Source organism: Schistosoma haematobium, chromosome 1 (assembly GCF_000699445.3).
Source record: "Schistosoma haematobium chromosome 1, whole genome shotgun sequence".
Classification (NCBI taxonomy): Eukaryota; Metazoa; Platyhelminthes; class Trematoda; order Strigeidida; family Schistosomatidae; genus Schistosoma; species Schistosoma haematobium.
This window is the reverse complement of record NC_067196.1, coordinates 46,275,137-46,419,315: the sequence shown is the minus strand read 5'-3', so window position 1 is coordinate 46,419,315 and position 144,179 is coordinate 46,275,137. Positions and strand designations below refer to the sequence as shown.

At 36.3% G+C, this 144,179-nt stretch overlaps 5 protein-coding genes across 11 annotated transcripts in view; 4 read left to right on the top strand and 1 right to left on the bottom strand.

The window, feature by feature from the left end:
- PRPF19_1 (Pre-mRNA-processing factor 19) overlaps positions 1-7,454 on the top strand; it is a 14,658-nt gene extending 7,204 nt beyond the window's left edge. The window contains exons 6-9 of one of the 2 annotated variants that reach the window (XM_051208862.1): positions 2,387-2,668; positions 3,871-4,168; positions 5,665-5,909; positions 7,061-7,419. In XM_051208862.1, the coding sequence (XP_051074262.1) occupies positions 2,387-2,668; positions 3,871-4,168; positions 5,665-5,909; positions 7,061-7,294 (1,059 nt within the window). In that variant the 3' untranslated portion in view covers positions 7,295-7,419. Of the gene's footprint in view, positions 1-2,386; positions 2,669-3,870; positions 4,169-4,206 lie in introns of both variants that reach the window. The other variant, XM_051208861.1, reaches the window with a different exon arrangement.
- Positions 7,455-10,023: 2,569 nt separating this feature from the next.
- MS3_00001404 (uncharacterized protein) lies at positions 10,024-11,890 on the top strand. Of its 3 annotated transcripts, XM_051208858.1 has the most exons (6): positions 10,024-10,328; positions 10,415-10,532; positions 10,563-10,988; positions 11,014-11,483; positions 11,520-11,571; positions 11,608-11,873. In XM_051208858.1, the coding sequence occupies exons 3-5, from the start codon at positions 10,784-10,786 to the stop codon at positions 11,559-11,561; spliced, it is 717 nt and encodes a 238-aa protein (XP_051074260.1). In that variant the 5' UTR covers positions 10,024-10,328; positions 10,415-10,532; positions 10,563-10,783; the 3' UTR covers positions 11,562-11,571; positions 11,608-11,873. The 3 variants fall into 3 exon arrangements, with proteins under 3 accessions (XP_051074260.1, XP_051074259.1, XP_051074258.1); XM_051208860.1 differs by having other exon boundaries at positions 10,415-11,483; positions 11,608-11,890; XM_051208859.1 differs by having other exon boundaries at positions 10,024-11,890.
- Positions 11,891-48,033: 36,143 nt separating this feature from the next.
- Positions 48,034-50,487, top strand: UBE2A_1 (Ubiquitin-conjugating enzyme E2 A; the record flags this gene model as incomplete). Its single annotated transcript, XM_012944913.3, has 3 exons — positions 48,034-48,062; positions 48,105-48,236; positions 49,990-50,487. Exon 3 carries the CDS (start codon positions 50,017-50,019, stop codon positions 50,485-50,487), a length of 471 nt encoding a protein of 156 aa, XP_012800367.2. The 5' UTR covers positions 48,034-48,062; positions 48,105-48,236; positions 49,990-50,016.
- A 207-nt stretch (positions 50,488-50,694) lies between these two features.
- On the bottom strand, positions 50,695-117,324 carry ARHGEF9_1 (guanine nucleotide exchange factor 9). Of its 3 annotated transcripts, XM_012944912.3 has the most exons (18): positions 116,720-117,324; positions 107,235-107,284; positions 107,056-107,193; positions 104,245-104,285; positions 99,918-99,960; positions 94,614-94,990; positions 93,257-93,389; positions 92,405-92,490; positions 91,654-91,797; positions 90,340-90,445; positions 88,791-88,906; positions 87,327-87,428; positions 82,355-82,540; positions 80,080-80,226; positions 77,784-77,984; positions 74,157-74,358; positions 72,775-72,896; positions 69,816-70,437 (listed from the first exon to the last, which is right to left on the bottom strand). In XM_012944912.3, the coding sequence occupies exons 2-18, from the start codon at positions 107,260-107,262 to the stop codon at positions 70,120-70,122; spliced, it is 2,490 nt and encodes an 829-aa protein (XP_012800366.3). In that variant the 5' UTR covers positions 107,263-107,284; positions 116,720-117,324; the 3' UTR covers positions 69,816-70,119. The 3 variants fall into 3 exon arrangements, with proteins under 3 accessions (XP_051074257.1, XP_012800366.3, XP_051074256.1); XM_051208855.1 differs by lacking the exons at positions 104,245-104,285; positions 107,056-107,193; positions 107,235-107,284; positions 116,720-117,324 and adding an exon at positions 100,528-100,577; XM_051208856.1 differs by lacking the exons at positions 69,816-70,437; positions 72,775-72,896; positions 74,157-74,358; ... (13 more) ...; positions 107,235-107,284; positions 116,720-117,324 and adding exons at positions 50,695-59,894; positions 59,934-60,043; positions 60,076-61,753.
- A 26,019-nt stretch (positions 117,325-143,343) lies between these two features.
- Positions 143,344-144,179, top strand: part of UBE2Z_1 (ubiquitin-conjugating enzyme E2 Ze) — a 12,294-nt gene continuing 11,458 nt past the window's right edge. For both annotated transcript variants that reach the window (XM_051208854.1, XM_051208853.1), the window contains exon 1: positions 143,344-143,421. The gene's annotated coding sequence lies outside the window, so the exon portion shown is untranslated. The remainder of the gene's footprint in view (positions 143,422-144,179) is intronic.

Below are 144,179 nucleotides of genomic sequence, written 5' to 3'. Positions count from 1 at the left end.
CTAAGAGGTTTCCTTGCAGGATCTTTCCTACGTCCAGTAAGACGCAGACAGATACGCGCTCGTACTAGAGCATGATCTGAATCTAAGCATGTGCTCCAGAATGAGCGAAAGTCTTCTATCGAGCCCCTTTATCGGTGGCTGATAGCGATGTGATCTATTTGGGTCCAACGTTGGGACGAATTAGGGGGTCGCCATGTTAAAAGATGTTTTTCCTTATGCTTAAAGTTAGTATTTGCAAGGAACAGGCGGTTATCTGAGCATAGCTGCAACAGACGGTCGCCATTATCTGTTCTTTGAGCCACGACACCATAGGATCCACCTAGGTGTCTTTCCTTATCACTTAGTTTGCCTACTTGAGCATTAAAGTCACCGGCCACTATTACTACATCAGAGCGCCTAGCTTTTCGGAGAAGGTCCGAAAGCTTTCTGTAAAACTCATCTTTTACATCATCTGAGCTGCAGTCAGTGGGAGAATAGGCAGAGACGACGAAGAGGCAACGACGAGTGTCCCTATCTTTCCGGATTCTTACTGTTCCGTTCAGTCGGACAGCGCACAAACGACTGTCTATTGGGATCCACTCTAAGAGAGCTAGTTCTGCCCTAGGACTCAATGCTATACCTGCGCCGGCGAGGCCACGGGAAGCAGAATCAGGGCTTCCAGATACACGAAGCGTAAATCGAGTCGGTTCTTTATTTTGGCATGGTGAGGTCAAATGAATGACGCTACTTGGATCCTGTATGCGCGTTTCGGAGACGCAGCACACATCGATGGCGCGAGATTCCAAAGTTTTAGCTAAGGAAGCCTGCTGTCCTATTTGGCACAGTGTTCGTACGTTAAAAGCTCCTACGTGTAGTTTAGAGTGTGGTTTCAGGAGACCAGGAATGGCGTTCCACGTACTCGAATCGTTTGCCCTAGCGGTGCGAGGTGATAAAGACACGTGAGGAGGGTTAGTCGGGAGGATAAGAGAAGTATTAGGAGGTGTAGGAAGGATTTGAATGTGACCACCTTGGTCTCTTGTGCTGTTACGGGTATGAGGGCTGATGTCACTTCCCGGCTGCCCACACCGTGGAAGGGTATTTCTTGAGGAACCTGAAAAGGAAATTGGATTAGTGTTGGTCTTGACGACCTGGGAGCGTGACCGCAGAGCCCAAGGGACAACTGCTTGAGGCCGGTCGCGCACGGCCATTTCGTGGAAGGTTTTTGACGTGTTAGCTCCGTTCTTCAAAGGGCCTTACCGCCGGAGACGGAAATCCGTGAGGTAAGGTGAGGTGTGACATTTTTAGGGTCGACCTTTTCTAACCCCACCCCTCCTTGTGGGAAGGCAGCATCGCTGTCATGCTGGTTGTCCGAGGGAAACACCTTACTGCTGTCACACCTCTCTACAGTCAGCAGTACGACTTCGCCCTCAGACCTTGAGTTGCTGCTTTTAGTCTTACCGTTCGCCAATCGACCTGCCTGGCATGGTAGAACCTGCAGGAACATATGTTCCAGCCAATATAGCTCGGTTGGGTCATCACGATAGGCATGCCCGACCACCGCGTCAAGGTAGCAGCTTCGATCGGGCTTAGTTTTTTTTTTCTTAGTTTCAAAAAATCTTATGGAACCGCACTGTTGTTTATTGGTGAAAAAATCATTTAGATTGCTGTACACTCTAGGTTTCTCATCATGTTTTGTCACTGATTATATGTTCACATTACACATCAGCTAGGACTGGATATAAAATATATATACATATATACATATCCCTACAGGTTCATGCCCAAGACCTTTTCCACATTTGCTATACCCTCGATTGGTATTGCTACATTTATTACTTCCAAGATAACATTTTCTCTGTATTTTGGAGTTCAAAGGTTTTCTTGAGTTCTGAATTAGCGGATCCTGCTTTTGAATCTCTATTCATGTAGCGAGGGTCGCACTACTGTTAACCATCACTAAAGACGCATGGTTACATTTGGTTACTGCAGTACTCATTATTTTTTATTGTTTACTTTCTATTGAAGGTCTAATTGCCTTTCATTTTGTTGTCTACTGTTACACTGTAATCATTACGCAAAGTTTTTTCAAGGAGAGGTCTTTCATAGTAATTTAACCTATAGTGAACATTGGTGATTCGGATTATAATGATTTACTTCTATGTTCATTAGATAAATGAATAAATATTCGTACTTTTCCGTTGATTTTAAAGCAAATCATTTATTTCGAAATAATCGTCAAACATGTTCCAAATGACAAATTGTCCCCTATTCATAAACAGCAATGCATATGATTTTGAGGCTTTTGTGTACATCAGCCCTAAGTTCATCATTTTTCATGATGTTTCCTTTGAGTTAGTTTTTACCATAATTTCGAATTCATGCACTTGTCCCATTTAATTCCTTAAAGCTGCAAGAAGAGATTGGTATAAGCGAAGATGTTATCAACACTCTACAAGAACGGGCTAGTCAGCTTACAGCAGAGCGAAAACGACGTGGAAAAACAGTACCAGAAGGATTGGCTAGATCTAGAGCTATTTCTGAATACCAGCAACTCGCTAATCATGTAGGCCTTCATTCTGCTAGCATGCCTGGGATTAATTGTCTTGACATCAGCAAGACATCTCCTGAAAGAATTGTAACAGGGGGTAACGACAAAACTGCTGTTGTATTTGATCTTTCTACATCACAAGTAAGTTCTCCCCATCTGCTTTGTTTTATTTAACTTAGAAAAAATATGGGTAGAGCAGATTAATTAGTTGGTAATTGAGATAAAGAAACATTTAAGAAGTGCATCGGCGAAACTGATTGTATATCTGAAAATATAGCACATATTTGTGAATTGCGTTGTGACATTACATGAAGTGTAATGATCCTTTTCTTGGTTCAGTTGATAGTGCATTTATGAAATCTCTAGACATTCGGTTAAAATTTGAGTATTCTAACTAATAAACAGTAGCTCCAGCTTAACTTATTCGGTAATTAATCGTTTTTCACGTACTTGGGTACTTATCCTTTGGTTCAATCGTCTTAATTTGCTATGTTGCTGTTAGAAATAGTTGTTTTCAATATTTTGTATTTGTTGACTGTCTGAATCACAACCACTAATGTCAAATGTGTCCACAAAACTTGGTTAAGGGATTTGTGCATATGGCTTGGTTTGTTGAAGATAGTAATACCTACTACAAGGAGAGAGTACTTACTACAATGGTAAAGATGTAGTATTTTCTAGCACACCACATTCATTTTACCTCATAGAGATACTGTGTTGTTCTTCAACTTGAGTTAATTTCACGGACAAATATAGGGAAGACTATACCGCTGTGATCCATTCAAGATATTCATATGCCAAAAACTGGGCATGCATGTTAAACTTCTCGCTATCAAGTCTCGAACTCCACCCTAGATTCTGAAGTTCCATCAGGTTGATAATATGCGTTGTCACACAGTAGGTGTTATCTATTACACGTACATAATCCTGGTTACAGGATATATATTTCCTAATTTCTCAGTTTTAGTGGAATGATAAAAAGTGGTATAATTATTTAAAACTAATAAACTAGTAACTTCTATCCGAATCATATAGCTTTTATTTATGTAGAAACAATTAATACTCGTGCAGTAATCACGAACATTAGTTTGGAATTTGGTTATTTATATTTTATAGATCTATTTAGCTGATTTAGTTTAATACTACGTGTTGATTTCGTTCTTATCAAGCTAAATGAGTGAAACTTCTGCTTTCAAGTAAATTTGTGTATTTTTTCCTAAAATATGACTTCAGTGTTTTTTGTTTTCTTCTGTTTGCTTATTTGTATTATTTACCCTCGAAATATATCAACACACTTGTAGTGTTGTTATTTATTAACACTTTTCTTTATTTTCATCTAAAAGGTCATATCCATTCTCAAAGGACATAACAAAAAGGTTACACAGGTTGTTTATCATCCGTCTGAAGAATTAGTGTTCACAGGTTCGCCTGACACAACTTTGAGAGTATGGGGTGTCGAACAAGGTCAATGCGCAAGTATAATTCGTGCACACAAGGGACCTGTAACTGGTCTAAGTATTCATGCGACTGGGGATTATTTGCTTTCATGCAGCTCAGACGGTCAATGGGCATTCAGTGATTTGCGACATGGACGCGTTTTGGTTAGAATTTCCGCCGTGGATAAATCTGGCAGTATCCAAGGTCAGTTTTCAAACTTATCTGAGTTGTTCTATAAATAGATTTTTAACATACTTTTATAACTATTTATACCACTGAGGATTAACAATACCAAAATTCAATGCATAAAAGTACGTTATCGTCAATGTGATCGTGTTTGTCAGTCAAGAATGAAAACACTTTTAAACTCATGTAAGAATGGATATCTAGCCCCATTGCATTCGAATTCAATGGATCTTAGATTTCATTTGTTTTATATCAATTTTAAATGAATGGGATTTTCTGTCTCTTTCTTAGTTTTGCACAGATGATCCGTAATTGGTGTATAATTTGATTTACACGTGAAAGTGCTTTTGTAAGCTGTCCCATTTATGATTATTATCAATCTTATTATCATTATTTTGGTTCTAGATAATTCTGTGTAATTTATACTAGTCCCTTGGAGCAATGATTATTACGAATATTGTATGAAAATGTCTTATTTAGAGAACACGTGTTATGCGGCTCTTTTGTATTGGGTAGTTCCGAAGTTTCACTTTTTTCAGTTTAATTATAATGAAAAAATTACTTTGCGTGTTTCACTATTCTAATGACTTCATTGTCAATTGTGATTTTTGTTATCTTTAATTGTTCAAGATTATGGTGTAAATTTGCTATGTTCGAAGAATTAAGGTATCATCTAGGACCGGCGAACGGAACGAAAGTCAGCAACACAACAACGGGACAAGCTAATGTATTCCTCTCCATCCTAACCCTGCTAACTAGGGGAAGAAGGCCAGATTCATAAACAGCTTGGAAGAGTGAACAAACAAGCACTCAACTTATGCATATATATATAAAATACAAGAATGTCCTTGAAAAACGTCACATGATAGCGTACTAAAGGCGGAAACGAGCCAAAGGCATTCAAGATCATTCTAGGTGGGAAACACCACGTGAAGGTTAAAATAGGCGCTTTTGACACGAAAATGGGAAATTGAAATTTCCATAACTAAATTACAAGAATGAGTAGTTTACCAAGTGAATTTTGGGGATCTAGTATCCGTGACAAAGTTATACTTCATTCATTTCAAATAATCTGTCTACCTTTTGTAGATATTTCTGTATAAATTTCCACCGAATTCACAACTAAATGTAATATTGTTTAGGTATTCAAGTTACACGTGTTGCTAATTTCAAGTGAAATCGTGAGCAATAGTTTATCTCAGATCTTTATGAAAGTGTATTGTGAACTTGAAATCTACGTCGATAATTACTTTTCGTGTTATTGCTTTTAGACCAATTATATATAGTTATTTACTTAGTCCATATTTCTGAATATGTGTTCTCGAAAGTTTTACCACCGAAATGAAAGCAGCCGCAATTAAACCATTTGGCTCGGAAAACTGAAATACACCAAAATCATTCATTTAAGTTTCAAATCGTCTCCATTATTTCAGTTTGTATTGTGATCCTTAGTAGTTACAATAAGTAAAATATTTAGTATTATAGCACTTCAGTTTTTTTAATGATGATTTTAGCACTTACTTGCGCCCAGTTTCATCCAGATGGTCTTATTCTTGGGACTGGTACTGCTGATGGGGAGGTGAAAATCTGGGATGTTAAGGAACGGCGCAACGTTGCGAATTTCGCACATGGTTCAGGTACTAATCAACTAGTTACAGCTGTCGCTTTTTCGGAAAATGGATATTATCTGGCTACAAGTGGTGGCGATAGTCAAGTGAAGCTCTGGGATCTGCGGAAATTAAAGAACTTTAAAACTTTGGTAGGTGATTTGTTGTCCTTTTCGAACATATGTACTCTTGCAACCGTGTATGCTATTTCAAGTCACTATAGTGGTCTCTTATCGTTTTATCGATGAAGACTGATCTCATAACATCTGTCCATCAATAGGTCTGTAGTAGTTTTGCTTCGTTAATCGATCACCTCGATAACCGTTATGATATAAACCTCAAGGCAAAGCAAGGACTAATAATAGGATTTGAGTACATACATATATGGGGAGGAGGATGAATGATCGAGTGATATTTAAGCAGTCAACATTTTAGCTAGAGTGTGATCTAGTGATCATAACGGTACAAAGAAATATGCGAATTGTTACTGTTCAAATAACATTGTCTGTTAAGTAAGTTAATAAGAGGGCTTAACTAAGACTAACCGTAATCGAAATTGGTTGTAGGATAGTTGCTACAGTTCTTCTATTGGTGATTGGTGAATTACATCTAGGCCTCTAGTAAAGTATGTCCTATATCCTGTTTCTTGAATTTACATTCTCTACTTCATTTAATCCGTGTTTCCAAAGAATAGTGTTCTTTCATCGAGGAATTTGAAATTCTGTGTATTAAAACTTGAATTCAGTATAAAATACAACAAATACACTAGGTATGATGGAGAAAACGTTTAAAAACTTTCTGTATCGCCTAACTATCGTTGTAGTTTTATCCGTCCCATAGTTCATCAGCGATTGTAGTTCTTCGTCTTCAAATGTAGACCATTTATTCATTTGGAAAAGAAGCTTAACACTGAAGTGGAGAAATCTGAGGATTTTAATCCATGGAAACTTGCTGTTCACATAAACGCACTATTTTTACTAGCTGTAATCAAAAGTCGTCAATACACACAACTACAGTTGGTAATCAACTGATTCACATTGTTTCATTTATTCAGAATAAAATGACGTTCTTATATTCTTTGTAAGATTGTCATTTTCTGTATAATGGTCCATTCTTCTTAATATATTAGTGGTGTTTTATTTAATATTGTGGATATTTACATAGGTCTTATTGTTATAGGTTTTTTGCTCAGGTTGCCTTTTGATTTTAGTTAAGCACAATTAAATGCAATTTAAACGATATAGTTCACACTATTTCATAATGTTGTATCTGAGGTTCAAAAGTGTACATTAATTTATTGTAGATTCCTGGTGAAGATCAGCCATCCTACGAAATATGCGATGTGGAATTCGACCAGTCTGGTTCATATCTTGCTGTTTCTGGTACTGATGTACGTGTGTATTTGTGCAAACAGTGGGATCAGTTAGTTTCGTTCAATGCACATACAGCTCCAGCAACTGGAGTTCGTTTTGGTGAGAATGCAACTACGGTTATTTCAGCCAGTCGTGATCGTTCAGTAAAAGTATTTGGTACATAAATTACTCGTGATTTTGCTCGCAGTTATCATATTTTGTTCTGCGTTGTTTTGTTGTATATCAACACCACAAATATTCTTGTCATTGTATTATGTCTTTATAAAATATATATATGTATTTGCATTTTATGCTTTTTTAGTTCTAGTAATTGTGATTATAAATACTTCAGCTGGAGAATTATAGAATAAGAAACACCTAAGACTTTGTTGTTTTGTGGTCATCCAATTTTTACTGATACACGAGCTTCATATTATTTGTTTGAACACATAAATATCGGTACAAAGGGGCACCAAATATATATGTGCCACACAATAAGAGTGTAAAGAGATAGAGAATGTAAGGTGCGTATAAGGAAAAGGAAAACAATGATGAACAGAAATTCGCGTGTGAGAGTGAAATAATAATAATGGCACAAGCAGTTCAGTTAGGAAAAATACAACCGGAAAGAATTCTTCCAATTAAGGAAGTTGCTTTCACTATCATGAAGAAGCTGTAAGCTGATTGGAGTTCTTGTTTCCGCAGAATTCTAGACGTCACAATTATCTAATCGAATCCGGCAAAATATCTGATTCATCAAGTCATATTTTTCCACAACTGGGTACGACTAATAGTAATCTTCCTAACGACCGTTCCACTACTGATTCGGAGTATAGCAACATTGAATCACTGTTTTAATTGTTCACTGAATGCTCAGTTCACGTTAAGGATGATAATTGGTTATTGTCATGAGGTTATTTCGTCCATACAATGTTACATCCGTCTTACAGAGGCCTGACGTCTACTCAACTTATCATCAACACAAGTTAGGTATGGGCTAGCTAGCATGTTAGTTGTATAATTATTTGTCACCATTGATACTCAGTTAGCTGTTAAGTAGGCGGGGTAGGTTTATTCGTTAAATGCATTTGAATTATTTGGATTTATACGCGGGTCTTCAGACTTACTGTAAACAGTTGAAGCAAGTAGAAAGTACACAATCATATTTAAATATGTGTGGGTGAGGGAAATAGTGAGTGGTTATTTACTGAATCACAGCGACTCATACAACGAGGGCTTAGTTATTCCAAGTGTCACGAACAGTTACATGCGAACGTTATCAGTATACCTCCCCCCAATGAAACTAAGATAAATATAAAGATAAAATTGTTGGAGGGTTCATTGATGCATCATTATTACTCACAAAGCAAGAGCAACGTTTGGTACATGAAAATAAGTCTAAAAGTTGTACATATATAACCAAAAAGGATTTCTAATAGTCAACTGAGTTTGTCTAGTTATTTATTGATTCTTAAACAATTGTTGACTTTCCTCTCGATCCTCTTACTCCACTTATCCATAACTTACTGTTCGTTAATTGTCTGACTTCGTGAGGTGAATACTGTTTGCTTCCTGTGCCTGTAAAAATGGCGTGTACCTACCCTAGCAGAAATATATTATAAAGGAAGGTATTTGTGTCACCAGAGCAACAATTTTTATAGGCACATGGAACGTCCGGATAGTGTGAGAGACCGGGAGGACCAGTCAAATAGCAACGGACATGAGATGCAAATGAGTAGTACTGGGAATCAGCGAAACCCATTGAACCCAAGCTGCACAGCAAAGGCTAGATACGAGAGAGATGCTACTATACTCCGGTCACGAAGAGGAAAATGCTCCACAAACTCAAGGAGTTGCTCTAATGCTGTTCAAAGAAGCACGAAATGCATTTGTAGGATGGGAATCTCACGGATCCAGAATCATCAAAGCATCCTTCAAAACAGCAAAGGAGGGAATCACGATGAATGTTATCGAATGTTGTGCACCCACCAATGGTAGCAGTGACGACGATAAAGATCAGTTCTACGATAGGCTGCAATCAATCATGATGACGTAATCAGAAAAGGACCTAACCATCTTGATGGGAGACTGAAACGTCAAAGTCGGAATGGAAAACACTGGATATGAAGATATCATGGGACAACATGGACTAGCAGAAAGGAACGAGAATGAGGAAGATTTACAAATCTACGTGCATTCCGCAAAGGGCTTATTGCCACACAAACACATACACAAAGCTACATGGGTTTCTGTGGTGTTTCAATTAACTAATGATTCTTTTGTACTTGTTGAATGCTCGATTTCGAATTCCAAATACAATACATTCGTTCGTGCTTGTGTCGTAATTGTTGATTCAATTGCGTTAATTCTGGGATTCCTAGTTCATACGATAATTCAAATACTTTTCAACTATTATACTGGCGTCGCGATGGAAAAGTTACATATTCATTCAACTTCTGAAGCTTTTGAGGATTATTTTGAAAGGTTCGAAATTTGGGCTATGACCAAGGAAGATGCTGAGGATGTTAATATTGTGGCACATTTCCTCACATTCATCAGAAAAGAAGCATATAGCTTATTAAGAACTCTGGCTATGCCGGAAAAGCCTATCTCGCTTCCTTATACAACTCTCAAGGATCTACTGCTAGACTACGTTAAGTATTTATTTATTTATTATTAGAAGCTTTATTCAACATTATATTTTTGGTACAACATAGAATTCTCAGCATAAAGTATTTCAACAAGTTTCCTTTTCTTATACCTTGATCGATTGTGACGATAAATTTTGAATGATGACCAGTTAGATGTTAGAAGTTCGGTAATCCACATTTGATTACTGTTCATTCGTTTCAATGCATATTGCCAGCCACCATGATGTCGCTGATTGTACCTTTTTGTATCCCGTATAGCGAAAGGCACGGTTTAAACGTTAGGTCCTTTTGAAATGTGCCCGCCCTTTCGTTTCAACGACCTTGAACGGCTTGACTAGAGGCGGTCATTCCGTATTTCAATTGCCGTGGGTTGGTTGGATTGCATGAGTATCAAGTTTTTTCATATATAAGTCATCTTATGCTACATAAAAAAGCACGAAATAAATACCAAAACCATTAATTTAGCGTTCTCTGTTTTGTAGTGTTCACTTTGGCTCAGTTGTTGCTCTGTAATTTGATCTTTGATCCCAACAACTGTAGTAAAGCTCAACGAAATGTCAAGTCACAGGTAAATCCTAAGTAATTGTAGTATTTCCTTGGGTTACTATTGTTGCAAGGAATAACTTTTTAATAATTAGTCATGTCTGTTTTTAGTGCTTCATGCTCAAGTGACATTTCAGTCGACCTAACCGATGCCTTTCGAAGTATGATACTGAACAAGCATTTCGTGTTGTGGGATGATTTTGAAAGCGCCTTAAAAGAGTTCCAAAAAGTATGGAATTATAATTTTATCGCTTCTCAGACTACTTATACTCGTTACATCCACACAGAAAGCAGATTGCTAAAGGATGTCAGGTTCAAATACCTGTTTGTATCATTTAATTGTACGTTTGGTCATAAACGGAAATCGGAAGGTTTGAAAGTGAGGCAAAAATCGTAAGATCTTAAACTAATATCTTATGTTTAAGGTCTAAATTCCGTGTAAGACTAGAGGAGCAAGGATATGTCATCAAATCCTACAACATGCTCCACAATCATCCATGTAGTAGTTCATGGATGGTATGTGATCCATGGACAAGGAGATTATCGTCAGAAGAAAAAGAGAACTTGAAGCCCGTAATACTTCACTGTGAGTCAGCAGATGAAGTTATCGAAAGTATTAAGGAGAGAACTGGTAAGCAAGTAACTGCTGCCGATGTCAAAGGTATGAAAGCTACACTCTCCACTGGTAAGTGTATATAAATATATTTCAGGTTGTTTTACTCGGAAGCAGGTAATGGATATGCTTAGACAGAAAGGCGAAGTGAGGGAACATTTAGAAAATGGATATGCCACTAGAATATGTTTCAGTAGTTATAACCAAATACAACTGTACAGGAAATATCCAGAAGTTTTGTGCATTGATTCTACGTATAATACTAATAATAAAAGTGAATATGTTTATCGTTGTATTTTACTATGTAGATATTCGTTATTCCAGTTAGTGGTGACGGATAATTGCGGTCGAGGTCAAACTGTAATGTTTGCGTGGACTCGAAGGGAAAAGCGTGCCGATGTGATATGGATTTTAGATCAATTCAAAGAGATAATGGGTGACACAATGTTGACTGAAACATTTGTGATGGATTGCGCACGATGTGAAAGCGCGGCTGTCTGTATAACACATGGACATGCAAACACAATTTTGTGTGCCTTTCATGTAATTCGCGCTTTCCGGAAAAAGGTACACTAATGGTTACTTATATAAAATTGCCCTTAGACAAACGACAAAATAATGCTACTTGCCTACGTTAAAAGATGAAATCTTACAGGTAAGCTATATCAATTATGAAATACTAACTGCATAGCTCATCAACTTCTTAGGTATTGTAGCAGATGGAAGTTACATAATACCCAGAACTTCCAAAATTATACATTAACTGCATTACCACGACGGAGTGAAGTGTATATAAGTATTCAACGAAGTCAAAGAATCCATAAGCATCGCATCATTGAGAAGTATGGTGAACGTTTTGCAACGGAAGTTGAGAAGAAAGTGGACAATTATTACTTAAGAATTCTTAATACCAACTTGTAAACTTGATTTTCTGCTTTAGCAGCAATGATTACTCAATAAACTTTCATAATTTTAATTTTCATCTTATTCCTACTTTCATGGGAATGAATAGCAATGATGTCCAGGTGTAACTGTTTGTAATAATTAAGAATGATTAAGAAACCCTACACCCACGTACAGTCTTGCAGATTAAACACCCACATATCATATTCACCTTCGTCGGATTACGTTTACTATTAAAATCGTATCAGTAGTTAAGTAGATTTTAATTTCATGTGATTAGTTCCGCTTATGAATTAAAATGAAACCAGGAGAAATGTTGATTAACAGTGGTATGCATTCATTATAACTAAATATGCATTAGGATTTAACAGTGATGTGGGAAACAGTTGACATACCTGAATATGAATAATTGAAATGACGTAGGTTATCAATAATGACGAGCATTTTAAGGTCAAAGGTCATTTGTTTTTACAGTCAATAACACATTAAGAATGGGTGGTGTAAAGTGGACTGGAGTTCACAGACAGATAAGTGGTGTGAAAATCTTATAGCTTGTAAATGATCCGTGGATTTAAGATCTGAAAACTTGGGTGACGTAATAATTGATTACAATTTGCAGAGGTCACATAATTACAGAGGATTAAGTGACAGGGTGCTGGAATAAATCGGTAACTAAATTTTAAAAGTGAAATGAATTATTACATAATCCATCTTATTACTTGTTCATTCCATGGATTATAAGGAGTTCCTATTATTCTCTATCTATATTTGTTCTAGCGTCATATCGACTATTAATAAATACGGACACGGTTTATAAAGTAAGACACTGAGTGTAGTTGCTATATTTATATTTCACTAATTCATTAGTTGAATAAAAATGTTACTAGGCAATACGGAACACAGTTAACGTGAACTTGTAAACCGGTTTTTAACATGGTTTTCCATAATCACAAATTCCATAAGTTGTAGACCGGCGTAAATATCATCACAAAGCTTCGACGACTTTAATGGATTCATACAATTCTGAAAAACAATAAATCAGTCGTCAAATAAAGAATTAGACTTAGTTATCAGTATCACATTCAATAAGTCCATCAAATAGCAGGTTACAGAATGTACCGATAAGTCTATTATTTGCAGACAGCGCTAATTATTAGAGATTTCTATTTCCTTTAATAAAAATTAATAGGTAATCTTTACAACACACATATCAGTGTTATTTACAAATTGCTGAAGTTAGTTTCGTCACAACATACAAGCGTAGTCTGACTTATGAAGAAAATGTAATTAATTAATGTGGCATAAAGGAGATATGAATACAAGGAACTTGTGATTCTGCTTCCATTGCTCATTCACTTTTCGTCACGTTGTCTGCATGTATTACTTCGGACGAGTCAGTCTGTAATGCAGTAGGAATTCATGAATTAACTCATTAATAGTTGGTTTTTTATTCAGGTCTGTGTCGTAGCAAGCACTGGGAATTTATTCAGTGTCGAACCCTTGTAGTATTTCGTCTATACATCTGGTATTAGCAAGAGAAATTGGTAAGCACCATTTAGATATTACTCGACAATATGCATCATAACTTTGTTCACATTTTCGTCTGCGATTGTGCATTTCGTTTACAGAAAATTATTCGTCAACCCTATAACAGACACATCATAAATCAGTATTAAGTACGACATGGTTTTGTCACCATGCTCAGAAGAGACACCCATCGTTTTACTTATGAAGATGTTGTGCCTATTTAATGTGGTGTTACACACTGTTCCTGTATACGTTCAGAAAGCCGGTAAAAAAGACTATCAACGTCAATTGTTACTCACATAATTTTTTACTGATACGTTACACAATAACATGTCACTTCAGTACAAAACAATGCTACCTATAGTCCAAATAACCTTGTATGGCTAAGTACAAACAATTTATATAATATTCATAGTTAGTTTAACGCTTACTTCTTTCTGATTACATTTTATAAACGACTACGAACATCTATGTTTGCCGTCACCATAATCAAGGAGGTGAACCATATATAATGCTTTTTACGGCTTATTTTCATGAAAATTCAATCCGTAATCTATTTTTGACTAGAAAAATGGTGATTTGACTTGTTTGACTTTGTATTGTTAAAAATAACCATATTACGCCAACTACATATTTACTTAGGTGGTGAGCACGAAATACGTCAAACTGCTTATAAATTGAAATAAGAACTATCTTCCAATCACAAAGATTACGAGAAGTCACGTATGATGGAAAAAAGGCTGTTAATAGCTGATAAATAACGACACATAAAATCCACGACAATATGTTACATGTGCGCGAAAACCCGTAAACTAACACGCATAGTGTGCCCATAGCGAAAGGTTGTAAACTTTTCATAAACGCGCCTGAATAGGTTGTGCGCACAATAGACATAGTGATGTGCTAAAACAATCAATAAAACAGATAACTTGATGAAATATCTAGATCGGAGGAACAGGTGGCCCAGATATTCAAGCAGGCCGCCAGCATACAAAGTTCGAATGCGGTGAAGGAGGAAGATCTCGTAAAATGATTCATGAGAATCTGAAAAATTCCACTGCATTATGTCATCCCAATCCAGTGCATACTCAAGGCTATGCAGATAATTCATTGAGGAGTTGTAATGTATTTCACGAAGATGGGCACAAGTTTGATCAATGTTTGTCCTGTGGCAAGTTCCACTCTTTTAGTTCATGTAAATTTTGTAATTCTAAGTACCTTAAATGTGGTGATATTGGACATATTCAGTCAGTCTGTAATACCAATGTTCATTTTATTGCAACTAATATTAAGTCTTGTAATTCTGATTCTACTGAGTCGAGTATTCATAATGATCATTTATCTTTATCAACACTTTCAAAAGACAGTGTAAAGTCATATAGCAGTTCGGAGTTAAATGTAACTCAGAATCCTTGTGAGACAACGGTTTCTAATCAATCAATTTGTCTGAATTCTCATATTATTGTACCAGGTATGGCTTTTCCTGATGATTCACATATTTCTGATGAAATTCCTTGCAAATCTGAAGAAAATATGTTGAGTGAACACAATTATGATCGAAAACCTGTAACAGCTTAGGTTGGTTGGTTAAGAGTTGACCCCAAACAACCAAGCATATGCCAAAACAGTATTGTTCAAGTATTCATTCACTTCCTTGTTTTGTATAAGCGTTATATTCCCTATTATCTTATATTGAATGTTGAGAGCCTTTGTTTGTCTGAACAGATAATCCCACGCTCCACTGTGACTGTGAGAAGATCGAAATAAAGACCTATACACTACTTGTCTGGTTTCTTCTGTCAATAGCACGAGGGTTACCTATAGACACGAAATTGGTGAGCCCTTTTGAACACAAATTTAACCTCATTTTTGTTATTAATATTATATTTTTTGTACTCAATCGTAAAAGTAGACCTGATTATCCGTAAACTAAGTTGGATATATAAATAGTTTTTTTCATTTTTTTTAGTTACCTTAAGTTATTCGTGTTATAGTAACCATTTTTCGTGCTAACTTTATTGCTATATTTGTCACATACCTCATGTCAGACTCAATAGAAACCCATAATCTGGAGGATTTGTCACCAGTGGATATAGACACTGTTATGACTACGAAATCCCGACTTCCAGAATTTGATCGTAGTGATCCTGAGTTGTGGTTTGCTCAACTAGAGCATTATTTCACGAGACACAATATCAAATCTGAAGGGATTCGCTATAGAGACTTGTGTTCTATCCTTCCTCCTTCAGTCGCCAAAGAAGTCCGTGACTTGATTTTAAGTCCACCATCACCACAACCATACACCATCTTAAGACGAGAGATAATGAACCGTTTATCATTATCAGATAGTCAAAGAATCCAAAGACTTTTTCAAGGTGAAACACTAGGTGATCGGTCGCCGTCACAGTTTTTACGTCACCTCCAAGTCTTAGTGGGTGATAACACAGTGGGTGAAGCAGTCCTAAAACAAGGATGGATACAAGCTCTCCCATGCTACGTCCAACACTGTTTGGATGCACAGGATCCTGAAACCTCATCATCTCATTTAGCGCGTATAGCTGACAGAATAATGGAAAGAGGTCCTCCAACTGGATCAGGCACAATAAATCACACACAAAAAGTAGAATCAGCAAAAGACCCCGTAATAGAAGGACTCATTGCGAGTGTTAAGTCTCATTGAGGCTGTCACCAGAATGCAAATGGGTCATAGAAACAGGAGCAGGTCACCACAACGACCACGATCCAAGTCACAAAACAGGTCACAAATGTCCAGACAATCTGGGCAGTTTTGTTGGTACCACTGGAAGTTTGGTGTCAACTCAACCAAGTGCATGCAACCATGCGCCTGGCCTAAGCATAATTCTAAGACAGCGGGAAACGAGTAACCCCTCCCCAGGTCGCGACGACTGAGGAGGGGCGCCTAAACAGTCGCTTGTTTTATGTTAGAGACAGAAACTCTGGCTTGAATTTCTTGGTGGATACTGGCGCTGCTCTTAGCATCATCCCTCAAAATAAAACTGAGATTAGTCGAGAAACATCATCAATTACACTTCAAGCTGCAAATAAAACTAAAATTGCGACATTTGGGCAGAAAACTTTAACCCTAGATTTGGGGTTCAGGAGGCAATTCCCTTGGGTTTTCACGGTAGCCGACTTAGATCTGGCAATACTGGGGATGGACTTTCTAGAGAGATACGAATTTCTAGTTGACACCAAAAAACGGCGATTAACACTAAAAGAAACTTCGTATTGCACAGAAGGCAAAGAAAGTCACATCAGCTCTCTTAACTTGATTCAAACTCCTCCAGTAACAACAGCGAAATTCCAAGATATACTCGCGGAATTTCCAAACTTAACTAAACCAAACTCACAGCCTTCTAAAGACAAACTAAAAGTGAGTCACACTATCAAAACCGAAGGTGCACCGGTGTTTGCAAAACCCAGGAGACTAGCACCAGATAAGCTCAAAATCGCTAGGGCCGAGTTTGATTATATGCTACAATTGGGTATTATCCGTCCCTCTGATAGTCAATGGGCATCCCCTTTGCATATGGTCCCAAAGAAGAATGAAGGTGACTGGCGACCGTGCGGGGATTACAGAGCCCTAAACCGTCAAACCGTACCTGATAGGTACCCAATACCTCATATCCAAGATTTCACAAACGGTTTACAGGGTATGAACATATTCACTAAAATTGATTTAGTCAGGGCATATCACAATATCCCGGTGGCTGATGAAGATATTTCGTGCCTTAAGGTAACCCTCGTGCTATTGATAGAAGAAACCAGAGAAGTAGTGAATATGTCTTTATTTCGATCTTCGCGCAGTCACAGTGGAGCGTGGGATTATCTGTTCAGACAAACAAAGGCTCTCAACATTCAAGATAATAGGGAATATATCGCTTATAAAAAATAAGGAAGTGAATGAATACTTGAACAATACTGTTTCGGCATATGCTTGGTTGTTTGGGGTCAACTCTTAACCAACCAACCTGAGCTGTTACATTAGCTTCCCCCTAGAATCGACTTCCGTAGGAACGTCGGTTCGATTAACCTATCTATCGAAAACACCTTAGTTCTATTTCTCATCCCAAGGGAAAATTATCAACTCGCTCACTATTTGACTTACAATCAGTGACGACCAACGCTGTCAACGATAGTCCATGGATGTCTCCTCATTTACTAGCTTGTCATCTTATTTTGTAGCATGTGATTTCTTCTACAACTATCGCCGACGGTTTGCTGCGTGCTTTCAAGAGAAAGTGTGAGAATGTGGAATAAGAATATCTGAGGAAGTGCCGCGAGCGGGCTACCCAACACCATGTTGGTGAGGTACGATTTTTCCATGCTCAGACCGGCTATCAGGTGTTTACTCACCTGCCTCTTTAGTCGCCCTCAAGTAAAAAGTAAAGAAGAATCTACTTCAAAGGTAATGGTGAAAACCAATCACACCTGAAGAACTGCTCCACTGCCTGCATAAAAATAATAAGATACAAAATGGAAATACAAAAATATAATTTATAATTGTTCGGTTCCACGTAAGTGATTGGTCTCCAGAAAGGATTGGTATTCTGGAAGAAAATAGACATAGTGTAGCCATCTTATGTACGAAAAGGTATGAACACAAAAAAAATTTTTTATAATGCATATATGTAAAAGTGTAAACTTGCTAGAAGTTGGACTCATTGTCAAACCCGATCAAATGTATGACCTTGGGCCTATGACGACCGCCTTTTATAACCAGGTACGTAACCAAGGGTGCATAGTTGTACTCCACAAAACGGAAAAGAATATACGGTTAAGGAGGAGAAAAATTGTGTAGATTATGAGGATTAAGTACAATTGTGTCAAATACTCTTTTCTGGTTTGATCTAAGTATGTATGATATATTGAAGCAATATTTCGTCAATTCATCCAAGTAACGACTTTGTCTGCACCTTAGAAATGTGTAAGTCCTATTACTCGTTAGTATTATATATGATTAATCGGTAAAAGGAAAGATTGCAGTCATTCGCCCGTGGTTTGATGTGGTCTAATGGCTAGGCACACGGTCTAGCATCCAGGAGGGCAGAGGTTCGAGTGCGTGTGGGGCTAGTGTTTTCGTTCACCAAAACCCCTTCAATACGATGTTTGTTGGCCATATGTTGCTCAGATATGAGAGAAAGATAACAGGAGGACGGATTGATATGTCAAAGTGCCATATTGGAATAGTACAAGTTCTTTGTTTTTATTAATAATAATGCTATAGAAAAAAAACTACAAGTGTGGTAGATTTCCATTTTACGTTATAATTAAACCAACGAGAGAAAAAAGGTATATATATATATATAAGTTATTGACATAACATGTTTTTTTATAACGCTAGTGTTAAGTTCCAGGATTTTGTATGGACCACTAATAATAATTGGTTTAACGTTAGCATAGCTGTGATATTCATATTAGTTCAATGTTGTGATTACTTAACAGTTCCCTTATAAGTTGTGTTTAAAATTAGGTATGTGGAATCAATGCGGCTAACATAGTAACCTTACAATAACGCACTGTACTATATCTTCACGGTTATTGATTCTTAAATGTCAGAAATTTAAAAAAATTTGAATATTGCCAATAATGATGGGTTATATGATCACACTAAAAAGCATGCTGCAGGGAAACTGGTTAAGTCATTATGTAAGTTTCCTAAACATGAAAAAAAATGATGAGAACTTTAATAAGTATTTGACCATGGTTTAATCCAAAATGTTTTGTCTAGAAAACCACTTAATAATAGTAGTATTAAGCGTATCAAGCTACTGAACACATCTTCGACCGAAAACTTTTAGAATTAGTTCATATGGTATATATGTATAGCCAGTCTACGTGAAAAATGTATATAGATATATAAGAAGTACAGCCAACATAGTTAATTAACCAGAAAAAGAAATTATAAAACTCGCCTGGGTTGCTTTTTGAATTCGTTGTATTTGCCAGTGTTAGTTGTATGAATTTGATTAAAATCCGCAGCCATCGTTTCGGAATACCTAGCTTGTGTCCAGTATTTAAAAAAAATTTAACATAACACTTATATATCAAAGGCAAAAGGTCTGGGGAGTTGTAGGTGAGGCGGAATGAGGAGAAAAGTTATTTTTAAGTAGATGCAGGGTCTGATTAGCTACGTGGTTAGATTTTATCCTGCAGCTGAAACTGTCAACATCCTTGATTGGCTAATCGGATGTGCCCAGCGAACCATTTTAGTCATTTGTAAAGACTTATCGTTTTTGCATTTCGATTCCGTAATGGATTTGTCAGTTAAACGATCTAACGACACGTATGGTGGTTCATGATCTAGATAAGCCGGCTTTAGCCTATCAATACTTACTGTGTCGATGTTTCCATGTTTTTCTATCACGAAATATTTAGATTTTCTTGAGACGACTTTGAAAGGACCTTCAAATGGAGGACTGAGTGGTGCTTTTATTTTGTCACATCTTATCCAGACGTGCGTGCAATTGCTTAGGTCTTTAGGTATATATACGGCGCGCGATTGTCCACGAGTATTAATCGGCTTAATTTTAGACATGTGGTTCCGTAGTTGGTCTACATAATTTTCTAAATTAAGTTTTTGACTGTTAGTATTAGGGTTAATAAATTCACCTGGTAGTCTCAGAGTTGTTCCGAAAACCAGTTCCGCAGCTGAACACTGTGCGTCAGTTTTGACAGATGTTCGTATTCCCAACATAACTAATGGTAGGAATTCTGTCCACTGATTGGGGTTTGAGTGAGATATAAGGGCGGTTTTTAGCTGACGGTGAAAACGTTCTACCATCCCATTAGCCTGAGGATAATATGCAGTGCAGCGTATCCTATTGGAGCCTAGAAGTTTAGCCAAGTTATTAAATAGTTCGGATTCGAATTGCGCTCCTCTATCCGTCGTTATTGTTATGGGTGTACCAAAAATGGTTACCCAGTTCTGCATGAAGACTTTGGCTACTGTTTCCGCTGTGATATCCGCTATCGGGATGGCTATAGGGAATCTGGTAAATCTATCTATGCATGTAAAAAGATAATTGAAACCGTTTGAACGTGGTAAAGGACCTACCAAGTCGATATGCACATGGGCAAAACGTGCATCTGGTTGCGAGAAAACACCTATGGGTGAATTTGTGTGACGATTAATCTTTGATTGTTGACATGCTGAACACTCTCTAACCCATTTGTGTACATCCTTCTGTAAATTCGGCCATATATATCTGGCATTGATTAGTTTTGTTGAAGCTTTCGCGCCAGGATGAGACAAAGAATGAAAGTTATTATATATCAACTTTCGCATATTTTTGGGAACGAAAGGTCGCGGCATTGCCTTGGTCGTGTCACAATAAATTAGAATACCATCGATAGGTGATGGGAATTGTTTTAAATTAAGACTTGAATTGTTTGTTTTAAGTAGGTTTTGTAATTCTAGGTCCTGCTCTTGTTCGTGTCTTAACGTCTCGAAGTTTACTGTAGACTGCTGTAGCACGTTCATTTCTAGTCTGGATAAAGCATCTGCCGCCTGATTGTCCTGACCTTTGACATGTCGGATATCGCTTGTGAACTGTGATATATAGTCAAGGTGTCGGACTTCTCGAGGTGAGTATTTATCGGCTCTCGCTTTTAAAGCATTCGTCAGAGGTTTGTGATCCGTAAAGACTATAAATTCCCTACCTTCTAACATGTGTCGGGAGTGTTTAATGGTCAGGTAGATTGCAAGAAGTTCTTGCCCGAAGGTAGAATACCTTGTTTCGGCTGGAGCGAGTCTTTTCGAGAAGAAAGCAATTGGTTTCCAGGCGTTTTTAACCAGTTGGTTAAGGGTACCGCCTACTGCTTTATCTGAAGCATCCACCATCAAAGCAAGTGGGGAAAGAGAATTCGGATATATCAACGTAGTTGCTTGAGCCAGTTTATCTTTAAGCTGTTTAATAGCTTCGATGGCGTCAGAAGACAGTTTGAATTCTTTTGGTTTTCCTTTAAGTGAATCTGTCAAAGGTTGCATTAATTGTGCACAACCTGGTATGAATCTGCGATAAAAGTTAATTAGGCCTAGAAAACTTCTCAGTTGTGTTAGAGAACTAGGTACGGGGTATTGTTTGATAGTATCCACTTCTTTTTTTATAGGTTTAATCCCTTCTGGGCTTATTGTGTGACCGAGAAATTCTAAAGTTTGAACACCGAAAACACACTTACTTTGATGTATGTTTATTCCATGTTCATCCAGTCTTTTCAACACTGCTTGTACATGCTGTTCGTGTGATTGCAAATCGGGGCTGGCAATTAACAAGTCGTCTATATACCCCTGCGCAAATGGCATATCTCGAAGTAGGTTATCTATGAATCTTTGAAATGTCTGTGCCGCATTTCTCAGGCCGAATGGCATGCGTACAAACTCGAATAAGCCAAAGGGTGTAGTAATAGCTGTCTTGGGAATATCTTCATCAGCCACCGGGATATTGTGATATGCCCTGACTAAATCAATTTTAGTGAATATGTTCATACCCTGTAAACCGTTTGTGAAATCTTGGATATGAGGTATTGGGTACCTATCAGGTACGGTTTGACGGTTTAGGGCTCTGTAATCCCCGCACGGTCGCCAGTCACCTTCATTCTTCTTTGGGACCATATGCAAAGGGGATGCCCATTGACTATCAGAGGGACGGATAATACCCAGTTGTAGCATATAATCAAACTCGGCCCTAGCGATTTTGAGCTTATCTGGTGCTAGTCTCCTGGGTTTTGCAAAAACCGGTGCACCTTCGGTTTTGATAGTGTGACTTACTTTTAGTTTGTCTTTAGAAGGCTGTGGGTTTGGTTTAGTTAAGTTTGGAAATTCCGCGAGTATATCTTGGAATTTCGCTGTTGTTACTGGAGGAGTTTGAATCAAGTTAAGAGAGCTGATGTGACTTTCTTTGCCTTTTGTGTAATACGAAGTTTCTTTTAGTGTTAATCGCCGTTTCTTGGTGTCAACTAGAAATTCGTATCTCTCTAGAAAGTCCATCCCCAGTATTGCCAGATCTAAGTCGGCTACCGTGAAAACCCAAGGGAATTGCCTCCTGAACCCCAAATCTAGGGTTAAAGTTTTCTGCCCAAATGTCGCAATTTTAGTTTTATTTGCAGCTTGAAGTGTAATTGATGATGTTTCTCGACTAATCTCAGTTTTATTTCGAGGGATGATGCTAAGAGCAGCGCCAGTATCCACCAAGAAATTCAAGCCCGAGTTTCTGTCTCTAACATAAAACAAGCGACTGTTTAGGCGCCCCTCCTCAGTCGTCGCGACCTGGGGAGGGGTTACTCGTTTCCCGCTGCCTTAGAATTATGCTTAGGCCAGGCGCATGGTTGCATGCACTTGGTTGAGTTGACACCAAACTTCCAGTGGTACCAACAAAACTGCCCAGATTGTCTGGACATTTGTGACCTGTTTTGTGACTTGGATCGTGGTCGTTGTGGTGACCTGCTCCTGTTTCTATGACCCATTTGCATTCTGGTGACAGCCTCAGTGAGACTTAACACTCGCAATGAGTCCTTCTATTACGGGGTCTTTTGCTGATTCTACTTTTTGTGTGTGATTTATTGTGCCTGATCCAGTTGGAGGACCTCTTTCCATTATTCTGTCGGCTATACGCGCTAAGTGAGATAATGAGGTTTCAGGATCTTGTGCATCCAAACAGTGTTGGACGTAGCATGGGAGAGCTTGTATCCATCCTTGTTTTAGGACTGCTTCACCCACTGTGTTATCACCCACTAAGACTTGGAGGTGACGTAAAAACTGTGACGGCGACCGATCACCTAGTGTTTCACCTTGAAAAAGTCTTTGGATTCTTTGACTATCTGATAATGATAAACGGTTCATTATCTCTCGTCTTAAGATGGTGTATGGTTGTGGTGATGGTGGACTTAAAATCAAGTCACGGACTTCTTTGGCGACTGAAGGAGGAAGGATAGAACACAAGTCTCTATAGCGAATCCCTTCAGATTTGATATTGTGTCTCGTAAAATAATGCTCTAGTTGAGCAAACCACAACTCAGGATCACTACGATCAAATTCTGGAAGTCGGGATTTCGTAGTCATAACAGTGTCTATCTCCACTGGTGACAAATCCTCCAGATTATGGGTTTCTATTGAGTCTGACATGAGGTATGTGACAAATATAGCAATAAAGTTAGCACGAAAAATGGTTACTATGACACGAATAACTTAAGATAATACGGAATAAACTAGTTATATACTCAAATTAGTTTACGGATAATCAGGTCTACTTTTACGATTGAGTAAAAAAAAATGTTAATAACAGAAATGAGGTTAAATTTGTGTTCAAAAGAGCTCACCAATTTCGTGTCTATAGGTAACCCTCGTGCTATTGATAGAAGAAACCAGAGAAGTAGTGAATATGTCTTTATTTCGATCTTCGCGCAGTCACAGTGGAGCGTGGGATTATCTGTTCAGACAAACAAAGGCTCTCAACATTCAAGATAATAGGGAATATAACGCTTATAAAAAATAAGGAAGTGAATGAATACTTGAACAATACTGTTTCGGCATAAGCTTGGTTGTTTGGGGTCAACTCTTAACCAACCAACCTGAGCTGTTACAGATATTCCCAAGACAGCTATTACTACACCCTTTGGCTTATTCGAGTTTGTACGCATGCCATTCGGCCTGAGAAATGCGGCACAGACATTTCAAAGATTCATAGATAACCTACTTCGAGATATGCCATTTGCGCAGGGGTATATAGACGACTTGTTAATTGCCAGCCCCGATTTGCAATCACACGAACAGCATGTACAAGCAGTGTTGAAAAGACTGGATGAACATGGAATAAACATACATCAAAGTAAGTGTGTTTTCGGTGTTCAAACTTTAGAATTTCTCGGTCACACAATAAGCCCAGAAGGGATTAAACCTATAAAAAAAGAAGTGGATACCATCAAACAATACCCCATACCTAGTTCTCTAACACAACTGAGAAGTTTTCTAGGCCTAATTAACTTTTATCGCAGATTCATACCAGGTTGTGCACAATTAATGCAACCTTTGACAGATTCACTTAAAGGAAATCCAAAAGAATTCAAACTGTCTTCTGACGCCATCGAAGCTATTAAACAGCTTAAAGATAAACTGGCTCAAGCAACTACGTTGATATATCCGAATTCTCTTTCCCCACTTGCTTTGATGGTGGATGCTTCAGATAAAGCAGTAGGCGGTACCCTTAACCAACTGGTTAAAAACGCCTGGAAACCAATTGGTTTCTTCTCGAAAAGACTCGCTCCAGCCGAAACAAGGTATTCTACCTTCGGGCAAGAACTTCTTGCAATCTACCTGACCATTAAACACTCCCGACACATGTTAGAAGGTAGGGAATTTATAGTCTTTACGGATCACAAATCACTGACGAATGCATTAAAAGCGAGAGCCGATAAATACTCACCTCGAGAAGTCCGACACCTTGACTATATATCACAGTTCACAAGCGATATCCGACATGTCAAAGGTCAGGACAATCAGGCGGCAGATGCTTTATCCAGACTAGAAATGAACGTGCTACAGCAGTCTACAGTAAACTTCGAGACGTTAAGACACGAACAAGAGCAGGACCTAGAATTACAAAACCTACTTAAAACAAACAATTCAAGTCTTAATTTAAAACAATTCCCATCACCTATCGATGGTATTCTAATTTATTGTGACACGACCAAGGCAATGCCGCGACCTTTCGTTCCCAAAAATATGCGAAAGTTGATATATAATAACTTTCATTCTTTGTCTCATCCTGGCGCGAAAGCTTCAACAAAACTAATCAATGCCAGATATATATGGCCGAATTTACAGAAGGATGTACACAAATGGGTTAGAGAGTGTTCAGCATGTCAACAATCAAAGATTAATCGTCACACAAATTCACCCATAGGTGTTTTCTCGCAACCAGATGCACGTTTTGCCCATGTGCATATCGACTTGGTAGGTCCTTTACCACGTTCAAACGGTTTCAATTATCTTTTTACATGCATAGATCGATTTACCAGATTCCCTATAGCCATCCCGATAGCGGACATCACAGCGGAAACAGTAGCCAAAGTTTTCATGCAGAACTGGGTAACCATTTTTGGTACACCCATAACAATAACGACGGATAGAGGAGCGCAATTCGAATCCGAACTATTTAATAACTTGGCTAAACTTCTAGGCTCCAATAGGATACGCTGCACTGCATATTATCCTCAGGCTAATGGGATGGTAGAACGTTTTCACCGTCAGCTAAAAACCGCCCTTATATCTCACTCAAACCCCAATCAGTGGACAGAATTCCTACCATTAGTTATGTTGGGAATACGAACATCTGTCAAAACTGACGCACAGTGTTCAGCTGCGGAACTGGTTTTCGGAACAACTCTGAGACTACCAGGTGAATTTATTAACCCTAATACTAACAGTCAAAAACTTAATTTAGAAAATTATGTAGACCAACTACGGAACCACATGTCTAAAATTAAGCCGATTAATACTCGTGGACAATCGCGCGCCGTATATATACCTAAAGACCTAAGCAATTGCACGCACGTCTGGATAAGATGTGACAAAATAAAAGCACCACTCAGTCCTCCATTTGAAGGTCCTTTCAAAGTCGTCTCAAGAAAATCTAAATATTTCGTGATAGAAAAACATGGAAACATCGACACAGTAAGTATTGATAGGCTAAAGCCGGCTTATCTAGATCATGAACCACCATACGTGTTGTTAGATCGTTTAACTGACAAATCCATTACGGAATCGAAATGTAAAGATAATAAATCTTTACAAATGACTAAAACGGTTCGCTGGGCACATCCAATTAGTCAGTCAAGGATGTTGACAGTTTCGGCTGCAGGATAAAATCTAACCACGCAGCTAATCACACCCTGCATCTACTTAAAAATATTTTTTTTTCCTCATTCCGCCTCACCTACAACTCCCCAGACCTTTTACCTTTGATATATACGTGTTGTGTTAAATATTTTTTTTAAAATACTGGACACATAAGCTAGGTATTCCGAAACGAAGGCTGAGGATTTTAATTAAACTCATACAACTAACACTGGCAAATACAACGAATTCAAAAAGCAACCCAGGCGAGTTTTATAATTTCTTTTTCTGGTTAATTAACTATGTTGGCTGTACTTCTTATATATTTATATACATTTTTCACGTAGACTGGCTATACATATATACCATATGAACTACTTCTAAAAGTTTTCGGTTGAGGATATGTTTAGTAGCTTGATACGATTAATACTACTATTAATAAGTAGTTTTCTAGACAAAACATTTTGGATTAAACCATGGTCAAGTACTTAATAAAGTTCTCGTCATTTTTTTTTCATGTTTAGGAAACTTACGTAATGACTTAACCAGTTTCCCTGCAGCATGCTTTTTAGTGTGATCATATAACCCATCTTTATTGGCAATATTCTTTTTTTTAAATTTCTGACATTTAAGAATCAATAACCGTGAAGATATAGTACAGTGCGTTACTGTAAGGTTACTATGTCAGCCGCATTGATTCCACATACCTAATTTTAAACAACTTATAAGGGAACTTTTTAGTAATCATAACATTGAACCGACAATATGAATATCACGACTATGCTAACGTTAAACCAATTATTATTAGTGGCCCATACAAAGTCCTGGAACTTAACATTAGCGTTATAAAAAAGACATTTTATGTCAATAACTGATATATATATACATATATATATATTCTTTGGTTTAAATATAACGTAAAATGGAAATTTACTAAACTTGAATTTTTTTTTCTATAGTAATAATATTCATGTAAACAAAGAACTTATACTTTTCCAATATGGCACCTTGATATATCAATCTGTCCTCTCGTCATTTTTTCTCTCATATGTGCGCGACTTACGGGCAACAAACATCGTATTGAAGGTGGGTCTGGTGAACAAAAACACAGGCCCCACACGCACTCGAACCTCTGCCCTCCTGAATGCTAGACCGCGTGCTCAGCCGTTCAACCACATCAGACCACGGAGGAAGTGACTTCAATATTTCCTTACACCAATTAATCACTCATAATACTAATGAGTAATAGGACTTACACACTTCTGAGGTGCAAACCAATTCGTTACTTGGATGAATTGACGAAATATTGCTTCAGTATATCATGCCTACCTAAATCAAACCAGAAAAGGGTATTTGACACAACTGTACTTGATCCGCATACTCTACACAATTATTTTTTGCTTCTTAACCATATATTCTTATCCGTTTTGTGGAGTATTCTGATGCACCCTTGGTTACGCGCCTAGTTGTAAAAGGCGGCCATCACAGGCTCAAGGTCACGCGTTTGATCGATTTTGTTAAAGAATCCAACTTCTAGCAAGTTCACCCTTTTACATATATGCATTACAAAAGAGTATTTTTTTTGTTTTCATGGTTTTTCGTGCACAAGATATCTACACTATGTCTATTCTCTTCCAGAATACCAATCCGTTCTGGAGACCAAGCACTTACGTGAAACCGAACAATTATCAATTACATTTATGTATTTCCATTTTGTATCTTATTATTGTATGCAGACAGTGGAGCAGTTCTTCAGGTTTGCTTGATTTTCACCATTACCTTTGAAGTAGATTCTTCTTTACTTTTTACTTGAGGGCGACTAAAGAGGCAGGTGAGTAAACACCTGATAGCCGGTCTGAGCACGGAAAAATCGTACCTAACCAACATGGTGTTGGGTAGCCCGCTCGCGGCACTTCCTCAGATATTCTTATTCCACATTCTCACACTTTATCTTGAAAGCACGCAGCAAACCGTCGGCGATAGTTGTAGAAGAAATCACATGCTACAAAATAAGATGACAAGCTAGTAAAGAAGAGACATCCATGGACTATTGTTGACAGCGTCAGTCGTCACTGATTGTAAGTCAAACAGTGAGCGAGTTGATAATTTTTCCTTGGGATGAGAAATAGAACTAAGGTGTTTTCGATACTTAGGTTAATCGAACCGACGTTCCTACGGAAGTCGATTCTAGGGGGAAGCTAATGTAACAGCTTAGGTTGGTTGGTTAAGAGTTGACCCCAAACAACCAAGCATATGCCAAAACAGTATTGTTCAAGTATTCATTCACTTCCTTGTTTTGTATAAGCGTTATATTCCCTATTATCTTATATTGAATGTTGAGAGCCTTTGTTTGTCTGAACAGATAATCCCACGCTCCACTGTGACTGTGAGAAGATCGAAATAAAGACCTATACACTACTTGTCTGGTTTCTTCTATCAATAGCACGAGGGTTACTTTAAGGCACGAAAAACCTGACGTAGTTTTGACGGATGCCGATTTTTCTAATGATCCTTTACTCTACAACGACATTCTTAATAAATTCGAGGAAACTATTTCAGAAGAGTCAAAGCTTGATGTCATACCAAATATTATTTGTTCTCATGATGCATTTGTTTCTTGTGGGAAACGTGTTCAATGTGAAGCACGAGTACTAAATGACCTCCATTTTGATTACAATCCGGATGATTTCATATCAACTGCTGTTTATCCTTATCACAAATCCACTTCCAATGTATACTCTAATCAAGTTGAGAAATATGTTTTAAATTGTAGCGGTAAATAAATCCCCAAAATAAATAGCTCTGTAAGTTTTCGACATTGGATGCTGACCATATGTTTTAGTGGACTCATCTAGCTGAAGGCGCTCGGTCAGGCATCCGCACCAGATCACGTGTGGTAACGCCGTGCTCAACATCAACCGCAATCGCTAGCCAGATTAGATCAGAGAATTCCGATATATTGGTCATCGCCAAATATACTCTTCCGATCTCCTCGACTCTGTCTTTTGATTTCTCTGGGTGGGAACGAAATATATTAGGTGTTACTGGTAAAAGCGTTGTCAAACACTGAATACCTGTGACATCATCATTGGTGAGACCGACGTGATCTGGTACACCTTATTGCAACTGTGAGTCTGTTCCATTTTGGGATTTTTATATATCATTGCCTTATTTATTTTTTTTTTAAACACTGTGATTTTTTTTTCGTGTTTTTTCTTGGATATATATATCTTTTCCCCTCGTTCATTATCGTACTTCATATTTCATCATGACTGAACAGACACCTAAAGTACTCAAGCTTAAGACTTTGTCCCCGCCTTCGTTTCAACTGATTCCTTTCTGGCCCGACAACATCGAAGCCTGGTTTTGCTACGCAGAAGCCGACTTCTCCGAGCACAGCGTGATCGACACACGTGCACAATTCCTCGCAGTAGTCAAGGCACTACCGCGCGAATTCAACAGGTACGTAACACCTAGTATGTTTACTAGTGATGTTTCCGATCCTTACGAAATCCTAAAACGCTCGATTCTTAAACGAGGAGACCTAACCGATCGACAAAGGTTAGATCAACTCTTCAATAACATCGACCTGCAACACGGTTCTGCGACGGACATGTTGCAACGGATGAGAGAGGTAATAGGCCCAAGAACTTTCGACGAAGGTCTATTCAAACAACTCTTCTTGTCAAAACTTCCCCAACAGGTGCAAGCAGTTCTGGTCTCGTTTCAGAACAACGCCTTAGACGAACTAGCTGCATCAGCCGACCGCATTTTAGAAATTACGAAAACTACTACCGAGGTATTTTCAGTCAAAGAAAAACCTCAAACGACTCAGAACGATATAACCGAATTGTCACACACTCACGCGTTATCTTAGTCTTCGTACCGACCGTAAGAGATCGCGCACACCACGTAGAAGCATGTCGCGTAAGCGATCTGTCTCTAGACCACGAGAGACAGATAACCACGACTGGTGCTGGTATCATAACCAGTATGTAAAGTTTTCCAGAAATTGCAGAAAACCCTGCAATTTTCCCAACACGAAACCGACTGATTCGAAAAGCAATTCGGGAAACTTCCAAGCCGGCACGCGTTAACGGCAACCGTAGCCGGCGAACAAAGCCGTCTGTTATTCGTCACAGATGCGACAACGAGAGTTCGCTACCTCGTCGACACTGGCGCAGAAGTTAGCGTTTTCCCAGCGAATTCTAACGACCGACCACACGAATCGGCTTTTAACTTACAGGCGGCAAACGGAAAACCGATCGCTACGTATGGCAAAAGGTACGTTTACCTTAACGTGGGTTTACGCAAACCCATTCACTGGATCTTCGTTGTTGCCGATGTTTCTATGCCAATCATTGGTATGGACCTTCTACAACACCATAATCTGATCATTGACACGCGCAAACGGAGGCTAGTAGACGGAAACACTAATTTATCCGTTTGCGTAACTTCTTTTACTGGTTGCAAATTATCCCCAGTCACAATTAAACATATGATAGACCCACTCTATCAGCCACTTCTCGATAAGTATCCTGGGATACAACAAACCCAACCGAAATTACCATGTGTAACCAGCAACGTTACACATCACATCACGACTACAGGACCACCTGTATTTTCTAAAGCACGACGACTAGCTCCCGAAAAGCTAAGGTTGGCGAAAAACGAATTCGACCATATGATAGACTTAGGGATCATACGACCGTCAAGTAGCCCATATGCATCTCCGTTGCACATGGTCCCTAAAAAGGACAGCAACGATTGGCGTCCAACTGGTGACTATCGGCGATTGAACGCGAAAACCATTCCCGATCGTTACCCGTTGCCTCACATTCACGATTTGACAGCTACCTTGAAAGGTAAAACTGTCTTTTCGAAAATCGACTTGGTTAAAGCGTATAACCAAATCCCCATGGCTACTGACGACATACCGAAAACAGCTATCATAACTCCCTTCGGACTCTATGAATTTTTGCGAATGTCCTTCGGTCTAAGAAACGCTGCTCAAACATTCCAAAGATTCATAGACGACGTTTTTCGAGGTCTCAACTTCGTACACGCGTATGTTGATGACTGTCTAATCGCAAGTCCGGACAGAGAAACACATCTCAAGCATCTGGATCTTGTTTTCGAACGATTACAAAAACATGGCATTACTGTAAACGTTCAGAAATGCCAATTTGGAACCGACTCATTAGACTTTCTGGGACACACTATCGATGCTCAAGGTATCCGACCCCTTAGAACCAAAGTGGCGGCCATTCTGGATTACCCAGAACCGACCACCGTCAAGCAATTACGCACGTTTAACGGCCTCGTAAGTTTCTATCGACGTTTCATACCGAAATGCGCATTACTTATGAAACCTCTGACCGACCAACTTCGTGGAAATGCGAAATCCATCAATTTGGACGACACCGCACGAAAAGCATTCTCCACAGTTAAGGAACTGATTGCTAAAGCAACAATGCTCGCACATCAGGACACCGAAGCACCCATTAGTATCGCAGTAGACGCATCGGACTCGGCAATCGGTGGCGTCTTACAACAATGGGTTAACAACTCCTGGCAACCCTTGGCATTTTTCTCTAGAAGGTTGCTAGACACCGAATCTAGGTACAGCACATTCGGTAGGGAACTCCTAGCTATGTATTGTGCTGTACGGCATTTCCAACACTATATCGAAGGCCGTGAATTCACTCTTTTCACGGATCATAAACCGCTCACTTTCTCGCTAAGCTCTCCTTCAGACAAGTACTCTCTCCGTGAGTCTCGACAACTGGACTACATTTCGCAGTTTACTTCGGGTATTCAACACATCTCTGGAGCAAACAATGTAGTTGCAGACGCCTTGTCTCGCATAACTTTCTTGAACAGTTTCCAAGGCATCGACCTTCTTAAACTCGCCGAGCTTCAAAAAGAAGACAGTGATCTTCAGCACGAGTTATCGTCCACAACACTTAAACTACGCATCAAATAGATGGGAACAGGTAAGGAAACCTTACTTTGTGACACATCTACAGGTAGGGATCGCCCAATCGTGCCGAAACATTATCGACGCAATGTCTTCAACACATTGCACAAACTTTCTCATCCAGGTGTTCGTGCAACCATCAAGCTTATAGCAGAAAGGTTTTGCTGGCCTGGAATGAATAAAGACGTGAGGGAGTGGGCACGCTCCTGTGTAAGCTGCCAAAAATCTAAGGTTATCAGACACGATAAATGTCCCTTAGGCTCATTTAAAACTCCCGATGCTTGTTTCGACCATGTTCATCTGGATTTGGTAGGACCTTTACCAGATTCAAATGGATACTCTTACCTCTTAACCTGCGTAGACCGTTTCACTCGATGGCCAGAAGCAGTACCTATCAAGGACATCACTGCTGAAACAGTGGCCCGCACATTCGTCGAACGATGGGTAGCAAACTTCGGCTGCCCTTCAACCATCACTACAGACCGCGGACGTCAGTTTGAATCTGAACTTTTCCGTCGTCTGACCACACTTTTGGGAATCACTCGCTTCCGAACGACCGCCTACCATCCACAAGCAAACGGGTTGGTAGAACGTTTTCACCGACAACTAAAAGCTTCACTATCAGCTGCAAAGGTTTCACAGTGGACCGACGCTCTTCCACTTGTCTTACTAGGTATCCGCAATGCAGTGAAAGCTGACATTGGATACACTGCGGCTCAACTGGTTTATGGAACGACACTTCGACTTCCAGGAGAATTCGTGGATCCTTCATCCTCTTCAATGAACATGGATCTAACCTCCTACACGAACAGGCTTACAAACGCAATGCGTTCAGTTAAATTATGATCGAAAACCTGACGTAGTTTTGACGGATGCCGATTTTTCTAATGATCCTTTACTCTACAATGACATTCTTAATAAATTCGAGGAAACTATTTCAGAAGAGTCAAAGCTTGATGTCATACCAAATATTATTTGTTCTCATGATGCATTTGTTTCTTGTGGGAAACGTGTTCAATGTGAAGCACGAGTACTAAATGACCTCCATTTTGATTACAATCCGGATGATTTCATATCAACTGCTGTTCATCCTTATCACAAATCCACTTCCAATGTATACTCTAATCAAGTTGAGAAATATGTTTTAAATGAAGCCACATTATTCATAACATGGGGACATAAAGATCCAACATTATTTCGTGGTGGAGGATAGTGTTGAAAAATCTATGGTTCGAATTCTTGATATTAATGATTACATCGCAAAATTGACATGCTGATTGTATACAATTTCAGGACCCAGATAATACAAAGTTTTATCAAATACAATGTCGGACAGACTCAGGATGAACTTAAGAAGAAGACGTACAACCTATTACAGACAATTATATTCCAATTTAAGCCGTGGCGGATGTGGTGTTTGAATTAACTAATGATTCTTTTGTACTTGTTGAATGCTCGATTTCGAATTCCAAATACAATACATTCGTTCGTGCTTGTGTCGTAATTGTTGATTCAATTGCGTTAATTCTGGGATTCCTAGTTCATACGATGATTCAAATACATTTTAAAAATTATGGTTTCACCAGATTACACCACGAATAAGCAGATCATATTTGTATCAATAGAGAATGTAGTAGAACAATGGAAGATGTGCGAACCAGGAGAGGAACTTACATACCTTCAGATCGCCACTAGCTTGTGGTTGCCAGGGTGAAACTAAAGCTAAAGAAGCACTGGGCAACTGGGGAAACAGAATTACAGAGGTTCAATATGGCCTTCCTTCGAGATACTGACAAGCTCAACGAATTCAAGATAGCTCCCAACAACAGGTTCCAACCCTTACAGAATCTACTGAAAGAAGAAGCAACTACTATGGAGGATAACTGGAATGGATCAAAGAAGGATTAACCTCAACGTGCTCGGAGGTGCTGGGCTGCAACAAACGTCATCATAAAGAATGGATCTCTATCGAAACCCTAGACAAGATTCAAGACAGGTAGAACAAGAAGACAGCAATCAACAACAGTCGAACAAGAGCACAGAAATCCGAGGCACAAGATGAATACAGCAAGGCAAACAAGCAAATGAAGAGGAACATTGGGACTGACAAACAGAAATACGTGAAAGATCGAGCAACGACATCGGAAAAAGCTTTAAGAGGAGGAAATTTGAAACAGTGGAACTCGTCACCATACATCAACTTCATTGACTGTGAGAAGGCGTTCAACCGTGTTGATCAGAGAACGTTGTGGAAAGCTCATCGTTACCATGGTGTGAATGAGATCTTCAATATCATTCGGAGTTCAGATGACGGACTATAGTGCAAAATGGTGCATGGAGGACAGCTGACAGACGCAATGCAAGTGGAGGACAGTGTAAAACAACGCCGCTCACCCTCGCCCTTTATCTTTCTTCTGGTAGTTGACTGGATTATGAAGATCTCCACATCTGACAGGAAACACGGAATACAATGGACAGCTCGGAGTCAATTAGACTATTTGGACTTCGCAGATGGCCTGGCCCTGATATCCCATGCACAACAACAAATGCAGATAAAGATAACTAGTGTATCAGCAGCCTCTGCATCAGTAGGCCTCGACATACACAAAGGAAAAGCAAGCTCCTTAAATATAACACAGAGAACACCAAACCAATCACACTTGATGGGGAAACTCTGGAAGATGCGGAATCATTCACGTATCTGGACAGCGTCATCGATGAACAAGAAGGATCTGATGCAGACTTAAAGGTAAGGATTGACAAAACAACAATAGCATTCTAACGGTCGGAGAACATATGGAAGTTACAAAAACTATCAACAAATATTAACGCCAAAATCTTCAGTACGAACGTCAAGACAATTCTACTGTACGGACCTGGAACTTGGAGAGCTACCACAACCATCATCAAAGATGTAGTAATATTTCTAAATCATTGTCTACTCAAGATACTCAATGTCTGTTGGTCGGATTCCACTAGAAACAGACTACTGTGGTAGAGAACTAACCAGCTTCCAGCTGAATGGGAAATTAGGAAAACCTCGATGTAAATCGATAGGACGTACATTACGTAAATCAGCAAACTGCATCACGAACCAAGCCCTAACTCGGAATCCTGAAGTGAAGCGGAAAAAAGTAAGGCCAAAGAATACATTACTTTGGGAAATAGAAGCAGATATGTAAAGAATGAATGACAACCGTAAAGAGCTGGGAATCACTGCCCAGGACAGGGTTGGGTGGAGTGTGCTAATGGGCGGCTCAAGCTCCTACAAGAGAAGTAACAGGCGTGAGCAAGTAAGTACTTTAAGAGTCCATCTTCCTGTGTAGTTTCCTTAGAACTTTCGTGCAAAAGGATTGGGTTGGCTAACAAGTAACACTGATCGTCACTTGCATCTCATAGTACCTGCTGGCTATTATCACGTTGTTGGGCCAGTGCGATGTCTCTTAGCACTAGAGAAATCATCCAGCAGTTGAGCTTCCCAATATCGAACAGATTGTCGATCCTTGTCAGGGTCAAGGACAACCAAGCGCATCAGCTGATTGTACGCTATGGACTAGCCTATGCGGTGGTGGTCTCAATATCTTCACTGTACTCATCCTTACCAATATATTTCCATGATAACGTCCTTTGTGTTATACGGTCTTCAAAGCAACCATAGTACTTCGATACGTCGAAGGGATAATCCATGTTAGATGCTGACAGCGAAGTGTGACTTTGAAGTTAGCTGGTTTGTCACACCATTCCCATCTAACTCCAGTAGGCCCTCAATCATTTGACATAGACCATCTACATTGGTGATCTACACTAGTGAGCAACTCAAATATAATTATAATCTTTGTCATTACATTCTATGCTTATTTTTTTATTTTTATCGTTGCCTATGTTAATCAATTACTGTGAACATTAGTTGCTTGATATCAATGATAATTGGTATTTAAACCTGAATAATTAGTTTAATCGATACAACTAACCAGTCAACTACGATCACAATCGGCTATTGTGGTTCTTTAACAAGCATTACCAGCATGTAAATGTTCCTGAGTAATATGCCTGTTAAAATATCAACCACTCGTAAGTATAGCCACAAGGCAACACTAGTGCACATCCATTTGCAACTTATCCTTTTGTATAAGCAAGGCAAGTTCGACTCTCGATTATAAATTCATCTTGCTGCCTAATCACTATCATTTATTTTCCATCAAAAACTGTCTACTAGAATATTTTACTTACTTGACCACTGTCTGTTAATTTGTAATTGCTGAGTTACATGGTCAAACAGAGGATACGGATGCTAGAAATTTACATTGAGTGGGAACTATGAATTTCTCGTTTTGACTGTTCCTCAGGCAGTGTTATGTATTTGGCTTAAGTTAATTCTGAACTTATACAACTTCAGTCTACAACGCTGTTTTGATCCAAGAATTTAACCAACAGTACCTCGTATATAGTCTGGATCCGAAATACTGTCGACTTCAAATTTTCATTACTTTAAAGCGAGAGTAACCCAGGTGAGTTTCATAGCTGCATTAGATAATTTCGTACTACATTTATGATGCCTAATAACATTTCGTAGTTACTTTCACGTAGAATAGTCATATATTCTGTCGAAATCGTGAACATTTATTATTGGTACGATGATATACTGTGGAAAAATGTATTACATGTACATGAGCAATCTTGTTCCATGTACTAACTAAACACCTCGTCGTAAGTAATATGCCACTTAATGCATCAGCGTTTTACGAAACTTTGGTTACATTGGTGGCTACCATTTCTACTAATGTTTACTATACGTTTTGTATTTGTTGCTATTTCACATGGTAAATCATGGCTTGACTTCCTTATTACACGAAAATAATTTCAATTCCGAACTCGATTTATTCACATGAAATGCGGATTTGGAGAATATCTATATGACCTCTGAAATTATTCACGAACCCCACCATAGTCTTCGTATATGTTTCTATTCACACATCCTACTGTTACACTAATAATACCCAAACGAACGTCCAGTGCAACTGTCAGTATACGTAAATACGATTTTATATTGATATAACGTTATAACACATCCGAACTATTGTGATTATTCAACCTTATTTCATGAAGCATTGTTTCCTCTTTGCTGCTATCTAACAGACGATTTCGATACATCAATTGGCTGTTCAACTACTCGACGATTTGAAACCTGTCCAGTTCAGTTGGTGGTCTGGCGACACAATCATTCACGCGAATCACCAGTTAACGCGGTCAAGCGAATCTCCTGCAAACTGGAAACGACATTGTCACCCCTATCCCAACACTGACAGCGTTTTCCACTTGTATCATTGACATGAGTCCAGAGTGACACTTTTGGATTCTTATGTTCTTTTCTAAATTCTTCGGTTGACTTATTGAGGAAACATGCAGCACCCCTCGGTTATCAATACCTGGAGTATTTATATTAATCGTTTGGCAACCACAAAATTATTTTGTGAATATCACCCCTTATAATTGATTTTACTTATGTTTGTCTTACCCGAGCTCTAAACTTGGTTTCTTTGCGATTTGGGCCCGAAACTTTTGAGTTCTATCTTGCCTTCCGTTTGTTCCCTTGTATTCTGACCCAAATACTGAATGTTTTTTACAAAATCTATCATCACGATCATTATACAGAACAATATTTTCATATTTTGCAATCTGGAAACAAAAATAGAAGCATATTTGATCGGGATTTGAGAATGTACCAAATATTTATGTTTTGATCAAAGTGTAATCGGGAATTTCAGTATAACATGGGCGCCAGTTAGCGGTCATGGTCTCTCGTGCCACTCGACGAAATAAAGAAGTGTAGTTAAGAAGGAAATTTATTTTTAACGCCACGGACACTTGAACATATTTGGTGACCGATATTTATCTTTAGCTAACAGAGAGCCATTTAATCAACTTAGTCTAAAGGAAAACTAGGATACTTACCGAATCTCGTCCAGGGATTCAATTGAGTGTACGTCCTATTAGAACCTGTCGAACTGAAGAATAAGTGCTGCCTTTTCCTCAGTGTTCAATCGTGTAACATCTGGTGTTTCTCTGTACTATCCCATTCATTTAGTTAGCGAGTGCCTCAAACGAGAGTATGATTCCACTAAATTCGATGATCTAAAGCTATCTTTACATATATCTTTGAAGAACATGCTTCTGTAACCCATCTTAAACTTCCAGATGGAAAAACCGAGTTGAGTAAGAGCATGAAATGGCGGTCTCGTATGTATTATCCACGAGAAAATGCCCGAAACTTCTCAACACTCCTTGGCGAAGTTAACACTGAGACAGGTATGCGGCAAATATGCAGATACGCATACAATTTTGATATATGGCTCTTTCAGATCCTATCAACAAGCTTTAAACTCACTGAATATCTGTATCCATTAAAGGGTGGGAGTTGATTATGGGCCCACACAATTACATTGCGGGAAGATGTGAACCCAATCAGCCGAAAACGAATAAAATCTTTTACTGATAGTCTTTAAAACTACTAAATCAAATACTGGCCAGAATCAAACGGAAAAATGTTCATGTCGTGATTAAACTATTCTGCAGTTGCATCTTAGGAAATTCATTTGAACCTTAAAGTTGGTTTATTCACAACGTTTCTTAAAATTGACCCCACGGGTTACCCTACAAAAAATGTAACCGATCAATACTGAAGTATGGACACTACGTACATCTGACCAGAAAGTTGTGGCCAAAACTAATTGGTTGGTCGCCAAACTGTCAGTAGCAACACAAATAATTGACAGTAATCGACAACCAGATCAAAAATAATTGTCATTAATTGATACTTACACAGGACGTCTAAAGTATAGGTAGGTAATTATTGTGTAACCACCCTGTTTAGTGTATATGTAACAGCTTCGGTTGGTTGGTTAAGAGTTGACCTCAAACAACCAAGCTTACGTCAAAAACGGTATAATTCAAGTATTCATTCACTTCCTTATTTTGCATAGGCGTTATATTTCCTATTACCTTATATTGAATGATGAGAGGCTTTGTTTGTCTGAACAAATAATCCCACGCTCCACTGTGACTGTGCGAAAATCTAAATAAAGACCTATTCACCACTTGTCTGGTTTCTTCTATCAATAGCACGAGGGTTACCTAGAGGCACGAAATATATCCGTACTGCTTTCGTATTCTTTTACAGTTAAAATGCAAGCGTCGGAAGCGAGCCAGTATCCAAGCACAAATTAAACTCGTAGTTTGCACATAAGCTAACGGCTGCCTCATATGATGAAAGAAGAAACTTTTTTTACATACGTCTCTTCGCAGTCAGCACTCTTCAGTTTTTCTTTACCCAATTGGAAAAGCTCTAGAGAGGTGACTTTGCATAAATTTATAACAAACCTGATACAAATTGAAGAAAGAATTAAGATAAGCGGTTCAGGGTTGACCCGACGAAATACCAAATCGTCATATTTTAATATCCCATATCTCTATGGGTCGCTCAAATTTTAACAATGAATTCAAAGATGCTACAGGTATTTGGAGTTTGAAAACGCCTTTATATGTAACACCTTGATTATTGAAGGATACCAACCCAGTCACATCATAAGACGGAAATGAAGGGGTTCGAAGTTATATTCGAAATGCTATCGATATGTCGAAGTGTTGGTTATGCCTATAACTAACTAATCAAATAGGTGCTTAGGCTCCCACCACGTTTATCTAGCCTGATGTGTTGTAGACTACCCCTATTGCATGTGACCTGCCGGCTGAAGAACATTATTATCCTATTTTATTAGCGCGACTCATAATTTTTATTCATTTCGATAAGACGCGTAATACTGTTCGATACGTTTGTGTGTTTTATTTAATGACTACAATTCCTTAAATTATTGTACCAATCTAATTGTTTCCACGTTTAGAAACAGATAAACTTTAAAGCCAAGTTGTCCCTGTTCTGACTATAGCTTTCACATAGACTCTGTGCTCGTCAGTATCGCGTTTACGGTTCTAGTAGTATATCTGTAGGACAAATTAAATCCTAAAAAGTTTCGACCAGTATTTTAATCAAAAATCCATGCATTGAGTACCTTTAAATATCTACGGAGATTCATAAAACTGATCAGATTCCTGAATTGTCTCTCTACTATTCAGAAACTCATAGTGATGACCAATTCGGTAGAAATAGCTACCGAATGGATCTCTTGCTAGAGTAAGAATTAGCTAAAGTGTGTTTAGCTCAGATAGAAAGTGAAATTGCGTTAGAACGATCACGTCAAAAGGGAAGAGAACATCATAATCAAGTTGTTGATGACAAGGTTATGTCGTACAAGTTTACATCTGCCTCGCATGCAGTTGATGTTCCACCTGGAAAGGACTGGATAACAATGATATATAAGGCTTTTGACCCATCAAAGACAAAGATCATAAAGTTTGATGTGAACGCCATGAACTATTCGAGTTTCATACAGAATTTCATAAACTGCCTCGATGGTGTTGTAAGTCGATCTGGGTTAAATTATTTGATTCAGTTTTGTGATGGTGAACATAAGGCTACAATTGCGCATTGCTCGAACCAGAAGCAGGCTATCGTAAAGCGTAATGTCTATTATATACTGGGAACCACCCAGACTAATGTAAAGAGTTTAGAGGTAAGAATGTTAATGAAAGAATAGAGTTTGTATCAAAGAAGTTGTATAATGTCTGTCTGAAGGCAAACCACATAGCAAGGAACTGTCGAGCACCGTGGTCATGTGCCGTCGAGGAATGTGGCTAGAGACACCATACCTTGTTACACAAGAAGAGGGAAGAGCATAGAGATAGTAATAGCAATGTCCACATTAATACCCAACTTTGTACGGACGGAAGTGCTAAGCGTGTACAGGGACAAGTAGCACATTCAATAGTGCCTGTATTGGTAAAAAATGGAGAAAGGGAGGTACAGACTTGTGCTTTCTTAGACGGTGGCTCAGATGCTTCGCTTAATACAGATCTAGTTAGAAGGTTGGGTTAAGAGGGAGAGTCCAAGACGCTTTTAATGAAGACACAGGATAGCCAGTCCATATTTAATTGTAAAGTGGTTGAATCAGAAGTTTTCTTCTTAGATTCTTCTTCATCACTTAGAATTCCAAAGGTGTGTACAGTTGAGTTACTACCTATGTCACGTAGGGTGGTAAAAATGACATCTTAGATGACATCGTGGTCTCACATCTGCGGTGTGACCCTCCCAAGGGTTTACAACGAAGACGTCAAAGTACTGACAGGGTGCAATGTGCATGAAGCACATGAGATAAAAAAGAAAAGAGTGGGAAAATCTATCGAACCATACGCCATAAAAACTCCTTAAGTATGGACGTTGTTTGGACCTATCAGTGAGAGCACGAGGAATATGGTTATCATAAATTATCTATCGTCTAAAAATGCACTACAAGCTAGAATAAAACAGTTATTTAGGATGGACTTTGAAGAAGACTCGAATCACTGTGAGCCCATGTCGGTTGAAGATTACAAAGTCTTGGATGCTATGTCCAAATCTGTACAGTTAGTGAACGGGCATTACCAAATAGCTTTGCACTGGAGTCACCAACAAAGCCTACATAATAGTAGAAAACAAGCGATGAGTATATAAAATTCCTAAAGAAACAGGCTCATCTGTGACCAGAGCTTGTGTGAGGAATATGTTAATGTGATGGCACTGTATGTTAGACGGGGCTACACCGAGAAGGCTACAGAGAACTCCATCAGGTGTCGGAATCGCATAGCAGAACCACGCTTCGATACTGTTAGGCCATAATTGCATCAGCTCAAATGTGGAAGGCGAAAGGGTCTTAATCTCACATAACTTAGGAGTCTATTCCGTCATGATGAATACAAGCATAACGATACGCGAGAAAAATTTTCGAAAATATGAAAACAATATCACAATATGTGAAAATAAAAATTACTAAGTGATATACAATGTTTCAACAGGGAACAGATACACAGTCCACAGTTTGGTGTACCAGATAACGGCGAGCTCACTACTGAAGACGTCATAAGAATTCGAAGTTCGAAAACGCCTTTACGCTGAAGATGCCACAGGTATTCGTAGTCTGACAACGCCTTAACCAGTAGCACCTAATATGAATCGTATTCAACAAGTGAAATCAAAAGACAGAAGCGAAGAGGTTCAGAAATATATGTGATAGGTTATCAATATATCGAGGATCGACTGATGTAGGCTGGCTATCGATTGCAGGGGATGTTGAGCACGGTGTTCCCACTTGTGATCTGGTGCGGATGCATGGCCGAGCGCCTTCAGCTAGGTCAGCCCACTAAAATAATATGATCAGTATCCAGTGTCGAAGACTTACAGAGCTACTGATTTTGAGGATTTATTTACTGCTATAACACCTAACACCTTCATAATTGAGGGATACCAACTCAGTCAAATTCAAAGATAAAGAAGGAAGGGTTCGAGGTTATGCCTGGAAGGTTATTAATATATCGAGAAGCAATTGGTCTAAGCTGGCTGACATTTGTGAGAGAACTATTTATTTTGGGGCTTTATTTACAGCAACACTATCAAGGCCTAATAGACGACCGGTTGAGAAGATCCATTAAGGAAAACAATCCTCCATGAATAATATTAATGATACATTAATGACATGTCGCAGGTATTAGGCGCCCAATCAATGTCATACAGTTTGACAGATTCTTGGTATCATCAGCCTTAATTTAATTTATTGATGTAAAGCTGCAGGAACCTATCATTTGTGAAAGGCGTATATTAGGAGTTCTAAAACGTTCTGATGTTACTTCAACAGTAAACATAAGTAAAAAAATTCAACTTCACAATTCAATACTCAAACCACTGTCCTTTGCCGTAGTTGTAACATTTTCCCTGTGGTCATCGCCTCGCGTTATACCGCGCTATAAGTTCAAATGCTTCAAATGGTTGTGGACGGAATAGAAGAAGCTTTCGCCTAACAGGCTTCCGTGTCTAGTAGCAGGGGATCACTAAATCCTCCAGGCAGGAACCTAGGTATGTTAACAATAAGAGAGGAAAAAGAACTTGGTAAATCATAGTATGATGCTGTTCTTGGTCCTTAAGAATAGGTCAAGTTGCCTCTTGAAGGACTCCTGAGAAGTCGCTTGGACTAGCTCGACCGGCAGTGAGTTCCAGCATTTGACAACCCTTAAGGAATAGAAGTAATGTCTACATTCCGTTTTGCTATGTTGTGCCTCCAGTTTCTGGGTGTTACCTGTTAGGTTAGTATTGGGACTAAGCTTAAGTAGGTGTTTAAGAAAATGTCCAGAAGTGTTAAGGATACTATAAGCCATCAGAAGGCCACCTCTAAGACGTCTATACTCTAATGGGTAAAGGTCTAGTGAATGGAGGCGCTCTCCATAAGATTTACATTTGAGTTCTCGAACTGATTTCGTGGCTCGCCGTTGGATACGCTTCAGGGTGTTCTTATCCTTTTGGAATGAGGGGGGAAATACTATGTTTCCGCACTCTAAATGGGGACGGATAAAACTATTGAAGATTATATGGAAAGTTCTTCCGTCAAACTGGCCAAAAATGCGCTTCAATGTTACCAGTGCAAGGTTTGCTCGGAAGGCATTTTTGTCACAGTTAGCGTAAGACTTTAAATCGTAGGGCACCAGGACTCCTAAATCTTTTTCGACTTGAGATACTACTAGAGAAGAGGTGCCTAAGTTATAACTGTAGTCTGCGACATGTCTCAGATAGACTACTTTACACTTTGAAGTGTTAAAGGTAAATCCGTTATCGTATGCCCAACTTTGAAGTCGAGTCAGATCCTCGTGAAGTGCCTGTATACCGTCTTGGTTGCGTATCTCTCTCCAAAGTTTGACGTTGTCGGCAAAAAGTAATAAGTCTGACGTTACCTGTTGAGGACGATCATTTATGTAGATCAAGAAGAGAAGAGGCCCTAGTACTGAGCCCTGGGGGACCCCACTAGGACATTCCATAGCCTGAGATAAAGTGAACTTAACCCTGACCTTAAAGTGTCGATTTTTCAGGTATGAAGTGAGCCAATCGATTTGAGGTGGTCTGATACCCAATCGTATCAGCTTATTGATAAGACATGTATGATTAACCTCATCAAAAGCTTTTGAGAAATCTAGGTAGATGATATCAACCTTCTCCTTGTGATCAAGGATCCTTGTACATCTGTCCACCACAGTCAGCAGGTTGGTGATACAAGAGTAACCCTACCCAAAATCATGTTATTGGGGTGAGCAGAAATTTAAGGACAGTAAATAGTCATTTATACCATCGCATATCAAAGACTCCATGACTTTTGAGGGTATGGAGAGAAGAGCCACCGGTCGGTAACTTGAAGGTTTTCTGCGTCGAGCCAAATTCCAATTTTCCGGTAGTTTTCCTCGGCTTAGCGAGTGTGAGAACATCACGCTAAGCGGCGTTGCCAAGATTGAGGCTGCTTCCCTCAGTATGGCGGAATGGACCATGTCCAGGCCAGAAGAAGTGTTTAATCTTAAGTGCCGCAGCTTCCGGAACACCAAGTCAGCGCTTGGGTTCACCTCGAAAAGTTCTGTGAAATTGCAAACGAAACTGTCATCAGTAAAATTAATGTCGGTCGGTTGAAATGTCTGGGAGTAATCTTCAGCCAGAAGGTTAGTGGCGTCGCCATCGCTGTAGGTCGGGCCGTTAAAATCTACAAGTTGGGAAACTCCAGTTTTGGCTTGACGAAGAGAGGCTGCATAACGGAATAAGCTTTTAGTATTGGAGGCAGACTTGTCCATAAGCTTTGTCCGATACTGAAGAATATCTTCTCTTATAGCCTTCGTGCATATGTTCCTGATATTTTTATATTCCCCGTAAGCTCCGTCGTTGTCAGTTCGTTTGTATTCCGCCCAACAGTGCCTTTTGCGGCTTAGCAGGCGAAGGGTACGGTTCTTTATTATTGTAGGTGGTTTGCAGCTTTTGGGAACTGTTTGAGGGACTGAATGGTTTGTAGCACATAAGAGCGTGTGCAGTAAGAAGTCCCAATGACCGTCCACATCGAGTTGGAGGTGAACATCCCAAACCACCTATTGTAGATAGTCGTATAGAGCTGACACATTTAACCGTTTAAAATTCCAACGCAAGTTATTGGTGGGGTATCTTAGCTTAGTTTTGCTGGCGAAACCGAAGGCTATGACAGCATGATCTCTTTTTCCCAGGGGAGCCAGGATTGAGAGGTTGTCAACTAGAAATTCTTCGTTTGTGAATACACAGTTTTAGCGCGAGGGTGTCTGACTGTTTCTCCAATGAGTTGCCGACCTCACATTTTCGAACAATCCCAAGTCATCGATGAAGTTGAAGAACCGAGCTTCAATTGAGTTGTCGCCTCCAGTATACGTGTGTTCCGTGAAGTTGACTCTAGGGAGATTAAAGTCCCCTAGAACCAGGATGTGTGTGAAACCGAGACGAGTAGAGCGGGATAGTCCTTCCAGCGCACGACTATCGTACTCGATGTCGGCAGTTAGCCTCCTGTAAATGACTCTGATAAGTCACCTCGAAGTACTAGACAATCTTACAGAGCACCATATGGATTCCTCACGATTGTTAAACTCGAGGTTGTGAACTTGGTGCACCTCCAAGCAAGAACTTATGTATATGGCTACTCCGCCCCCAATTCCTGATTTTCTGTCGTTGCGGAACAAAGACATCTCTAGTAATGCTAACTCATGGTCCGAGAACTGAGAAGATATTCAAGTTTCAGATATTCCTATCAGATGGGCCTTATTAGCATTGCTAAGTTCACGTAGTTCATCCAATTTGTTTGGTAGACTCGCGGCGTTCATATATAAGCAGTTTATGCTTTTAATTTGAAACGCATGAGCTTCTTCCTGTTTGTCTGTATGAGCCTTACGTGAATGAACAGGTAGCCCACCTGTATGAGGTTTGCCGAGGTGGTAGGCCCTGTCCTTTACACGTTTTTTATCGTCTAGACAGTCCACACGTGGAATGATCAGTTCCAACTTGCCTTTGTGTTTGGTCCTAGCTTCGTATGGCCTATCCGGGTGCATGTGGATTTCAGGTGGCAGTCGACGTCTGTTGGCACGAAATGCTTCCAGAGTTGCAGCCGCCATATGGGAAGATGGGAGGGTTGTCTTCATTAGACGGGGTCTAGAATCACCATCCTTCTTGGCCAGTCTCGGCACATGCTGAGTCAGTATGTGTTTGAGCCTCAAGGACTGTTTGATGAATTTCCATTCCCTGATGTCAGTTTTTGATTGAGTAGGGTCCGTATTTTCCGGTATACCTTGCACAATTATATTCCTCCCGCGGAAAAACTGATCGCGAGATTCTTTGGGGATGTTCCGGATGAGATTGCGCTCAGAATACGGTATGTCAGGTAGTATTCTTACAATCCCATCTGATTTCAGTAAATGACTCGCTAGTAAGACATCCTCTACGTCGGTAGCATTCTTAAGTGTTACACGAAGTAGCCTCGGGTGACTTTGATGCTTAGGTTCCTTTCCCCGAGTGAGCCGTGTGACTGTCAAAGGCTCTATTCTTGGAAGTCTAAGTTTCTTGTTCAATTCTCCCCAGAGCATCCTATCATTTTTTCCCGCAAACTGAGAGGGAGGTCAGGATTGTCTTTGAAGTTCATGACTATGAGAGAGTCATCACGAACCGTTATTGTCGTCCCAGGTTTTCCAGTGCGTTCAGTTTTAGCACCTTGTTGTTTGGGGGTCGAAGCACGTTTATGAATCCTTCGCTCTTTGATGACCGGACGGACAATCTTGGGGGTGGACTGTGCGACCATATCACCAGTTGACTTCCGTTCAACAGCTGGGATGTTCAACTTAGACTGTGACGCCTGGCCCTTTTTAGCTCTTTTGACATCGATCCAATCATCTACAGATTTTTTGGGAACCACTGTCGCGTTCAAGGACCTTGAGCTGTGAGACCCAAGTTTGCTGATGGAGTCGAGTACCGTCGTCGTAATCATGATGCTAAGTTTCAGTGTGTCGTCATTAATGCTGTTGAATGCTCTGTCGTTGTTAGACCTGTCGACATTCCTGTTCTCGTTTTTCATGCGCTTTCTTGTTTGTCTACCCATTTTTTGACTGTATTTTCCCAAGTTTGCAGACAACTTACTCTGCAGACCTGTCAGTAGGACAATGATATTACTCAGCAAGACTGCAGCATCCGTGCTGCACGTAACACATTCCCACTTGTGATCCGACTTGCTGAGTCTGTTGTAAGCAGTTGCTGTGAGATCTGTGCACGCTTCGTGGAACCAACCTTTGCAGTTGTCGCACTGCATGCTAGATGTGACAGCAAAACGGCATCCAGGTCGTTAGCATAAATTTTTCATGACTGTATTGACGTAAACTGTGTTGTAGATGCTAGCAAAAGCCTAAGACCGTTAAAAATACACTAAAAAACACACTGAAAACGGAAAAAAATGGATAGAACGGATGAGATAAACTGAACTAGTCTTTACGTGAAAAAGTGAAAAAAACCGAATAGTAAGCTGAGGCAAAACCAGTTAACTATTAAATTGGGTGAAACTAAAAAAAAGTAATCTACCGAACGTTTAGATCAGGATAGATTCTTTTGGACAGAAATGGTACTTTTGTTGCGTAAGAACACAGCAAAAGTTTGATAAATGCAAATCACGTTAGGACTAAACTTCCCGTTCGAAAGTAAACCAATCGATTAGAGGTGGTCTGATACCTAGTCGTTTGAGCTTATTGATAAGACATAAATGAACAACCTTATCAAGAGCTTTTGAGAAATCTAGGTAGATGATGTCAACCTTTCCCTTGCGATCGAGGATGCTTGTCCATATGTCCACCGCAGTCAGCAGGTTGCTTATACAAGAGTAGCCCTTCCTGAAAACATGCTGTTGGGGTGAGAAGAGATTTGTATCATTAAATATACGTAGGTTCCTACATGAAGGTATCGGTGAACAACTGCTACTAGATACGGCAGCTGATTAGGTGAAAGCTTCTTCTATTTCGTCCAGGACCATTTGAACTATTTGAAAAACACTTAAAGGCGCCGAACGACAAAATTGTGACCTTCATTTAGCCGTAACGAATGAGAAACTGGCCGGTGGGTTGTTTTGGTGTATTTTATGCTCATTTTCACTTTGATTAGACTTTTATCGTTCAAAATATTAGCATCCATATCTGTAATAATCTACTACGTACATGTAGAGGTAGAAGCAACACATTCACTCAGACTCTATGCATATATATTTTTGTATACAATTCTCTGTGCTAGAATATCTTTACGTTCGTGTGATAACTTACTTAAAAGTGCTTAAACCCTGATATATTTGTCTTTTTAATATAAGTGCGTGTCTCTTCGCTTTCACTTGTATCTACAATTTTTATGAATGGATGAACCCAAACTAAATGTAGTTTTTGCAATCTTCGTGAAGATTTGAAAAACACTTTGTAATGAGCAAAGCAAGTGGCAAAACATTGGGATAGAACGCCAGTAGTTTCTGTGTTAGTACATCATTATCCCATGCCTTTCACCTCCATGCGGTGATTTAACATGATCCTGAACTGGCATAACACTGGTTGTAAACAAGATTTCTGTTTCACTTGGGGCACTTTTGTGCCTGAAGGACATTTAATCTTGTTGGCATAGCTTGGCTACTTGGGCTGAGGTATCTTTGTATCAGGCTCTACGTTGATTATGATCGCCTGAGTCTCTTTAATGACTCCCTATCATTTCAGTAGGTGGATGTGTATTTTATCATATGGATTTGCTACCTAAGGGCTGTCATAAAGTTAATAGGTGTAGGGAAATGTAGGACAATATAAGTGTTCTGTATTCTCAGTAGATCACTGGATTATTTCTATAATTACCCAACTTTTAAATTTGTTCGAAACCCACTGGTTTATCCCAAGCTTTGTTTTTAATCGACTTCTGAAACTGCCGAAGTCCTGTCTTTTGGAAACCCCACTGATTGATATACACATAGTATGAGATGGTGGAGATTTGTAGCTCAGGTCGATGATTTTGATGGAGTTTTATTCTCTGAGCTGGATGGCTTGGTCGTGGAGCTTTCACCGTCCTTCTGAATGACATCATCAGCACAAACTTCAGGTAGTTTTGTTGTCGTTCAGAAGGACGACGAGAGCTCCACGACCAAACCATCCAGCTCAGGGAACAAAACTCCATCACAAATAGTATGGGTCTTACTCATGATTCTTAAGACGCAAAGCTTGACTGTGGCCAAATTTTAACTACTCTTAGTAAGACGGTGCGTAGCACCTGGCTTTTATTTATGTTTAGACTTACAGTAAGTTCGCTGCACTAACGGTCTGTTTCAGATTTAGTGCTGCAATTATAACTCAATAGACATCGATTTGGCACAAAAACAATTAGATAAAAACCTTGATTTCGTCCTTGTCATATTCATCAATTTCCAACATCTCTACTTCTATCGTAAGCTGTATCCATATATCATTGTCACTATATTTCTCATCAGTTTATCATGGGTAGATAGTTTTTTGGTGTGTTCGTTTGACAAGATTTATCCTCCCGATGGCTTTTATTTTCCAAAAGGTTATATAGCATAAATAATCAAAAATAACACTCAGTACAGCAGATGTCTTTTCTGTTCGAAATAGTGTACATTAACAGTAAAACATGCTGTCGTTCGTAAGTTTCTGATATGAAATTCCAACCCGCTGTTTTAGGACCGAATTCTCACTAGGGGGAAGGGCCTAGTCGATTTCCCGCTCTGTTCAAAGTAACGAATGTGTATCTTTGCATTAAAAACGGATATTCATAATACATAGTGATATTGCGTTCAAACAAAGACTCCTAAAATTCTCGCTTTCTTTAGTCTTAATACCTGGTCATCTGAGTAAGAATGTCTACAAAGGCTAGACGCCGTCTTATGAACGATTTCAAGAAAATTCAACTTGATCCCCCTCCTGGTGTATACGCTGTTCCACTTGATGACAACATAATGAAATGGCATGCAATTATTTTGGGGCCGGATGGCACAGCATTCGCAGACGGTATATTTCGGCTAACAATGGAGTTCACCGAGAACTATCCTAACGTCCCACCGATTGTGCGATTCGTTTCCAAAATGTTTCATCCTAATGTGTATAGTGATGGTAGTATATGTTTGGATATATTGCAAAACATGTGGTCTCCGTCATATAACATTGGAGCAATATTAACATCATTACAATCACTTTTGGGGGACCCGAACCCCAACTCTCCTGCAAATACGACAGCAGCAGAATTATTTGAAGAAGACAGACGCCAGTATGAAACACAAGTCCGAGCCATTGTTGAGGAATCGTGGCGAAACGATGAACCTGTTGATTGACTTAGTACTGTATTTGAGCATTTGATTTATGTACTTGTAAATAATATTAATTTCTGAAGTGTACCAGTTCTTATAACATAATGTATGAATAACATATTATCTAAGACGTAGTTTACGTACACTGCTATTTTTAATATGGCAGTTTATGAAATCGCGTTTGGTTATTTCTCAAATATGACGACGGCCTGAGATCATTGCTTAGATTTACGTAATTACTAACTGAAATATGAGAGCAAGCACTAGTTCTGTTCAGCAGTCTTCGATTGTTAATTCTCGTGTGCTAATAACAGAAAAATCAGCCCAACTAGCATAGTTTCAAAAATAACATCGCCTAGAATCAGACGATGTCTTAACAAAGCACAGAAGTCTGAGTTTGGACTTCCCAAAATGTTAATTGAATCTAGCCATTTGAACCACGAGTTAAGGACGGAATTTGTTCGTTTATGACTGAAATAAAACCCTACAGATCTTGTTGGTAAATTTACCTGTCATCCATTAGTTCTACAGATTTAATCATTATGGTTAAGTATCATCATTAGTGTAAGATCTAGTCAGTACATGCATCGAGTCACTCGGTCATATTTCTCTCTAGCACACGAGGAAGTCGAATTTATGGTAGTATTCATTGTGATAATGAACCAAACATCAAAATTTTCTATCTCAAAAAGAGCCAATGAAACAGGAAGGCAAGAAATGAATTTATCACTCCACATGAAATGAAAGATATCAGAGTAGCCAGTAATAAGGCATTTCAACTGACTTAGTTGGTACAAAGTCTCAACCGACTCGCTAATTTTACTCAGTACACTCAGCTTGATCCCGACATTCTACTACGTGCGACCAATCCTTTGTAGACATCTGTAGCCGAACGTTACCAATTTAAAAATGTAATTGACCCTCATAAAATATGTTTCACAGACAAAACTAGGTATCTTGGCCTCAGGTTGATATAAATTCACCTAAACATGATGAGTCTTTTATCAAGTGCTAGACACAGTGTTGCTACATTTCAGACATTAGACTTACGCATATTTCGTCGTAGGAACAGCGATGTTTCAGATATGCTATAATACTCACACGCTTCAGGTTTACGTAGGTTCTGATCAGTCAGCTAAAACGTAGCATCAAGCACATATATGCATCGGTCCCAGTTGTCATACCTCATTGACACAACAAGATGAACACCGAACTCATAGAATTAATTCAATGGTGGTAATGTATAAAAGAAAGATTGCATATAATGATATAGTACAGGAAGAAAGAATTAGTTGGTAGAAAGAAGGATATAACTAACTACTAATACACGTACACCTAACAATCAGATATATTTAAGAGTGAGGGGATATAACATTATTAAATCATAGTTATCCTCTAATAAATATTCGCGAATAAAAAGTAAACGGATTCCCCATACTTATGCCACTTCCACTCAACTCATTTGTTAAAAAATGAAATTGTTCAACTGAGTTGTGATAGATTCGATAAGAGCATGCAATCTTAACACTAACGTGATCCTGAGGGATTAAACCATGTTTGAACTGATTGGGTTGGTACAATGTTTACCTCTAGTTAACGGTTGTGCACACTAAGAAGCGTTTTTTTAACTCAGAAACTAATTTTGCAGATCAGTCATTCTGACACCCGATTGCTCGAGTGAGGGATTATCATTTCACTGCAACACCAATATGTTCAGTAAAGTAAAAATTTTAGTTTACCGTTCATTTGCCATCACAAAAATTTCAAAACGACCCCAAAGCTGCACCTCGAGCTGAAGTAGCCCAGGTCGGCTAACGAGATATGTATCTATAATACACAAGTTGGGAAATAATCAATCAGGTTAAGTATCATTCCTAACTTTAAATTGCTCAATACGATATAACTGTCCTAACTAGATATTATTACTATATTCGAGTGACATAATAACTTGGTATGTCGGCGAGTTTGAAACTTCTCCCAACTTTTTTTTTACCTAAAGTGTATATGGTGTAGTTCTACTTAAATACTAATCTTGATCTTTACTGTTTTCGGTCTATCTGTTCGATATTTCTATCAGTTACGTTCTTTGATATAAATGATTAAGGACGGAATTTTCAACAATTTTTTTGCCCATCGCATAGTCTCAAATAAAGTCGAGGCAATTTTCATTTTTAACATCCTTAAATCAATTTTCTTGTCATCGTACGATTAAAAAGTATTTCTAGGAGTAACCGTCCGATTCGGTCATTCTAACTACTATATTAAAGATTAAGTTGTCGGTTGGCGACAAACCTTAGGCTTAGGAAATAATTGATAATACTCTTTTGATTGATGTCAGCTACGCTGATAACAAAACGATTATATAGACTAACATATATAAGCGAACAATATTGCTTTCAATTAGATCCTCATAGGGCTTTACCCCAATATACAGTAATGTTCATATGCATATACGAAATTATTAAACCAATCAAGACGGTTTATGAGTCAATGGTAACAGTGGAATAGACCACATAAATAAACATAATAAGTAAAGAGTACAAATTGGTAGTGTGATGACAGGTTACTAGTTGTGATAAGAATAACAAACTCCTAAATTCATGTTTCATAATGGGAAATAGGTCAATGGCTTGAAGAAATAAAAATGCTGAAATAGCATCCACAAATACTAAGACTACGTAATGAGAACTGTTTAGATGATTGAACGACGAAGCGTGTATTTGGGAAAAAGAGTGGAAGGAGGTGCAGAAAAACAAACGAGTATGGGAAGTAATAATAAATAAGTCTTATTAAGGCTAATTTGGTGTCAAGGGAGAGATAAAGATGTTACAAATTTCTTATGAATACTATGACTTGGATTGTTAGCTTGGATTTCTATAGCTACTGCTACATGTAAGAGACAAGATCAAACTACATAAGGAAAACTAGTAGGAATACGATAAATAGCTTTGAATGACCTATTTCTGTTTATTCTTATCACAACTAGTAACCTGTCATCACACTACCAATTTGTACTCTTTACTTATTATGTTTATTTATGTAGTCTATTCCACTGTTACCATTGACTCATAAACCGTCTTGATTGGTTTAATAATTTCGTATATGCATATGAACATTACTGTATATTGGGGTAAAGCCTTATGAGGATCTACTTGAAAACAATATTGTTCGCTTATATATGTTGGTCTAATTCACAATATGGGAATTTTTAAGACTATATAGACCACCACGAAGTCAGGTAATGTCAAATAATGCAAAACCATATAAAATCGAAAGATATTTTGATATGATACAATGATGAGAAACTAATAAACTCAGAATTAAAGTAATCAGGATTTATCAGATGGGGTTTTGACTTATTAACATTCGAGTTAACGAGAAAGTAGTTGGCAGTCAAAAGTATACGGGAGGAATCACAGTTCATTAACTTTAAAGGACTGTCAAACAGCGGGATGTTACTTCATGAATTAGGTGGATCTTTGCTGACGGGAACGATACAGCTGACGCGCATGGTTCAAAAGAGCTTCACGACGTTCACTAAGGCTCAATTGACGTGAACTAGAGTTTGGTAGGAACTGTGGAGCAGCAACTGTGAACCTGCTGGGAGACATAGCAGACATAGTGGGGTCGCCCTGATTACTGTCTCGTTGAGTATCCGAGTCATGTGGATTTTCCAAAAGGTAATCAATAGCTGATTCAACGTCACCTTGAGTATTCACTAAACAAAAAATGTATCAATTGCGGATATATTTACACTGGGTTAAAAAAAACGTGATATTTTTAAGGTAGAAACAAAAAACCATATACAAAATGAAGGTTACGTACATTGACTTCCTATTTTTATCATACAAAAATATTGAACCAACTTAAAATTCATTGACATATGACAGATTTTCCTCTACATCAGAATAAGTCGTTCAGCAATCAAAAGGTGTAGATTACATTATGTCAAGATAATTTATCATGTTCCTACTTTAACATCAGTATGATTTTACTTTCGTAACAAAAATATGAATCACCAGCTACATATAATGAAATACGTTCAGTAAGTATCTTATTCTCTAGGACATGATAATCAGTACTGTGGTTGGTTTCCCTAGTATTCCTCAGCATAATTTTGTTAGTGCTAAATAGTTTTGAATGCGACTGACTGAAACTCCCTCAAAAACCTACGAGACTGTAACAATTATGACAATATCTGGCACTTACAATATTTGCGTAATAACCTTAAAACCTCTATGTGATCTTTTTCGATAGGCTTTTAAAATTCTGAATTTCTGAGACTGACAGTGAAACTTTGGTATCTAAGCTACGATATATCCTAAGAGCCCATACACTTTTCTTGTCTCATAGTTGACTCAGTTTCGCAGTAGAAATGAATCAATTCTGCGTGCCTAAGTGAAGAATGCAATATACTGAGTTCAAACACTTATCCCCAGGTAACCACACTTGAGAAGTAAATTTCAGGCCATTGTCCAATAATTTGGTATGTGGTGTAAAGAACAGATTGTTATTGGGTCTCAGTAAGAACGTATCTGATTTTCATATCGGACACTGCTGACAGTTATCTTACAAGCATCTCAAAGAAATACTACTAGTGTTTTACTATACCAAAACGAGTGTAAAACCGTGTACGTATGGATAGTTGCTTTACACATCAAAAGCCTAAAAATTGGATTACAAGCAGAATTATAGTTCCTACCTAACTAAGAAGTGTTACACTAAATATAAAACCTTACCAAGAGCTTCACGGATCCGAAACGCCGGTATGTCACGAAGTATTTCACTGATTCGAGGTACTAGATGTTCGAAAGTGAAGCATGAGTAGGTCTCGGAGGCTTTATGATTGGGCTGAATACAGTGGCGAAGACGAACTCCATCAGACTCGAGTATGTTTGAAATTAAAGAATCGCTTGATGAACTCGTAGAATGCTTTCTAGACAAAGGGGAACTGGGTGGCGTTGCGGATAAACTAGACATAGTACAAGATCGCGCATTATGGATAGAAAGCGAAGCAATGGGTGATTCCGCTCCAGTGTACTAGAAGTAAAAAGTAATTTAGGGGAGAACTATCTCATAGGAAAATGATTTGATAAAAACAATTGTATCCGGAAAGAGATTTCGGACCAGAACCAATATGATAATTTAGATTAACCAATTAGGCTACACAATTTGGAAAGTCGCGTAATACATTCTGGAATGTCAACAAATCTTACGACTTGATTAAGATAATTTTTCAAACAAATAGCTTAGTTGTTTGTACCAACTTACACTATGTATTTCGGATCATTTTTTTTAACTGTTTAGTTATTTTAAACACGACTCGAGGATGGTGCATCACGGGCTTGAATCTATTTTTATGTAATGAGATTTAAGAAACTAAGTTGATGAAACTGTTAGTTTATATATATAAAGGAAAAAATGTGATGAAAACTTACAAAACATACTTATCATTATTCTATTGATGTTTTTGTCCAAAGTTCAACAAGCTGTAGGACAGAACATGCTTTTTAATTTTATTGGGGTACTGGAAATGATCTCCAACTATAAGCTACGGCAGCTAAGTATTTTAGTAGAAAGCATCTATTTAGGGACACTATCTTAGCTTTCAACGATAAATCACTAGACTAACGGAACATATACACGTTTATATACTCAGTTATGGAGTCACCCTTGTTATTTGAGGATCACTGACATCCGACTGCTAAAACATTAGAACTATCACACACAATTTATTCGTTCTAATAGTTGAGATCATGAGTCAATTGAAGGTAGACCACCATGGAAAACCTGGAAGCACTGGACGGCCGTTTCGTCCTAGTATGGGACTCCTCAGCAGTGCACATTCATGACCCCGCCTTGCGGGTATCGAACCCAGGACCTATCAGTTTCGCGCACGAGCGCTTAACCATTAGACCACTGAGCCGGCATCCAACGGTAATGTATAACTTCGACTAATCCACGAAATTGAGCGAACCAACCACCATTGTCATCAGTGAGTTACTACCTCACAACAGACCCGGTTGAACTCCACCGGTCACTGCTTCTAACTAGAACTCCAGGATATACCTCTCGAAGCCAGTCACTGGTGAGTATATGTTGATTAGTATCAGAAGAGGTTTTGTGGAGATTGTAGTAATCTCAGTAGTTGAGATCATGAGTCAATTGAAGCTAGAATGTGCAAACCAGGTCACATAGAACTGCTAGATGATCCACGGTACGACTGCTCCGCATATTTTTTAACCACATACCTAATTGCTTCACAGGCATATATGCAAACCAAACACTGATTAAACTGTCCTAGATAGATGAATACATATTTCAGAGAATAGTATTTGAACTAATTAATGAATACAGAAATATACTGCAAAGAATGATTACTACGTTAAAATGTCACATAAAGAAAAACATACATAGTTCTAAATGCATAGGTAATTCGTGTCTGTCTATCAAGCGACGTAAGAGGAGCTGAAATATTCGTGTGTGCACTTGGAATTCCGAATGATTATGTCTACAACTAAACTTATACGTAATAAATTGTCAATAATTACAGGAGATAAACTCTTGTTATTAACTGTGCAAAATGTGTACACTTAGGACCTGAAATTATTTTAACACTCACATCTGCCAGATGTTCAGCATTTATTGGGCTGAGTGTAGCTCCGAGGGAATAAGCAATAGCAGAACGAACCCTTTCACAGAAATCCTCATCTGTTTCATTAGACATCCGACTAATTGGAGTTAAATATTTGACATGATAATATGTAAAAGGAGTGAAGAACTGCCACAAAAGCTCCATAAACCAAAAAACAGGATGAACCACCTACAATAAATTTATGTATTGGTATAAATGAAGCACAGCATGTTTGAATACTAACGAGCAATATTTTAAAATCTGTTTCGTAGTCGTAAGCTTCTTTGAAAAGAAACTGCATAAAGACCGAATATCAAATAGCCAAACTTACCTTGGAAAAACGAGATAGGTCATCATAATAAAGTAAACAGGTACGAACAATAACTCAGTGGTGAAGTATGATAGATTACTTTAGATTAAAAACAAGCAATATTTGTTCGAAAAATTCCAATAAACGCAAACAATGTGTTGCAATTTTTAGCACGTAGGAGTGATAAACGCCATTCAAAAAAAGACTATGCGAAATCATTTTGAAATGACAGACATCTTAGAAACGGTGACTATTTGCCTATACGTTGGATGAAACTAAAAGCTCAAGAAAGTTCCTATCTTTGGCTGACGATTTTAAACACAACTTAAATAAGTATAGAAAAAAGTTAGTTAATGAACTGAAATATCAAACAAAACAAGAATGACAAAAACTTAGTTGATTGCTGAAAAAAACAACAGAGTAACTTAGATTGAGATCTGGGTTTAGCACTAGTTTAAGCTGTTTCCAAAAAGGTTTCTAAGAACCTTATATCCTTGTACAAACCACAAGCCAGACATCAATGCAATGACACTATTTGTTTATACATTATAATCAATCAATGGGTGTTTCCAATAAAAGGCTTTATCACGAGACGTTAAAGTAACACTGAAAGCATTTCTTTGGTAAACAAGTGGTACATTTTGATATGCTTAATACGTAACACTCATTGAAATAAATGTTGCAGTTCAGGGTGCAAACAATTATTGTGGCGAGTAAGTAGTTTAATCCACTGAGAAGAAACGGATCGGCATTACTAGTGGCATCCGATAAGCTACACATTGTAGTGTGAGGCACCACTTTCAAACTAAAGAATAAGAACCATAATCAATGCTCCTATGCATGCATTAGAGACTCTGTTGAGTTGTCGAAACCCCACCACTAGATTCTTTTTGAACCGCAAGTGTTTTTTCTAATTTCTTACCGACCATAAGTGACAGAGAGTAAGTGATCATCTAACTGTGATTTTCGTAGATTTATATCCTTACGCAATACGAAACATTTGACAAAGTGATATCTCACTTTTCGACTTCACCTGAGACAATCAAAAACTTAAACTATAACTGATGGACAATTTTCTGTGAAAGCAGATAATTAATGTAACTTTTGTTTGCATAAATGACATGTCGTTAATCGAGTTTTTTAGGCGTTCAACACGTTGAAGCTGTTATTAACTGTTGGTTTTCTCCACAATGAAGGCCGTCTGTCAGTTAATCATCAATAACGCAGGACAGAGTACAAATCTCCGTTGTTGTCGTGCTACACCACTGTTGTTAGATGAAATTAACGAAATTAATACCATAATAGAAAGAATAGAATTAGTGTAAACAATAAAAAATTGGGCATACGAAATATCGTTCGACAATGAAGTCAATATGCTACTTATAATGCAGTGAATCAATGCATTGCTTAAGTCAAGAAAGCCCAGTAAGAATGCATCCTTTATAACTGCTTTCACTATGTCTTGCTTTTTATGAATTAAGATTCTTGAAAATATCCACGTACTTAGATGTTAACTCATAAAATACGGATACTTTTTACTTTATTCGCTCGTGTTTACTATTACAAATCAAAAGTACGAAAGATCTAAATAGTCAACCAGCCTAATAGACGATACATATGCCATATATTGGCTGACCACATTTGTATGGTGACTTTAATCTAAAAAAATGAAAGTGAAACATCAAGTGTCAGTTTGCTTAACAAACAAACTACTAATCTAGTGTTGTGTAAAGAGTTTAACCCAAAGTTATTAGAAAAATTACCAGTCTAGTAACAAGTCTCAGTGAGTAACTATACAGACTAAAATGACGTGTACATGGGGTTTTATTGATACTAACTCTCAAAGCAGGAGGAAATATAATACTCTAATGCTTTATTTAACCATATAAACAAAAAAGGTTACCAAACATCCCTATTTACAAAGTTAACTCACTCATTAAAAAGTCGAATTATGCAAAACCTGATGAGTAAGCAAATACTATGGCCCTGACTCCTCGTGACTTAGTATAAATGAAGGGTACAATGTAACTAATACGTAATACAAAACTTGTTGTGTGATAAGTGTTAAAACCTGATATCCCACTGAGAAATTAACCGATTAAGTGCTTCTGAAAAATTATGTAAGTGAAGTATAAGTATAATACTTTTCAGTATAGACGTGATTTGAGAAACTAATTCTGTTTGTGAATGCATATTTACCCAACATCATTTTCTTTAACTTCTAATCACCTGTCTTCATTTGCAAATATTAATTTGACTTATTACATTATTTGAGAACTAATTCACTGTAGTAAGGCCATTCATAATCCGCTGACTTATAAATCAAAATTTTAATCATCACATCTTACGCAATTAAATATCACATAACCGTGAATGATCATAAGTTAAAAATTACTCGGAAAAATTGACGGAATGGTGAATATAACCAAATGAAAACAGTTGACTTACTAATTTAATAGGAAAGATTCGATTAACCTTAAGCGCCACCTAAAGAAAATATTAGGTATCGTAAATACTGTCACTTACAGGTTGTACTTTATCCACTGAACCAAACATCTTGTGATCAAACTTGAAAAGGCAGTCAGAAGAACCAGATGGTGCTTTTTCAGGAAGTAGATGAACAGGTTGATGATTGTCTAGAAAAATACTTAGCATAATGAGGACTCACCTCGTGCACACCGAAGGACGAATTCAGGAACGGAACGAGTCTTTTCTTTGTTATGTGGAATTGACTTCCAATGGAAGACATGTGTATTCGGCTGTTGATTATTAATAATTAAAAAATCAGTCCTCATTGCATGCACACGTCAAGTATGGACAAGTTCATAAGTTCCAAAAAACACACTAGCGGATGAAAGAACATCTTACACGGTGGGATTTCAAAAGAAGAGTTCAGCGTTTGTAAGTTAAACTCACGAGAGAGCTAACTATACAGAAGTCAACTTACAGGTTTATTTACAAACTAAAAAAATTCAGAGGATGATTATTATATATGCTGTGTCGGCCTATACTACTCGTGAAATTAATGTATGCTTCCAAAGCAAATTGACGAATGCTGACCGACTGTATGTAGGAGACTCCGTTTCAATACTTGGCACTTACCCAGAAAGTTGAATTAATGGCTAGAAATGTGAATGCTATTAGTTTTTTTAAAGACTACAGATACACAATGGGACGGTTTCTTTGTTTGAACTTGGTTCCTCCTATGTTTTGCAGCACGAAAACCTACTATATAATTAAACTACAACGATTCAATAGAAATGGGGATAGTGGTCAACTCTAAAAATAAGGTTTAAGAGTTCTAATGACACACCATCATAATTATATTTATTATTGATTTTAACACAGATATTGGTACAAGGAGGCACCAAATACATATGCGCCACGCGAATCTCATTCGATATGTGTGAGGGCTGTGATACTGCCCGGGTGCGCAAACCGGAGCAGGTGGTTTTCTTAGGGGGCCACTTCCCGTAAGCTTTAATTTGACCAAGTGTTCGAGCAGACCTTCTGTGGTAAGCTTTTCATAATATAACATCACAGTAACGCTTGGTCAATGAAGCTGAACATTCTTTTAAGACCACAAAATGCAATTATTATCGGGTGTTAGTAAATATGACTTAGGTGCTACTTTTGGACCGACTCCCGTTAGTGATTGGGATTAAACTTATATAATCTAGTAGTTATGTTAGAACCTGTACATGTTACAAATGTGATAAAAACAGTAGGAAAACTTACTGTGATACAATCCTCGGATAGACACAGTACCAAGTGGTCAAACAAAGTAACATAATTGGATACAAAAGGCATACATGTGTTTCGATCGGTACGAAGATCTGAATCGATATATACAACTAAACCCAGAACAGTGCACATAGAGCGCAGCACGAATCTGAATATAGAGTTCAGTACCGATATAACCAACCTTCGAAGGGATTCGAACTGAGATAGCACCCATGAAGCTAGGAACGCGTGAAGAAATATTACCAGACGCAAAATCACAATTACTAGTCCCAAAGGGGTATATGGGAGTACAAAGAGACCATACGGGAGGATAATTCTAACAGGATTAGAACAACAGGTTCCCAGTTACCTCATTCTAATCTGACTTAGTTGAATTCTTATCCGGTAAGAACGGGATGAGATAGATACACAAACAGAACGTCTGTTACGATCATACATAGTTTGTACTGGAAACTTACCGTTATACAGAAAGTTCAACAGACGTATTCAGTATTTTTCAAACCCTAATAATACGCTTTTATGTCTGAATGAATCAAGACGCATCACCAACTGCGCAAAACCGTAGTGCCCAAAGTGACCTAGAGAATTCTAGGATGACCTCTGCAACAATGATCCAATTTCCAATCTATCTTTGTAAAGCGATTGTTCGAACTGTTTTATCATTTTGAGCCTAAGTCCTGGTATTAGACGACAAATCCACATCATTAGCATTTATTTGCGATAATAATACTGAATTTTTCAGGAAATTGACATTTTTAAGGCTAGCAATTTTTTCTCACGATAATAAGATTCCTGGAGCTAGAAATCTTCACATTATAACGAGCCCTGTGATTTTTCAAGTATGATTCCATTAAAAGTGTCAAACAAGTCAAAATTTGAGAGAAAAAATAAATAGATGGGAAGGAATAAAGGAAAAGTGAGCAGATAATAAAGAGGTAAGCGATGCAAATAACGAACATTTTAGATATATTCGGTGGCTCAGTTTGGGGAGAGCACTCTATGGTGGTCTACTCCATTTCCAATGGGACACTAAAACGTAGTCTTTTGAACAAAGGCGCATGATGGATACCAAATGCTTGCTTTCAGTCTGTCTTCAGTCTTCAGTAATAAGGATAGGAGGTCTGTCGACCTATATTAATCCTTGCAGTTTGTAATACTGTGGAGGTCTGTTCTCGTTTTGAATATATTAACGGAAGGGGCTGATATCACGTGTTCTGGTAGAAGAGAAGAGGACCGAGGATTGTACCTTTGGGAACCCCACTGTTTACAGGTACCCACGAGGAGAGAGCCCCATTAACCCCTACCCTTTGGCTCCCGTCATGGGGGAAGTTACTTATCCAATCTACAACTGCATGAGGATTCCAAAACGTTCCAGTTTGAATTTAAGACCAGAGTGGGAGACCTTATCGAAAGCCCTACTTAGATCTATGAAGATCACATGCACAGAAATATTTCGATCTTTTGCAGCAGCCAAATCTTTCCTTGCAATGAGAAAATTTGTCAAGTAAGATAGGCCTCTCCGAAAACCTTGTTGTTCACTGGAGAAAAGATTATTCCCTTTAACATATTTTATGACGGACATCCGAATGATTTTTTCCATCGGTTGTACAACTGCACCAGTTAAGCTAACGGGTCTATAGTTACTAACTAAATCACTACTCCCAGCCTTATACACCGGACTTATTTTAGCTACTTTCCAGTATCTGGGCAGTCTGGACTGTCTCAGAGACATGTCAAATAGTATCGCTAATGGTTCAGCAATTTCATCTGATATGGCTTTCGTAATCCCAGGATGAATGTCATCAGGACCACTGGACTTATCAGGTTTGAGATGCTGAAGTATCCTTAAAACAGTACCTTTCTCAATGACTACAGGGTCCATCAGCGAGCCGCCGCGATCACAGTGAATCGTTGGTCGTTCCTCATTACCGATAGAAAACACTTTACTAAAATATTCCGATAAAGCTTCAGCTTTTTCGGCATTATTTTCTGCCAAGATTAACGGATTTTCTAGTGATAGAATTCCATCGCTTCTCTTAGTTCGCCTTTTTATATACAAGAATAACTGTTTCGGACTATATCTAGAATTCCTAACCAATTATTTTTCATATGATCGCCTGGTCTTATTTATTAACGCTTCACAGGCATTCCTAGTCTTACAATAACTGGATTTGTATTGTTCTAAGCCAGTAGAGATGAACATATTCCAGTGCTTCTTCCTTCTTCTAATAAGTTTCCTGACTGTTTTAGTCATCCATGGTGGACTGTTATTTGGTCTACGCGGTACCAGGCATGGTATGAACGAGGACGTAACTAGTCTAAACGTACCTTTAAATCCAGGCCATGCTTCTTCAACAGATAGGCTAGTATCTACTAACCAATCTGTCTTAGCAGCGCATTGATGAATGGCTGATATGTTAGCTTTTCATACATTTGGGCGAGGTGTAACCTGATCGTATAACATGCCGCCAGTTCTAAAAGTGGATGACAAAACGGCGTGATCGCTGTTCACTAACGGTGGGAGAATATTAAAGTCGACAATATCCTCAGTCTCATGAGTGATTACGAAATCCAGCAGAGAAGAACCATGGTTAACACCAAAACGTGTGGGTTGGGATACATGCTGCACTAATGCATGCTCCATTATTGTTGTTAGGAACCTACTATCAAAGGAGTTTATAGATCCTTCTGTGGTCATATCAGTCCAACTAATACTAGGTGCGTTAAAGTCTCCTATTATCAAGCACCTGGTATTTTCACTCCAAAGATGAATGTGCTCTAAAATAAAGTCATCAGCCAAGCAGATTGGGCTGCGATAGATGACACCTAGCATAAATGTACTACATCCTATAGCCAACTTACAGCTAATGACTTCACAGGTGCCGCTATCATGGGATTCGCTAGTGGAGGAGCGGATATTTATATTATTGGCTATATATAACAGGACGCCGCCTCCTTTTCTACATCTGTGTCTATCACTCCTGAAGTAGTGGTATCCAGATAGTTCTGGAGTTCATAGAACTTATTTCGTAAACTACGAGCGTTAGCATATAAAACTCCTAAGTAGAACAGCCTATCGACACAGGCCTTGGTAGCATTCGCTTCCAAGACCTGACTATCCGAAAACCCACTAGCCGGAGATTTTCCTCACCGTTTTGTTGACGGGTTTCTAGTTCAGATAGTGCCTTCTTCCTTTTTATTCTATCTTCGAGAGACATGTCAGGTCTAACTCGGATGTCGGAATGGTCGTGACAACGAGCGCTACTTAACAGGTGATCCCGTTGCTTCTCCGATCCTAGGATTACCTTAAGGAGTCTGCATGGACGGGGTCCAACATTGTCCTCGGTCCTCTTGCCTATTCGTACCAATTTTTCGACCTGAACTCCTTTGGAGTTATCTGGTAAAATACAACGAATATATTCTCCTAGCTTTTCTAAGTCATGCGCGTGTCTAATTTTCGGATCATGGTCGTTTGACTCCAGCAATTTGCTAACAATGATATTCGATGATATCAGATTCTTCTGCTCAGTCACGCCAGGGTGGGTTCCTCTCTTACTTTCAGATTTTGGTAGTGCATTTTGTGACTCACAAAAGGAGTCCACCAGTGACTTGCTAACCACCTACAGTGTTTTTATTTTCGTTTCGTTTCCTACGTACCGTAGTCCATTTTTCACCCCTCATAACACTGGGACTATCGGGAACGGTGACTGTTTTATCCAGATCTTCGGTTCCCACTAAGGTGCATTATTAACAATGTCAGTACCAGGTGGTACTACTCCCCCTGTTAATGTCAACGATGATTTCACTTTTGCGTCGGTCAAACTCGGTTGTTTGAGGCGTCGCGTAACAGCAGGTACTACACTGACACATTCGGCACTGTCAGTGCCCGTGTTGTCAGCGTATATGCTATCATTCTTCTTATAGGCCAAAGCCAATAGGCTCATAGCCTCCTGTATTAGTAACGTCTTATCTGCACAGCGAAACATGCAAAGCCAATGTGAGTTAGGCTTCGAACATCTTTTGTATGCAGTAGGACTTAAACGGGTGCACATTTTGTAGAACCACTTATTGCATTAATCACAGTGCATTCCCTCCTCCACAGGGAACAAACAGTTTGGGTGTCCACATTTGGGAGTACTACCAACCATTTTAGTCTGATCAAGGTGTAATACACAATATGATCACAGTATGAACACAAATGTCAGTCAACGAATAAAAGGTTACCACAAGACAAACTTAAGCATGATTTCAAACCTTAGCTAAAGTACTTTGATATAGACCAAGAATGCTTTCGAATGTAATAAATACACAAAAGCCAAAAAACTCAATAGAATATCACTTTAACTGTAGTAGATTCAATTAAAGTGTAAATCGTAGTTTTGATACGTAATTTACGATCAAAACAGTTAACTAATTCAACGAGAAACAATACCACTGTCCTTTTTAGATAGCGCGCGTCCATCGACGTCAGAAGTTTCATAGCTGTGCCCTCAGAGCAAATCTCTGAAGAAGAAAAAAAGCGAAACAGAAGAGCAGCAAGGCACTTAGATATGAACGCCAAACGTTGCTTAACATTGTGTAGTAGAACGAACAGAGGTATAATAAATTAGAATAAATTCATATTATCTCTTGTTAGAGAGAAATGAAGTCAGAGGCTCCATATTATAGAATGTAGTAATAAAGAACAATGAGTTTTGTCATTTAACAAGTTGGAGTAAGCTTACATGAAGGAAAGGAAGTCAAGGCTGGTACAAGGAAAGCGGTTTATTAGAAGAGAGTGTGCATATAGAGAGTGGAGTGTTAAGAATACTAATGACTATATCTTTTGCTGCCTATTTTTTTCCTTTTTTTGTCTATCCGATGCCAGCTGCACAATCCTAGTGTAAAAGTCCGAGTTAGCATGTTATAGGTTGTCTTAGTAGAATAGCCAATCCAGCATAGTATTGGAAACGTGAGTCTGAGTGGTGAGCGTAGGAAAACAATCATAAAGAGCCTGATACATAAAAAATGTTCTGCCCCCACAAACACGGCTGGATTGAAGTCATCGCCCTCACCATCAATGCTTGCTGGTCAGTAACTCCACCCTCCCTCCTTTTGTGATGTTAGGCTCATTTAAGCTTATTTTTGTATATATGTCATACCTCACACAATCCTCTGTGTTTCAGATCCTGTTGGAAAGCACTATTTTTATAAGTATCATTTTACAAGCTTATCAGGCAGTTACAAGTTACGGACTGTGGGTGAGGCATCGATGCAGTGCTTTTGTTGACTATAGTATAAAGTATAGTTTGCCAATCAGAGTATAAGCATTAAAGCAAGCGGAAAAGTATAGAAGTATATGAGTTGTGGATAAGGTAACGAGTGGAGAAATATTAATTGCTAGTCAACATACTGTGCAGAAGAGTAAAACGTTAATACAGGATAAACAGGAAGAAACTCACAGTAACTTGGTGCTGATGTTATTTTGTGTTGTCCTAACCAGTTGATTGGTAACAGGCTCCATAGATGCAAGACCACTGGTGATAGGCAGTCGATTGTGTGGTCCTCTTGACTTTATGAGGGTGGTAGTGAGTGTCCCTTAGCGACCGAGTTTAGTTGAACAGTATCGATAGGTCCAACGAGTTACCTATCTACTTCAAGTGAAGAAGTAGGGTGGAAAAATGGACTAATACAACTGAAAAGCAGGAAAAATAAGGCAAACTGAACTTGAAGTCCATTTTGGTCTAGACATCGAGAGAGTGGGGCGTAGATGTGTTCGTACGTGCAAGATCAGTGGAAGTGAGGGCTTGATCAAGCAGTTTTACAAACGTATGTAATTCATCTGCAATGCGAATTTCCTTAAGTGTGGAGAATGCTTTCTTCACGCTGTCGTTTAAATTGGTGATTTGTTCTACCAAGGTGGTCCGTTAGACGTCCCATGACATACATAACATTCATAAACCGTCGATAGAAACCTACCAGGCCATCGAACGTACGAAATTGCTTGGCTACCGTCGGTTCTTGGTAAGCCAAAATGGCCGCCGTTTTAATTTTCAGGGGCGGATGCCCTGAATATCAGTAGCGTGTCTAAGAAAATATAGGTAGTCGGTGCCAACTTGACATTTCTGAGTGTCCACAGTAATGCTGTCCTTTGCAGTCGTTCAGAAACAAGGTCCAAGTGTTGAAGATGAGATCCTCTGTTCAGATGTGCAATAGAGCACTCATCTATGTATGCATATACGAGATTGAGACCTGAAAAGTTTGTGCGGCATTTCTCAAACCGAAAGGTATGCGCAAATATTTGTAGAGTCTGAAGGAGGTGACGATAGCAATTTTGGGAATGTAGTTAGCAGCCATGGTAATTTTCTTATACGCTTTAACCAGGTCGGTTTTCGAAAAGACAGTTGCATCTTTTAAGGTAGCCCTCAAATCGTGCATGTGAAGCAACTGGTACCGATCAGGAATGGTTTTCGCATCCAGTTACCGAGTCATCGATCGGACGCCAATCGTTGCTGTCTATTTTACGGACCATTGTAAGGGAGATGCCCATGAGCCGTTCAATGGCCGACTGATTCCCAAGTTTTTCATATGGTGGAACTCGACTTTGGCTAACCTTAGCTTTTCGGGAGCTATTCGGTGCGATTTCGCGAATACAAGTGTTCATGTAGTCGTGATTTGGTATATAACATCGCTGGTTACGAGATGGCGAACTTTCGTCATCACATCAGTTGTGTACAAAAGCGGCTATTTTTACTCTCCACGGTTGCCGTTGACGCGTGCCGGCCGGGAAGTTTACCGAAGATTTTTCCGTGGTGGATGGTTCAGAGCTCGGAAAAATGCAGAGTTTCGTGCAATTTCGAGAAGACTTACCATACTTATTGTGTTTCTGATACTCTTTAGGATTATCTGCTTCTCTCGGTCTAGAGACAGATCTTTTTCGTGACGAGCTTCTTTGTGGAGCTTAGCAATGACTGCTGTTTCAGCAGGCCTTCATCAAATGTCCGTTGACCAACAGCCTGTCATTCGTAGCAACATTTCTGTTACTGAGTAATGTTGTGGAAGAGTTGGTCTCAACTTTGTCGTTCGGCTAGCTATCCACATTCAGGGATAGTTTTTTAAAGTTTCGGAAGGTTCCGAAACATCACTAGTAAACATACCAGTTGAGATCACACGGTAGTACCTTCTCTACTGCGGTAAGTTGTGCACGTGGATCGGTCACGCCATGCTCGTGGAAGCCAGCCTCTGCATAGCAGAACCAGGCTTTGATGTTGTCGGGCCATGATTGCATCAACAAAAAGTGTGGGAGGCGAAAGGGTCTTAATCTCACATAACTTAGGAGTCTATTCCGTCATGATGAATACAAGCATAACGTTGCACGAGAAAAGATATCCGAAAATATGAAAACAATATCACAATATGTGAAAATAAAAATTACTAAGTGATATACAATGTTTCAACAGGGAACAGATACACAGTCCACAGTTTGGTGTACCAGATAACGGCGAGCTCACTACAGAATTCGGAGTTTGATAACACCTTTACACCTAACACCTTCGTAATTGGAGGACACCAACTCAGTCGAATTAGAAGACAGAAATGAAGGGGTTCGAAGTTATGTCTGAAAGCTATCGAAATATCAAGGAGCATTTGTTCTAATCTGGATAACAGTTGTAAGAGATGCATAGCACGACGTACCCATTCGTGATCTGGTGCAGATACATGACCGAGAGCCTTCAGATAGATTTGTGCATTAAAACTAATGGGGTCAGAATCAAAAATGTCGAAGACGTACAGAGCTACTAATTTTGTGGGTTTATTTACCACTACCATTTCGCATCTGATTATGAGCTATAAGAATTCTTTAAAGCGGCGGAAAACGTGTTCAATGGAAAAACATTATAGACAACAATTATAGGGGATAATTGGCTGTAGCATATATCATACAGGATTTTTATTTTTTCATCAATGTCTTTTAAAACAGAATGGTTGTTTGTATATATTATAATTGCTAACTAATTTGTTTGATTGCCGCTTCTGAATGCGTCTGCGATTAAAATTTGACTTACTGATTTACCCTCTGTCTACTTATTCAACACTGTCTGATACACATTGATTCATCTGCTTAAAACCATTGTGTTGATTAATATGGATGTCTATCTAAGTAGTACTAAGGTTTCTCAACTGAATAAATCTTACGAGTTCAAACTACATTTTCAAGTTTTCCTTAAATATGATTATCTTCCTAAAGAAAACTTTAGTAATAACGCATTGTCATGAATCAATATTTTTCGTGTTTAGCTGTTGTTTTAGATGTCTTGTTGTATATCATGTGAAACTAAAATATATCAATAATGTATGGCGTATACACATGATATTTTAATATTTTAAGACTCCTATTTCATCAAACTGAAGCCAAATAGGTAATTTATACCAAGTATACTTTCTCCATGTGGATGATTATTCTGAAGTCGGTAAACTCTAATGTTACTGCTAAATGGTTTTTAAAAGTCATGGTGTTTAGCTAAATTCTAAAAATGAAGTTAAATGTATGAAGTGCATTTAAAGTCCGTTACTTAAAAAAAATGCTTGGTTCAATAGAAATAAAAGCGTGACATGCTTCAGATATCTTCTGATTTACAATGAAAACGAAAAGAATAACTAGTTCACTATATGTTTTATATTTATACAATGAACACAAGTTAAAGCAGTTGATGGAATAATCTCTATATTTTACTACTTAATCCCATCTGTATAGGACAACTGTAATTAAAACATTCAAAAGTAATCGTTCATTTTGATATGATTAATTAACTTAGTTAAACAAAGTAAACGAACTGAAGTCATTCATCCGACAAAAGGAATATTAGACATATGTGTCGTTCAAGATTTAGAACCACTATATGGTTTAATACCAAAAACTACTAGTTTGTAAAAATGAGTAAGACGTTATCAAATGAATGATTTTAAATGAAACCAAAAAAAAAGAATTTCATATTGCTTCGAGATAGTTAGTTGGTACGAATTTAATTTCACCATATGGATGAAATTTGACTAAACTCCAATTAGTATTCCCATTTTGACCATAAGATCTTATGATTGTCACTAACTGACCTTTGGACAATATTAGAACATTTTTATTTTTAGACGAAAAGTCATGAGTAATTCTGTGAGTTGGTTTATCGGGAAAATCATCATTCATACAGAGTTTTGAAGTTGAAGGTTGTTCTTTCACACTTATATATCTAATGTCATCACCTGAAGAAATCCTGCACAGTTTTTTCTCCTGTTGGTAATCAGTCTCACGATACTATATAATAGAGAAAAAACCGTCAAGAATAAATTGTAAGGTAAAAGTCAGTCCAATTTTAGAACAGTATTCAAAATATCTCCAGAAATTAGAAGACCAATATTGCAGAAGACCTACAGTTCATGTCTAAATTTAACCTTGTTTAGAGAAACTGATATTGAAACTACATAACTAACGCAGTAATAATTTAGTCTTTGAGTATACAGTTTGCCTGTTACACAGTGCAGGAATTCGAATAATAATGAATTTATTTTTCAAAAAAATGTTTTTAATTACCTGTATATATGAAATGAAATATTATAGTTTGCGTAAACGTTTCTATCTTAAATAATAATCCGCTGATTAACGTGGATTTTAGTCTAATCGATTAAAATTGGTGAGCTGTTTTCTTTCACCAGAATAAGCTGTGCATTAACATGGCACTACACAGTATCACTTTAATATTAGTTCCATGTTAAGAATTTCCCCGCACGATAAATTCATAATCGGAGATGTTGAAAAAAGTGTATCTCGATTTAGTAACTATTGTGGCAAGAGAACTATCTTCCTTATTCAAAATGTTTTCACCAGTTACTTGAACAATTAACATATGGACACTTATTCGTTGAAAATGCTTTTGAATATCGATCAAATCTAATTCTAAAATAATATTTTATTGTACGGATTTGAATCCGTAAAAGACACTAACTAGCCTATGACATAAATGAGAAGTAAAATAATGACAATTAGTAGGTCACACTTTGAAATATGAAATTCTTATTTAGAAATATCAGAACTGTAACTGCAATACTACTGTAACATAAACTTCTCATAATAAACTTTAGTGTTTATATTCTATGCTTGAACAGCATTACCACTCATTAAAAAGTAACTGTCTTCAAAATGATTGACATATCAGCTTCATATTTTTTCTAAAGTAAAAATTAATGGACCACACGTTAAAAAATATAAGAAAGTATATTTTGGTCAGAAGTATACCCAAGTTCCATGGCAGCTTACTCATACTCGTCGAGTCACAAAGCATTATTCACACCAAATTATTATTCTACATTACTCTAGTTATTACACTAGTTTTTAGATGAAAAATCATACCTTAATGTAGTACATAAATATCTATAAGTTCCAAGTCTTATATCTCAAAAAACCACAGTCATCTGTTTTGACGAATTATTCTAAACACATTATGGATGAATTTTTATCGGTAAATAATCGGTTGCATTTACATATGTTCTTAGTCACTGGTTGGGAAGTTAATTACCTTCAGCGTACATTAAAAGGCTGACATTCAGTTGACCAGGAAATTCCACATTCAATTTCTAAGAAACATTAAAACGATGTTCAGATTTTTAATAATATCCATTTGTCTACCGCAATACTTCCATCTGTTTGTATGAGAATTTATTTTAATTATCACATCCTAAACACACTGAATTCAATGTAATTAAGTTTACGCATTAGGCATAACATTTAATTAAACAGAGTTTGGACACCAAGCAGGTAGTAAGACATGGTTGATTACTATTCACGAAATCCCTCAAAATATTCACCACTACAAAGATGCTTTCTATTCAAATAGTTTTCTTTTGAATGAAAGAACTTTGTGATTTAAAACCATAGAAAGTCGTTGTTTTTCTTAATTGTAATAAATAACACTGAATTAGTTAAGAAATATTATTACTTTTGATTACATCATAAAATGGATAGACAATTCATTACTTAATATCAAGAATTCATGAAGGTAGAATTAAAAAACAAACAGTACCAGTTTTATGCTTAGGATTCATCCCACAAATAGTTGAAAAACATGTGGAAGGTATTTGGAAAATAGACACATCTTTATTTTCAATAACAATCAGTATTAAGAGACCATATTTTCGATGTAAATATAACGAAAAAAAACAAACATCATAGACCATTTATGTATGTCATTAGAATAATCATTTTTACAAAAATAAATCTTTGAATTTATTATTTAGATTAGTGCGTCAATGATGATCAGTAAAGAGGGAATACTTATGAATATGAATATGTTATGCGTCATTGGAAATCGAAAAAATGTGGAGGATTTTTATATCAGTAAGAACCTGTATATCAACATGAAATGATGTTTTTACATAATCCTAACGGTTTCATTATAAATTTGACTATTCCTCTAGATCTAAAGCTTTAACAATAGTCATGATTAATTAATTGGTAACGTTGTGATAAAATATGTTCCATAAAAGATTTAAAAAATCTTATATTTTGTCTATTTCTACAATGTACACTAAATCGAAACTAAACTAATACGTTCACCATAAAACTTTAACAGTATGAAAAAATATATATTCAACTTACAATAATTTTCATTTCCGGATATGGTGATAAGGAATTTTTAATAACACTTCTAGTTGAAATTGTTTGACAGGGTTGAATATCTATATCTGAATTTGATAGATGACTGCTAACTGACATTACAGCTAAATAAATTTAAGAAATTGTCAAATATATATAACCAATTAAACACAAATTTACAGTAGATCAAAGTGTGAAGATGGAGAATGTGATAAATTGTTTTATGTTTTTCAGTTTCGACTACACAATACTGGATTCGGAAAATGTATAGACATGAACTACTTTGAAACTTTCAGTTCGACTCAAAATTAAACTAATACAAAGTTCTTTTCCTCAAGTTAATCATGCAGTTATGCTTATTCAACACAATAATACCAATGGGAGTATGACTAAATTCATTCAACAATTATCCCTAACATACTTTGTCTTCTGTAATCAAAGTGGAATAACAAGATTAAAGCGGTAAATACTATCAAGCCAGTACAGCTATAAGAAAATAATACATGATTTGTGCATTCGATTACTCAATCAAACAAGTGCAATTTTGTTCAGTCAGTCCGGTGAACTAATGCTAATTGTTTTATGCATGGACTGTGTTGTTTTTCGTCTCATAAATTGTATCACAAGAACCCTATGGTCATGATTACTCAATCGTTTACAGAAAGGGTGTTAATTGCAAAATCTAGCTTAATATTAAATGTAATTAGACTTGCTTTAATTAATCATTTACTAGCAGTATATATGTATAGACATTTCCTCTTGTCAATAAAACAAGAAGTAAGAGTTGAAAACCTACAGAGCTTGATTAATTTCTATCAATATAAATTTATTTCAAAGAAAAATTGTGTTATGGAACAAAAATAAAGCCGACTAGTCAACAATAATACTTAGAATATTATAAACATTTGGACTATCAGTTTGAAGTTAATACAATAAAACACTGAAAAAAAAATAGTGACAAAGCATATAAAATTTGAACAACTAATACTTTCAATTAACTTATCATAAAGCAATAGTAATTATTTCGAATATTCAGTTGGTTTTAAAGTTCATTAAAAAGACAACAATAATTTCTAATACAGAGTTGAAATATTTGTTACTAGTGGATTCAGTTCTAATACGGAACACTAATTTGTTTATTAATTACAATAGTTGCAAAAATAAGTAATCAATTTATTGAGCTTCAGACAATTTTATAAATGTTTCTTTTTTACTCGGGAATCGGGATAATAATTAAACTATTCAATTTATTTAATACTCAAATACAAATCAGCTGGTTTACCATTACTTTAATGACCTTAAATCCTTAATAACCCATTCATATTGACAAATAATACGTGAAATAAATAAAAGAACTATTCAAGCGTAAAATTCTAAAATCTTACGAGATTCCTGATGAGGTAAATTATTCTTGTCACTACACGTTGATTCTTCTTCCCATTTAAATACACTAGGTACTTCATATATTCTATGAGTTCGACAACGTTTTTTTTCGTAGAGAAGAGATTTTAATTTATCTAGACGAATAATAAGTTCTGCAGGAGATATATTACATCCAGGTTGTATAGATATATTGTCTTTTTCAGTCTGTTGAGAATATAAAATGTTTTTAACACTTTAATTAAAGACGTTCTACTATATAAACAATTAAATATTAATGTCTGTGCAAAATTATTCGTAAAGTCTTAAAATTTAACTGCTTTTTCAAAAGTTTCTCAAAATTGCAATTATTCTATATATCAATTAGTATACCAAGTTGACCAGACGGAGAAAACAGTTCACAGACTATTTATTCATAAACAGTGTGCATTTACATAAAACTAAAAACACTTAGTAATCCAAGTCGTGCTGGACGTTGGAGTTTTTTATTCATTCATCGAGTCTTTGTGAAGGGGACGTGACTCAGCTTCGTAGTTACTACCATATCTGATTTCAATGCTTCAGCTGACATACTGTTTGGTTCTGCTGCTTTGATATTTTTGGTTTTTTGAATGGCTTTGCTGATTTCCAATATTTGCACGATGTAATCCATTAGGAGGTTTGTTTGTGTGGCTTCGGTATCTAATGGACTCAGAGGTACTGGTCTATTCAAGAACTCTTTTAAAAATGATTTACCGATCAGTTCTGCTGCTTCTGAACCCAAATGATTGGTTGCCATTTTGCCCTTGACTGGTATATCTGGTTTGCCGTATTTTGTTCTTGAGAGCTTCTTTATTGCATAATATAGTTCTCTCATATTTTCTTCTCTTACAGTTCGTTCTTCTGTAGTTGCCAGGCCTTCTAGATATTTCCACTTATCACCTCCAATTCTGTCGTTTACTCGCTTCTTTACTTCTGTGAGTTCCTCATTTGACTTGGGTTCCTCTGTTCTTGTTCGGCTGTTGTCGACTGCCGTCCTCTTGTTTTTCCTTTCTTGAATGATGCCTAGGTTATTAATAGAGTTTAACTTTATATTCTGGTGCTTCATTGGAACCAGACCCTCCTGACATGTTGGTGTTATCATTTCTTTAATCCTTTTCTAGTTATCCGCTATGGTGGTTCCCGTTTTTTCGAGCATATCTAGTAAGGCTTGTAACTTGTTGCTGAGAGCTACCTTGAATTCAGTGAGTTTGTCAGTGTCTCGAAGGATGACCATACTAAACGTTTATATTGCTGCTTGTCTGACTACCCGGTGTTTCCCAGTTTCAGTTTCAGCCAGGGCACCACCAGGTGTTGACCTGAATCTGTATCAGCTTCTTTGTTTGTTCCTATGACTTTCATGAACCTCATGAACTTTTTATTGATATAAATGTGATTTATCTTGTTTTCTGTAGTGTTCCCATGTAGTTTTGTGTTTGTATTTGTGAGGGCAAGTACAACTACGCTACCATAGTGTTATTGAAGATAAACAGATCTATAAGCCTCTGGTCATCCTTGATTCTTTTCTTAAATTCATTTAGTCTCATGACTTCTTAATACCCTATGTTGTCCATGTCAACCTTGGCATTCAAGAATATAAAATCTTTTTCAGGACAGTGCTTCTTCACATTTCTACAGCTACTTGAATGTTTCTCCCAGTCTCCCACATTGTCCGAAGATTCCATCCATTGATAGTAATTATTGATCTGGTTTTCAGAATGCTCGTGGGTTTCGCGATTTCGATAGAAGTTCCTCTTCCATCATGAGGTGTCATAACTCGTCTATATGAACACTCTTCAACTACCAGTTCAGAGTTTAAATGGTCCAAATAAATTTTTCTGATTACTGTTTTTAATTACCTTATTTTTCACAGTATGTGCTACTATTCCGATACCCAAACCTTTTCACTTATTAGGGACTGGAACTGGTAGTAACCCTCGAAGTGCTTTAGGCAGAGTGCGTCTATTAGTATAAATACTCAAAATTTAGCACTGAATGTGTAATCAGTTCAGTTGAACAAAATAAAATACAAGAAAAACGTTCTGTTAAAAGAAGCTTTGCCGTGATGATAAATATATAATATCTAATTTGTTATATGTAAATATATGAATTGAGCTGGAAAACATTATAAGTGTTTTTGGTATACCTTGTTTCAGCATTAATACTAATAATAGAATATCAACATCAACCACACATTGTTTGACTCATCAATTTAACCATTTTTGCGAAAATGATCAAAATAATGATCACAACCAAAATTTTCTAGGTCTTCACGGATTTCGTAAAAGGATCTGCTTAATAGCTTAAAAGAGTTGTGATGTCAGCAAACATAATGTCATAAAGAAAAAACTGTGTTGTATTCTACTGTTTAAATAATTTCTGAAGATCTAATCGTATTATTACAAATACATAAAATTACATTTCATTTAACTTATTGATTTTAACAAGAACATATGTATTTACTACTGAAAAAGAATAATAAAATTTGTACCGTCTTAAAGATCAGACCACATAAGATTTCATAGTTTGTTAGAATTATTTGATAGAAAACATAAATCAACACAGTATTAATTGCACATATTAATTATGCAATTAATTGTTGATGTAGAACTTATGAAAAATTAATTCATTATAATTCTGTAAATCTTCTATTCATTATGTCACTTGTGCTTGTGGTGAATGAAGTATGTAAACTTACTTCTTTTGCACATGATTTATTGATTTAAATTAAACAGATTCACAAGCTAAATTTTATTGTTTTCGTATGAATAAAAAGTGTTGTCTAACAACGTTTAGAATTGTCTAGAATTTATGAAACGTTTGCCACAATTTGCACAAATATTTTATTCAAAAGAATAACAATTTTATCAGTAAAGCAATCATGCATTTATCATTATACTACATAAAGTGGAAGTTTGTTGTGAAAGTATTGATGTATTCATAAAGTTAAACAAGATGAAATCAGTAACTTTTGTTGATTTTTTCCAAATGGTATGAGACTTCTGAATTCAAGTAATCTAAATAATGTGGTCATTTGAATCTTATTAATTTGCTGAATATTATTGACCAACTCGTCCACGATTAACAGGAACACCTTTCACTAGTTGGATAGTTTTTACTGAAACTTAAGAAGGAGTTACTTGTCCAACACTATATTTTTATCTAAAACCATATCTTGAATTAAAACACTATACTTAAAGTTATTTGGAAAGATATTTTGTTGAAAAACAATGCTTTTGAACGGATTTCTTAATCCATTCTAAGACACACAAACTAATTTCTCACTATAATAAGTTGAAATAAAAATAAGAGTTTAAGGTAATCAAAAAGAGTTGTTCATAGTGTTTACCGCGTGTGTTTATTTACAGGATATCAGTAAGCCACTAAATCAGGGATTTTAAACGAGTTGGTATGATGTTCAAACTTGGGATAGTATAAGCGTAAAAACCACACCACTGCTATGCTAGCTTAAAGTATGTACTAAATAGCTCAATGATAAATACATTCGTACAATTCATACTGTTTACATAGACTGTATTCACTATTACTTGAACCAATGGTAAACTTGAAGATGATAAATCAAGGTCATTATGACATTTATTTTTAGAACTTACATCGTTAATACACTTGTGAACTAAATTTTCAGCTTCTTGCATAAGATTTGATTGAAGTATAAAAGCGTATTGACTAGCTGATAATAAAATATTATTTGCACTTTTTACCAATGAAGGTAGGATATGTTGTAGTCCAAACTGTAAAGTAGACAGATTTCGTATATTGTCTTCTCTTTGTAATTGCATATTAACAACAGCTTGCTTGACAAAAGAAATAATTTTTAATTAATTCATTTAAGAAAAAAGCATCGATATCTTTATAGCATAGAAGTGAAATTTCTACTTTTTTTGTATTCATACCTCATTGTATTAATGACAGAAATTAATCACTGAAAGATGTAACTGGCTTTAGAAGTTGATTTACTGATGATCACTATTATTATCATATCCTAATATAGGCTACATATGACAATAATAAATGTATGATTTGTAAATGTTCAAATGAAAATTAAATTCCATAATATACAAACCTGAATAATAAGCAAATGTTGAATATTGTATTGTATTTCTTAACAAAGCATGGTAAACAATTTTCAAGATAAGGTGTAAGTTTATGTAGTTACTTAATTAAGTAAGATATTCGTGGAAAAAAAAAATTACTCTCAAGAGATTCATTCATAACTTGAACGTTATTTTTAAGCGTAACTCTCTTGGTTATGTAAAATACATCAACTCAGTTTTGATAACATATTATTTTAGGATTTATATTCATAAACAGTTATCGAAAAGATATGTACATAGGAAACTCATCGTCTTACATCGTTGACGATCTATGTTGACGATAAGCTTTTCTGTATACTTTCGTCTAACACTACTGAACATTTATCAAGTGAGAATTGACTTTTTTTAGTAAATTTTTATTGTTAGTTAACACGTTAATTTATTTGAAGTACAGTAAATTAACCAGAAATTGCATTTTCGACAAAGAAAGAATAGAAATGAAGCTCCTATGACAACATTTATTAACAGAAGTTTAAATGTTTGCAAAATACGTATTTCAGCAAGTAAAACAATTATAATTCTGTAGATTCCTCTGACTCTCTTTGATTACGGTGAGCTTGTTTTGACTAATGAATAATGCTTTCGTAAAAGTAGATTACATTAAAATTGATTATATAAGTTGGGTCAAATTTCAAACTACTCGTTATTTTGTTGCTAACAGAGATAAATATCATTTAATGAATTTAAACAGAATATGGTTACAATCATGCGACTGTAAACCAAACCTAATAACGAGTGAATGTAATTATATCGAAAAAATAAATAGCCCAACATAGTACATAATCAGTTCACTCAATATATGGTCTCATAGTTAGTTATAAATGTAATCAATAAGATATGATCTGCTAGTTGATAAGCAAAGTGGTATATTTCCACTACTTCTATGTGTACTACGGTACAGATCTCATGTAACAATGAATAATAATGGCGGATTAATTCATACTGAAAGAAAACTCTGGTGGAATTTAAGTAAATGAGTCTTTTAACGTTGATGGGTTTAAAACCAAACTTTATTTTACTTTATTTATATTGCTTTAAAAAATGTTTTTCTAAGGGTAAAATCGATGTATTGTTATGGGATTAGGCATAGAAAATGCAAGAAAACTAAGTATTAATTTTTTGGGTTTTCCAGTTTACTTTATTACTTCTCCGTATAAACTATCAAATTACCACTTTTAATTCATGCCATACAGTTATACTTGTATTTTACCAAAACAAACTCAACTCAATTTCAGTTTTCGATTCTCAAGATGAATATGTAAGAAAAAAATAACCTATCAATTGTGTGATAGCACACTATAAGCTAAAACTTTCACTGGAACAACATATAGAGAATTACTGGAATTCCTTGAATAATATACCAGGAATGATGTCATTCAGTATAATTTTTCTGATTAGTAACGCATAACTTGAATTGTTAACTTTGTTTTTTAGTGTATCTTTTGTACCATAAAAATAACATGCATAAGTAAAGAAAAATCCATGAAATACCTATCCTACTTGACTATTTTGTGTTTTTTACTGTGTTCTTTCATCGTTCGTCATGATGTGATGTTATTTTTTTACTGATGTCCTCTAAAATGGAATTGTTTATTGTCTTGATTACAAAAAATTACCAGATATGTAAGTATGATGTTACATTTTATTTTACAAATCGTAAACTACTAGGAAGAAAGAAAATTGCAAGTTGTAGATTTGTGACAAAACATTTCATAAATTATTCTCATAAAATGTGAAGCAATACACATATGTAAAGTTAATCACTGAAAAGATAATATTTCTTGACTAAACTTACAACATTTTTATGGTTTTTCATTGAAGCTTCCATTAAAACAATGTTCAATTCTGTATTATCGTATTTATCCAAAAGACGCTTTGAAAGATTTATTAATTTTTTCAATTCATTTAAACGATTAACTACACTAGATGACATTTTCCTCAACTGCAACACAAGTTCATGAAAAAAACAGGTGTATAATATATTAAATGTTCATCATCTGGTCCATAAAGAAATCATTTATTAATTTACTTACGCCTGTTAACCATCGTGGAGGAACCTAGGTCGCCCACCAGCATTCCATAGCCAACCCTGTCCTCACTCATCCTTTGCAGCTGTCTCCAGTCGCCGTTCATTCTTTCAATATCTGCTTCTGATTCTTGAAACAATGTGTTTCTCGGTCTTCCTCTTTTCAGTTTCCAAGTTTTCCAGATTCCAATTCAGCGCTCACCTCACGATATAGTTTGATGATTTCCTCAGTGTATGTCTTATACACACCCAACGCGTTTGCCCAAGTTCCTCTTCAGATGGAAGTTGGTGCGTTCTCTCACACAGTAGATTGTTGCTGATGGTATCCGACCAACGGACGTTGAGTATCTTGAGTAGACAACTGTTTATAAATACCTGTACTACTTCGATGTTGGTTGTGGGAGTTCTCTAAGTCTCATCTCCGTACATCGGGACTGTCTTGACGTTCGTATTGAAGATTCTGGATTTTGTGTTGGCATGCATACAGTTGTTTGAAGTTCCATGTATTCGTCAGTCGCAGGAATATCGCCCTTGATTTGACGATCCTTCTTGTTCATCGATGATGCTGTCCAGACATGTGGGAGTTGCCACGTGTTCCAGAGTTTCTCGATTGAGTGTGAGTATGATGGTGTTCTCTGTGTTGTATGTGAGGATGTTACTTTTCCATTATGTATGTTGATGCTTACTTCTCTAGAAACTACTGCTTCAGCAGGTGTCTTGACCTGCATTTGTTGATGTGTATGAGGTAGACGAGCTAGGTCACCTACGAAGTCCAAATCATCTAGTTGCATCCAAACTGTCCATTGTATTCCGTGCTTCTCCTCAGATGTGGAGTGGAGGTCTTCATGATCCAGTCAACCACCACCAGGAGAGGAAGAAGAAGAAGAAGAAAGGGAGGGTGTGAGCAGTCTTGTCTGACACCGATCTTCATTTGGAATGTATCCGTTAGCTGTCCTCCATGCATAACTGTGCAGTGTAGTCTGTCATTTGAAGTCCGTATGATGTTGACGATTTTCTCAGGCACACCAACAGTCTCTGTGTATTTTTCATACAGTTCGCCTATTCACACTGTCAAACACTTTCTTTTAGTCAATCAAGTTGATGCACAGTGATGATTTTTATTCAATTGATTATTCAGTGATGATCCGTGGTGTATAATGTAATCAGATGTGAGTAAAATACAATTTGAAACCAAATATATTTGAGAAATCATCGGTTGACACATCTGACAATCTCCAAACATAATAATTTGCTGTCATTCAAGTACAAAAGATAATTCAATCAAATCTCCTAGAACTAATCATGTTTTTATTTACAGTCACGTAACATATAAATATTTGTTGTTCAAGCTGCCGGTTGTCGTGAAACTTCAGGGCCTTAGCTATGACTTTTTTTTGATCGTGAGTGCGTATCCTTTAGAAGGTTTTCTGCCGTATTGAAATAGCTGTCCAATGTTTTTATATTTTCAGTAATTGTTTTACTGTCTGCAGTGTAATATACATTGAGTATCTTTCTGGTGAAATGTAGATCGTCAGTCATATCTAGATGACTTCACACAAAGATGTAAAACACTAATAGTACGATAAAAACAAAAATAACGTTTTATTAATCAAAACTGATCAATTAAAGCCTTATTCAGAATAATTAAGTAAGATGAACAACCCAAAAAAGTTAAGTAATATTATGAATACTGTAGTAAAATGTCTTTTTATTTTGAAGTATAATTCAGTGATTTGGAATGAGCGAGGTTTTTAAATGTTCCACAAATCAGAATTAAATGAAATAAAAACTTAATTGAAAATAGTTTCAAACACAACAAATTAAACTAAACTGAACATCTGATACGATTAATGCTATGTTAATCAAAACTAAAACCCAGATACATATAGCTAGTAAGCTTTTGTATGGTATGTAACATAAGTGCCTAATTTCACTGTTACCTACTATTTAACATACAATCAATTTGAAAGTAAATTTTAATGGAAAATATAATTTACTGAAGAAACTAAGTAGAATTATGAAGATAGTGATGTACATAACTTACATATATATCATTCATATAATGAATTAATGTATCAAATGCAATTTCACAATTTATTATTAAATCGATAGGTAATTCATTTGATGAACAATTATTTGTTGGTATATCAGAATGAAGTTTAATTGTGTTTCGTTGTAAAAATACTTTTTTCATAAAAGAGATAAAGTCTTTCTGTGCCAATATAAATCTCTATAAAATAAAAATAATCATTAAAATAATTTAATACATTAAAGTGAGAAATTTCGAGAAAAAAATTCAAAGCTGAATTATAGGATTTCTAATTTTAAAGTTATTTGTTAATAAAAACAAATTTAATTGAAGAATCTTTTATCTAATGGATATGAAAACGAAGCCGTTTATCGTTTAATGTTAGTTGATGAGGAATGCATCATGATTTTGGCAATAAGGATAAAACACATCCTTCTCTAACGTATTCAGGTATATAATGCTCAATGTTTTTGAGTACTTTAAGTGTAATTTAGTCATCTGTAAAAATTAACATAAGTATGCTGATGATTATATTTTAGTTCATAAATAGTACCTTGATTAACGGATTATACGTTACCAGTAAAGTTATTTAGCGATTTCAATTATTATCAATTATTAACAAGATCTTGTTAGGTAATTCACAATAAATGGAGCACTGGGTAAATTGCTTATTAGAAAATGAACATAGTTAGCCTTTATACTAAAAGTGTTGGGTTAAAATAAACTCCGGTAGGTCATTTAATTAAACTATTTATTGTAAACTGATACATGCAATTTAGTACGTAGACTTTAAATCTGCGTATTTAAGCAGTGAGAAACTTTATCGTTTACCTGAACTTATTTAAAAGAGCAATCAAAGTTGCTAAAATATAGGGCAAATAAAATGCCAAAAGTGGAAAATCGGAAAGAAATTCATGTAATGGTGTCGAGATTCTAACTTATTCCCAAGGTAGGTTTATTGCGTCCCCATCCCGTAGAAAACTAACTCGCTGAAAAAAACGCTAACCAGAAAAAATTATTCTAGCCATTTAAATTCTGCCCTGGGAGTCAGAAGGTCTTCATTTAGAAGAACTATGACGCCTCATGATGAAAGCCGAATTCCTTCCGAAGTCACGAAGCCGATGCCCCTTCTGACAACCAGAGCAACCATTTATTTAGGTAAATGGAATACTCTTACAATTTGGGAGACCGGGAGAGTCATCCAAATTGCTGCAGAAATTATGAGATACAACCTAGAGGTGCCTGGGATCAGTGAAACACATTGGACGCAAGTTTGACAACAACGACTAACTACAGGAGAGCTCCTGTTATACTCCGGCCATGAAGAAGAAAATGCCCCACATACACAAGGAGTTGCATTGATGCTGTCTAAACAAGCGCAAAATGCGCTTATAGGATGGGAATCTCATGGACCAAGGATCATCAAAGCCTCCTTCAAAACAAAGAAAAAGAGCATTTCAATGAACGTTATCCAATGCTATGCGCCTAACAACGACTACAATGGAGAAGCTAAAGATCAATTCTACAATAGGCTGCAGTCGATCATCGAGAAGTGCCCAACAAAGGACCTGACCATTCTGATAGGAGATTTCAACACCAAGGTTGGAACGGACAACACTGAATATGAAGACATCATGGGACGACACGGACTGGGAGAAAGGAACGAAAATGGTGAGAGATTTGCAAACCTGTGTGCCTTCAATAAACTGGTCATAGGCGGCACCATATTCTCGCATAAACGCATACACAAAACCACATGGACTTCAGCGGATCACTCTACACAAAACCAAATCGACCATATTTGCATCAACAAAACGTTCAGGAGGACGATGGAGGACGTCAAAACCAAGAGAGGAGCTGATATAGCATCAGATCATCACTTGCTGGTCGCTAAGATGAAATTGAAACTCAAGAAGCACCGGACAATGGGGTGAACAATATCACAAAAGTTCAATACGACCTTTCTTCAGGATACTAACAAACCCAACAAATTCAAGATAATCCTCAGCAACAAGTTCCAGGCCTTTCATGATCTACTCAATGGAGAAGGAACTACTATGGAGAGCAACTGGAAGGGGAACAAAGAGGCCATCACTACAACATGTCATGAGGTCCTGGGTCACAAGAAGAACCATCACAAGCAATGGATCACTGTTGATACACTGGATAAGATTCAAGAAAGGAGGAACAAGAACGCAGCAATCAATACCAGTCGAACAAGAGCAGAAAAAGCCAAGGCACAAGCTGAATACACAGAAGTAAACAAACAAGTGGAGAGGAGCATCAGAACTGACAAACGTAAATATGTGGAAGATTTAGCAACGACGGCGGAAAAGGCTGCAAGAGAAGGAAACATGAGACAATTGCAAGACACGACAAAGAAACTCTCTGGAAATCGCTGCAAACCAGAACGACCAGTGAAAAGCAAGGAAGGCGAGGTAATCACCAACATTGAAGAGCAACAAAACAGGTGGGTAGGACACTTTAAAGAACTCTTGAATCGACCAGCTCCACTGAACTCACCCAACATCGAAGCAGCACCCACGGACCTCCCAATCAATGTCGGCACACCAACAATTGAAGAAATCAGCATGGCCATCAGACAAATCAAGAGTGGCAAAGCAGCAGGACCGGACAACACTCCAGCAGAGGCACTGAAAGCAGACGTAGCGGCAACTGCAAGGATACTCCACATTTTCTTCAATAAGATTTGGGATGAGGAACAAGTACCAAAAGACTGGAAAGAAGGATTTCTGATCAAAATACCAAAGAAAGGCGATCTCAGCAGGTGTGATAACTACAGGGGCATCACTCTTCTCTCAATACCGGGAAAAGTCTTCAACAGGGTATTGTTAAACAGGATAAAGGACTGCGTAGACGCCCAACTTCGTGACCAACAGGCAGGATTCCGTAAGGATAGATCGTCTACAGACCAAATAGCAACTCTACGGATCATTGTGGAACAGTCAATTGAATGGAATTCATCACTCTACATCAACTTTATTGACTACGAAAAGGCATTTGATAGCGTGGACAGAACACTATGGAGACTTCTTCGACACTACGGCGTGCCTCAGAAGATAGTCAATATCATACAGAGTTCATATGATGGATTACATTGCAAAATCGTGCGTGGAGGACAGTTGACAAAGTCGTTCGAAGTGAAGACCGGTGTCAGGCAAGGTTGCTTACTCTCACCCTTTCTCTTTCTCCTGCTGATCGACTGGAACATGAAGACGTCAACGTCTGAAGGGAAGCACGGGATACAATGGACATCTAGGATGCAGTTGGACGATCTAGACTTCGCAGATGATCTGGCCCTTCTATCCCAAACGCAACAACAAATGCAGGCGAAGACGAACAGTGTAGCAGCAGTAGGTCTCAATATACACAAAGGGAAAAGCAAGATTCTCCGATACAACACAGAATGCACCAATCCAATCACAATTGATGGAGACGATTTGGAAGATGTAAAAACCTTTACATATTTGGGCAGCATCATTGATGAACAGGGTGCATCTGATGCAGATGTGAAGGCACGGATCGGCAAAGCAAGAGCAGCATATTTACAACTGAAGAACATCTGGAACTCAAAGCAACTGTCAACCAACACAAAGGTCAGCATTTTCAATACAAATGTCAAGACAGTTCTACTGTATGGGGCAGAAACTTGGAGAACTACGAAAGCCATCATGCAGAAAATACAGGTGTTTATTAACAGTTGTCTGCGCAAAATACTTCGGATCCGTTGGCCAGACACTATTAGCAACAACCTACTGTGGGAGATAACAAACCAGATTCCAGCAGAGAAAGAAATCAGAAAGAAGCGCTGGAAGTGGATAGAACACACATTGAAGAAAGCACCGAACTGCGTCACAAGACAAGCTCTCACTTGGAACCCTCAAGGCCGAAGAAGGAAAGGAAGACCAAAGAACACATTACGCCGAGAAATGGAAATAGACATGAAAAAAATGAACAAGAATTGGATGGAACTAGAATAGAAGGCCCAGGACAGAGTGGGTTGGAGAATGCTGGTCGGCGGCCTATGCTCCATTGGCAGTAACAGGCGTAAGTAAGTAAATAATGAAAGTGCTTCATGCCGAATGAAAGACAGAATTCCTTCTTGGTCTAAAATCGTATCTAAAGATTGATTATGTTCATTGTAGTGCATTTTATATTCTAGTCATCACGCGAAATTTTGATTTTCCTCAACGAACATTTAAACTACGCAAGAAGATCGGGTGATTATCCAACTTAGAACTTAACGAGTTCAACCAGTAGCGGTATTAAAGTTCCTAATTTGCGATAGTGCCTAGCGGTCTTTCGTAGCTATATGTGTTAATAGCAAGCTAAGCAAAATGTTAGTATACAAAATACTGCAAGACATGTGAAATTTAGTTATTACTATAGTATTGTTGAAACACCTTTTACCATCAGTAAAACAGAATTTAATGTAGAATTTTGTTTATTATTAAACACACGAATTGATACTTAACTAACGATAACTCAATATCACATTGGTATATCTAGTGCTTTTTACCATGTTTGTTCATAATTTTGACACTGTTACAACTTGAGGACATTTGTTTATTTGTAACTATGTACAGATCATGGTGTTTTAATCATATGTTTAATTGTTTCTTTTAATTCAGGAAAAGGGTAATTACTGAAAACATAAAATACGTAGGCTTCAAATGGAGGATAAAATAGAAAACTTGAGACTTTGTTGTTTTAAGGACTGTGTTTATTTACCCAAACGGAAGTATATTTTGTATCACTAACTGCCACCAACTAGAAAACTAATAAACAGCTACTTTTCCAATTTCAAGAAGCCACAGCACTGTATCTATAATTAAAACAGGCCCATGGCAAGTATAAAAAATTTTAGACACAAATTCAGCATTCTGTGAATGCTTTCTTTAATCCCAGACGTTTTGTATAATGGAAAACTGACTTGCTCCTTACGTGATTGAATTTAAGGTCTTACCCGAGTTTTCTTACATCGAGACTCAACAGCACTCTGTAATAATGCACATGATTTCTCGATATGATTTATGGCTTCTCGTTCTGTTAGAAACCTTTGTTGAATCTGTCAACAAATGAAAACGATAGAAAAAAAGTAACAGTGCAGTTGTTGATTTAAACAATCGTTGCCTAGGCAAGAACTTAACTCTGGTTCACGTTAAACATTACGTATTTTCGGTTTAGAGTCAAAAATATTTCATGCTAGTGTTTAAATACCTGGACAATAACCCATTTAAAATGAATTTTTAGCTATTTGCCAAATTTATGGTTTAATTTAGCGTCGATTAAATATTAAATAATCTCTTGGGAATAACAATTTTTATATTTGTTTGTTCACATAACGCTGATGGCACTCTATCGATCACGTTGTACTTCGGCCGATAGCATATGTAAGTCATCATCCCACACATTACGTCATGGTGTTAAGTAGTTGAAGGCAGTCTGAAAGAAAACCGAAACATAAGTTTCTTCTTAGTTTGTATTCACCCCCAGCATTTCTCTGTAATCGTTGACAAAGTGATGTTACCCTGTGGATTTGAACTTGTATCATTCAGGATCAAGTGTATTCCACAATATTTAAAGAGCTTAAGTAGATTTTCCGGACAATGCATTCGCTGAAAACTCGGAACTCTAATTTTCTGTCTAGAGTAGTGGAAATGATTTATTCTCAAATATTATTAAGCTATAGCTACTTTCAGAAATAAAATCGAGGACAATTTACTTATTAAGAATAACCATTTATAATCCGATCAGGTAATACAGAGACAGGACCTAATCAACCATTAACAGTCATTGAACCATTTCCCTTCAAAGTAAAAACAAACTGTTTGATACGAACAGCAATATTTCTTGACAGAACTGGTCAGTACTGTATGTAAAACACTTCAAGTTCAAGCAACAATGAAGACATTTGACAAGAATGTACAGTTCTATTTTTCACAGAAACTAGTTATCTTAGATTGAATTTCCAAAAGAACAGAAGTTTTATACAGCTGCAGATTGTGTAAAATTAACAAAATAAGGCTGTTAAAATTCTTAGTATCACTGATTCTTCTTGTATTGGTTAGAAAAACCCATTAATTGCAATAGGTTTAGAAACAAAGAATTAGTATATATATATATATATATATATATATATATATATATATATATATATACTTAACATAACAAACTGACTAGAGTTAGTTTTAATCCATAAAGCGTTTAGACTATTTTGTGGTTACAGATATCCTAAGAAGAATAGAATGCAATTTAGGGACCTCCAACGGACTGTCTTCAAATATCCAATATATTCCATTGAGGTATCGAATGACTTAACCAACCGGTTATGTTGCAGATTCGATTAATAGAATTCATTTGGTATTTTGGTCTTGATGTTAAAAACTGTTTGGCTATAAGGAAAACTACCACTTAAAGGCAATCTTACTTTACGAGTAGCTTCTGAGCCTGAGCTACGTGCAGCCTTTGCTATTATTCTTTTAGTGCTCTTGTCAACTAATTGAAATAGGGAATATTTTCGCGTTTCTTCAGAAACACTGGCACCTATAAGAGATAATGAAAATAAAAACAATAATGCTAATAAAATTATTGTGTAAAATTAAATTTGCATTATTATGTATAATAATGGTTAGTTTATGATAAGTTTACTCACTTACAAATTAATCTGACACTTTATCTAAATAAATACAAGATTTCTGGCATATACATCCAATAACACAGCTATTATAAGCCAACTGTTTACCAATAATTGATTCGTAAACACATGGGGGTAAACACTTTGTTGTTTATTTATCAAAGTGTAAAAGTTAGTTTTAGATGAATTATGACTTCTCAAGATGGATTACGTGTTGCAGAATTAAAACAGACTAGCACTTTAGGTTCGAAATTTTGTAAACGAGTAAAGCGTACTTAAAACCCGCCAACGTAATTGGTCTCGTGACAACCATCTACGTGTACATTTTTGAACAACTATAATCTATGTGCTAGTTCCTAATGCATAATTTCATACAATATGACATTACAAGTTCTAAAGCTTTTCAGTCTCATCCTAAAATTTTATTAAACATTTAAATGTCATACCATGCATAAACACAGTTATTTAGGACTTAGAGATAGTCAACGACATAAAGATTGTCAAAATATCCACAATGTTCAATGATAATGCGTTTTGCATAATTACTTAGGGGAATTCTTATTACATTCATTGTACACCTTCTTTATAATATGTGGTATAAGATGGAACACTTGATATCATGCTATAACTTACTCACTAAATAACAACAGTTAGAATTTTTACAATACAATATGACTTTATTTCCGAAGCTAAAACTACGTTCAGCTGAATAATCAGTGGAGTTAAAAATTGAATAGTATATACGGGCATCAAAATTATAATAGTTTAGTAAATGACAATTAGTGTTTGACCGCTTTGTTCCTCATGGATAAAATCTGATTTCTGTGTAATTTTTGACGAAAGTGTCTCTTCGTCCAAATAATCCATGGGTCTGTAAGGATAAATAAAATTATTATATTCGGAATTATGGCTTGATAACGGTATATGAGGTAAGTGCTAATACTAGATAAACACCAGCTTCCTTAAGGTTTCAGATGGATTGAAGGTGCAAGATCTGAGTTTGTTAAGACTATTTGAAAGTAGCTTTCCGCTGAAATACTGAGTAGAAATTCAACCCTTCACTTCTTGAACTTCAGTCGATTTGAGTTATATCCCATTGGTAATCTGGTGTCATTAGTGGTCCTAATCTGCTTTTTGATATAGTTGCTTTGTTTCAGAACAATTATCTGCTCGTGATATTTTCATTATATATTTGTATTTAACTACAAATATTTAAAATCAAGCTGTTTGACAGTGCATCTTGTAAAAATTTATTTAGATATACTATAATACTATATTTAAAAAAATAGAAATGTAACTATGAGATACATGTAGAAGTTAGTCAACTTGAATGAATACTTACAAATCTCTTTCCATCGTTTGACTTCATTCACTTCATAGGCTAATTGATCAAAGTTATTGAACATCTGCGTAGTTGCTAAACAATCTGGATGATTTATCGGTGTTACCTAAATATCGAACATAAAATAATTGTATATATAGTTCTTTGACTGATGTCGTATTTATGATGACTACTTACCGTATAAACATTTTCATACAGCCACATAATTACATAAAATCCATAGATTCATTACTAATTAGCTTCAAAATACTCGAACAAAGGTCCTGATATAGAACTGTGACATATAGAGTAGTTAGTTCTGTAGTAAAACTGTCATTTATAGTAGATGCTAGATAAAAACTAATCTGTTCTACAAATAGTGAATATTTAACATGATAAATATTGTGCCTGCTTACAATATATTTTAAATCTTAAATGTCGAATTCAAATTCCCACAACAGGAGTTCAAGATATTGACGCTATATTATTGAGTAAAGGCTAAATCCTAATACGTCTCGTTTATGTTTACATATTAATCTATAATAGAATATTTCGTGAGAAAAAAACAGAGTAAAGGCTAAGAATAAAATTAAACAATGAATAAAAGATACTTATAAAAAGCAAATGTCCTTGCATGGCCAAGCGAGGGGGGAGTCAGCTCTCTCTTTCAAAATGCTCTCGCATGGTCACGCGTATACAGCCACTGCCTTCTTGTGACGGGAGTGTTGTTTACGAAATTGAGAGGGCGAGAATCTAATGTCCAGCACTTTAACTGGATCGTTGAATATGAAGGATCCACCTAGAGGAGTTGGAAAGTCTTGATTTCAAACCTGTGGTGCACATGGGCTTCACAATCCTGAGGGACTAAAAGGTATACAAACCCACTGTTGATTGCCGGTTACTACGAGATTGTGTCTACTAACGCTACTCCACTGAATGGTGGATTAGACCTCTAGGTGAAAGGCTCGGAGAGTTTATCTCTAAGAAAACGACCTGCTTCGGTTCGGGCGTCCGGGAGGTATCCGAGCCCCTACACAAATCTAATGATTTGTGTAACGCATATATCTTTTGGGTCTCCTTGTACCAAATTTTATGTCTTTAAATAATAAATAAATAAATTTTTTTTAAAAAGTCTCTTTAAAATACAAAAATAATTAGTCGCTAGAAATAAAAGTAATAAATTAGCTGACCCTTAATATACACTGTTTTTTTCTAGTCTGATTAATAAGAGTATCAAGTGGTTTTTTAAGCTTCAATCAAACGACATGAACGAGAATCAATCAATGGATGTAATAGATTTATTATCTAAATATTTGTTTTTGTATACGTACTCACATCTTTCAATAATTCAAACAGTTGTTTTAACTTAACTAATCTTTGAACTGGTTTAATTAATTCATCATTTAAAGTCAATATATTTGGACGTTCGCTTTGAAGATTTTTGAAACCAAGCACGGAAAATGTTTGAATTTCTGTATTCTGAAAAGAAAAATATATTCATTTCAATACAAAGACAAAATAGTTGAAGTAATTTTATATCATTTCATAGGTATGTCACAGTCTTCTGCCAAGAAGAAACAGAAATATAAGTGTAACTTAGAATGTTGTTGAACTTCGTTTAGTGGATTATATTCAATTGTTATAGTATTGTTTAGTTGTTCATGAAACTTTCCAAAATTTCCATATCAGTCTCTGTGCTACCGATCCACTTACACTATGGTAACTAGTTATTTTTTATGATGACTGATAAACAATGGATATTACTAAGTGTGCTACATTTTAGTGGGTTATTATCATCTATCGATTTGTAAGGACATTAAATATTATGTGGCAAAATGCAAGTTTATAAAACGCGGTTGATTAATAACCTATATGTATGGCATTAGATAGTCCACAATTTATATGTCAATCTTTTACCAAAAATACGACCAATAGTATAAACCAATTTTCTCATCTAAACTTAAACACAAAATTGAATTATTACACAAAACATGTTGAAGAATTGTGTTTTTATTTATGAGACTCAGAAAGAGAACAGATGTTATTACTCAATATATCAATCAATGAATAACAGTAATTAACTAACCTTTGTTGAAGCATCTACTGAAAAATTTAAGATATACGTCTTCAATGCTTCATTTATAGATGATCTGAACGAATTTATACATGTAGCTATTAAAATAAGGCAGAAGTTGTATCCACAGCCGCATACAAAAAAAATCAAGTATATTAGTTAACTATTTGCAGCAATATATATATATATATATCACATTATCTTAAGAATATGTATAAAAACATCATCTTATAATAAGTTTAGCTAGTAGATAAATACTACATATATAATCGCAATCAATACTGGTTATCCTAAAATCGTTAACTCAAGTAATTGGAACATCATATTTCTGAATCTACAAAACATTCTAACCATCTTCACGTTAATTTTCTTTCTTCCAAAAAACAATTTTTAACATTAATTTATTCACTAAAATCCTAGTCTTTATGCTTATAGTGTAAATAAGTATTATATACTACGAGACTATTACATGACTTTTTACTGGTATTATGATCATCTGTATACAAATAAATACCGAGCCAGATACGTTTAGCAAGATTTCTGGAGTTGAATGAAAGCTGTAAACCTGAGCATTATTCTCCTTAAACAGTTTAAACCATTTCCGCTGAAATAGTTTTCGACTTTAGTGATAAAAAAAGTGACAAGAGCAACATGGTTTCATCATAACATAGGCTCACAGAAATGAAGTCATATGTAATTAACGTAATAATTGTAAGGACAATCCTAACGTGGCAATGTCTAAAGTATATACATTTTATTGAAAAAGTTGTATTACACATTCAGCTGCTTTAAAGATATAACATTTTCAAATGGGGTAATTTTAAATAAGATATATAAGAATACATGTGCTAACTAACATCTTACCGATACATGCATTACCAAGTTGGTCATCACTATATGTAGATATTTCTTTTTGTAACTCCGTTGAAATATCATCAGAAACACGTACCAATTGATCCAAATTTCCCAACAATGAATATCGATTGGATTCAGTAACCTGATTTTGTATACACATACAATGGAGAGATAAATTACTATTTAGCTCGGTGAAAATTTGTTGAATTGACGCTAAAGTAATGATGGAGGGAATCGATTTCTTTATTTAGTAAACGAGAACTTATTCCCAATAGACGTTTATGTTTATATACATGCTTGCGGAATTTTTAACATGGAAACCAGTAAGTGTTTATTAGATCAACAACTTGTAAAGAATTAGGCTTAATCCATCTGTGATCGGAGAGCTTCGATATGACAGATAACTGCATGGAGTTTCCACTATTGAATGTGTTCTCATCTAAACTGTAGTACTCATGACGGTTCAAATATTTTTGCGAAGGCTATCAATTTGATAATTCCTAATTTCTATTCACCTCAACGTCAAAATACAAATAAGCGGTATGTTTCGCGTGATTACCACCCCTAGTCCAGTAAGGAAACTTAAATCTGATAATGTTACTGTGATTCAGGTTACTGTAAAGTAAGAGACTGAAAAATAATATGCACACAAACATGTTGGTCTAACTACTGTGGTAAAAACATTTAATAAATCTATATTTTGTATGGAATTATTAATTCCATATATGGGTACGATACAGGTTGGCACATAAACTATCATTTCGTCATATGCTCATCAACTTAAGCAGTTATGTGACCAGATCATTTAAAAGTCAGTAAGCTTGATTTATTTCTCGACGATGTGGATTCTCTTTTCTATGGGAAATTGGGGTTTTCAACTTTTCGAGATTACTGTTAATTAACACATCTTTATTTCTTAGATTGTCTAAAATGAACCTGAATAATTTTTGTATACTTACATGATTTTCTGAAGTTTTTGATATTCAGACGACATTGTAGATAATCTATACTTAGTAGTTTGGTGTTGTTTTACTAAATTATCGTTTGTACTGCAGAAATATGCAAAACTACATAACATTCCTTTCAACATCAAAATAATTATGTCAATGTTAGTGATAACCGTTTTGTTTTCAAAATAATGTGAAGAGAGATTACGACATCATTTGTAAAGATATTTTGTATAATTTTTTTAACTATTTCTAAATCTGATGTCCAGAACACTGAAATAAAATCAAGCGATTTAAAATGTGAATTAATGAATATTCATTATGCATTTTCATCTCTAATGACGTTTGAAATTGTAATTTTTTGAAAAAGTAATAAAAAGATTGTGAATAAAACAGAGGTAAAATAAGTTGTTTATTACCGTTAAACCAACAGAATCAAATGCAGTCAAGACATTTTTCATATCTGATACAAAGTCTACTTGTGTTTTCACTAATTCTTTTACTACATGTTTTCTTTGATTAAATGATGCTGATGATGATGTTGAAGCTGGCACGGATCTTGATATCGATACTGATGGACTTGAAGAAGCAGATGAACGAGGTTTCCTGGATTTATCAGAAACATCGTCTCCATTATTTGAAGTCTCCTCAGACAAAATGAATCCATAACTCAAATTGCAGCTTCTCATTGGTCTGTAATAAACAGTATTGTCGGAAAGTTTGCTCACAACTCTTCGACTGTCTATTGTAATGACTGGTAGATTCAAGCAAAATGAATGCGTTTTCTTTGACAGGTCTATAAAACAGTTGAATAGAACTATCTTTTAACTGGAAACTAAAATGTCACAGTAATTAAAAATAAATTTTCAAACCTATAACTTAGAACAAATATGCTAAACGCATAGGCAATCTGTGTAAAATTTTGATGTAAGCAAAATTTAATTCATATTCTAGTTATGTAACATTTCAAAAGTAGCATATATATGTGTATATATATAATTGTTTAATTAAGTTTTAAGAGAAAACATGGTTATTTCTGGTCAAATACTCCTATTTTATAAAACAATAATATTATTTACTAATAAATTGGTTAAATATTTGAGTATTATGTAACGTTAACATTAGTAGACACCAAACTTTGAGATCAACAGACCAGATTCCGTAAGAATCAAAAGTGCATCGAAAAAGACTTGACACTGTGGATCATTGCTTAGCAATCAAGTGAATAGAAATCATCACAATACATCACCTTACTTGACTACAAGAAAGATGTTACGTGACTGTAAATAAAAACATGATTAGTTCTAGGAGATTTGATTGAATTATCTTTTGTACTTGAATGACAGCAAATTATTATGTTTGGAGATTGTCAGATGTGTCAACCGATGATTTCTAAAGTATATTTGGAACTCAAAACAACTGTATGCATGCCAACACAAAATTCAGAATCTTCAATACGAACGTCGAGACAGTCCCTATGTATGGAGATGAGACTTAGAGAACTCCCACAACCAACATCGAAGTAGTACAGGTATTTATAAACAGTTGTCTACTCTAGATACTCAACGTCCGTTGGTCGGATACCATCAGTAACAATCTACTGTGTGAGAGAACGCACCAACTTCCATCTGAAGAGGAACTTGGGCAAACGCGTTGGGTGTGTATAAGACATACACTGAGGAAATCATCAAACTATATCGTGAGGTGAGCGCTGAATTGGAATCTGGAAAACTTGGAAACTGAAAAGAGGAAGACCGAGAAACACATTGTTTCAAGAATCAGAAGCAGATATTAAAAGAATGAACGGCGACTGGAGACAGCTGCAAAGGATGAGTGAGGACAGGGTTGGCTGTGGAATGCTGGTGGGCGACCTAGGTTCCTCCACGATGGTTAACAGACGTAAGTAATTAAGTACCGTTAAGGAATAATAATTCATAATTTCAGTTGCCCAACAGACAAAATAGAAATAACTTATTCTAGTAAGCAGATTTATAATGCTTAAAAATGTACAAGTACATAATGCGATATCATGTAGTGTGTAGCATCTCTGAGTAGCCAACAATCTCATGTTGTCAAGTCCTATTGTCGGAATCAACTATGTCATTATGCCTTACGTCAGCGTTTTAGAATGCATGACTTGATATAAAAGTATAGTTTGTTCGATATACATTTTTAAAATTCACTGACAATAAGTTGTGCACGCAGCATTTATTGATCAATGGCAGTCAGTATCTATGGTCTATCCGTGCAAGTTAATTCTGTACGGTACAATCCAGCATCCGCAGATACCATCTCTTCGGTTTCTAATAAAAACACTGACTGTCATTTCTAAAGGAAAAGGGGAACAAACTTGATTGGAATTACAGAAAACACGGCTGGTGAAGGCTAGTCAGTGAAAAAGCTATGTCAAGAAATTTCCAGCTACGATACTTAAAGGTTACCGGTTGAAATTCATGGTTACGGTGTTTTCACTGTACTCATAAAGTTGGCTTCGACATGTGAATAGCAAAGACTTCTACAAACATAATAATTCATCCTTGAAAGTTTGTACACAAATTTTCAAAAGGTGAACTAACGTTAGTTCTATCCTATGATTCGATTATATGGTTTGTTATTAATGAACATGGTCTATTACTTCTCATGTTAACAGTCTAGTTTTGTTAATGAATTATAAGAAAACGTAAAATCTAAATCTGACGTCTTCAGTGATCTTATAGTTTGATATGTGGCAAAACCATTCTAATAAGTTTTGATTAGACTACATCATCTAACTAACCGATATTTTGGTGATCACTGGATAGACTATAGATTTAGTGATTAAAACAACCTGCTAAAAAGTAAGTCAGCTTCTTAGAACTTTTGCCATTCACCATTCTTTTCAGGTTAATGCACTATCAATTTTTTCACTGTCCCTATCTTTATTTTTAGCAAGATTCTGTCTCTTAAAAGTAAAATGCTGGGTAACAAACAAGGATTATCCTTACTATTAAGAACAATACAGTAATAAACTCTATCACCACTCTTATATTTTTCTGTTTCTGGTAAATATATCATTCGGTCACTGACGATAAACTTCACCTACTGATGCCTTCCAGATATGATATGTACAGTACAAATGAGAAATTAAATGTGATATTTTGTCTAAACAGCATTTTTGTAGAAAAATAGAGGTTTCAGACATCGAGATTCCATAGTACTCTAAAATTAAACACATTTGCTACGCTCAGTTACCCGTTTATTCTATGCTGTTTGTAGCTTTGATAATCATCATCATCATCATCAGATATGAAGATTCACATTATATTGTTGTTAAGATTTTCAAGTTTATTACTAATGATGTCTCTAAGACTAAAATCTTCAGTCTCTTTTTGCATGGTATTTCTCTAAATAGATACCACGATATTCCCTGTAAGTATATTGTTTGCCATCCCTAAAGCATTTTGAGTGAGTAGCTGTGCACTCAGTTTTCAGTGGCAAAAAAATTGTTCAGTGAGATGCAAATACGTCTCGTTGATTAGTCATAATTAAGATAAGACTATTTTGGGGACAAATCTGTAAGCTACACTCTTCATGGGTTTATTCAGCAACAAAGATGGTAAATAGTTAATCAATTCATTCGGGAGAGAATGCGATGCGAATTGTCCATTTACTTCACTTTAAAAATTAACAGAACCAAGTTGTGGGATGGAAAAATACACTATATGTTGTGTACAAAATAACTGTAATAGTATTTTAAGCCGAGATTGATTTTGACCAGGAACGAAATTCAGTTCAGAGTGACCTTACTGAGGATAATCAAAATATTGTGAAATACTTTATTATTATTTAAAAGAATAGTTCCCTGTTTTTATGGAAGTAAATTATTATGAGATTATACAAATATCAAGTAAAAAAAAACACAATAATTATTTGATATATAATCCCGGATAACTGCTAAATACCTTATTAATTTTTGCGACATTTCCAAATGTTTCTGCAAAAGGCTTTTAGTCTAGGTTATGGGGTGTCATGCAAAATGTGGTGAAATCAGTTAGCTGAGAGATCCGATTAACACTTCGTGTATCGTTTAAAGATAACGCTAACAAAAATCATGAAATAATGGTTTTATAAAATATCAAACATACAATAAATTAGATAACTTTATCCTCATAACTTTAAAGTCAAAATTTTAATGTCTTCAATATGTACAACTTAAAATGATTCACTGTTATACTTCAGTTTACTCTATCTTTTTCGGCCTTTAGTGCGATATATACGTAGTGAAATCTTTCATTTATGTTATCATTATGTTTAACAAAAACCCATAGAATAATCGTAAACACTAGAAACTTTAATATATTAACTACTTCACATACAAATGAATCGTCTCATTTTTACATTGTGGACCGAAGGACAACTCTATTAGCTTTGATGAACCAAAATGACCGATTGGAAAATGTCTGTTTTCTCTATGGGTGCACTAAACTTTAGTTAGACTCTTGAGGAAATACTATGGAATTTCCTACTAGTGATATTTAAATGTTCTACATATGCTATGTAATAATAAATATCCAACCGGATTTATATTCAAAAGAAATCGTATGCAGAGGTAACAATTCTAATGTTTAGTAAGATAATGTACATCAAATAACCCTTCATGACTTATTGATAAAAGATATTCTGTTACATTATTGTATGTCCTGATTATTTTAGAAGCTTTTATGATATATTATCTGTGTGTATTTGCGTGTCCTTTTTTAATAAATGATGAGCTTTAATTTCTGAAGTACTTCTGATTAAGGCAATAACATCAGTAAGATCTCATAAGTTTTTAGTCGTTCTTTTTGTAAATTCCATCCAACTTGAATTCACAGCTTTTCTTATCCAAGCACAACCGTTTGGACGCGATAAACTGTTTACTATGTAATCGATGACAAAATCATTCATCGCTTCCGCTATTTTTAGTTAATGTATAATATTTTCGAGTTTTTATGCTTAGTTCCCTAGATATTACTACACATATCGTCTTTATTGTTTTGTATGCGGAAAAAGTTTGATAAGGGTTTAATACTATATCGGTGAAATCGAAATAAACTTAACATATAAGAATTATTGTTCTTCCGATAAGACGGAATCCGAGAAGTTGAATTTAGAAGGATATCTTTGTTTTCAGTAAAAAAGCACAGTGCAGATGAATGGGACAAAAGAAGTCAAACCTTAAACGTCGTTTTCAAAATTCCATAATATACAAAACGAAAACTAAAAAATAAAAATAGAGATTCGTGAATAAATTTTAGACAGTAATAATTTGCATTATAAAGAAGACTAAAGCATGAGAAATCCGTTAAAAAGGACAGAAACACTGGAGGTTTTCTTTAGCAAAGTCTAAAACAAATAATCGCTTATATATTTTCAGAAGTTTGCATACTTAACGATTCTATTTCGTCATAAACACAACAATTGGAAACGTAAATAGAATATGTTTGTAATATCCCAATGAGTAGAAAAATTAGGTTTTCTGACGTTTCATGACTCAGTGTAAGCCACTACTTTAGAGAATAAATAACCAAACCAAAACTATTCCAAGTTTAAATAGCACAAAGGACCAACGCAAGAATATTATGTGCGATCAATCAAAAACAAGTCTGAACAAGTCAATCTACCCAATGCTTAATTTACTCGAAATTATCAAGTCAAACCTTGGTATTGATACCTACAATCAAAAACGTATTGTATTAACTTACTAATTTCATGCTGAATTGGTTCCAGCGAAATTTGATTGTCTCTCTAAAACACATAAAAGACATATAAGAATAAATTTTTGGCGTTTTTAGACTAGGATTGGAAGACAAATTTGTTGTCTAATCATAACAGTTTATCAAACTAAAAATCTATTCTAAAATTCGCTTTCGAACAAAACATTTACTGTTCGGATGTATTTCATGCTACAACCTAAGAAATGAAAGAGTGAAAGTAATACATCTATACACTGTTTGATTTTCCTGAAAAATCAGCATAGAGTGGGAAACGTCAGTGTAGTACGTGTTGACCCACGTAGTTAACATAATTTCCTAACTTCAGGTAATATGCTCGAATAAAACACAATGTGAAAATGGAGTTTTTTTCAATGGTTATTCGATAATAACACCTTATGGTACCATATATGGCTGGAAGATACTTTCAGAGTAATTATATCTAGTTAGTTCAGAGCGTATCTTCAATAATCCACATTTAAAATTACAATAAGTTTAAGCTAAAACCATAGTAATCTGAATACTCTATACATTCTCACTACGATTTACGAAGAAAAGTAAAGCATGACTTATTCTATCAGATATCCTCAAAATTACTTACTGTTTACTAATGGGAAATGTACTACTAGTGTTACATGTTTCCTATTTAAGAATATATATTTTATTATTTAATATCCATGTAGTAGAAAGTAGGTTGTGTTTTGTCTTTTCACTCATTGGTTATTGTTTTAGAATGTCTGTAAATGTATTGGTTAGTAAATACATGTCTATGCATTTTGTTGCACCTACTGAATAATATTTCCATTATAATTTATTTTTATACTTAATTAGTTGTGGGATCTTTATTCAAATGGTATACAATGAATCAGACCTGGAGAGTTTGCTTTCAGAATAAAAATATTCAACATGTAATCCACGCTAAAAGTTGTTTAACTAGCTGACATATAAATAACGAGACTGACAATAATAAAAAACACCTATTTTGGTATTCATTACGATCATAATTTTCAAAAATCACACGATGCTATAGGCATTAAAATTATATTTTGAAAGTCTTTTAATAAGATTTATTCGATCGCATTTACAGGAAACATTACTAAATCTGAAAGCAAGTCGAAGAGGTATATTTTTAAAATTGAATAGATAATATTATGATAATTTTTTATTACAAAAATCTACTGAGAATTAATACATTATTTTCACTGAGTACAGTAAATAATAATGGATGGAGTCTAGCTCTCAGTAGAACTCAGGGTAAGCATTTCATCTTATTTAGGACTCCTCAGCTTAATGAACATGCATCCTAGTGTTGATATTCATACTTGTACTTAAACAATTTTCCTTCCGTTATCCACATAGCTATGAGTTGAGGTAGATACTAACTTGTTGAACTATTGTTAGCATTATTGTTATTATTATCATTAATGTTGAATTATCCTGGTGTTAATATTAAGGACTGGGCTTTGTTCCGACTTTTCGCATATGTTAATTCTTGGTGGATTTCCTCATTATTTCATTTGAGTTTAAGTTTTAGTAAAGATGAAGTGTGGCTAGCAGTGGCATTCTTGACACGCGTATTTGCTCCTCGTTAGTGCTTAATATCAGCAATTTGGAAACTCATACCTCAACGTATATATGACTTAAAATTTTTTGGACAAGCTAGTGACCATCTCAACTCAGTAGCTCAGTGGATAAAGCGTTGGGCGAAAGGCACTTATTCGAGCTTCGATATGAGTGTCAACACTATAATGCATGTGCATCTAGCTGATAGGTCCCAAGTAGGAATAAATGAGCCTCGAATACTTCAGTTCCATTCATTATCTAAGTCCCCTTTAGCTTAGCGGTTGTATTTATGAGAACTTACCATCATTTGAGCAATTATATAACTGTTTTCAACTACCTTAAAAATCTATAATGGAGCACACACTTTTTTTAAATAATCTAACGCAGAATCGATAAACTTCGAAACAATTATTTACACTTTTGAATATGGATTAATGGTAATGAGTTAATTAAACCCCACGGAATTTTCTAGAGAGCCCTGAAAATACATTTTAGTAAGCAGCGAAAAGTATTTTTTAACTACTAAATGAGAAGTAAATGCAAACTATTTACATTGCATTCATTTTATTTATATCTAATATCATAACTAATCTGTTCTCAGATGCACAATTTATCACTATGTCGTCAATACAAAATTCGGTAATACTACTTGTAAGTGTTTGGAAGTATCATATATAAATCCTCAGTTAGTACAATAAAGCCAATGTACAGAATAAAATGGTGATAGACAAAAATGTTTAGTAATGTTTGTTCATTTTCATTACATATTCTCGAAGAATCTGAAAAATTTCAACGATCGAGGTTCTATCAGGGTTTATAAATAAGTTCTTTACTTTTTTGCTTTTGTTACTACTTATGGTGAGAAAAACACCGATTTTCATGCAGAATATTTTATAATTAACAGTTAGATTCACATAAACAAGAACTTTATGTTACACTTCGGTAGTTACCAGTTCTACGTAATATGTCAAATTTAAGCTGATATGAGGTTCCAATAATCACACTGTATTACTGCAAACTATTTAGTTAGTAATGTTTGTGTTTTGAGCTTTTCTACCACTGACTACATCTTAATCTTTTAACACTTAAATTAATCTTCCAGTAGGTCAAAATAAACCAATCAATCATATGTTTTGATTGCTTATGAAAAAAATATAAAGCAAGAGAGTAGTGTAACGTTGAAAAACTCATCTGTTTGATGTCATAATTGTTTTTTTCTGTTGACTTGAAAGCACATTTAGCTCAGGATGCAAGCGAATGATACTAACTTTTCAAGACATACAAGTAAATTATACTAAAAAATATCTACCAACTGTCAATATGATAAAAACATCTACGACGGGCGATTCCTCCTAGTGTAGGAGTAGGCTGGAAGAAATATAAGGCCATCCAAACCAAATCATGGTATTGGTCCATGAAATCCTTGAACTGAGCCACCTTAATAGGTGTAGACTGCCTGGTCAAGGCCCACGTGACTATCGTGCCCAATAGTTAGAGACTTTAAATGATATAACTCAAAATCTTTTGCAATAGTGAAGATACGTCCGTTCTTTGTCTTCCGCCAAAGTTTGAGATTCTAAATTTCCCACAATTTTTTTGTATTTCAATAACCTATATTTTTCTCTTCAATCGTATCTTCTATGATTAATCTTCCCCATTACCACTGATGCTATTACTACCTCTATTATTCCTGGATTTGGCCTTATGACGTCATCTCTATGTGGTAATGGGATGTGGTAACTCCAACCGATGTACACACTACAGGTTCTACGTCGTGACTGACACACTAACTACAATGACGTTATTACAAATGTTAACGAAAAATGTCGTTGGTTGGTTATATCAAAAATCTGAAAATTCGTTTTTGTTTAACGATCAGTAAGAGGATGTTACAAGGCCTAGTTATTGAAAAGTAATTAAACGGCCTGATGCACAGCTTAGAACTTTTTATATTTAGCTCAATGGAAAATAAAAATAAAACACCTTTTTATCAAACGTCGCTTGATATCCAAAGCTCACTGCTTATTTTATTCAGCTGTTTTGAACGTACTCTCATAATGCTTAATTTTTCAGCAAATGTTTAGTATTTTCGAATAAAGTGTTTAGCAGTTTGTTCATTAATATAGCATGCACTTCCATTACAATAACTATCTCAACCAACAGATATCTTCAAAGCCTTCGGTAAGGGTCATTGAATCTTTGATATAGTGCTATATTATAGTTTGAAGCTCCTACATCAGACTCCTATGTTGTATTTCTTGTTTAAATTCGATACAGAAAAGGCCAAAGATTATGGTAAACACTTATACACTAACCAGTGATGTTATTTTATATAGTTTGTAAAATTTATTATTACTATTATTCTTTTAGCCATGATATAATGCATAACTTTAAAACAGTTTTAATGTGATAAAAACAAACAAGTTTCTGATGTTAGCACTGTACATTTACGTTTTACACTACAATCAGCAGATAATCTGATTGGTTGAAGAGACATGACAGCTCACATGACTGATGCTAAAAATAAGCCTTCACTAAACTGCTTTCATATTATACGTGTTATGTCTATCCTATGAATTAACTATTGACACGCTTTAAACAAAGAATTGATAACTCAAAAAATTTATAACCAAGGTTTGCATTAAAAAATCGATATGTTTAGCTACCTTCATACTGTTATCTCATGATAAAAAGAATAGTAAAGTACAAATATATTTGTTGCTGTATAAAAAGAAGTCGGTTCACAACAACTCACTCGAAACGATAAACGTCTCTGTCGTTCTTCAACTGGGACAACTACAATTTAATAAATAAAAAGATAAAAAAGGGAAACATTTTGGAAAAGATGGTCTAAATAACAAAAGTGGTGATTAAAATATATTACACCGGGTACATTTGTTTATAGGTGTTCTCAAAATACCTCAGATAAGGAGCTTAATAATCCTACAGTGAATATAAATGATCTTTCTAATCACTATACTTTATTCCAATTAAAAAATGACAGAATAATACTAAAGCTCAATAACCTACATATTTTCCAAGATATAGAAATATAGTCTGTAACTAAAGACAAGTGTTCATCTAAAGGTTATTTTCCGATCTTAAGTTCGAACTAACAAATCCTTCAGTCTTTCAAAAACAGCACATCAAATGAAAGCTTGCTGGTAATATGGTTAAATTTACTAATACAGTAATAATTGTGCAAGAGTAAATACAGAAAAATGTACATGCTTATTTGTCATAAAATGTCGTCATGGAAATTGAAGTTTGCTTAAGTGATTCATAAAAATCACCGGAAAGTTATAACGTCTGTAGTTGTGTTAGTTGGCATGCACCAACTAAACGTTTACACTTACGTCATTAAATTTTACAGTAGGAAACGTTACTGCTGAACGAAATGAAGTTTTTATCATGGTAATATTCATCATATAGTGAATTTCTGACGATATAAGTAAGAAACAAGACCAAAGCTACATAGTGTCACATTATGATTAGCCACACTTTTGGATTTACGATCGATCAAATATTAAATTCAATTTGTATTAATGACTATTATTTTTCAAGTTTGAACACAAGGAATCGACTCCATATTGATTTGGTTTTGTTAAAAAAAACTTTTTAACTAATTAACAATCACATGAACACACCTTTTATAATTTTGAAATTTATATAAGTACTTAATTTAACGATCATCCGCGAAAAGTGATTTTTATTATGATTGAAATAATGTGACTTTTAATTAGGTATAGATTCTTTTAGCTGTTTGAGAGTAATCTCACGTGTTATAGTTACTTATTCCTTCAGTAAACTGTCTTTTTGACTCTTTTTCTTTGTTACAATCAGCTGTTTATAAGACAGTCTGTCGATGAAACACTCAATGCTATCCTTAATTTATGGAAATGTAAATAAAAACTATTCTTTACTTCGTAGGTCAAAATAAACCTATCTAGAAAGTGAAAACAAAACAGATTTTATGTACCGAATAAAAATTATTCAGATTAAGCACATACCTATAGTTCTGCCTTCGGAAGATATGTAACTATTTGGATCTTTGATGTCATTAGTGGTAATTAAGAAAACAAGAAAATTTCGGAAATTTCTGGACCAGTCATAATTTTTTAGTTTTGCATTTTAAACCCTCTTGAATAAAATCCTGAAAGACCTAGAATATGTTGTCCCTTATTGACCTTTATCTTTTCTTTGTTCCTTACATTACTGCCCACTTATTATTGTACCCTATCTCTTCAAAATTGTTTCCCAGCTAACAATACAGAAATGATGTAAAATAATAAACCACAGTTGTCGTTCAGTAGAACATAGTGCTACAAAACGGTTGAAGTATTTCCTTCCCGTGTACTATCACTACATAATAAGCTCATGATTATCACTGGGCTAGATTCACGTCTCCAACATAAGAAATTATTATATACCCATAATAATACTAAAAATAATAAAACTAACAGTATAATGGTTAACCGACATAATAAATGTACCCACTGTGAAGTACAAGTAGTAATACATACATTTTAGAAAACGTAGCGTGCATAAAGTATACTGTCTTAAAAATTTCATGCAATTAGTTCCCTTTATGAATTTAAATAAAGCAAGAACAAATATTGATGCAGAATACTATGAATTCATAATATTTCGAGGTTTCGCGTTAGCTGCTTACAACCAAATATGTAATAGAATTTTACATTGAGATAAGAAATAGTGGGAAACAATTGACATAAATGAGTGTGAATGATTGGAATAACAAAGGTTTACAATAATAACTATATATATATATATATATATATATATATATATATACAGGTCAGAGGTTAATTGGTGTTAGAATTAAGGAAACAATCCAGGATAGGTGGTGCAGTAGTTGATTGGAGTTCATAAATTGTGTGGTAATTTTAGAGGTAGTGAAGGATTCATGGAATTAAATAGTGATAAGATAGGTTACGTAATAACTGAATAGAGTTTGAAAAGTTCACATAATTTAAGAGGGTAAGTGGGCGGAAATGTATGAATGAAAAGTTGGCTTAAGAATTCGGTAATAGGGGAGGAATATAACACCAAATAAATATTTTACACTAAATAAATGAATAAAATAACACAAATAACCAAAAAATAATAAAAATAAAACAAAAATGGATTACCAAGGTAATAATAAGTTTACTACTGTCTCTTTTTGAATACATAAATCCGGTTTAAGTTTTTTTATCGCGATCACTTCAGCAAAACGGAGAGCAGTTGTATTTCTTTGTCTGCTGATGATTTTAAAAGCGTTAGGAATGTCGATGGTATGCCCGGTGTCAAGTAAATGCCGAGCTATTGCACTGTTGAGAGCCCTAGTCCCTCGCAGCCTCACGTTTCTTGGAGCATACTGTTTTAATCAAATTCTCATTTTTTATTAATAATCTAAACTATCAGTGACCCTAATATGCAACACAGAAGTTTCAGATATTGATTAATACTAAATGTTTCCAGTTGTTTAATATCTTTTAAGTGAAACAAAGTGTATATACTATCAATAGTATTGATTAACAATGTAAAGTATGCTATTTGTTCTTACTTGTGATATTATTAAAACTCCGACGCTGTTGTTGGAACGATGGGTTATGATCTCTGTCAAGATCATAGATAATTGACACATTTTTCTGTCCACTGTAACGTCTCATCACGAAGGGCTCTTTATCTGAACATTTTATGGCTAGTTACAGATTTTTGAATATTAAAAAAAAAACAATTTACTTTCATTTTTGTTTGTTACATGTAACATTTGACTGAGCTATTTGTGTCACCTACAATAGTTCAAAAAATATCAAGTAAATGGTCAAGAAATGTCCACTGCTTAGATAAATATAGAAAGATTCAAGGATCACTCATAAAGCTACCGAGAAACTATAAAATTTGAAATAATGGAAATCTAATAACGTGCTCAACACAAGACTTGCAACCGTTTGGATTATTCCCTCTTGAGGTTATCATTTGTCAATGAGTAGGAGACCCAAAACAGAATGAATAGTAATTCAATAATGTCATATTTCCCTTGGTTTCCAAAACTATGTTAACATGAAATTTATCTTCGACCAACTCAAAAAAAAATTAATAGCAGAATCAAAAAACAACTTGGCTGATAATAACCTTGAGGTTCGTTTGTAATTTTTAATGAACTCATAGATACACTATTTTTATTGCTATCTGATCCATACTGTTAGTTGCAGTTATGACATTTTTAGTGCCTAAAAATGTCATGAGCTATACAAAAAAATATTTATAAGTGCTTGCTCTTATTTTTTTAAAAATCAAATAGTATAAAAACTTTACAGTTCTTTTTAAAACCAACTTTATATGCTGTACACAAATAAAGGGAAATCCTCCCATTCCTTTAAATAATATTATTCCTTATCCTTTGTCCTTTCACTCATTAAGAGATGTAAGAGAATAACAACCAACACATCATTAAACCATAATAGATAACTTTTATCTGCTATTTTTACAGAGTTCTTCTTTAGACTGTGAAAATAACTTTACTTTGTCTCACTGATTTTGTAATTACTTTTCGAAAATGCAAATATGGCTATTCTTGTAACAGTGACACTGGGTTTAAATAAATAGTACACAACAGTTGACTGTGATTTAAAAACACCGTATGCTACTAAAGATTTTGGATAACAATGTGAGCTTTTATCGTGAGACTAGTTACAAACATTTCACATGCATCTGATTTCATATTCATCATATTCACTTTGGAATAAAGTAGTTAGTTACGTTTGTAGTATAAAATAAAAACGTCCCTAGACTTAAATAAGGCTACATTAAAGCATATTTAACTTGAATGATCTATGAAGAGAAATGAAAGAATAATGTAATGATAGAGAGCTTCGGGTTAATATCTTCAAAGCACAATGATCTAGTAATCTGCTAAAGTTGCTGAAACAACAGACGGAGCTTTAACTTTAAAACAACTGAGCAGTGTTGTGTTTAAAGGTTTATTTAAGTTTGTAATTTTCTTCTATAAGAAACGTTTGTTATATCACACAAAAATTCAATACCGATTTTGAATACTACTTACTGTTCGGGAGTAAGGTGAAAAAAATTTCGAAACTTAATTTAATCAAAAGCTAGGTTGTTTCATTTGTGATAAGAAATAGGTTAACCGATTTAGTAATAAGTATGATAGTAAATATTTAAAATATACACAAAACAAATAAACACACTAATTGATACTTGAAATTCGTTATAACATTGTGTTAATTTATATTACGTCTTTCGCTTTACATTGTGAATCACTAATGTATATGAGTATCACTAAAGACAGCATAGCATTCACTAAAACGATAGTTGAACTTATTGGTAAAATTAGTTTTAATAACTATAACTAGATCAATACATTGTTGAAAAAATCAAGTATTCACATCTTACTTTTTTAAAACTCAAGTTTGTGGTCTTCAAAGTGATAGACGAATTGAGTGTAAGAAGTTGGAGAGAAATATATAAGAGCTTGAATAAACATCCTACCTCATTCTACTTCTCTTCACTATCCTACCTACTAGCAAATAAAATGATAAATCAAAGCAAGCGTGAACCGAGAAGAAACACTAGGTTTCAAGTAGATGAACTCAAATATAAATAAATAATTAGTGATAAAAGATATTGTGATGCTTTATTAAAACAATCAAAATAGTTAAACTTATCAACTTTTACTTAAGTGTCAGATAAAATGTATGCTCATCAATGCATCGACCCGTTTAAAACAGCTTAGTTTTGTTAATGAATTATAAGAAAACGTAAAATCTAAATCTGACGTCTTCAGTGATCTTACAGTTTGATATGTGGCAAAACCATTCTAATAAGTTTTGATTAGACTACATCATCTAACTAACCGATATTTTGGTGATCACTGGATAGACTATAGATTTAGTGATTAAAACAACCTGCTAAAAAGTAAGTCAGCTTCTTAGAACTTTTGCCATTCACCATTCTTTTCAGGTTAATGCACTATCAATTTTTTCACTGTCCCTATCTTTATTTTTAGCAAGATTCTGTCTCTTAAAAGTAAAATGCTGGGTAACAAACAAGGATTATCCTTACTATTAAGAACAATACAGTAATAAACTCTATCACCACTCTTATATTTTTCTGTTTCTGGTAAATATATCATTCGGTCACTGACGATAAACTTCACCTACTGATGCCTTCCAGATATGATATGTACAGTACAAATGAGAAATTAAATGTGATATTTTGTCTAAACAGCATTTTTGTAGAAAAATAGAGGTTTCAGACATCGAGATTCCATAGTACTCTAAAATTAAACACATTTGCTACGCTCAGTTACCCGTTTATTCTATGCTGTTTGTAGCTTTGATAATCATCATCATCATCATCATCATCAGATATGAAGATTCACATTATATTGTTGTTAAGATTTTCAAGTTTATTACTAATGATGTCTCTAAGACTAAAATCTTCAGTCTCTTTTTGCATGGTATTTCTCTAAATAGATACCACGATATTCCCTGTAAGTATATTGTTTGCCATCCCTAAAGCATTTTGAGTGAGTAGCTGTGCACTCAGTTTTCAGTGGCAAAAAAATTGTTCAGTGAGATGCAAATACGTCTCGTTGATTAGTCATAATTAAGATAAGACTATTTTGGGGACAAATCTGTAAGCTACACTCTTCATGGGTTTATTCAGCAACAAAGATGGTAAATAGTTAATCAATTCATTCGGGAGAGAATGCGATGCGAATTGTCCATTTACTTCACTTTAAAAATTAACAGAACCAAGTTGTGGGATGGAAAAATACACTATATGTTGTGTACAAAATAACTGTAATAGTATTTTAAGCCGAGATTGATTTTGACCAGGAACGAATTCCTGGACGTATGTTCCCTGTTATTTAGCACTCTTCAACAAAATGTACCTGGATTTCTCTGCTTGTTACTGTCCATATCTGCCTAGAAATACTTGTACCCTAATGTCAGTATCGAGGCAAACGACACATGATGCAAATTGTCAAAAGAGACCGATCAATTGCAGCCCTTAACATCAACAATACGTATAAATTTGATGAGTATTTGTTTGAGTTTCTGAATGTTCTCTTTACAATCGACATGATGGTTTACACGATCTTTAATTATGTATACTTCCATTTATTTAAAAGTCATTTATAATTCCCTTAAACGTGAGGTGATCAATCCTCACTGTGGAAAAGATGGGCTACTAGCTACTAATTAGTAGGGATTTAGTTCATCGAAGAAAAACAATTCGAATCATGTCAATTGTTTTTAATCCAAACATTTTTAAATAACAGTTGGCGAAAAAATGTATCAACACTTCATAAAAACAGTATTATCAAGAATACAAAACAAGCCTCTTTCATAATTTCTAATTCTTCATACCATGAGCTTCTTGCTTGTCTATATATTAGAAATCAGATCAACTTACGTTTTATGATATTAAAATAGCGTTCCCAGGCCTGATAGTAAGATTCCTATATCTAAAGCTTTTTCTAGACTGGTAGTAGTTATGTAAAATTGTCAAATGGTAATCTTACTTTTGTTACCATGATTCTACTCCTACAAAAGTGAATTTATCATTCACTGAGTAAAATTTTGGTATGGAGAGGATTTATAATTCAAAACGTGAGCTACAAGTATTTATTAATGTCATTAAAAAGCATAAAAGTGTTATGTAGATTTTTGGTTGGATAAGTCTGAGCTTAGTTTTTAATACTCTTGTTTCTTAAAACCAACGTTCACGATTTTATTAGTTACTTAAAGAGATGATACGCTTTCAAAATGACATGTAAACTTACGTTCTAAAATCCAGCATTATTATTACAAAGACAATCAACGTATAAGTATACATAGGGAAAAGACTGATAGCCTAATTCGTTGATTTTTTGAGAATTAACCCGTGCCATATTTATCTATCCTATAGTGTTAATCAACTTCTGCCAATGCTAAGTCACTCAAGCCAGTGGTCACGTTACACATTGATCAACGGAAGTCACTTAGATAAATGAAAGATTGGTTACTACTCGTTGATTAATTAATTGCAATTATTACAGTCCTACAGGAAGTTAGTTGAGCTCCGAAAACTCCAATAGTAACATAATAAACCTTGAAGCTGGATGGTGCGGATTCGAATCTCATAACAACTAACGGTTCCCTAAAGGGTATGTCCTGGTGATTAATCTTAGCAAGAACGAAATCCAGGTCAAGCAGGTTTTCCAGCCAACGCTCTCCAAGCATTCAACATCATAATAGACCTATAATTAGCTTGAAATCTTCATGATTTTTAAGTAGCAAAACAATCTCAGCTACTGAATCAATTCTAAGTACAAGAGAAGGACTCTATATTTTTTACCTAATATGCAAAACTGCCTTTGAATAAAACGATATGGTGAAGAAGTGTACAAAAATGAAACTCAAACACTCCAAAATAATTTTCACAATATTGCAAATCTATTTTCTTATGAAACATGATGCATTCACGTAATTACCCGAGTTTTCAATTAATATTAGTGTCACTGCTAAAAATGTCTTTGTTGATTCATAGGATAGTGAATTCAGCAACAACTTCAAGTTCATAATCTGTATACAGTAATGCAAAATGTCTACATTCGGTAAAATTATGTGTGATTTGCGCTAAATAACCTAGGTAAAGTACAATGACTGTTCTTACTCGTCTTACAAACCTAGAGAAAGACGAATAAAAACATTTAATTCATGTTTTGAACACGATATTAATTAATGTATTTAAAGCACATGTGAAAAAGCTCTTATTTGTTTTATTGATTGAAAAATGAAAATCCAATTTTATCAGTTCTTAAATACTCATCATGAAGTATCATTCTTTATAGTATTTTGAATAAATCAGCTGTTTTTCTCTATTCATGGAGTTAATTAAAATATAACTTAAGTCAATAGTATACTTTAAAATATCTTTTCCTTGTTCAATAAAAGGGTTACACAAAATATCACTTTTTTGAACATTTACGATTCATAGGTATTATACTGAAAAGAATTTACATATTCATCCATCAAACTTCATAAACTCTGAATTATTTTTCTTGCATGTGTTTGTCATGAAATCACATAATTTTGAAGTACTAAATAAAGTATAATTCAAAGTTTATGTGATCTCTGATGTTTCTTCATTTCCACACTGAAAGCTACTTACTTTTTAAAATGGAACGTGTAGTTGCCTGACCAACCATGACAGGGATGACATTAGGACGCAAACCATTAACAATTTGAGCTTACAAAATCGTGTACTAATTACGTTTCTGATCTTATGGGCATAACTGATTTCTATCTACATATCTGAACGTTTTGACACAAAGCCTACCACCCGATTAATTTGGCTTTTTTATATGACTAGCTGAAATACAATGTTAAATTCTTGCCACTATTAATATCACTAAATATAAATTCGACAAACAGTTGTTGAAAGATGGAGTTGGAGCGTATAACCTGGGAATGAAGCATCAACAAACTATTTTCAAGCTTTTACAAAGAAAATTAGTTTCAAACTTAAGTAAATGCACACCATGCTGAGGAACAGTCGTAACTAAAAGAAATTTTAGATATCTAGAAACTTGCAGGGGAAAACACACCACAGTCTTCGATACTGACAAACAAATAACATGTTGTTTGGAACATTTCGCTTTTGATATTACTTACGATTGTAGAACTTATCAAAACAACGGATAGGCAGCAATTTTAAGGATCAAATTAGTCGACACTAACGGCGTCGTTTTAAATAATCCACTTCATAGCTGGCAAAAGTAACTATTTCATCAGCATATTATTCCACTTATTTGTTCTCAAAAGCTACGGATTTCAGTGAAGTGTTAAACTTATTGTTAAATTAAAAACACCAGATAACTCATCGCTAGTCTAGGTTTTATACAAATATTCAAACATTTTTTACAATGGCATCATAACACTTATCTTGAAATCAAATTACTCTCGCATACCAAAACTACGACTGATGCCTTCTGCGCGCCTAGATTAACTAGACGAATGTGTAGTCAGGACAGTGAACAGCTTACTACTAGCTTATTTCATGTGAATTAATCATAGAGCCAGTACCAGTCAATGATCTATCGGATTAATAGTTTTCTGCCAAAGTCGATCCTACTAAACGCCCTTCAAACGGGAAAATCAATAGTCATTCGTGTTGAAAAACTACATCCACATGCACAGGAGAAGTACATCTAATCCCTTTTATTACCTTAACCAGCCTCAATGATGATAAACCAATAGTGGTTTCAACTATGGAACGACCCGATTTAACTCATGCAAATACAACTCTTCCCACTCAAATATAATCATGTCTGTTGTTTTTTTCATGTATCTTATTATTATTATTATAGATTCAACGTCTATATCAGACTACCAAACACATTAATAATTTACTAAGCACTCACGCCGCTTCTATATGTTTTATTGGATCCATATGACTTCATACACTATACACAAAACACTTGATCGAATTCGCAAGTAAATTATTATTTCCGTTATCTGATTCACATGTATTATGATCATCAATCTTACATTTTCATTCACCGTACAAGCCTATCCAAATTAAAATTGCATGTAACTCATCTCAGCATCAAAACTTAATTTAATTTCACAGGCCTATATTACATACTCTAATTTTAAACGACGTATTTTGCCTTAAACCTGGCTACTTTTCGTATTAATAATTTAGATATATGGTTGGATAATCTTAAAGAAATTTACTGAAAAAATACTATACGTTCATTTATATCTGTACAAGTTAACACTTGTAGGTCAAACAGTTCATTGGCCTTAAGGTTTGACTTGATGATAATTAAATAAATTGGGATTTAACTATATGTCAAGCAACACTCTAAAGTGAGGTATAACATAACTGAAATATTATGCTGTATAACTGAGCCACTCTAATCGTTCTAATTTAAAAATCTCACTGTATTGCTCTCTGTTTTATACTCTAAATACTACACCCAACATTTAAACTGATCATTGACCGATTTACTACACCTGAACAAATTTTGACTTTTTCTGTGGTTAAATACTTCGATCTTCAGCTATATTTTACTTTCAACAGTTACTTCTTACTAAACTGAACCAAAATTAGTCATGGTGCAAATCATTTATAAACTAAATAACACAAAAAACATAGGCATTATGCTGCCAACCGAGATCATAATGAATTCGAAAACCCTGTCTATTGGGACCACATTTGATACTCACTTTCGTGCAATATGTGGGCAGCACATTTATATTGGTTGTTTTTTTGCTTAAAGAGTAGATGCTCATCTAAGCTCAGGTAGAGACGCAAGAACTGTCCTTATGTCTACTTAAATTCAATCATAAACGCATTTAAGTGTCCATAGGGTTTAAAATAGTCAAACGTATCTAGCATGAAAACTCGATACGTATGATAAGTAACAATAAATATGATAAGCTCTGACAATCCGACTTCTCAGATGATCTGACTCTGCTGTTTCATACACATCAACAAATGCAGTTCAAGACAACCAGTGTAGCATCAGCCTCTACAGCAGTTAGCCTCAACATCCATAAGGGAAAAGGCAATATCTTCAAATGCAACATGGAGAATGCCAACACAATCACACTTAATCGAGAAACTCTGGAATAGGTGAGCGCTAAATTGGAATCGTGAAGGGGAACTGAAAAGAGGAAGACCGAGAAACACATTGTTTCGAGAACTGTAATCAGATATTGAAAGAACGAACGGCGACGTTAATAAGTAGGTAAGTCTTTCGCAGTCTAATTATTTGTTGGACAGATTAACAACAGAGGAAGCATGTTTGTTTAACCTCGCATACATAATTTTACTCTTTACTTGTATTAGATACAAAGTGACTAGTTGCTCATTTCTTCGTTAAAGCAGAAAATTGTCTCAAAATATGTTAATTTCTATGGTTCTTTGTGCTCTCACTTTTTATTTGAAACAATCACAAGTTCCGTTAACACTTAAAGCCATTTTGAAGACAGAAAATATTAATTCACTTGGTGTTGTTTTACTTGTATCCTTCCATTGTTATTTAGGACCGCAATTGGTGTCTCATGTTGGCATATGTTCATTCTGTGCGGATCGCCTCAATACTGATCAATTGCAGTCCTAAATAACAATCAGAAGATACAAGTAAAACAACATCAAGTGAATTTAAATTTCACCCCACCGCACAAGCAGATTCAGTAGCTAAGTGGATAAAGCGATGGCGTTTGAATTGAACGGTATAGGGTTCGAGTCCCGGAGTGAATATCAACTCTGTGATGCGGGTATATCCAGTTTACCAGTCCTAAATAGGATGAAACGCGCTTCCTGAGTTTCATGGCTAACCTCTATCCATCTTCACGTAGAAAATATAGTTTAATTAACATCTGTCCTGTATTAACAAAAAGATTTTTAAAACCAGGTTAAATTAACTTTGAAAAACTGTAAAAATGTTACATTTAATAACATTTTGACCTTAAGAAGTTCAAACATTCCGAGCTTCTTAATCTTGGGTTTACCTATCGCAGGCATATATATATATATAATATATATATATATATATATATATCCATTAAACCATTGAGATTTCCATTTGCATTTTATGTCATCAGAGTGCACCATCGTAATTTAGGCGATATGCTTCACAGTAACAAATATGGTCAAACATAACCCGGAAAATGAACACTTGAGTTTTTCGCGATAGAAGTCAGGTTTTACAGATCACTACAACCATCTTTACCGAATATTTAACCTTCATTCATAAAGAGATGTACTATTTATAACATTTGAAATGTTGTAAAACATTTTTTGGTTTAAAAGCTTTTTTTTATCCAAAACATAAATCCGCTACTTTACGCCACTAATATTAAAAAAACTCCACTCCAAACAACAATCGGTTAACTATTTTAACGACTCAACATACCCAAACAAGATCATGAATATAACAAGGACTAATAAATGACCTTGGTGGACTTATGATTTGCTGTTGAAATCCATAACAGTTACACTGGAAAACGAAAGCAAAGAAGAAGTTTGAAGAGGGCTAAACTTTAATTTTCGAGATTTGTCAGTAATAGGCATTTAATAAACAATATTAAAATCATTGAAAACCTCAAATGTGAATGTAAATCGATACATCTAATTTAACCCATGGACTAACATCAACAACACGTTGTGCCAAGATAATAAATGTAATAAAATAGACTTACTTATTTGTGTATTTGTCAATGTCGACCAGAATAATGATATGTTAACCGAGAAACATGGAGGCCCTTACTTCAACCTACAATACTACAACGTAGGCCGCACCAATTTTTTAAAAGATAATTAACAAAGAAATCTTCAGATAAAATTCAATAGACTACGCTATTAAGTGTTGTCGTTGTCTGCACTTAAAAATAATGCTTTGATGACAGAGGTCCGGCCGGACCTCTGGCCTGAACCTAATATCAGTTGATTTGTGATATTCTACGGATCACTAGACTTTCTTTAAATTAACCTAATAAGGGAAAAGTGACACTCTCTTTGGTGACGGTCTAAATATCTGACTTTGCGATGAAAGACCTAAGTAACTTTGAAACCCCGAATGTTCATATAGTTTTTAACTGTCTGTTGTGTCTTCTGATCAGGTCGAGATATATCGATATATCTGGTGCAATTTTCAAACAAATAAAAAATGGGTAGACATGTTGATTCATGCGGGAACTATGGTCTATTGTAAAAAGTTCTTTAATGTAGCGATATCTGGTTCAACCTTTTAATGTGTGCCCAACCAGTATTCTGACAAACCATAAAAACAATAACCAATGCTAAAGCGTCAAATACCAGCTTGAAAGAAAATGTAATAATAACAATATAAGAAATTCTAAAAACTTATGATGAGCACTTTATCTAAAAGCAGTATTTCATCATTTTTATTTAGTCATATCATTATTGAACTGTTAGGAGATCCAAACTGGACCGTAGTTCATGAATTTGTTCTGTCAGTATAAAAGGTTCCCAGACATGGCTTCACTTCCGTCTTCTGATTTGATTGAGTTGCTATCCTACATTTATGAAGGTGTTTCATATAAAGGCGCTGTCAAACTCCGAATTTCCATGACATCTTTATTAACCTTACCTCTTATATCACAAAGGACAGCCCTGCCTTAATATGTAAAGAAGGAGGACTGAAGAAGTCAGTGGACAAAAAGTAACCTACTCAGTTCGCTTGGGAGCTCTTAACTTACTGCCACTGCTAATTAACGACAGTAAGAGACCTGAACTACACTTACTGTTTTCTGTCAAATAGTTACGGTGGATGTAAATTAAGCTGTCTTGTAAACCAATCAAAACATACAAACGTCGTGAGATCTGGTAAGTTACGGGGGAAGTCTATCGAATGCTAATACAACAAACTTAAGGATATCATTTGTGTCCCAACCTCAAATGGATGACGCGTAGACTTGAAATAAGTACCTACTAAACATATAGATTTCTACGTTACAGCTATACAGTTCAGCGATTTATTGACCTATCATTTCCTAGATTGGTAACTGGGGCTTCTGAAAACTTGGGTATAGTTTAAAAATATAGCTCAACAAATGAAACTGTATCCAGTGGGTCAAAAGACATGATCATTTATCTAGATACAGAGCAACCAAATCGTGTAAAACTTACTGCACAGGTTTTCACTCGTTCTTTGAAAATCTAATGAACTCACACACAAAAAGCGATGTGAAAACAAGATGATTTTAACCTCAACAGTAGTTTTATAGAGATCGGCGGTATGAGAGAAAATGTATAGCTTGAAACCTGCGGACGACTCTAGTTGAATGTAATCACCCAATTGTCTTCGTCTTCTGTATATCGACTAAACCGATAGTACAACTTTGATTTAAGTAATCGAACGCAAAATGTTCTAGGAGAATATATTACAAAGGTTCATTTATGACCAGACAGTTGCTAGTAAATGGTAATGGATCGGGCCAGATCATTTATTTTAAGCGTGACTTGGATGTTTAAAGACAATAGATAATGAATGAAGTACATGGGCACACAGACAGGCCAAAATGATAATAGGGAAAACATTTGGGAATGATATATGAGTAGGTGCTGGTGAGTAATTGCATGGGTGAAGATGCCACAGGTATTCGTAGTCTGACAACGCTTTAACCAGTAACATCTAATATAAAGCGTACCCACCAGGTGAAATCAAAAGACAGAAGCGAGGAGGTTTGAAGACATATTTGATAAGCTATCAATATATCGAGGATCTTCTGATCTAATCTGGCTAGCGATTGCAGGGGATGTTGAGCACGGCGTTCCCACTAGTGATCTGGTGCGGATGCGTGAACGAGCGCCTTCAGCTAGGTGAGTCCATTGAAACTAATGTGGTCAGCATTCAACGTCGAATACTTAAAGAGCTATATATTTTGGGGATTTATTTACCACTACAGATCACTCCCCTCATAGTTGGGTAGTGACGACCCGAAGACGTGGCCAGCCAGAAGTTCAAACCCAACGAGTTTGTCGTTGGTAAACACTCTTCTGATAGTTTGCTAGATTTAGCAGCGTCTGGTCGTCTTTCCTTACTATAATGGACCATGAATTACAATATAGTGAAAAAAATCATTTACAATGAAAATTTCGGTTCCTCGGAAACCTCATCGTACTTCTTATCGTCATTTCCGTCCGTCCTGTAAAAAAAAAGAATACGTAAGTGCATGTCGAAATGAACTCGTGCGCGCGTTAACATACAAAGTGGGCAAAGGACGAAAATAAAATCATGTGCATGCGATAGTGTAAAAGCGACTTTAAGGAAATGGTATCTTTTAAAAAATTGTAATACAAATATATTAGCAAAACAATAAATATATATATATATAAGCATATAAAAGTTGGTTGTTTTATATCATATAAAATGTCATGGAAAATCGAGACAAGGCGAAGTGCTAACTGATGTCTTACGTGGAATAGTCGTTCAAATGTTCTGGGAATCTTACTCTTCTTCCAAAATGTGTCGTTTTAAGTTTATTTTTAAATACTGTCGAAGTATCAACGTGCGTGTTGGCTGTCAGTCGAGGTATCATGAGTGTAGTAGTCGTGTCTTTCGGTTGTATCGACATGGATAGTGTTTCCTTCTAGATATACTGATTTGATGCGGTCGATGCTGATGCTATCGTTAGTTCCGTTCTCATCGACTGTGTAGTACTTAGGTTCGCATTGAAGAACTTCGAAGGGTCCTTCGTATGCTGATTTGAGCGGTCGTCGATATGAGTCTCGACGTACGAAGACGTGTGTACTATATCGTAAGTCAGGTTGAACAAAACATCCGTTGGTTGCGGTCGAGTGGAAACAGGTTTAACTGAACGCATCACGTTTGTAAGACTGCTCTTGTAGAAAGTCACACCCACGTTCATTGAAGAAGACGAAGGACCTACAAATTCTCCTGGAATTCTATGTGTCGTTCCATAAACAATTTGAGCTGCAGTATATCCAATGTCGGCCTTCCCTGCATTGCGAATACTCAGTAAGACGAGTGGAAGAGCGTCAGTCCACTGAGAAGTGTTTGCAGTTGATGGTGAGGCTTTTAGTTGTCAATGAAAGCACTCTACCAACCCGTTTGCTTGTGGGTGGTAGGCAGTCGTTCGGGAACGAGTGATTCCTAATAGTGTGGCAAGACGACGAAAAAGTTCAGATTCGAACTGGCGTCCGCGATTTGTAGTGATAGTTGAAGGGTAGCCGAAGTTTGCTACCCATCGTTCGACGAAGACGCGAGCCACTGTTTCAACAGTGATGTCCTTGATAAGTACTGCTTCTAGTCATCGAGTGAGACGGTCTACGCAGGTTAAGAAGTAAGAGTATCCATTTGAATCTGGTAAAGGTCCTACCAAATCCAGATAAACATGGTCGAGTTGAGCATCGGGAGTTTTAGACGAACCTAAGGGACATTTGTTGTGTCTAGTAACCTTAGATTTCTGGCAGCTTACGCAGGAACATGCCCACTCTCTCACACCTTTATTCATACCAGGCTAGCAAAGCCGTTCTGTTATAAGCTTGACGGTTGCACGAACACCTTGATGAGGAATTTTGTGCAACGTATTGAAGACTTTGTGCCGGTGATGTTTCGGCACAATTGGGAGATCCCTACCTGTAGATGTGTCACAAAGTAAGGTTTCCTTACCTGTTTCCATCTGTTTAATGCGCAGCTTGAGGGTTGTTGATGATAACTCGTACTGAAGATCAGTGTCTTCTTCAAGCAACTGGGCGAGTTTAAGAAAATCGATTACTTGGAAACTGTTTAAGGAAGTTATTCGAGACAAGGCGTCTGCGACTTCATTGTTTGCTCCAGAAATGTGTTGAGTATCTGAAGTAAACTGTAAAACGTAGTCTAGTTGTCGAGAATCACATGGTGAGTACTTGTCTGAAGATGAGCTTAAAGAGAAGGTAAGAGGTTTATGATCAGTGAAAATGGTGAATTCTCGGCCTTCGATAAAGTGTTGAGAATGACGTATAGCACTATACATAGCTAGGAGTTCCCTACTGAGAGTGCTATACCTGGATTCGGTGTCTAGTAACCGTCTAGATAAAAATGCCAGAGGTTGCCAGGAGAAGTTAACCCATTGTTTTAAGACTCCTCCGATTGCTGAGTCGGATGAGTCTTCTGAGATACTAGTGAGTGCTTCAGTGTCCTGATTAACAAGTATTGTTGCTTGAGCGATAAGTTCCTTAACTGTGGAGAATGCCTTTCGCGCGATGTCGTCCAGCTTGATGGATTTGGCATTTCCACGAAGCTGGTCCATTAGCGGTTTCATAAATAACGCGCATTTCTGTAAGAATCGTCTATAGAAACTTACAAGGCCGTTAAACGTGCGTAATTGCTTGATGATGTTCAGTTCTTGATAATCCAGAATGGCCGCCACTTTGGTCCTAAGGGGTCGAATGCCTTGAGCATCTATAGTGTGCCCTAGAAAGTCTAATGAGTCAGTTCCGATTTGGCATTTCTGAATGCTTAGAGTAATGCCATGTTTTTGTAGTCGGTTGAAAACAAAATCCAGATGCTTGAGATGTGATTCTCTGTCCGGTTTGCTATTAGACAGTGGTCAATATAGGCATGTACGAAGCTGAAACCTCGAAAGACATCGTCTTTTAACCTTTGGAAGGTTTGTGCAGCGTTTCTTAGACCGAAGGGCATTCGCGAAAATCCGTAAAGTCCGAAGGGAGTTATGATAGCGGTTTTCGAAATGTCGTCAGGAGCCATAGGGATTCGGTTATACGCTTTAACCAATTCGATTTTCGAACAAACTGTTGTACCTTTCAAAGTAGCTGTCAAATAGTGAATGTGAGGCAATGGATAACGCTCGGGAATGGTTTTTGTATTCAACCACCGATAGTCATCAGTTGGACGCCAATCGTTGCTGTTCTTTTTAGGGACAATGTGCAACGGAGATGCCCATGGGCTGTTTGTCGGTCGAATGATTCCTAAGTCTATCATGTGGTCGAATTCGTTTTTGGCCAACCTTAGCTTTTTGGGAGCCAGTCGGCGTGCTTTCAAGAATACAGGTGGTCCTGTATTCGTGATGTGATGTGCAACATTGCTGGTTACGTACGGTAAGTTCGGTTACGACTGGTAAATCCCAGAATACTTATCGAGTGGTGGTTGATAGGAAAGATCTATCGTGCGCTTAATTGTGACTGGGGATAATCTGCAACTAGAAAAAGAAGTTACGCAAACAGATAAATTAGTGTTTCCGTCTACTAGCCTCCGTTTGCACGTATCGATGATTAAATTGTGGTGTTGTAGGAGGTCCATACCAATGATTGGCATGGAAACGCCTGCAACAACGAAGATCCAGTGAATGGGTTTGCGTAAACCCACGTTAAGGTAAACGTACCTTTTGCCATATGTGGCGATTGGCTTCCCGTTTGCGCCTGTACGTTTAAAACCGATTCGTGAAGCCGGTCGTTAGAATTCGCTAACTTCTGAGCTAGTGTCGACAAGGTAGCGAACTCTCGTTATCACATCTGCAACGTATAACAGACGGCTATGTTCGCCGGCTACGGTTACCGTTAACGCGTGCCGGCTTGGAAGTTTCCCGAGTTGTTTTTCGTGTCGGTTGATTTTGAGTTGGGAAAGTTGCAGGGTTTTCTGCGATTTCTGGAGGACTTTCAATACTGGTTATGATACCAGAGCCAGTCTGGGTTATCAGTCTCCCGTGGTCTAGAGACAGATCGCTTACATGAAGTGCTTCTTCGTGGGGTGTGTGACCGTTTACGGTCGTTACAAAAGCTAAGGTAACGTGCAAGTGTATGACATAACTCTGTTATGTCATTCTGGGTCGTTTGAGGTCTTTCTTTGACTGAAAAAACCTCAGCATTAGAAGATTTGGTGATTTCTAAGACGCGGTCGGCAGATGCAGCCAGCTCGTCTAAGGTGTTGTTTTGAAACGAGACCAGAACCACTCGCACCTGTTGAGGAAGTTCGGATAAGAAAAGTTGTTTGAATAGGCCATCATCGAAGGTCCCTTGTCCGATAACCTCTCTCATTCTTCTCAACATGTCTGTCGCAGAACAGTGTTCCACGTCGATGTTATTAAGGAGTTGGTTTGACGTTTGTCTGTCGATTAGGTTGTAGTGGCATTGGACAATAGCCACACAATCCACAAAGCTGTGAACACGAGACTACTCAGAAAATAGATATTCAGTATTTAACGTGGAGAAATACCTAACGATGTATAAGGCGGGAACAGTCAGTTGAACTAATTGGAGTTGATCAGATGGCATGGCTCGGCCATGCAGGCGTGGTCCCTCTGAATGTTACCTTATATCTTCTATTCATATTAAATATATTGTTCTTCCTCTAGCCTAACCTTGTTCTCCATCATGTATTGGTAATTGATACGATACAGTGAGTTGGTGTAGTCGATGGTGTGACTTCCACGTAAGATCTTATAGATTAGGCAGTTATATCATGACAAAGCTACAATTTTAGGATTAGGTCTATTATTAGAGCAGTACTAATATCATAGTAGACCATAATTCTACAAGGTCTCCGCGTTTAAGTATAGATCGCTTCAGTGTTTCGTAGGGTTCAGAAACATCACTGGTAAACACACTAGGTGTTACGTACCTGTTGAATTCGCGCGGTAGTGCCTTGACTACTGCGAGGAATTGTGCACGTGTGTCGTCCACGACATGCTCGTAGAAGTCGGCTTCTGTGAGGCAGAACTAGGCTTCGATGTTGTCTGGCCAGAAGGGCATTAGTTGGAACGAAGGTGGTGACACAGTCTTTAGCTTAAGTACCTTCGAGGTCTGTCCCGTCATGGTGCAATATAAAGTACGAGAATGAACAAGTAATATATATATATATATATATATATATCAAAAACACGGGAAAAAATATCACAATATATAAAAAAACTAATATAAGACAATAATATACAGAATTCTAAAAAGGAGCAGACTCACAGTTTACAATTTGGTGTGCCAAATCACGTTAGGATTACCAATGAAGATGTCACATGTATTTGGAGTTTGACAACGCTTTAACCAGTAACATCTAATATAAAGCGTACCCACCAGGTGAAATCAAAAGACAGAAGCGAGTAGGTTTGAAGACATATTTGATAGGCTATCAATATATCGAGGATCTTCTGATCTAATCTGGCTAGCGATTGCAGGGGATGTTGAGCACGGCGTTCCCACTAGTGATCTGGTGCGGATGCGTGAACGAGCGCCTTCAGCTAGGTGAGTCCATTGAAACTAATGTGGTCAGCATCCAACGTCGAATACTTAAAGAGCTATTTATTTTGGGGATTTATTTACCGCTACAACGCCGATTAGTTGTTTAGTTCATATGCTGTACAGTCAGTCCCACGAAGTATTCATTTTTGTAGTTAATAAAAAGCTTGTAGACCTTAGGAAGTCGGAACTTTTATTCTGATCTGAGGTGGCCAACAAATTTTTTATATATTAGCCGTTTTTACACATTAAAACACGTTTGTAGAGAATCTTTTCTCCCACAGGCAATTCATGTCAAACAAAGAGTAACATATTGGCCTTGACCTTAAAGTGACGTACCAAACATGGAAACCGCTGCTGTTTTGAGGCCATGGAAGGGTTCACAACCTAACCTTTACTATCAGATGTTGTTAGCCATACAACTTACTGGTTGGCCAATTTAAGTTTTATCAGAACTATTAAAGTAACGACTATTTTGGTGATCTATGTTGCACCTGTTTGTTGCTTCTGTTATAATGACGTTAACCTGATCCTTTTTATATGCATATCGCTGTCATATGAACTAATTCAGACAATGTTTTCTGATATTTACAGGCAAACAAAAAGTAGATATATTCCTCAACTAAGTCAAATTTTTATAATCAGTAATATGCCTGATTTTTCGTGTAAAATATTTATTTACAAAAGTCGTTTTTATTATATATCGAACTTTATCTGAGCTTCTTAAAGATCTTTCAATCTCGTCTTTACAGTGTTTCAACCACTTCATCAGAATAAGAGTTTAGCGTCAATATCAAAATTTGTGTTGTGCATAGGATTAATGATCACGTTTGAGTGTGTACCGACTAATTTTACGCCAAACCTTAGATGTCCAAACTTAAATCTTAACCTTGATTTCTAGTGGCTGATAATCTGAAACCAATTTCAAAAATTTAATTTATTACGTAGAAATTGTATGTTCTTTATATACGTTCTTTTGATTTTCTAAATCATCCACTTATCATAATCGTCAGCAGAGGGTCAAAATTCCGCCTAAGTTGTGGAATATTATCTAGCTTTGCCGATAATCATCATAACTGTCGCGTGACGTTTTTGATCTACTTACTGGCAATACGGAACTTATAGAACCGACCACCAGTAAACTCAAACAAATTCAATCTTGTTGAAAAAGTTTTACGTCGTATTCAAAATGGCCTTATGGACTGTTTAATGCATCACAGTTTGGAACCTAAGCCGCCTAAGGCTGAAAAATGTGCTTTCTCACCAATGCACCAAGTGGAAGATATGAGAGACTATACTTGAAAAAAACTGATACGAATTTACACTCTTTTTGCTCGTCCAACATAAATTCCCAATGGATCGATACCAATGCAAGACATCAAAAAAAGAATATTCGCATTTATCAAATTGATGAATTTTTATAGCCAAAAACAGTAAGCTTGAAGATTAGATTAGCGGGTGAGGATCGTGAAGAGTCAGCAACTGCACAAAGCCAAGAATTATTCTAAATATTACAACTTTCCGATTAGTAGAGACATTTTCGCCGGCAAAAATAATAGTTTTGTAACTTCAATCTTTTGAGATGTTCCGAAGCCAAAGGACCCATCGATTAACTTAGCAATTTGGCCTCTAAAGTTTAGCTACTTTATGAGATGAAAGTTGGCATGGATGGACTATATTACAAAACCTAAAGTAAAATATTGGTTTTAACTGTGGGTCACTGACTACTCACCAAAAAATGCGAAGTGGATAGAATGGCTTATAAATGATTTTTTTTCAGTCCGCCGTAATATGGGTTCACCTCAAGTAGATAATGTGTTATGAATGAGCTGACCATCTAAAACAGTTGGTTGTTATTACATAAACATAATTTCCCAGTGCACACTTGTCACGTAAACAGGCCCTCCGACCTACCTCTTTTGACAGATGAGGACCTGTGAAATCTCATTCTTACTTTAAGATGCATATTTCTGGCACAGCAGGTAAGCGCCACTTTTACAGGCATGATCAATAATTTACAACAATGGTTTATAGATAAAGTGGTTCACAAGTAGAATCGTTAAGTAGTTCGAATCAGTGGAAATTAAGGGCATTGTATTGGTGCGGATATACCAACACGTTAGGTTGCAAGTCAGTATGTACTATGAGTACGATGTCTATCGACTGTCTCGAAAATGGAATTGCGACCAAGCTGTGACCTTAGGTAAAGCGCAGCAGGCACAAACTTGGGACTCGTGTGTTAAAATAGTGATGCTGCTAAGTATTTATGCAATATATATGTTTAAGAAGTTTATAGTCGTTTGAAGACAATATTAAAGGCGCTTGGTATGAGCTGTGACCTTATAGGGGAGTGTGTTAATTTTGTTTCAGGCGTAAAAGCTCCCTAACTGTGCACTGAGAGTGTGATATTGAAAAAAGGAACAAAGGAGCATCAATGAGTTTGAATACAAAACCTTAATAATGCTTGATGGTTTGTTGTGAAACAAAGTTATGGTAAATTAGTAGATAAAATTTATACTAGATCCTGTTACTAAGGTGAAATGCTGTCAAACGTTGCCCAGGTAAGAGAGTACAGAGATAAATAATAATAAGTAGTGATATGTAAAAAGGTGGAATATGTTCCAATGATGGAGGGAAAATCAATTAGAATCAGGAAGGCATTTTATTAAGACCAAAAGTGCGTCTCAAGAGACTAAAGTGTTTGGAAACTCTACTAACTATATCATTTGCTGTCTGGTATATTTCATTATCATCTTTTCATCATGTGGTAAACACTGGGTCGTAATGTGAAAGTATGAGTTGTCATGTTATAGGTTATCTTGATAGAGTAGATAATTAATTTAGACCGAGGCCTTCAGTTTTCTTTTTCTAGGATTCCTACAGAGCAGAATGAATTATTTTTTCTTAGAAGTGCGGAAGATAACTCAATTGTAAACTATTTGCACATAAACTGCAAATTTCAAGCTATACGATAAGATCTCAATTCTACATATTCATGGTACATATGATCCTATTCATACAATAAGTCATATACAATAATACATATTCATTTTTGCTAGACGATCAAACCATTCTCTGTCATTTTCAAAACCATATATAATCATATTTGACGAAGAATTGCATTTCACATTTGCATTCTATTCCTCAAACCGTGTTTGAGTGCTATAACCCACGCAATTTATGTATTTACAGGATTTATTCAAACCTCTACCTAATATCAAGAAATATATATATTCATGTATGTTAAAAAAACTGTAATCACCATTTTATATACTATCGTTTAAATTGTATTTGGATACTATAACTCATTCAATTTCCGAAATTACCTGTGCAATTCAGTCAGTCTTTCATAGTTTTTGGTCAGTATTTTTATCCAAAAAGCTGTTTCATATATTTGGTCATAATGCACCATAACAATCTTAGATGGTAATAGTCTTTTAAACTACTTATATCTGCACTTCCCAATGTTTACTAACACAGGCTTTCAGCTTATATATGTACCACATACTGTACCAACTTTAATAGTTTGATACTATTTATTGACAGTTCTAAATTACTTTATTATAATAGGCTATATATATATATATATATATATATGTTAAAATTTACACAGCGTGCTCCTTTATGTTCTATTTCGCCTCGACACATGTGCTGATATACATACTACATCTCTACTGCGATCTTCCCCTCTTGTTTTTCACAGCACTAATCCTCAAGATACGTTCACTTTTGTTTTAAACACAGGTTTTGATTTCTAGACTAACTTAGACCCTCGGCATTGAACTTTTCACCCATTTCTATTTCCAAAATTTTGTTTAATCCATCGGCTATTCGTCACTTTCTTATCATCCTACAAAGGAAAATGAGGGCCTCTGCTTCCGGTCGTCCAGTCAAACGTAGGAAAACGACACAATCCAACAATACTACCGACATGATTTCTAACAGTTTCAACAATGCGAGCTACTCCGTCCATCCGGTAGCAGACAAGCTGATATTAGTTATCTATATTTCAGACGCTTCGAGGACTCTATTTGTAAACAATTATGATAATAACAACTGCAATCACATGGATGATGTAATAAGTTGCATGTTGACATGAACATTCTACTATATTAATACTATTCTTATCGTTATCCGTCATCTCAAGTTGTTGAAAAAAATCAATATGAAAATGTGCAACAGACGTGGATAGATAAGTAATAGACTCATCGCAATTGGCTTCTTTGGAAGATTTGACCGCGATTGAATATGTTCATAGTTTCGGCTCACCAGTTGTAGTGTAGCATCGATTCGTGGTTGACTATGATCACCACTACAAAAAGACTACGTGCTAGTTAAACATTAAGATCCCCAGTAGGCCAAATATCAGAAGGCAGTTGATGGCTGTAGTCGAGACGTATTTGTTGGCGATCTCGTGGTATCGAAAGAATACCGAGATCGTACCAAAGGAGTACAAGCGGAACTACTGAGCAAACGTAAGTTCGTGCAAGGTCACGATCAACGGAAGAATGCATGTATTTTGGTACAGTTAAACAAACACGTAGAGTAAAACAATCACTGGTACAATTGGTTATAATACTAATTGTTTCCATTACACCAATCGCGTTCACTTGATAAAAATAGCTAACTATACACTAAAATTAACTTCTCAGACCCGTTTTATCTTGACTATGCATATCTGACTCATACATATTGATATTTGGTTATCCTTTGCACTTAATTGAGAGTTTCGTAGCATCATTCCAAACTATGACTGCACAAACACTTATTCTAACATCATATCTTGATGAGATAATAAGTTATATTTTCCTAATTATTTTCTAAGTTATCTTTGTTACTAATTTGATGATACATACTTAGTAGTTTATTCCTGCTCCGTGTTCATAAACACGCTTAGTATGCTGGTTGCGTATTTCACGTCTCCTTTATTTTCTCCTTTTACTTCTTTAAAGTCGACCCATTATTCCTCTCAATTACATAGAACCTAGTCTATTATCATCATTATTTATTTTTTCTCTCTTTCAAATATGGCAAGTATGGTGCTAACATTATTGAAACTTGTGTATTATTGCATTTAAAAAAGCCGGAATGGTTTCTTCCCAACACTTATATACCCATTAGATATTTGTGAATAATATTATTAAGAAAATTGAAAACATGTGTTTAAATAGAGAGCGTAGGAAAACAGCCTTAGTATTGCTGGTTAAGCGTAACATCTCCAATGATAAACAGTCAGAAACAAATAAAATTTTCTGCCCACAAAGCTGGATGTATTAAATTCATCGCCCTCATCATCAATGATTGCTGGCCTTTCGTGATGTTCTGCTCACTTAGGCTTATTTTTCGGCAAATATTATACCTCACATGATTCTCTGTTCCGAATACTGCTGGAAAACACCATTTCTATAAGTACCGTTTTACGAGATTATCTGGCAGTTACAAATTATAGACTTTCGGTAAGGCATCAGTGGAAAGCATTAAATGACTACAGTATAGATTATGGATTTCCAAACGAAGCATAAACATTTAAAAGGGTATTATGGCAGACAAATTTTTACTGAGGTAGGCGAAAAAGTGTGGAAATGTGGTAGTTACAAATAAGGCAATAGGTAGTGAGATGAAGTTAGTGGTAAGTCAACTGTGTATGTGGAGGTAGTAAACTGATGAAAAATAGACAAGAAGGAACTCATATTAAATTAGTATTGATGGTATTTTGGTCCTATCCTAACCGAGCTGTCATTTGCAAGTGCTATAGATGTAAGACAACGGGTTGTAGGAACGAAACTGTGAAGTTCACTTGACAACTCGTTAAAATAGCAATGAATTTCTTTTCAGGGACATATAGCTACGTAGATATATTTAATTCAACTGAAAAAAAGGATAGAAAGGGTGACTAAACTCAGATTCTCATGTAATTTAGACATGTAGAGTGTCTACGAGTATGGACTTCAGTGAAAAATTCTCTCAGAACACAAGTTTTCTCAAATCGTCCCTGAATTTAACTAATTTTCCACACGTTGCTAAGCCGGAAGGGTTTCCAAACTTCTAATTTTTGAGGACAAAGTGTCAGAACCCCGAATATGAGAACCTTGTAGAATCATTCTTCCATATATACGCAAAAAAGCACAAATAATTCGAGGGAAGATCATAAGGTTCCGAAATCGAGTAGAGCGTTAGAAGCAACCAATCGGTCATCAAACAGATAAACAAAATCTGCACAACTGACAAGCTTTTCGCAAGGTATTTTGAGGGAGATTAAAAGATGCTATAATACGTTTAATGACATACCTCGATTCAGGTTCAGCATCAGCAGTAATACGCTCATTTATGCTATTAATTTAACAGATTTAATCTAAAGTTGTAGACTTGTGATGATTTGACTGTCCTAGCTATAAGATTTAAAGTAGAATTCAGATTATTGTGTCTACTGACTCAACTTATCATGCAATTGGCTGAACTGTTTGTAAGATAATTTGAAGGACACAAGTAGGTCTGTAACAGTCCAGGTTAATCGGTTGAGAGTTGACCTCAAACGACTAAGTATATGTCAAAACAAGTATTTATTCACTTCCTTATTTTTCATAGGCATTATATTTCCTATTATCTTATATTAAGTGTTGAAAAGCTTTGTTTGTTTGAACAGGTAATCCCACGCTCCACTGTGGCTGCGCAAAGATAAAAATAAAGACCTACTCACTACTAGTCTGGTTTCTTCTATCAAAAGAACGAGGGTTACCCATAGGCACGAAACTAGTGAGCCCTATTGAACACAAATTTTTACTTCGCTTTTACTATTAGTATTATTTCATTTAACTACGAAAGCCATCATTCAGAAGATACAGGTGTTTATTAACAGTTGTCTGCGCAAAATACTTCGGATCCGTTGGCCAGGCACTATTATCAACAACCTACTGTGGGAAAGAACAAACCAGATCCCAGCAGAGGAAGAAATCAGGAAGAAGAAGCGCTGGAAGTGGATAGGACACACATTGAGAAAAGCACCCAACTACGCCACAAGACAAGCCCTCACATGGAATCCTGAAGGCCAAAGAAGAAGAGGAAGACCAAAGAACACATTACGCCGGGAAATGGAAATAGACATGAGAGAAATGAACAAGAATTGGATGGAACTAGAAAAGAAGGCCCAGGACAGAGTGGGTTGGAGAATGTTGGTCGGCGGCCTATGCTCCATTAGGAGTAACAGGCGAAAGTAAGTAAGTAAGTAAGTAAGTAAGTAAGTATTATTTTATTTACTTAGTCGTAAAACTAGACCTTCTGATTATTCGCAGAGAAAGTTTGGTACATATCAATTTATTCATAGTTCTTTTATATCTCAGTCGGACCTAATACAAACCCGAAACCTGGAAGATTTATCACCAGTGGAGATGAACACTATGAAGACTACAAAAGCTCGACACCCAGAACTTGATCGTGGTGACCCTGAGTTGTGGTTTTCTCAACTAGAGCATTATTTGATGAGACGCAGTGCCAAATCTGAAGGAATTCGCTATAGAGACTCATGTCCTATCCTCCCTCCTTCATTCGCCAAAGAAGTCCATGACTTGATTTTAAGCCCATACACGATCTTAAGACGAGAGATAACGAACCGTTTATAATTATCAGACAGTCAAAGAATCCAAAGGATTTGTAGTGGCATTGGACAATAACCGCACAATCCACAAAGCTGTGAACACGAGACTACTCAGAAAATAGATATTCAATATTTAACGCGGATAAATACCTAACAATGGAGAAGGCGGGAACAGTCAGTTGAACTAATTGGAGTTGATCGGATGGCATGGCTCGGCCATGCAGGCGTGGTTCCTCTGAATGTTACCTTATATCTTCTATTCATATTAAATATATTGTTCCTTCTCTAGACTAACCTTGTTCTACATCATGTATTGGTAATTGATACGATACAGTGAGTTGGTGTAGTCGATGGTGTGACTTCCACGTAAGATCTTATAGATTAGGCAGTTATATCATGACAAAGCTACAATTTTAGGATTAGGTCTATTATTAGAGCAGTACTAATATCATAGTAGACCATAATTCTACATTGGTGAGCCCAACTAAAGAAACGCAACCTATTATTGTTAATCCTTATTTCCACCTTAACCTTCTCAATCGGTTTTTATTTTTGTAAACCCAGTATTCTAGTAGTCCTTTGATTAATGGTCACATGTATTATCGTAATGTTATATCTATTAGTTCACATAACTTTCTAGCTCAATCGATAATAAAAGTTGATCATCTATATCAACTAATTAGCTTTGATGGTTCGTTAACAAGCTTTAATTGCATTTACATGCTTCAGCGACATAGACTTGTTTAAACATCAAGCTCTAGCAAATATGACCTGTAAATAGCGTAAATATACATTGACTAACAATGCAATCAAGGATTGAACAGTTATCTGGATCTAATTCTTAGTGTTCCTTCGCTTAACACCTCATCCTGTTTTAAACTATGCACTATCCTGTAATATCTTTTCTTCCGACCACTGCCTGCCTAATTTCATATTTTCGAGTTCCATTGCCAAACAACAAGGATGACGCATCTTCAAAAAATACGGTGAGTTCCAGCTATAAGTTTTCTGCAATCATAAGTTCATTTTAGATGGCACACACAATTATCTGGATTCATTCAGTTGTTCTGATCAGAGCGAGTCCCAAAAACCTCAACAGCATCAAGCACCCTGGAAGTGATTGCCATACTGCATGTTTTATTCTGGATGCTTTTGGATCATTACTACTCCTCACGAATGGCGTTATATATGTCGTCCACTGAATAATCTGATTTTCAAAAATAATCCAGGCGAGTTCAACTATTTTACTTAGTGATTTTTTGTACTTAACATGTATATGTTTTCCAGTTGCTTTTGCCATATATTTGTAAGTGTCCCTAGGTTAAATGCAGTCACTTCTTATGGAATGTTTATAACGCGTCATATTCCTGCTTGAAGTTTCACAAGCAGTCTTAACTTGGAATTTATTTATCTGATCATGTTCATTATTTTTAAATTGTCATATACGTCAACAACCTGCTTGTCAACCTGGCCCGCACATACGTTACACTATATCTTCATGTCTTCTAAATTTAGGAATCATCTGAATCGACTTTAACATTTATCAATAAACCCATCATAGTCGTTGTCGCTAATCGTATTTGGCTTTATGGATTGATTAATCATATTAGCAGCCTAAAATGCGAACATAGTTTAGATAATAAGGTTAAAAATTTAGGTACTATCAACTGCACTAGTAAAATAACTAAATCCCTAGGTGGCTGTTGGCTAAACAAACGTTTAAAATCAAAACTCCGTAGCCTACTAGAATTAACACTAAACGAATCTTTCTGAATTAAAATTTATAATTAAATTAGGCGTCTCGGATTCTTTAACGTTACAAATTTCTGATAATTTCGAATCACCTAAAGCAACAATACCTATTTTTCCACTGACTAATCCTCATTCAACACTATAACTAGTTAAACATAATAGTTTCAGGATATCGTCATAAAGCATTGTCATGACTTGACAATCACGTAATATGATTGATAAAATTAATGAAACTATTAACAAAATCGATCAGCAAATTGACTTATAATTATCACTAGTGTTGTTTTTCTTTTATCTTCATTCACTACAGATGATTACAGTATGTTTCTCTATCAGTTGTTCATTCAGTAAATATCTCAAAACCTTGTCAGTCTAATTGATGGTTTAGCGACACAATCATGCATGCAAATAATCAGTATAAGCAGTCGAGCAAATCTCCTGCAAACTGAAAACATCAATGTCGAATTTACCCCAACACTGTCTAAGGTTCAAGCCATTATCATAGACATGATTTGGGAGTGTACTCCCCTTGGTTACAACTTATGTACTCCCTGATAATCACATGAGCATCACTCACGGTTAATCATCTTGTAAAAACGTATTTGGCCGAGTACATCTTACAGCACCACATCACTTAGTAATGTGACACAGGCTTAACTGATTTCAGTAACTTATAATCACTATATCTCAATTGAATCGTATTCCGCCTTATAATAAACTGCATACTTGCAACTAACTTGTATGCACCATCAGCCGGCAAATATAAGAATAAATAAATAGTCTGCCACAGATCAGAACATTGAGTCTGGAGCATGTCTCTTACGAATACACTCATGTTTAACGATTTGTTCCTAGCTATCTGTCCAAAGTTCATATAATCATCACTCACGTATTTAAATTTTGTTTTGATGAACATTCATGTGTATTAGTAGTATTACTAAATTTTATCACGGTCAAGTAAAAATGAGGTTGATAAAATCTCCCCGTAACTAAATAAACCGTATCAAACTAACTGGAACACTATTTGGAATTCTTTTCCATGGTTATACTTTTGTTCTTCCAGTTAGCCTACTAATACAGATGCAATTGGAAATCACATATGGATAGGTTACCGGCATAATTGTAAATTGGTTTCATAATTTAAACCAAAACTAATACCAATATTAACATTTCTACAATATTCATTACTTTAATATTTCTAAACACAAAATACTTACTACCTATACGTCAAGTTATTAACCAACGGCTATTAACACGCATTGTTTTATTATTATTACTGTAATCCCATTTTTTATAGCTCAAATAATCTTCACCCAAATTGTCATTTTAAGTGTGTTAAGCATGAAGGCAGATTTTCTTAAAAAATTATTACATGTATTTCCCGACCAGATGCTGCCGCCTTCTTTTTGATTTATCTTTCAGCTTATCATCACATACCGGGGGATTCTTATTATCCTTGGTAACCTCCGGCGCACGACGATCCCATCCAATTTGGTATCGAACCAACATCACATTGATTCTGGTGGGAGAGTAGTGTAGTGGCATTGGACCATAACCACACAATCCACAAAGCTGAACACGAGACTACTCAGAAAATAGATATTCAATATTTAACGCGGATAAATACCTAACAATGGAGAAGGCGGGAACAGTCAGTTGAACTAATTGGAGTTGATCGGATGGCATGGCTCGGCCATGCAGGCGTGGTTCCTCTGAATGTTACCTTATATCTTCTATTCATATTAAATATATTGTTCCTTCTCTAGACTAACCTTGTTCTACATCATGTATTGGTAATTGATACGATACAGTGAGTTGGTGTAGTCGATGGTGTGACTTCCACGTAAGATCTTATAGATTAGGCAGTTATATCATGACAAAGCTACAATTTTAGGATTAGGTCTATTATTAGAGCAGTACTAATATCATAGTAGACCATAATTCTACAGATTTTCCAAGGTGAAACATTAGGTGATAGGTCGCTGTCACAGTTTTTTGCGTCACCTCCAAGTCTTAGTGGATGACAACACAGTGGGTGAAGCAGTCCTAAAACAAGGATGGATACAAGGTCTCCCATGCTACGTCCAACACTGTTTGAATGCACGAGATCCTGAAACCTCTTTATCTCATTTACCGTGTATAGCCGGTAGACAAGTGGGAAGAGGTCCCCCAACTTGATCACGCACGAAAAATCGCACACAAAATGGACTGGAAAAAGACTCAGTCATAGAAGAACTAATTGCAAGTGCTAAACGTCTCACTGAGGCTGCCGCCATAATGAAAATGAGTCATAGAAACAGAGTAGGTCACCACAGCGACCAAGACCCAAGTAACAAAACAGGTCACAAATGTTCAGGCAATCTGGCAGTTCTGTTGGTATCACTGGAAGTTCGGTGTCAACTCAATCAAGTGCATGCGACCATGTGCCCGGCCTAAACATAATCTCAAAAATATGGGAAACGAATAACCACTCCCTAGGTCGTGACAACTAAGAAGGGGCGCTTAGACAGTCGCTTGTTTTATAATAGAGACAGAAACTCTGGCGTGAACTTCTTGGTGGATACTGGCTCTGCTCTCACTATCAGCCCTTAAAACAAAACTGGGCTGAGTCGAGAAACATCCCCAGTTACACTTCAAGCCTTCAAAAAACTAAAACCACGACATTTAGGCAGAAGACTTTAACAATAGATTTGGGGTTCAGGAGGCGATTCCCCTGAGTTTTTATTGTAGCCGACTTAGACCTGACAATACTAGAGATGGACTTTCTAGAGTCGACACTAAAAAATGACGCTTTACACTGAAAGAAACTTCGAATTACACAAAAGGCAAAGAAAGTCACATCATGTTTTTCAATTCGATACAAACTCTTCTATTAACAATAGCAAAATTCCAAGATATACTCGCGGAATTTCCAAACGTAACTAAACCGAACCCAAACTAAAAGTATGTCATACGATCAAAACCGAAGGTGCACCTGTGTTTGCAAGACCCAGGAGACTAACACCGAATAAGCTCAAGATCGCTTGGGCTAAATTTGACTACATGGGTACTAACTGTCCCTCTGATAGTCAATGGGCATCGCCTTTGCATGTGGTTCCAAAGAAAAAGGAATGCGATTGGCGACCGTGCGGGTATTACAGAGTCTTCAACCATCAAATCGTACCAGATAGGTACCCAATACCACATATCCAAGATTTCACAAACGGTTTACGGGGTATGAACATATTTACTAAAATCTACTTATTCAGGGCATATCACATTATCCCGGCAGCTGATGAAAATATCCCCAAGATAGTTGTTACTACACCTTTTGGTTTGTCCGGGTTTGTACGCATGCCATTCGGCCTGAGGCATGAGGTACAAACATTTCAAAGACTCATGGGTGACCTACTTCGAGAAATGCCATTTATACAGGGGTATATAGACGATTTGTTAATTGCCAGTCCCGATTTATAATCACACGAACAGCATGTACGAGCAGTGTTGAAATGGCTGGATGAAAATGGAATGAACATACATCAAAGTAAGTGTGCTTGTGATGTTCGAACTCTAGAATTTTTCGGGCACACAGTAAGCCCAGAGGGGATTACACCTGTTAAAGAAGAAGTGGACACCATCAAACAACACCCCATACCTAGTTTGTGCACTGATATATATTCGGGTTAAATTATTCAGGCGCCCGTTTCAACGTCAGTATGAAAGTCTTTTGAAATACTATAATAAACAAGATTAGAAGGAGAAAATACTTTCTTCTGATAGGTTTATAGGTAACACTTTGGGCACCCATATGAGAAGGTTCTGTAGAATTTAATTTGTCCTTCAGATATACTACTAGAACCGTAAACGCGATACTGGCGAGCACAGAGTCTATGTGAAAGCTGTAGTCAGAACAAGGACAACTTGGCTTTAAACTTTATTTGTTTCTAAACGTAAAACCAATTAGATTAGTACAATAATTAAGGGAATTACAGTCATTAAGTGAAACGCACAAGCATACCGACCAGTATTTCGTGTCTTATCGTAATGAATAAAGTTATGGGTCACATTAATATAATAGGATAATAATGTCTTCCAATTGGTAAGTCACATGCAACAGGGATAGTTTACAGACACACCAGACCAGACCAACGTGGTGGGCGCTTAAACAACGATTTGATTGGTTAGTTATGGACATAATTAACAGGTTCTACAAAGACATTCAACTTCAAGTTGAGCGTCATGATAGTAATGTCCTTTGCAGTACACGAGTTCTCCAGACTCGGTGTTTTGCCCTTCAACTTTGCTTAACCCTAAAACCTTCTGGAAAGGTAGGTGCGTTTATAATCCAAAACGACTTCAATAATTTCCTTTTTTCGGTATGAAAGTCGTTTACGTACGAATTTTGTTGAGAATTTATGCCGGAGATTTTTGAGCGCGTGTGGCTGTTAATGACATTTGTAATGCATTATCAGTCATATATAAATCGAGTTTGCTTGCTACTCGTTAAGTTGTATGTAATGATGCATGTCACATTACATTTATTGATGTTCTTGTGAGGTACCAGCCAAAAGCGTATCAGATTATTACCATTGTTGTCATTAACAAACTCTTCCGTTTTCTTGAACAGCCGGTAAACTTATGTCTAAATAACTTATTTTTGCCCGTACAAACTCGTATTTTTAGTTGCTAGCCTTTAAAAATTACATGCCCATTTTCTGCACCCTTGTTTTGTGGGTAAAAGTTTCTTTTAACTTCTTAGGGCCCACATCGGCTATTCTTTACATTTCGTGTGATGTAGAAGAGAGTTGCATGGTGACTGGAAAGTTCAGTAATTTTTACATTCCTAATAAAATACCGTGTCTTCTTTAGTTGTATGACACTGTTCATAATTATACTCGTACCCAGTGGGCATTGTTTTTGTCTACTGCTTGTGGATATTACGTTTCATATGACATCATTTACACTTTTCCAACGTGTTCTCTGATATTAATTATGTCCACGTTTATGTATTTTGTTACCTCCTCACCAGTGGTGATAATCCTTCAGCCGATAAAAATGTAAATGTACTCAAAAGACCTGGTATATTCGAAACTACAGGACCTCAAGTAGGTAAAGTTTTAATGGTCACAAACCAGTTACTCGTCAATGGACAAGTTTGCTATTGATAAGCAAGGAATATCATTCTGTCTGTTACTGATCAAATAGTTTGATCACTCGAGCAAAGGTAGCTGTAGAATTATAGTCTAATATACATTAGTACTGCTCTAATAATTGACCTAATCCTAAAATTGTAGCTTTGTCATGATATAACTGCCTAATCTATAAGATCTTACGTGGAAGTCACACCATCGACTACACCAACTCACTGTATCGTATCAATTACCAATACATGATGTAGAACAAGGTTAGTCTAGAGAAGGAACAATATATTTAATATGAATAGAAGATATAAGGTAACATTCAGAGGAACCACGCCTGCATGGCCGAGCCATGCCATCCGATCAACTCCAATTAGTTCAACTGACTGTTCCCGCCTTCTCCATTGTTAGGTATTTATCCGCGTTAAATATTGAATATCTATTTTCTGAGTAGTCTCGTGTTCAGTTTTGAAGATCATGTGATTATGGTCCAATGTCACTACACAGCCGTCAAATACAAGTCAATTAAGTAATTGATAACAGATAGGATGGGTAAAGCATAAGCTTGAACAATGAAACCAAAGTGGGATCGAGGACAAGAAGAACAATAATCACCCCAATTCAGCTCAAGACGGGTTTGATATATATGAAAGAAGAGAATAAGGGAAATGATGCCGGGTGTAGACTGAACACAAGGATTTATTGTTACATCTAACATGTAAAGTACTGAATTTCATAGATGCTAAATGGCAATATATGTGTTCGTATTGTTACTAACTTGATTCGACGAGTACGTGTGCCGGTGTTCAAAACAAATTAAGTTTGGGAACTCTTAGGAGTTGATGATAACTTACAGAATCAGGTAATGTTATTTCGAGGTATGTGATAATCAATGGTTTATACGAATAAGATATGTCTTTTTAATTAACTGTGAGTTGGATAAGGAACTTTTAATTATTTATGTAAATATCCACATACGTCAACTTGATATTTTTATAAATATTACAGATGTGAATGTTATGAGAACGTTATTCTCATGCATGTGAACAGGAGTTGGGCCGTTCGTAATAAATAATACTGTCGATTCCGAGGATGTGGTTTGTTTACATCAGGTAGAATAAATGATGTATTAAATACTTCTATTCGGTGTGAATCATAGTAAAGGAACATTTTTAATTAATGAGTTTTAGCTCATTGCTTTGATGAATGTAGTAAAATTCGGCACGCATTAGAACTGGATATGTCTGAGACATCTGTAATTCAGAATGTTGGGATCATGGCGGACCGTAAAATACCATCTATCATATCACTCCTAGCTCCATGATCTAGCCATCTCACATAGAGAGCAAAAACAATCGAATGAACTCTCCAGACAAATACCATGACCGAAAATGTCTCATATTTTACTTATTTTCACTAGGTGCAGGTTGATCTTGTCTAAATGTGTATCTGTATAATTTTTTAAAATCTCAGAGGCAAGTTTGCACTTCTTCCAGTCTCTTAGAATCACGAGAGAGGTTTATGTTATACTAACAGACAGTTGTGTTTTAATGATTAGGTATGTTGTAAATCGTAAAATGAGTTAATCTGTGAATTAGATTTGCTGTATTAGTAGCGCTTATGACCTTACCACCTTCAACTCTTGAAAAATGTTACATTTATTACAACTCCAGTAAGACATCAATATTCCACTACGTGGCGTGATTTTTGTGACACGCGACTAATGATTTCATTTAGCAGCCCACTACGCCCTGAAAAGTTCGTTTGCAGTCAATTCCTTTCCTTTGCCCTTACTTCACACTTCCCTGAATTGTTTCGATTACAGTTGCAGTTGTACCACATTGCATTACTTGTAAGGTTGTAACTTCTTCCTGTGTGGGAAAGACCTAGAAAAGCTAATGTTAATGTTAAATCAGTTTCTATCATGAAGAAGTAACCTGACGATCCAAGTCATCGTCAATCATCCAGGATCCAACAATGTGTGAAACGCGACTGAAACTGCTACTTCAGTCAAAGTTGATGAGTGTGAACAAAGCAAAAATCCAGAATGATCCAATGTGGTTAAACAAAAGACAACCTTCCAAACAATAGATGGGAAATAGAACGCCAATCTTGGTGACAAGTTCGTCGTCTTTCACAAAGTTCAGGAAAGTGAAGGTTGAGAACTCAGAACACGCTTTGAGTATGGTAATGAGCTGATAAAAGATTTACGTAACCCGTTTATACTTCCAGATTTATCTGAGGTCATCTTACTAAAGGTTCATAGATTAGATAGAAAAAGTGACTTGAAATAAAATAAACTAGGCTGCTCAAAGTGGTATTTGAACCTTCCAGAGGGACATAATACTACAGAATGAACAAAAACCAGTGCAAAATCGGAAAGAAGCAACTAGATAGGCCTTAAATACCAATCAGATTTATTAGATTTCACAAACCCTCATTGTATCCCGTCCATAGGTAAGACTGACCGCGAAGTCTCAACCTTTGATTTCCATATCGCTGTTGACAGCGATATGTAAACCCAAGCCAGACTAGTCGTCTGGAAGGCAAATATACAAGAAACTATACACTCAGCATCTCCAGTAAATTGGACAATAGAACCAATATCCCCCATTGGAACGAATTGAGACGTATTCAGAAATTTGTATACAAAAGCTACTGCAGCGCATATCCATTGATCTACACCAAGAAGTTCAAGAAACTCCTCACTGTGGTTCAGTATGGAGGTCAAAAATGCTTCTTCGTAGGAGGAAAAGAATGTGGGAGAGATTTAGGTTACTGGGTGCTGACGAGACGAAATATTAATATCGGAAAGCCCGAAATGTTTTTGCCTTGATTCTCTGCTAGTCCAGGAGATTGTATAGAGACGAGCCTGTAAATGAGTCTATAGAATACCCTGAACACCAACATTCGTACATGAACTAAAAGACTAAGGGAAGGCGTAACGTTGCAGCATTATTGGAAGAAACTAATACTGTATCATTAATGAGGGACGATTACAGTAAAGCTTAGGTATTTTCAAAATATTTTAGTAAAGTATATGCCACGGGTATTCCCCAATCGGTGCAAGCAACCCCTTACACACACACACACACACACACACTCTGAACACCGTTACCGCCAAAGAAACTGATTCCTTTAGCCTGCTAACTGAGCTTGAATTAGGTAAAAAAGATGGGATCCGATGAAATGCATCTTGTGTTACTAAAGGAATTAGCCAATTTCACCGCAAATCCACTAAGCACATGTTTTAATATATCTGTAACCCAGATTTGATTACAAAGGGACTGGAAGAACGCCATAGTAAGTGGTCTTCAAACAGTTACGCGACTCAAACCTGAAAACTATCGACCCGTAAGCCCAACAAGAGTGTTTTTTAAAATTCTAGAAAAGGTTGTTCGGAAGTTGTTTAATTAACTACAAAAACCGAGTTCTTTCCGGAAAGCAGCATGAATTTAGAACAGGTGATTCATATCTCCCAAACTTATTAGTAGCCCGCAGAAGTTGGTGAACTTTTAAATACCAAAAGCCATCTACAGATGTGGCTTGCATTGACTTTAGTATGTCTTTTGACAAAGTTCCTCCAAACCGGCTGTTATCTAAGTTGAGTAATATCGTGATTAGAGACAATTTATTTAACTGAATAAAGGACTTCCTACTTGGGTTTCGACAAAGAGTACAGATGAACTCGAAGTTGTCTAGTTAGGAAGGTTTGCCCAGAAATGCGCCTCGTAGTACAGTTATGGAACCAATGTGGTTACTCCTGTAGGTAGATGACCTTCCTGGTCTCCTGTCGTCATCTGTGATGGATCAGAGGTTCAAAATGATCCGGAGGAATTATTTGAATTGTCTAAAATTTGGTAGTTTCCGATAGATGCTTATAAGTGCGTTATGATGCATATTGGTCACCAAGGTACAGATACATACACGGTGAATAACATTAAACTACCTATTGTTCAGACACACAAGGTGTCGTCAGTCAGGACGTAAAAACCACTACCCACTGGCTTGAGATGGCTATCAAAGGTTTTAGAACCCTTTGGTAAATACGTAGAGCCTTTTTGAAATTGTGCACAGTATTCGCTCGTCCTAAACTCGAGTACTGCTGGTCCATGCCTAAAAAACAGTGAGTCGTTTGAGGAGGCCCAAATGAGCGCAACTAGGCTAATTCCTGGAAAAGCGAGGCACACGTATGTTGCCTGACTGGCTAAACTAAATCTATTTTCACTGTTATATAGGAGAACCAGAGAGGAAATTGTCACAGTTTTCAACCTACTTAGTGATAAATTTGCACTTGATGTACCACAATTTTCTTATCCTTCGAAGCGGAGAATTTACGAGAACACACTAAAAATACTTCACAAGCCTATATCAAATTATATATCAGCTGACTGCCAGCCTGGAGTTATTTATGATCCCCTGCTACTAGACACGGAAGACTGCTAATCGAAAGCTTCTTCTATTCCGTCCACAACCACTTGAACCATTTGAATCACCGATTAACAGAACTCGTTACTTAACAACATGATTGGAGCTACACCTTCCGACGCTTCCAAAAAAAGTAGATCAACTGGAAGACCGCCAATGCCAGGACCAAAACAAGCCAGCCAACCTCCCTCTCTTTTCCAAAATGAAACAGAATCGACTAGCATTTAAACGTTACCGCGAAATATGATAGTTTTCGCTACGGGTCTTCCGACCTAATGGTCCTCAATCTCTACTCGGGCTAGTAAGTTAATCTTGGGCTTCTGCTAGTCATATATGCACATTTATAATAGCTAATACTCCACTGCTTTTCGTCGACCAATAATCATGTGTTTGAGCTGATTTACTCTACCTATTTATAACAAATTGGTAGTTTAAACTCCCAACTGGGAAAAATTTAGCGAAATTCGTGAAAATTTCATTAAAACTGGCTAGAAATTGGATTTTCATCTGTTTGAAATTCTCTGTAGTTTTCGGGTGTGTTAACTCCTAGAACTAACAGAATGTACACCAGTTTCCCACGTACCGCAAATCTACGTTGATTCTAAGGAAATCCCTCAAAGTTGACACAATGTTCCCCGAGGTTCCAACAGTTGACAAACTAGGTAGTTGTCTATTTTACGAAAATTTGATACTGCCCAAGTTACTAGAGCTAGAGAAGAAACTTACAAATCTGATTTCCTGATTAGCCCTTTATGATAAAGTCAATATGGGAATGTTTTACTACCACTCCTTAAAGCTAGATAAAGGTATACCAGTTTTGGATCTTCCAGACCTCTTCTCTGAAAACACCCTAGCAGCAGCTGCTTATAATTGAGAAGATAGGGTAAAAGTTTTGGTCCATCAATCTTAAACTCAAAGATGTTTTCGACTAAAATCGGCAAACATTTTCGGTGTGACCACCGGAAACCTTTCAGCAATCCCTCGACATGGCATTACAAGTCCTGTAGGGAGTGTTCTTGATTTTGGTGCTGTTACAGTTAATGGTGTTAGAAAAAGTTA

Excerpts from the sequence above, each read along its gene's own strand:
- MS3_00001404 (XM_051208858.1), top strand. The coding sequence starts at position 10,784 with ATGCTCCACAATCATCCATGTAGTAGTTCATGGATGGTATGTGATCCA. Across the intron at positions 10,989-11,013 it reads GAAAGCTACACTCTCCACTG|GTTGTTTTACTCGGAAGCAG; the intron begins GTAAGTGTATAT and ends AATATATTTCAG. Across the intron at positions 11,484-11,519 it reads TTCGCGCTTTCCGGAAAAAG|ACAAACGACAAAATAATGCT; the intron begins GTACACTAATGG and ends AATTGCCCTTAG.
- ARHGEF9_1 (XM_012944912.3), bottom strand. The coding sequence starts at position 107,262 with ATGTTACATGTAACAAACAAAAATGAAA. Across the intron at positions 82,541-87,326 it reads CTCGATGTAAGAAAACTCGG|AGATTTATATTGGCACAGAA; the intron begins GTAAGACCTTAA and ends TTTATTTTATAG. Across the intron at positions 80,227-82,354 it reads ATTATATGAATGATATATAT|TTGAGGAAAATGTCATCTAG; the intron begins GTAAGTTATGTA and ends CTTGTGTTGCAG.